At 37.3% G+C, this 126,490-nt stretch overlaps 4 protein-coding genes across 10 annotated transcripts; all 4 read left to right on the top strand.

Annotated features, from left to right (window-relative positions):
* Positions 1-7,300: 7,300 nt before the first annotated feature.
* On the top strand, positions 7,301-10,149 carry ccl20b (chemokine (C-C motif) ligand 20b). Its single transcript, XM_067435013.1, has 4 exons — positions 7,301-7,467; positions 7,981-8,083; positions 9,433-9,510; positions 9,602-10,149. Exons 1-4 carry the CDS (start codon positions 7,401-7,403, stop codon positions 9,642-9,644), a joined length of 291 nt encoding a protein of 96 aa, XP_067291114.1. The 5' UTR covers positions 7,301-7,400; the 3' UTR covers positions 9,645-10,149.
* Positions 10,150-20,307: 10,158 nt separating this feature from the next.
* On the top strand, positions 20,308-34,865 carry tfr1b (transferrin receptor 1b). 2 transcript variants are annotated; one of them, XM_067434362.1, is made up of 18 exons: positions 20,308-20,415; positions 24,864-24,913; positions 25,008-25,233; positions 25,758-25,959; positions 26,095-26,232; positions 27,727-27,814; positions 27,931-28,056; positions 28,170-28,268; positions 28,966-29,105; positions 29,201-29,361; positions 29,441-29,551; positions 29,637-29,722; positions 29,825-29,888; positions 31,419-31,539; positions 31,658-31,748; positions 32,155-32,376; positions 32,473-32,622; positions 32,723-34,865. In XM_067434362.1, the coding sequence occupies exons 2-18, from the start codon at positions 24,869-24,871 to the stop codon at positions 32,963-32,965; spliced, it is 2,313 nt and encodes a 770-aa protein (XP_067290463.1). In that variant the 5' UTR covers positions 20,308-20,415; positions 24,864-24,868; the 3' UTR covers positions 32,966-34,865. The 2 variants fall into 2 exon arrangements, with proteins under 2 accessions (XP_067290463.1, XP_067290464.1); XM_067434363.1 differs by lacking the exon at positions 20,308-20,415 and having other exon boundaries at positions 24,743-24,913.
* A 1,119-nt stretch (positions 34,866-35,984) lies between these two features.
* On the top strand, positions 35,985-51,108 carry tnk2a (tyrosine kinase, non-receptor, 2a). Of its 5 annotated transcripts, XM_067434957.1 has the most exons (17): positions 35,985-36,111; positions 38,037-38,187; positions 40,416-40,594; positions 40,793-40,871; positions 42,073-42,300; positions 42,381-42,533; positions 44,540-44,817; positions 44,895-45,021; positions 45,099-45,245; positions 45,395-45,489; positions 45,608-45,802; positions 46,374-46,465; positions 46,595-46,639; positions 46,724-48,090; positions 48,177-48,272; positions 48,373-48,500; positions 49,335-51,108. In XM_067434957.1, the coding sequence occupies exons 3-17, from the start codon at positions 40,431-40,433 to the stop codon at positions 49,339-49,341; spliced, it is 3,201 nt and encodes a 1,066-aa protein (XP_067291058.1). In that variant the 5' UTR covers positions 35,985-36,111; positions 38,037-38,187; positions 40,416-40,430; the 3' UTR covers positions 49,342-51,108. The 5 variants fall into 5 exon arrangements, with proteins under 5 accessions (XP_067291058.1, XP_067291056.1, XP_067291057.1 ...); XM_067434955.1 differs by lacking the exons at positions 35,985-36,111; positions 38,037-38,187 and adding an exon at positions 39,673-40,236 and having other exon boundaries at positions 42,094-42,300; XM_067434956.1 differs by lacking the exons at positions 35,985-36,111; positions 38,037-38,187 and adding an exon at positions 39,674-40,236 and having other exon boundaries at positions 40,416-40,593; positions 40,801-40,871; positions 42,094-42,300.
* A 25,511-nt stretch (positions 51,109-76,619) lies between these two features.
* Positions 76,620-124,612, top strand: tmtopsb (teleost multiple tissue opsin b). 2 transcript variants are annotated; one of them, XM_067435344.1, is made up of 5 exons: positions 76,620-77,132; positions 82,732-83,060; positions 107,010-107,243; positions 119,807-119,840; positions 119,938-120,141. In XM_067435344.1, exons 1-5 carry the CDS (start codon positions 76,769-76,771, stop codon positions 119,997-119,999), a joined length of 1,023 nt encoding a protein of 340 aa, XP_067291445.1. In that variant the 5' UTR covers positions 76,620-76,768; the 3' UTR covers positions 120,000-120,141. The 2 variants fall into 2 exon arrangements, with proteins under 2 accessions (XP_067291445.1, XP_067291444.1); XM_067435343.1 differs by lacking the exon at positions 119,807-119,840 and having other exon boundaries at positions 119,938-124,612.
* Positions 124,613-126,490: the final 1,878 nt, after the last annotated feature.

Here is a 126,490-nt window from a genome sequence, read left to right as displayed (position 1 = left end):
TTTAAAGGGACCACCAGAAGATAGTTATTTTAGTCTATAAAGTTTCAAATATGGATATGTGTCTAACACAGATGCGCCACTTCAGAAGACCTTTGTTAACCCCCCGGAGCTGTGTGGAGCAGTTATATCATGGATAGATGCACTTTAATGGACTTCAAAAAAGAACCAAAGTCACTGCCATTATAAAGCTTGGAAGAGCCAGGACTTTTTATAAACTCAGATTGTATTCGTCTGAGAGAAGAATGTCATATACACTTAAGTTGTTAGCTCAGTGTTCTCTGTATGTTTACAGAATTATGCGTGATATTTTTTCTTGAGAAAAATGAACATTTAGCTTCTGTACCTAAAATTTATTTAAACTAAATTGAAATCGTGAAATTTGTCCTAATTATTAATTTCACTAAGAAAGTGAAAAAGCATGGAGAGAGACTCGAGGAAAGACAAAAAGCAGCAGCTCAACATAAGGACATTTAAAAAAATACCCTTGATTTTATACACAGAGATAGTGCAGTATTCAATGCACTGAGATATGCTATATAAAACTCCATTATGTAAGTAATTTGAGTGCTTTACACAAACATCCCATTATTTGGGCTATTGCATTCACAAGGACTAGGCCTTTATCTGGAAACGTTTTGTGCGTCTACTTGTTGCGTCAACAAAATTTGAAATTTAGAACTGAAAGTGTTGCAACATCTTTAAGGTGACAAAAATAGTGTTCACACAGTTCACAATGTCAGTTTACAATAAGGAAAGATGTGGTGAGATCTGTTTGTGACGCATGCGGACCATTTATAACAATTTAAGAGTTAGCCAAGATACAAATATGTCTGTCATTTAAACAATGGTCAAGGAAATTAACTTGGTATGCAAGCTATTTCAACCCAAGATAAACATGTAAAAATGTCATCAAAGACATTAACAATGTCCAAGAAGTGCACGGCAAAGCGCCTATAGTGTTGCGGGCTTCTTGTCTACAATCTTAAAAACAAAGCTTTTTAAAGAAAGATATCTTGCTTCCACCAGACGTCATGGTCTTCCATATTGAACTTACAAAAAAGCTTAAAGGGGGGGGTGAAATGCTGTTTCATGCATACTGAGCTTTTTACACTGTTAAAGACTTGGATTCCCATCCTAAACATAGACAAAGTTTCAAAAACTAATGTTGAACGTTTGATGGAGTATTTCTGTGTCAAAAATACTCCTTCCCGTTTCTCACAAGTGTCGGAGAGTTTTTTTCGAGTGTGGGTCGGCTTGACATCAACAGAGCGGAAGGTCCTTGTATGGGCTGTACGGCTCTTCTCCCGGTAGGGTGTGCGCGCGTGTGACTGAGGCGAAAGAGCAAATGCACGCCCATAAACACTCTCTCAGCTGCAGATCCACTCGTCCGTGAACACTTATGTCCGCGCCGCGTCCCCGCTCCACTTTATTCCTATGGGTGACATCAAGCGACTTCAACGCTTCAGCACAGCATTCCGGGAAGGCAGCGCTGCATTTGAACCGATTTGAACGCAGAAATGACGGGAAGCTTCACAACATCGCGGATCTCCACGGTCACTGCTGTCACAGGACTTCACCAAATCATACCAAAGAAGTGTGTTTTTGACGGAGCGGTCCCAGCGATAAAGGTTCAGTCCTGCTTTGGAAACAGGCGGTGAGTTAAACTGCTTCAAATGTCTATGATGTTGGCTATCGTCGTGTGAGTAAACATCAGTAAACGACACGATATACTTATAACACGTATAACGTTAGTTAATTTATCAATGGAGCATGCGATTTATGGTGTGTGTTTAAATACATTTGTTTAGCTGACCACTATAGGTGTCAGTTTGATTATTGTAAAACCACCCAAACATAAACCTAGTGTTCTCACAAAGCGTGCTTCGTCATTCAAATGCGCTAACGGACTCCATTGTTGTTCTATGTATAACGTTACACTAGTCTGACGTGCAAAACCGTTTTGCTTGCTACTGCTAAGGTTTAGTCGCATACAATAGTCCATAAACCGAATCAGGTCCTCATAAACTGCGAGTAAACACACACAAATGTTGACAGGCCACTAAATACAGTACATACCACAGAGACAGACATCCTGATGTTGTTGCTTCTCCTGTTCAATTTATTTCAGCCTCTGGATCTAATTAGTTGAATCTAATTGATAGCCATTTATTAGGGTAACGTTTTCTTCTCCACGCTTGAGGATGTCAGCTTTCAGAAGCTCTCGTGCTGTAGCTGTGCGCTCGTCATTCTTTATCTCCGCCCACACGATACGCCTCCAGCTGCTCGTTTTTTTCCGGAAAGACTCGGTACAGCCTATATTTCTTTTATAAATATAATAAAACTAAAGACTTTTCGGAGATATGAAGGATGCAATACTACTCTATAGGTACTCAAGATTGACATGAGATTGACTGAAACTGAGTGTTTCCCCCCCCCCCCCCCCTTTAACTGACGCGACTAATAATGTAGAGCGTAGCTTACGTGTTTTGAACTGCGGGAGGCGTTACACTTTCTGCTTAAAGGGATACTTCTCTGCCTTTTCATATTAAACTATGTTATTCCCTTAACTAAAACGAGTTGATACATACCTCTCTTGTCTCAGTGCGTGCTCTTAATCTCTCTGACACGCAGTGATGATCTGATAGCATTTATCTTAGCTCCCTAAGCCCAGTTCATTCACTATGGAAACAAACAGAGATCAAGTTAGAAGTACCAAACACCTCCACGTTTCCCCTATTTAAATACAGTTACACGAGTAGTTGAACGATCAAGTATGGTGACAAAATAAAACGTGCCACGTTTCTAATCGGAGTAAAAAGGAGAACTATATTGTATGGCGGAAGAGCACTTCTGAGAGTACTTCGGCTCGGCGCAGTAAAAAGTCCCGGCCGAAACGTCTTCCCTCACATCTCCCTATTGACAGAAATGAGAGAGTGAGGGGGAGGTGTGAGGAAAGATGTTTCAGCCGGGACTTTTTACTGCGCCGAGCCGAAGTACTCTCAGAAGTGCTAATCCGCCATACATTATAGTTCTCCTTTTTAATCCGATTAGAGAAGTACCACGTTTTATTTTGTCACCATACTTGATCGTTCAACTATTGGTGTAACTGTATTTAAATAGGGAAAAGATGGAGGTGTTTGGTTCTTCTAACTTGATCTCTGTTTGGTTCCATAGTGAATGAACTGGGCTTAGTGGGCTAAGATAAATGCTATCAGATCATCACCGCGCGTCAGAGAGATTAAGTGCACGCACTGAGACGAGAGAGGTATGTATCAACTCGTTTTAGTTAAGGGAATAACATAGTTTAATATGAAAAAGCGGTGAAGTAACGCTTTAAGTTGAGTACGGAAGGCGATCTGGCAGAAGATTTTACTTTAAAGCGTTTTATATGGATATTTTTCTTACAAAACCCAATCGATTCACCTGGCTTTTATTAACCCCCCAGGGCCGTCTGAAGTATGTTTAGGATGCATGGATGGGTGGATGGATGGATGTTAATAATCTAAAGAACCTTTTGTGCAGTGGAAATGTTCCATAGATGTTAAAGGTTCTTCATGGAACTGTAGATGCCAATAAAGAACCTGTAGTGTGAAGAGTATGGGCTTTTAACAAATGTTTAACAATATGTGCGGTCAGCCCCAGAAGACACTTTGTACAGCCATGATCTCATGCTAGGAAAATTCAAATGGTAATAAATGAGTCATCATGTTAATGTTTAGCTGACCAGGCATTTTTGGAATTAGGACATTTTCTAAGGTTTTCAAGGACTCTGATTAGGTGCACATCAAGACGAATAATATCCTTTTAAGTGTTCTATATTGCATGAATCGTGCAGTTTATGCTATTTTCAAAAGGCTAAAATACATTTATGGCACTAAATATGTATTATATATTTAACCACTTATGCTTCGGGGCCATTTTTGGTGCTGTTTTGGTTATAAAATCAGTTTTGAAAGCAGAATTAAAGACAATTTATACTATAATATTTATCACTTTCACTTAACACTGTATATGGCTGGTGGTGGAGGGTGGGGGCGAATTACTTAAAAAAGGTAATATTCCTCCATTTAGATCCATTCGAATAAATTTTGCATTCATGATCCAGACAAAAATCTTTTTTTCCAGTATTTTCTGGACTGGAAACAGCCACAGATGTTTGCAGGCAGGTGCTAGAGCACACAAGACCTGAGTTATACTTTTAAAAAATGAATTTATAACTAAAAAGCGCCTCTCTCTTTTTTTTTTTGGGGGGGGGGGGGGGTGTTTTGTCATTGCAGCTCAGACAACATGTACTTATATGTTTATCACTTTTAGCAGTGGTTTATGTAACTTCAAATGATTTCCTGCTAAATGACACCACCATTTTTAGACCACTATGGGAAGTTTTCAAGTTGGGTACATGCCAAATACAGGAGGAAATGGTGCCAGAGTAATTTAGTGTAAATAAGTTACTTTGTGTAAAACGAATGCTAAAGTAATACATGTCTCCAGAAAGTAGAGACTATTAAGCTTTCAAATGGTGCACATATGACCACAGAGCTCCTCCATAGACATTTAAAATTGAAAGTATATACTTGATGACGTCATTCCGGACCCTGTACCCGTCATAGTTTTAAATACATGTATAATACATAATACATTTGACCATAAATATATAATATGAATAGATCAATATAAAAAATAACTATATTTAGTGACCATATTTGCATAATCAAGTAATATGCATGCAAACATTTTTTACAAAAATTGTCACAACGAATTAAATATTTTTTCTTCACTTAAATTTCATGCTAAATTTTCAATGTTCTTTTGAAATGTTTAGATCTATGTACTTGTTTTCAGACATTTTTCCATTGTATTTGCCTCATTCCATATGTACATGTATATAAGCATAAGCCTCACTAAATATGTAGTTCTACATTTTTTTCCTACATTGGCTTTTTTAAATGTCATTTTCATATGAAACATGAGCTTCTCACGATCATACACAAAACAACATTCAAATCATTTCCTGGATGCTATTTATGGCTCTGAAGTACATCTAAATTTAGCACTTTTGCTAAATTTAGACTTCTGCAGAGTACAAAGTACTATTACTATTTTACTATTTTTAGCAGACCCAAAATTGTACACCTTACAATTTACACTAGTACAATTTCCATAAATTTAAAATTTTATAAAAGGTCACATCTAAAATTAGCCAGTGCTTTCTTCACACAGTGAGTTATTCATTCATTTCTCCAGACCTGAAATTGGTGACACTGTGAAGTAAAATATATATGTCTATGTCTATATAAGTATATAGTATATATAAAATATATATAATGTCAAAGCTATCATGTCTGCTTCATCAGCCCGTCACTTCTGTCCTCTGCTTTCCAGAATTCAGTAATTATAGAAATTAGCATGACAACTGATTCCTTGCACAAAGCAGCTGGAACTGCAACAAAATACATCTCCATGTAAGACTAGAAGCACTTTCATCACTTTCAAAAAGGTTGAAATCCGTATAAAAGCACTGAAATCAGAGCCTTATTGTGAAGTTTTGTTCATTCAGGTTAAGTTACAAATTAATTATAGGTATGTTACTTAAAGAGACAGTTCACTCAAAAAGGAAAATTCTGTCGTCATTTACTCACTTTATCCATGCAGTGAAAGTTAGTTCGAATCGCCAATGTCACATGATTTCAGCAGTTTGGATCGCGTGTCAAACTGCCAAAATCACGTGACATTGGCGATCCGAATCATTGATCGATTCACTGATTCATGGCCATTTGAATCTTTATTTGAGGAACACGGAAGAGAAGACAATGCTGAATAAAGTCATAGTTTTTGATATTTTTGGACCAAAATGTATTTTCAATGCTTCAAGAGATTGTAATTAACTAACTGATGTCCCATATGGACTACTTTGATGATGTTTTTATTCCCTTTCTGGACATGGACAGTAAAGTGTGCATAGACTGCATATGCTCCTGGACCAAAACATAAAATATCTTAAACTGTGTTCTGAAGATGAACGGCGGTCTTATGGGTGTGGAACAACATTAAGGTGAGTCATTAATGACATCAATGTCATGATGCTGATGAAAGGAGGACTCAAATAGCAGTTGAAAGAACAGAAGTTTATTCAGGCCAACCTGAGACACCAACAAATAAACAAAAGAAAACAAAGAGACTGGAAATAGTTTGGGGCATAAGACGTAGACCAAGCCAGCAAGGAAATCAACGCTTGCTGTAACTCCTTGTCTCAAGCTTGGAACATACTCTGCAAGAACAATGAAATTTGTTTGTTTTCTCGAGGTGGCAAGAACAAAGTTCGTCATTCCATACTTCGCAAGAAAAGCAGATCATCTGCGTTTCTCCGCATTAACCACGCCTACATTAAATGTCTGACCAATTGCACGATAGTTCTCGGACACCCGCAAGAAAAACGTTCTGCTTAGGCGATGTGTTGAGAACAAGCTGCAAGAACTCCCAAACCTGGACTGCGAGAACAAAATGGCGTCATTTTGTTCTCGCAGCCCTGGGAGCGAGAACTTTTTTCTCTGTTCTTGCGGAGTATGTTGCAGCCTTAAGGGTCCTGAATACAGAGTCAAAAACAGGTAAGACACAAGACAGAACATAGTGCAGACATCAAACTGACAACAGGAGATAGACACAGCTGGGTAAATAAAGGGTAGATGGAACAAGTGACAGCTCGTGATCAAACTAATTACTCCAATCACAAGCTGCAGAAAAATGACAGGACAGGATAAACACTGGAAGAGCCAGTGTCACACCCTGAACCTGTGACAATCAATTTCATATTTGGCTGAACTAACCCTTTAACAAAAAAGGAAAAGTAATCTGATTATGTGACTGCATGCAAGGGTGCAACATGATAATCTGTATGTAATTTATGTCAAATTTGGTTCAGTAACTTTATGTCTGAACTTTAGAGACATAAAAATGTTTATGAATCTTTATCTAATCTATTATCATTTAATTCATGGAATCAGTCGATTGATTCTATTTTTGTTGATTCGACAAACAAAATCTTAAAGGATCTTTATTACATCTGAACTCTTATTTTCAAGCATGCTATAATACATGACCTCCTGTGTTTAATATCTGAACATCAATCAGAGGAATGTGGTTATGAAAGCAGGAAGTAGATTACGCTACACACCTGCTCAGTAGTGAACACAACACATCCACTTCACATCAGAGGAATTTCATACGGTGGGGGGTGGGAGTAAACATAAATTCCAAAGGTGGGGGAAACCCGAATCTAGGGCTTAAAAAGAGCTAAATCACTGAAGTCCGGCAAATGCTCTTCAGACCTTTCTCTGGATTACTCCTCTTTTAACAACACTTCAACACTTTATGTGATACTGGAGCATTTCCAAAGTTCAAAGATGAAAACAAAAATATTTATTTTGGCATTCGTTACACTCCTGATTTTCCAGGTGGAGACGGAGGCAGGTGAGTGATTGTGCTACTAAATATGCAATAGATCTTTGAAACGCTGTTCTGCTGAATGCGTTAATGATCCACTCATGTTATTTGTTATTTTTAATGTTATTTGACTCGCGCTGCTGAAATGTTGAGCAATTGCTTTAAAATATGTTTTTAATATAACAACACATTGATTGCATGGATTAGTATCAGTTTAAAAATTAAGATTATTTTTTATGATCAAGGGCACAATTGTCATACAACAAAAAAAGATTTCATTACCTGTTCAGTTATAGGCATCTCCTAGCTGAATTTATTGTAGAAACTCTTGTATTAGCAGTTTGTTCAACTACCGCATGTAAAAGTCCTTAACGCTACACTAGGCACTGAGGCATGTAACGCATATAAAAGTGCTTAATGCTACACTATAGGTACAATATAGTTCACTAACATTATTGTCATTTAGGACATTAATGGAACGTTTGACAGAGCCTGTAGATGTGTGAAGACCTGAATAACTCTTTCCCTTCTGTTTCACAGGTAGTTGCTGCCTCAGTTATATTAAAAAACCCATACGGTGTGCAATTCTGAAAGGCTACGATATCCAACATGTAACTGGCAGCTGTGATCTTCCAGCTATTGTGTGAGTATTTTTATTTTGCATACATGTTTGATGGACTTTATGCAAGTTAGAAATTGTAAAAGCATGGCAAGTATACTTTCATTTACCAGTCAAAAGTGTGGACACATTGCTATTTTTAATGTTTCTGAAAGAAGTATCTTCAGGCTCATCAAGCCTGCATTTATTTGATCAAAAATACAGAATAAAACTGTACATTTGTGAAATATGAATAAAATGTATTATAATGGTTTTCTATTTGAATATACTTTGATATGTAATTTATTTCTGATGCATAGCTGAATTTTCATCAGCTATCACTCAGTCTTCAGTGTCACATGATCCTCCAGAAATCATTCTAATGCCGATATGATCATATATTATCAATAATACTCAGTTATTATTAATGTTTTTTTTTTGTTTTTTTTTGGTTTTTTTAGAACCTGTGATACTTTTTCTTCAGGATTCATTAATGAATAAAAAGTACAGCATTTTTTCAAAATATAAATATTTTTAATATAAATCTTTACTATTACTTTTTATCAATTTAACACATAGTTGCTGCAAGAGTATTAATTTCTTTCAAAAAAGAAAGGGGAAAACAGTAGTGTATATTGATACAAAAGATTCCCTTTTTAAATAAATGCTGTTAATTTAAACATAATCTTCATCAAAGAATCCTGAAAACACCATCACAGCAGATTATAAAACATATTAAGCAGCACAACTGTTTCCAACAATAATAATAAATTAGCGTATTATAAAGATTTCTGAAGGATCATGTGACACTAACACTGGAGTAGTGATGCTGAAAATTCACCTTTGCCATCACAGAAATAAATAATATCTGAATGTATACTACATTAGAAAATCATTATTTGAAATTTGTAATATTTCATAACAGTTTTTTTTCTGTATTTTTGATCAAATAAATGCAGACTTGGTGTGTAAAAGAGACTTTCAGAAACATAGTTCAAAAATAGTTACATTTCCAAACTTTTGACAGATGCTGTGTATGATATATTATCACATTTTATATATATCATTTTTTTATGGTTTTGATGAATTCACCAACTATATGTGATACTATAGATACTATGATTTAAATATGTAGAAACATTTAATGACAAATCTGATTAGTTTAATGTAGATTCTGAAGGTTTGTTAATATCGTTATTTATCAAGCATTATCAGTTGTATTTATAACTGACTTTTAAACTTATCCCTAATTCTTTCTTTGTATATCTTTGGGGGTTGAATTTGCAATGCCACTTGAATAAACTGTTGACCTTTTTCTTTAGATTTTATAGACATAAGAAAACTGATCATATTGTCCCTGGGAATAGAGTTCATGGTATGTTTTGTCATTGCAGCTTCCACACCGAAAAAGGAAAATCAATCTGTGCTAACCCAGCGCAAGAATGGACTCAAAGAAGAGTCGAGTGCTTAAAGTATGAGAACATGACTTATAAATCACTAACATAAAAGAATGCAGTCTTGTGTGCTTGAAAATTAATGGAAAACATGTTCTGTCCCTTATAGGATGAGAGCAAGAAGAATCGGTCAAAATTACGGGGTTGCTTGAAATGACAAACAAGAACGCAAAAAAAGGAAGATTTAAAAAAATATATAAATTGTATTCTTTATTGGCATGACTTAAGAGCACTTTCTTCTACAGAGTATTTATAGAGGGCAAAATACAAGCTACTATGTACTTTACATGTTTGGTGGTGTTTTTTTTTGTATTGGTAACTAACTCACTCCAAGTTCACTGTTTTATTATATTTTTTACTAATCTAAAGAATATTTAAACGTTTCTTATGAATAAACAATATATTTAAAGGAATTGTATATTTGATAAGATTCTATATTCATAAACGTACCTTGAAACCATATTTTGTGGAATGGTGCCTTTGCTGCCCTCTTCTGTTTAAGTCTTGCCAGTATGAAAAAGTAGGAAATTTTTTCCCCTCTACGTAAAATTGAATAAACATTTTATTTGATTTTATATATAAATGTTTTTATTTTCTGTTAAATTTCACTTACTATATTTTTTTACTGTTTTTTTAAATAAAGGTCCTTTAATTTCACTCTGAATTTCTGTGATGAACTACAATGAAAATTATTATAGGCTACTACGGATTTATTTTGTGTGTGTGTGTGTGTGTGTGTGTGTGTGTGTTTGGTTGGGGGGGGGGGGGGATTTCATTTGATTTTAGAACAAAATGGAAATAGAACATTAGTTTTTGGTTTGTAGAACTTTATTCTAACATTCCCATTCCTCTTTACTCCAATATCCTTACCGCGCTGTACGTCAGTAATCATCTATAACCAGTGGACAAACCCCTATAATAATCAGTAGGCTATACAAACAATATATTGTTTTCTTATAGGAAACAAAAGCTTTTTTAAAGGAAACGAACATTAGTTTGTGGTTTGTGGAATGTTGTTGTCACAAGCTTGTCATGTCCTGTGTGGCACTTGTGGTGTTTTGTCATTGTGGACAATGTGCTCTTGTCTTGTTTGACGCAACCCTTGTTATTTTATCAGTGATTAATTGCCCCACCTGTTTCCCCTTATTACCTGCCTGATTTGTCCCTCTTTATAGTCTCCTTGTGTTGTCTTATGTCTGTCGTTTCCTGGTTCCCTGTGTTTCTGTTGTTGCTATGTTTTAAGTTGGTTCTATTATGATGTTTTTCCCCTTGTGGGTTTTTCTTAGCCTGACAAGCCAGACCCACATCAAGATGTTTGGTCTGGAAACTCACCATTGACAGGGCTCAGTCCGAAGGGGCGGATAAACGGTTGTCTTTCAAACTCCCAAGCAATTGGATAGCGCTTCAACCAACCAGAGCTAGTTGACAGATTAAACTTTCTTTTCTCAGAGAAAAGTTTAACTCCAAGTCTTCCAGAGTCGCGGTCAAAGTTGATTCGAAAGACCGCCGTTCGCCAGTTTCTGTGTTTACTAGTAGCACGCAAACGCAACTCTGCCGTCATTATGTTAAGCCCCGCCCACCGACTCTATACACGATGTGATTGGCCTGACCAGTTTAGCGTTTACAGCTCAGAAGGGTTTTGAGAGTTGCTGGACGACACTCGAAGGCAGATTAGATTTGCTGCCGCCAGGGTGCGTCTAGATTTCAATGGGTAGGTTTTTGTGTCTTTTATTATTAAAATCATACTCCCCCTTTAATTGAGTTCTCAACCCAGTTTTCCTTTTTGCGACTGTAACAGTTATTCTAACGTAATTTTAACATTCCTCTAAAGTTAACAGTCCCCTAAACTCTGACGGATTGTATTACTGTTTGTCATACTCTTGACTTTTTATGTCATTATATCAAAACCACGTTGTTGGTTTTGATATAAGTAGAACGTTATACTCAAGTTATTTAAAAATTGTTTGGATTTTTCTGACATCCTTTACTCTTCCCTGATGATGACCTCTGGCCTACTTTCTGTATGATCTGAATTTCTGCCATCTGAATTTTAGAATTTTGAATTTGATGATCTGAATTTTAGAATTTTGAATTTGATGATCTGAATTTTAGAACATTGAATTTGATGATCTGAATTTTAGAACATTGAATTTTATGATCTGAATTTTAGAACATTGAATTTTATGATCTGAATTTTAGAACATTGAATTTTATGATCTGAATTTTAGAACATTGAATTTGATGATCTGAATTTTAGAACATTGAATTTGATGATCTGAATTTTAGAACTTTAGAATATTGAATTTGATTATCTGAATTTTAGAACATTAAATTTGATGATCTGAATTTTAGAATTTAGAATTTTATGATCTGAATTTTAGAATATTGAATTTTATGATCTGAATTTTAGAACATTGAATTTTATGATCTGAATTTTAGAACATTGAATTTGATTATCTGAATTTTAGAACTTTAGAATATTGAATTTGATTATCTGAATTTTAGAACATTACATTTGATGATCTGAATTTTAGAATTTAGAATTTTATGATCTGAATTTTAGAATATTGAATTTGATTATCTGAATTTTAGAACATTACATTTGATGATCTGAATTTTAGAATTTAGAATTTTATGATCTGAATTTTAGAATATTGAATTTGATGATCTGAATTTTAGAATTTAGAATTTTATGATCTGAATTTTAGAATATTGAATTTGATGATCTGAATTTTAGAATATTGAATTTGATGATCTGAATTTTAGAATATTGAATTTGATGATATGAATTTTAGAATATTGAATTTGATGATCTGAATTTTAGAACATTGAATTTGATGATCTGAATTTTAGAATATTGAATTTGATCATCTGAATTTTAGAATATTGAATTTGATGATCTGAATTTCTTCTTCATCTAAATTGAATCTGTATTTACAAAAACTTAATATTTACAGTCTATTAATTCAGAACAAAATATCTGCCGTTTGAAAATACATGTCTATACAATTTCGACATAAAAAACATTTCAGATGTGTTCAATTTCAAAGGTTCTATATTCAACATTTAAAAAAATTCAAATTCAGTACTATGTAAAATGAAACATAATATTCAATTTTGTTAGATTACACTTGTCAATAATTCAGATTTATACAATTCAAATTCAGATTATTTTGTCATATTTCTAGCTCCATAATTTACCCCACCACAAACGACTATGATATTTTAAATATTTTGAAAAACATTTAAAACAACCCAAACACACCTATATACATACAGAATGTTGCATTAAACAATTTCATAAAGAAAAATAAATAAATAATGAATACACTATAGTGGGCATTCCAGTTCAGTCCACTGCAAATGTTCCGCCAGTAGTGGGCACTCATGCAATGTAAGCAATGACGCACATCCGAGTGAACGAGACAGAGGGAAGTTGGCGAATGAGGGGCATATTAAAAACGAACTGGAACGCAGCATGAGTACACCGCTGTCATATAAACGTACCCTGAAAGCACACTCACAGCAAGGACAATAATGAAAGATAACTGTATATTAGCAAATAAATTGAGCCAGGATCACCAAGATATCCCCGCTTAATCCCTTATCTTAGTTTTGTGCAATAGGTACCAGTATTAAACCATATTTTGTTTTGATTTGTTTAATTAATAAAAAAATAATCTGAGCACATTAACCATCATATGGAGGACTAAATAAGATTAAATTTGTGTCTATTTAATATGATTTACTGTCATTACACAAAAGCATCTGCAAAAAACATTTTTATAGGAAAGTTGTTTTACATTACTATTAAATAATATTCTAAAATAACCAGTAAGTAAAGTTGTTTTATAGGTTATTAAAACATAAAAAAAAAAAATAGCCAGAAAAAACATTCTAATGGCCATTTCACGTTTCACTTCACCCAATATGCCTGTAGATGGCGCATGACTTAATTTAACCAATTGATAGCTTTATCAAACGGAAAATCTCCTAATCTTAATTCCAAATGTTACATTTTTACTTTCTATTGTAGCACAGGGGTTGCATAAGTGCATTTATTCACTACCATGATCGCGAACAATATGGTCAAGAATACATGTTTGGATTTATTACAGTTTGTCCCAAAGAAAAGGTTCACTCGCAGATTTAGTAGCAGCGTCCTCGTGAGGGTATGACGGCTGTAATATAATTTGAGAAGAATTTCACAATGATATCGTTAAATTTCAACACACACGTTTTTAGATGTCAGATCATCTGTGCTTTGTTTGCAGCCCGGAGTGCGTGTTCATGGTTGGGAAGATTTGCCTAAGTAAAAAACTGGGCCGAAAACGTATCCTTTTAAGAGAAATGTTCTGTTTGTGGGATCTGTTTACAGATATGACGAGACACACATATGGGCCAATGAGGCTACATATTTTCCCAAGAAAACCATTCTGCCAGGTCTTAAATACAGTAAAAACAGGATTCCCATAGCAAATCAGGGTAAGACAAAAACATGTCCACCAGGATTGGTGATGTATTGACTCCTTATTTAAATGTTGCGAAGTGTACCTTTATATTAAAAGCTGAGGTTGTTTAAATGGCATGGGAGTGAGACACTGAAATGGATAACTAAATACTTTCGACTGGTTATATAATATGACTTTCCATGAAATAACGCACCATGTAATTGATAAGCACATCATCAAGTTAAAATGAGAGTAGGCTGCAAGACTGGACAGTCTGAATCTGAAAGGATTTTGTTACATAAAAAAGAGGATTTTTGTCTAATAATTCTTTATCTGCACATTTCACAAAAGTTAAGAATAGTTTAAAAGAGATTCATACGTTTGGATGGCTTGGATCTAGAACGGCACAGCCAGAATGGTTGAGCCTGTTTTACTACAGAGGGTGTCACATTGCTGAAATGCCACAGAACTTCTCGTATTTCAACTGCAACGAGAAGCTTTACACTATTGAAAATGCCTATTAGTAACTTCCCTCACAGTTATCTGTTGCTGAATGTATAGTAATAGCATATCCTTTTTGAGTAAGTTGTTGTTACAGTGGGCTGGCTGCACAACAGAAAACATTTTCTAATCTGCTGTTTTCATTAAAGGGGATCTATTATGCAAAATTAACTTTTATAAGGTGTTTGAAAATAAATGTGTGCCCACATGTGTAAACAACCAGTCTATAATGGTAAAAATCCACCCAATACTTTTTATTATAATCCCAATCGATCATTATCAATCTCTCATAATAATGCAAGGTTTCATATTTCCCCGTTTTTATAAGAGTATAGGGAAATCCCGCCCATGGCTGTTAATGATCTCCCCTTTTAGCATAGACGCACCCCGGAGTTTGAACTGTGAAACACAGAGACCACCATTTCTGTTTACTTGCTGTATCAGCAAGTTAGAGTACTACAATGTCTGTACCAAAAAACATTACTACCAATTATAACTGGCAATTGTGAGGGGAAAAAGGCAGAGTTGTGACTTTATAAATCGCAATTGTGAGAAAAAGGTCAGAATTGTTAGATAAAATGTCGCAATTACACTTTTTATTTTATTATTTAGTTGCGGAAACGGGCTTCCGTAGGGTCAGTATAATGCTGGATTTGCAACAACAACAAAAATCTGAAGGATGGGTCAATACAAACGCTTCGTGCTCTAAATTCATATCCAGAACAAGGGATGGCACTTGATATTTTGTGAATGTTTGCAAATTTCCTTTCTGAATGAGCTTTTAGAATGCTGTACGGCTAATATGGATAAAGTTACCATAGTTTCTGACTTAGATAGCTAGAGCTAGGTTTATCCCAAAAATACTCACCGCCTGCATAACTTAATTAATTCATAAACGCATATTTATAATACACTATTCAGGTGAAAAACTTGTTTACTCTTTCTGTAAAGATAAGAGAATTGTACTTATAGTAGGCTAATAGATTAACATGACGGCACATGCTAGTCGATGAGTGGTCAACTTAACTCCACAACAACCAACATAAATTGATCCACTAACCATTCAGAAACGTCCAGATGCAGTCGAAAATTTGAAGCCTCTTTCTGAGCCTCTCCATCTGTGTTCAGCTCTGGTTTACATAGTCTGCACTCCACAGCTGGTTATTTATTCTGATATTTTTGGCTGAGTGAGATTTGGATGTTTTATTGTTGATGGAGTATTGTTGTGTAATATTCAGTTCCTTTGAAAAACTGTTCCAGTGGGTGGAGTATTCATGAATATTCATGATAGTTCCCGAGTTGTGGGCGTGGCCTTGAGACAACGCAAACGAATGGAACTGAAAATATTCAGCACGCTCCTCAAATCACAACGGATTTTTCGAAAGAATAATGAAGTTACGATGGTAAGCATTAACTACACAGTTTGGGTAATATGATGAATCGTCTGAGTTGGTTTTCCTGACATTTAAGGCGTTCGGATAGGTAAGGACACAGAGCAAATGAGCGAATCGTCTAGGCTAACATTATTCATTATTTGTGCCCTAATAAAATGTTTAAAAACTATCTTGGCTTGGTGTGAGTTTCTTGTTAGTTATATTAGCCAGTGTTTCTGTTAACATACCTACTGATAATTTTTTTTTTATTATTAATCTTGTCATTATTGTTGACATTGCAATATAGTGCAGTGCATAAAGCTTTAAAGCATTGTTCTGATGGATGGCGAGTCTTCTTGGACATAGGCCAGAGGTTACTATTTTTAGAATGGAATAGGAAAAATATAGGCTACACGTCTTCATCATCAATTTCATAAACTCATTTAGCTTTTGTTATGCATATATTCATCATTAGCCTAAAGTTGCTGTCTGTTTTAATGTAAATAGCTGAAGTATATATATATATATATATATATATATATATATATATATATATATACACACACACACACACACACACACACACACACACACACACACACACACATACATAGAATTTGCAATATACACTAAATACAACTATGTTATTAGAATTTTCACCTTGTTACGTCTATAGACCTATAAAATCTAACAGGGTGGACATTAAGCTAACCTTGTACAACCTTCTATAACCTTCTATCTATGTCAGATATGTTTTACATTTTTTATCTGACAAGCATTCTTCAAAACATAGCTTTATAACAGGGTGGATCTTTAAGAGTGAGATAACATTTCATAAACCACACAAAAGGAAGGAGTGAGAATTGAAGTTTACTTCAGTTTGTAATGTTGAATTGCAGCAGGAAAAATACATTTCTTAATTTACAAAAATGGTCTCCATGGAATTGTGGTCGAGAAAGTATGTACTAACAGGGTCTAAGATGACTTCAGTGACACAGTAAATTAAGAAAATTGCTGAACAAACAAACAAACAAACAAATAAAAATAACTATAGTTTCACATGATTTATATGTATGATTAGAGTTTTGCCCACACTGCAAATAAAAAATCAGGTCTCCAATCGAAAATTTTCTAGTGACTGATCACATCTAAATTTTTCCGTTAGCCAAATTTAAGTGTATTCTACAACATAATCTAAAAATATTTTCAGTATTTTTTTTTTTTTTCCTTTTCATGGTTTAGTTCTTGTGAAAGTTGATTACTTTGCACAGAGGACATGATGAAATTGAATGCATATATCAAACAAGTTTGTATATTTAATGTTTATCATGCTATATCTGTTTAAGTGATAAAGAAGACCTATAATTTAAGCCATTTCTTATAAATATGTGGCTCATTTTATAGAGAATATGAAAAAGTAAATCATAGAGACAGAAAGTAGCAGCAGGTATAGCCTATGTAGCATCCAATCAATATTGAGAAGGCCAGAACTGATGGTTAAATGAATTGTATTGCCGTCCTTGTCATTAACCAACGTAAGAGCTGAGTAAAAGCAAATAAAACCATGCATTACCATCACATTTCGAACGTAACACAGCTCATTACACTAGTTTCAATCCGATAGCATTACAAAGTTATACATTTTACGATAAACATTTCAAATAGCTCAAATATATTTCTTTACAAACCTTGTTCTCCAATTGACTGAAGCTAAACCTTGTAGTTTTAACTGTTTTTAACCGTGAACCTTTCCAACTTTCCTTTTGTCTTTTCGGCGCTCGCCAGGTACATTTCGGTTCTCATACTTCCGGTTTTTTGGTTATCAAAATAAAAGCCTGATACCGTAATAATAAAACCATATAATGTAGCTATGATCAAAATAATGCGTAACTACTCTGATGGCCTTTACAGCCTATATGAAAAGATTTTGCTTTGATAAAGCTTTAAAAATATGTGACAGAGTGGTACAAGTAAATTTACAATTCAAATTAAAATGAAAGCCTCCGAAATGAAATAAAAAAGCTATAAAGACATGAAAAAAATTTGTGTAAGCCTAGACGAGTGTAGGTTATTCGCTCATACATTGCTCTTAAATAAGACGAAACATCTGAATGCCAAACCAATCTTGAACAACAACTCAGACGATGTATCACATTACACAAACTATTCAATTGTTCTAAATTTCTAAACAATTGTTTTTTTTAAATGTCAACTGACTGTTGCAGTTAATGCCTAGTATTGTAACATCATTATCTTTATTCAAAATAATCCATGAAACAGGTTGCGATTTGAGGAGTGTGCTTAATATTTTTCAGTTCCGTTAGTTTGCGTTGTCTCAAAGCCACGCCCACCACAAGGAACATATCATGAATATTCATGAATACTCCACCCACTGGAACTGTTTTTCACAGGAACTAAATATTAAGCCCCGTTTCCACCACAGGAACTTTATTTTTATTTTTATTTTTTATTTTTTCACCATGTAAACGACCTGACCGATTACTTTTAAGTGTGCGTCCTTACATGACGTGACAGCGCACGCCGCGCTCATGTTGACAAGAGAGGAAAGTTCATTTTTCTGAGGGGTAAACTTTTTATTTCGTAAGTTATGAAGATAATGTTGGAATAATGACACAGCATATATAGCAGTTTTTATATTCCCCCAGGCAGTTTTTACTTTAACTGCGCCTGACAGAAGAATTTTTTTTCTGTGATGATTATTACACTTTACAACAAATAAGTCCTGGTGGCCGTTAAGAGTTGCTATGGCTACAGTTAACACATTCCATCTGCTGGAGAAAACAGCGTTGACATTTTTGATGCGGCAGACAAACTGCATGTCACAAAATGATTGCGATTGAAAGTCATCACATGTAAACACCAGATCGGTTTAGATAACATCTCATGTAAACAGTCCACTAAATCTTTCTATCGGTACACACAAAAAGGATTACTGTCCGTCACTGACTTGGAGGAGCAGTCGCGCGCAGTCCTACATCACCAGACTAATCTGCCTAATCTTCACGGAAATTTATCGCGGTGGAAACGCAGACAGTTGTAGGTCTGGGGGGGAGAAAAGTTCCTGTAAAAAAGTTCCTGGTATAAATTGTTCCGGGTAATTTTGGTGGAAACGGGGCTTTACACAACACCATCCGAAGCTCCTGGTAAAAGGGGGCGGGGAGCAGCAGCTCATTTGTATTTAAAGGGACACACAAACACAGCGCATTTTTGCTCACACCCATCAGAGGCGAATTGGACATGCTATAATAAATGATCTGGGAGGTATTTTAAGCTGAAACTTATCATACCCATTCTGGGAACACTAGAGATTTATATATTGGGAAAAAGGCAGCACAAGTAAAAATGGGGTTTTATCACCATTTCATTCTCCACCAGTTTTAGGATTTCATAAAAGCAAAACTTCACTCATCTGCTATTTTCCTTAAAGGGGATAATTCACCCCAAAATACAATTTTGTCATCATTTAGCCTACTCATGAATCTCATGAGTAAATGGACAAAATGTAAATTTTTGGGTGAACTATCCTTCAAGACATAAAAGTTGTGCTCTTTACTTAAGATAGGTGCATTTAATGTAAGGGTGAAATCACCAATTCTCAAAACATTTCAAGATTTTTAATAGTTTGTAAAATAATTCTTAAGTTCTTACAGCATACAGAGTATATTTTTATAATACAAAAACATGCCCATGCAGAACAACTGGAAATGCTTGTGGTTGTCTGCTCACATTTAAAGACTAAAGAAAAAGGAAACAAGGAAATTGTATTCACCAATTCCTTCTTCTATACTGGTTTTGTTTAAAAGTCATACAAAAAAAAAAAAAGTTTCCTTTTTTTCTTTTTCTTTTTTCCCAGATTGTGCCTACAACTCAGTCGACAAGGCTTGTCTGTTTAAAGTAGGTAATGCTGTCTGTAACAGTACACTGATTATAACGGCACAAAAATATCGTTCTTATTAAAACTATGTATTTACTAATAATTAGAACTAGAATAATTATATATGTATTATAATGTATTATAAAATACATTATTTAACCATCTTATTTGTTATTGCATAATTATAATTTAGTACAAAACAGATAATAGCCTACAGGACAAAGAATTAAATATATATAAAATACTTTTCAGATGTAACTGTAATTTGATTAAAACCCTTTAAAAAGCAACTGTGAAATACAGTTACTCAAATTCTGTATTTTATTAATGAAACTAAGTTACATGTATTTTCTCCCCAACCCTGGTGCTCAGTCATACAATACTAAAATAATATAAAATATTTAATATTGCCTATATTTTTATTTTACTCCTTAATTTAATTAATAAAAAAAATGTTTAGAAACACATTAGAAATATTTATGGGTTCACATTTTTGTACTTATCAACCTCTGGCAATGATGAATATTGATTTTTAACTGACGTCTTTCATTCATATGAAGCGAACATCTTTTATTGGCTGATCTACAAGCCTGTTTAGGAGGAACAAGGAAATGACGTTGAAAGTGTGCGTGCCGTTTCATCTAGCACTGTTGGCGGCCGAACGCGTGGTGAGCATTCAGGACACTCAAATTACATTTTACAAGTAAGTACTGACATCTAAACAACACGCATAAGCAAGAAACATTCATTTACCGGACCAGTTTGCTTATTTAAAAGTAAGAATGTTGCTCTTCAGTTAGACACATCTTTTAGGTATCATATTTTATAAATTATCAGCATGGCCGGCAATGACAGCTCGATGATCTATGCACTGTCAATGAACTTCATGCCATGCTTATATGTTGATTGTTGTTTAATGCTCTTTGTGCTATTGTTGAAATTGTTAACTAGAAAGATCCTTAAAGAGTCACCTTGGTGATGATTTGTGTAACGTAACGTTAGGCGGAAATATGAGGACTTTAACGTTACATAAAATTGTTAATGGTATTAACAATAATATAAAGGTCTAGCTTTGCATCACTTTATCTGAATGTAATGTTAATTTGTGCTTAGGTTTGTTTTTTATTAATTATTTCTCTAGAACATAAAGTAAGATCATCTCCGGGCCTGAGCACATGCGATACAGGAAGTAGCAATAACGTTAATCTTTGACCTTCAAGTGTTCTATAAAGAGTAATAATATCGCCTTATATTTTTATAGTAATTACTTTACAGACAGTAAAAGTAAATAAATATATTGCTGTTCGTCTTTCCATGTGCTGTAATCTGGAACTTCCTTGTATTCTGGAGATGAGAGTAACATTAAAAAATATATATTTTAATTTTGTTACTTCTTAGTGCTCTGCAAGTAGTGCTTTATAACCTAATTTACAATGGAAATCATTATGAATCAGCCTCCATATCCATGTATGAAGCTGGCTGTGACTCTCACATGTCTTGAAGATAATATCTTCATGCTTCTATGTCTAATTGAGCTTAAACTGCCTTTATGCTTGCAGGGATCAACAATAAGTTGTTTTTTTGTTGTTGATATCATATTGGACACCTTTGCAGAATGAATAAATACATCAGACCTTGAATAGGGAGTAGATTGGGGGGCGAAATCAAATTGGCTTTATATTTTTTTATAAATCTTTTTATGTTCTAGGATTTTAAAACATGTTAAATGCTGTTTTGTGCTCAATAACCTTGACATATCATTGCAGATATGCAAAGGTTGGGTTGGGCTTAATTTTTTTTTTTTTAGCAATGTCCTGACTCGTTAATTTCCAGCAAGTCTTAACTGGTGAAGTCTATATTGTGATACTACATGCAGTTGTAGTTTTGCCAAACTAAAAAGTGGCGCCAATCTTTGGCGGTTGCGGTAGTAGGAAGTAATCCTAACCACACGCAACTGCTTCTCTAATGCAACTGTTAATTTTTGTCTTTCACACACTGTAGATATTGTTGAATGCAGAAAAAGGATATAAAAAACCTCAAACAGGAAGTATGTCCTGCAACTGGTGTTGCCCCTGACTGAAGATTTTTGTAATTCACTAGTAGTTGTTTATTTAAGCAATTAGTCGGCTAATCACATGTTTATATTAATGAATTACTTAAATATATACTTGGGTGGAATACCCATGGCCTTTTCTGCACTCAATGCTCTTTTCCCATTTTGAATTGGTTTGTTTAAAAGTAGACATTTCAAGCTTCCTATAGATGTATTTCTCATGTCTGTGAGGCAAGTTCGGTTCATCGGTTTAGCCATCTTGGAAAACAGTCTTGACAAGTCGAGCCACGAGTGGTAAGTGAGCTGGTCGATAGGAATTAAGTTTGTGAAATCTAATTACATGGAAATTTTTATTTGTATTAATATATTTTCTCTGTTGCATTCAGTGCTTTCTTCCAGAAACAATGGACCATATGAGAGTCACAGTTCATCACTTAGCACAGCGTTCGTGGCTCGACTCGTAGAGACTTTTTTTTTCAAAATGGCTCCTGTCTGTATACGTGTAATGGGCTGTCTTTATAAAGTATCTTATTAAACTGTACTAGGGATGTGCAATATATCGCAATTATCGAAATATTGCAATATGCATATTGCAACGGTACTTCAACATTGTGAAAAGTATACGTTTTAGGTCGAAGCTGCGACGCATATAGCAGAGAAAAGACTGGGCACACGACTTTTACTTGTGACTTGCTTGATGTTAAAAAGAGTTATTAAATGCAATAACTTGTGCAATAAAAAATGCAATAAAAATTTAAATAGATTTTACACACTAAGGTCATGTGTCCACCAAAGCGTTTTTTTTCACGCTGCTGGCTGGCATTTTCAATTGTTTTCAATGAGAGCGCCGCGTTTTTAGAACGCCTGGAGCGCACCGAGGCGCTGAGCAAGTATTTCACGCTCACGCGCTGAGTGCTCAGCGTTTTTTACTGGTCTCCGAGAGTTGAAGAATGTTCAACTTTGAGTAAAACGCAGCGCTCATCACTGTCACTTTTCACCCAGCCATCCAATCACAGTGGAGGAGGGGCGGGACAAACACAACACAGACCAACTACCACATTCTGCATGTCGTCATCAGATGACAACAAGCAAATAATAACGGAATAAAATGATTTAAAACAAAAGCCAGAACTTCATTGTATCTGCAATTTTATATAGAATCAATACAGGAAAAACTACCTGTGAAATTAGAAAAAAACGCTGCCTGCCAAAACGCTCTCAAGCGCTCACAGCGAGGCGTTTTCAGCCAGCAGAAAACGCTAGGCGCTTTGGTGGACACACGGCCTAATTGCAATATCGTATCACATATCGAATATCACATTATTTAACAAGATATCACATTTTTCTTCAATATCGCACAGCCCTAGTTTGTACACTTACAAAGTTCTCAGTGCTTCGGTTTGCATGTAGGGACTCTCATTATGCTAGTTAGTTAGTTAGTTAGTTAGTGTGAGGCTATTTTGAGCCTTGTTAGTGGTATTAATTAGCAATTTCATTTCACTTACTCTGTGCCCCATAGACAAGCGTTATAAGCTTATCTGTTTTTAGAGATAAAACTCTTTACATTTGATTTTCATGAAAACGCATCCCAGAGAACAATCTACTCGGTAACCATGTGTTAATTACCCCTAGGTTCATTTTTCACCCGAGTTGTCCTTTAAAAACGAGTATTTTAAGTTGTTTTCAGGAAAAAAATGCAAGTGAACGCGCAGGCACCTCTGTCATGCAGTAGACGTGTTAATACTTTAGCTTCCACGCGTCACACAAACATTTATATGTCCCTAATAATAGTGCACATTTATCTAGGTTAATGTTAGATGTCAAGTTGCTACTACTTGCATCAAATGATGAGCCATATTTGAGGATTTCCTGACTGACATACTTACCACAAGAACCTGCCGTTAATGATCTGTCCCTCAACAAACTGCGTGAATTAAATTGACTACGCCTCTACTAGATGACTATTAGGGGGCAGCCCTACCTGCATCACAGGTTGTTTTTTTGTTTTGTTTTTTACTAATAGAGCCACTCGTTTTTACCAAGATTGTCTCAAAAGACATTTGACCTGTGGCTCTGATAAGGTTTTACTGTCATTGCTTCTATATTAAACAGCAACTATCTTGTTAAACAAGTTTAAACCTTAAACTAATGTTTGTGCACAAATTTATCCTCTGCCCTAATCTGGCTGTATAAGGAACTTGGCATTATATACTATAAATATTGTTGGCTTTGCTTGTGTTCCTCTGTAGTAAGTCACTACTTTTTATTTGACCAATAGTGGATTTTACAGAGAATCAATTAATCAACTGATAGATTTTAAAATTCATACTGAATAAAAAAAAAACAATGTATAAAATATTCCTGAACTTTATTGTAAAATTAAAAAACACTACTGACCCATGAAAATGTACTATACTTTAAAATAAAAAATAATGTATGATTTGTTTCTTGATTATTTTTTATAGTGCAGTAACTAATGCTAAGAGATACAACTTCAAAATTGACATTAACAAAAATTGAACAATTAACAATGAACGATATTTGTATTAACCTTAGTTAATGCTACAAGTGGAATCTTATTGTAAAGTTTTACAATTTCATATAAATCCAAACAACCATGCTTAAAGATGGAGAAAAAGGCGTTAAAATATAAAGGTCTAGCATGTTTAATGCAATTGTTCCTACAATCAGCTATATCGGTGCCGATTAATCTGTCGAGATCTAATTTTATTTAATTTTTTCCTTTGTATTTGTCACTCTTCCTTTGTTTAGTGTAAATGGGTTAGCAGGTCACTAGATTTAAAATAAACTACACAGTATTTCACAGTTAGTAAACGTCACATTATCAACATTATATAATCGGCGCATTGATTCCCATCACTGATTTAACTAGCTCTGGAGCCGATGTAGAGGGTGGCTCTGGGATCTGGATGCAGTTCAACGAATCAAAAGACTTGGCCTAAATTCAGTGGACAAAACATTTTTGGACTTTGAACAAGAAGGGCTGTGTTTATGAATTCAGAGACTTTAAAAAGAGCTCTTTGTCAGAACCTGTCAGAAACTTTGTTGCTAAAGATATTTTATATCTCTTGTTTCAGATTCCATGGCAGGAACAATTAATCAAGCCAAAATGAAGTTTTCGAGAATGGTATGTTCTGTTTTGGACAAACTTGTCTTTAAATATTCACTTTGTATATTTTTCTCTTGAATTTTCAGCCTATGTATTTTCCCCCTTTTAACAGGTTAACAGTCGGTCATACACCCGGTTCAATCAATCTCAGAATCCTGATGGAGAGGGCAGCCATGTGGAGGTAAAGCTCTCTGCGGAAGTTGAGGAGGAGGAAATGGATAGTACAGAACAAGGACATGTGCAACGTGACGCGTACATTAAATCCAGTCGTTTTGGGTCACTGAACAAGCGGAGGATTCTAGTTTTCGGGGGTGTAATTCTGGTTTTCTTCTGTGTGGGTAAGTGTTTTTGTAGTTTTCTTTAATATAACCAAATGTCATTCAGTTATTATCAAAGAAAAATAAACAATGAAATGCATGTAAATCTTTCCCAAATTTTGTTCTGTTTTTTCCCGCTACTTTTTTGATGTCTAATCAATTTAATTGATCAAACTTAAAAAATATAACACATTAAAATGTATTAAAAAAATATTAAAATTGTATTAAAATAATTGTGCCCTATGAAATTGTTTTATAATTTTTTATTAATTTTTTATTTTGATACATTTATTATCTAGTACCTTTTTTTATTTAAATCTCAAACCTAAAATAAACTATGTGGTTGAAAACACTGAACAGTTGTGATGTTTGACAAGCACAGAATGCATTTGTCTCTGCCAGAGCAGATTTTAATTTAGCAGTTGATCACATGATGCACACCGAGTCATAGTGATAAGTTATTAGATGTTCTCAGGTTTTCCTCAGGACTCAAATGAGAATCCACTAACTGTTTTTTTTTTTCCTTTTTTTTCCTCATGTGCCAGGTTTACTCATTGGATACTCTATCCACCGTACGTCTGAGTTGCCTTCCTGCCCTTCACTTGCCGCTCCAATTCCAGAAAATCCGACGATTCCAAAATACGAAAATTATGACAATTTTGAAGCTGCACCCGCTATGGATTGGAGTGACCTTGTTAAACATCTGAACTATAATCTGTCATTTGAAGCCATTAAAGCTAATTTAAGGTATCTGTTAATAAATGTAATATTATTGACGTTATAAATTGTTTAAACGTTAACACAATTGTAAATGTACAACCTTTTTTTTTTTATATCTACACGTCATTATTCTTTTCTGACTTTGTTGTTCTTCCGTCCAAGCGTGTATATCCAGAAAAAACTTGTTGCAGGATCATCTGAGGATAACAAATTAGGTGACGACATCCATAATCTTTTCACAAAACTAAATATGGAGCCCTGGGTTGACGAGCACTATGTGAAGCTACAGTATCCTAGCAGGTCATTATGCACACCAGAAACACTGTAACCACTCTGCAGCCACCAAATACCCTGGAAACTGCATAGCAACACACAAAGTAAAGTTTTAACATCTTAGCTAGCACATTACAGCAAACTAAGCCATTTAAAAAAAAAGACTCAAATACCCTAGCAACTGCATAGCAGCACGCTAACAAGCACATAACACAAGTAAATCTTTCTGAACACAGTAAAAAACACATGCTTACAAATACAATACATAATACAAACCTGTTAGAACACAAAAACACACTACATTCACCTTTCAGAGGTGAGCGTGCTGGTGTGCATTTGTATGTATAACTCAATATGCAATATCTGTATGCAGATTTATCATTTTTAATGATTTATTAAATTCTGAAAATAATTTTGCTAATACATCTTGCATAAAGATATAAATATTTATTTTTGCATTACTTTAAAAAAAAAAGTATTACAAAGTTATATTTTTTTGCAAATGTAAAGACCTCCACACCATAATTTAAATAATAAACCTCAGGCTGCAAATTCATGCATGTACAGTAGAGGGTGCAGCTCAAACAAACCTTTCAGCTCTGCTGCTGTTCTAAAAAAAATTCTAAAGTAATTTAACTGAATCATTGAAAGTTAGCAGCAAAACATTGTTCAATCAAGGTACATTAAATGCGTGAAAATATATTTTTTTAATAGTTTTATTTCATATTTAATTATTGGGTGTCATTTGACTGATTTTGTTCATTTTGAGGAGTACTTAATCTATGTGCAATGAGATAAATAATTGCTCATATTTAGTCTAGAACTTCAATGACCTGTTCATGCAAAACTAGCCTGACGTGCTCATACTCAATTCTAGTCAGAATATGAGTCTGACACTGCTCCATTGGGCTGTAATTATGGGGCGTTTCAACCGAACCAGGAAAGACGTCAATTGGATAGACCTACAACCAATCAGAGCAACGAAGCGAAGCTTAACGTAGTTGTCAACAGAAATCAACTGAAATGTGTTGCCAAGTCTGCAACCTGGCCAAAATAACACAATTTTACTCCCAAACGCCATTTTTTCCAATATAGGGAGGAGAGCTTTCAGTCAAAGAAATATGAAGAAGTAACTTTCATTACTTTTTAAAAAAGTAATTAGTTCCTTTACTAGTTACTTGAAAAAGTAATCTGATTACATACTTGTAGTGCGTTACCCACAATATTGGCTACTGACCTGATTTAACCATTATAGCTTATAGCAGCCTATAGAAATATCTATAGCATATCTATGGTAAAACCTGCATAGTAATATGTTAACATGCACACAAACTGAAAACCCCTCTGATCACAGAAAAAAGTGTAATGACATGCTAACAAATGCATAAAATGTTAAAACATTTCTGAACACAGTAAAAAAACAGCAACATGTTAAAAACACCTTAGTAACCACAGTCATAGTTTTTCCATCTTCATTTGGTTGTGCTGTTTGTAATTTTGACTGTTTTTAAACCCTAAAAGCACCAATCCAAACCAAGTGCTGTTTGGTTCAGAGGAGATCGGAAGTCCAAAGGGGTTCTTGGCTTACAGTGAAACAGGACGTAGAGAGGTGAGCATTCCTCTTCCTCTACAGGAAACTTTTTTTTCTTGCCTTTGTCTGTCAGCTAAGTCATTAGTTGTCCCATGATTTGCATCCTCAATTTTCTCAAACAATTATATTCACAGGCCAGAGTGGTGTACGCCAACTATGGTGAGCTTGCTGACCTGCAGGTGGTGAGCGGAACATACAGTGTGAATCTAAATGGGTCTGTCATTCTGATGAGAACTGGAAAAATCAGCATGGCACAGAAGGTAACAGAGGAGCTGACCAATGCGTTAATTTTCTTTCTGAACTATATGACAGTCTATTAATAGTAACACGCTATTTGCTAGTGATGATTCAAATGTGTTGGTCACCATTTTAGGTTATGAATGCTGCTAAGTTTGGTGCAGTAGCAGCTCTGATCTACCCAGACCCAGCTGACAATAAAAACATGACTGAGGATACTGAGCTCTATGGTCATGTAAGTTATGCTGAAGAATCAAATTCATATGGTTGTTGACTTGCTGTTATAATGACTTATTTTAATTTAAATAAATAAAAAATAAAATGGAAAGACTACACTTTATAACAATAATAAAAAATTAATCATGGCAAAGGCAATCTAGATTAAAATCAGTAAGAGTGATGGTTTCAACCAGCAGAACCACCAAAGCCAGCTGAAAATGCTAGGTTGTTGCAGCATTTTTATTTCTCTCAGTTAAGAAGACTCTTGTCGTACTAGTATCTAATATTACAGATTGTTTTCTTTCTGTATTGGTTCTTTATAAAAATGTTGATACTATACAAAGTGTTTGCTCCGGCTCTTGTTTTAAATGATTTTGTTCCATTTATTATGCTGCTTGTTGACGTTGTACAGTTGGTCAGTGATGTTTTATCCCACTTCTCCTCCACTGTGATTGAACGGCTGGGTAAAAAGTGACAATGAGTGCTGCGTTTTAATCAGTTGAACATTCTTCAACTCTGCAACCTTTAAAATACACAGAGTGAAAATGAAATAATGCTCAGCATCTCTTTATGCTAATGGTGTTGTAAAAATGCAGATTGCCCACTGAAGAAAAAAACAGAAAAATATGCAAGTCCTGTGGAAAAATTGCGAGTCGTAAAGTATGTTATTTATTGTGCTGGTGTTATTCATTCATTCTGGTAATTACCTACAGGTCCACCTAGGATCGGGTGATCCTTACACCCCAGGATTCCCATCCTTTAATCACACACAGTTTCCTCCTGCCAAGTCCTCTGGTCTTCCAGGAATTCTCGCACAGACGATTACCACTAAAATGGCTCGCAAAATCTTTGAGTACGTTATCATTTTGATTTACCTTGATACATTTTTTTTAATCATTATCAAGAAACGATAACTTAACAAAAAAATAATTCATTAATTTCTCACAGGAAAATGGGTGGAAGCAGCGCTCCTGATAACTTTAAGGGTGCCTTCCCCAGTTACAAGTTGGGAAATGAAAGTGACAAAGTAGTCGTAGATGTCAACAATAACCTTGTCGACACCAAGATCCATAACGTGTTTGGAATCATCAAAGGATATGTGGACCCTGGTGAGTTTCTATATTTTGCTTTAATAAGTCAACACATCTGAACGTCTGTGGTCTCACTGTGGTTGTCTGAATCTATCAGATCGTTATGTCGTGATTGGAGCGCAGAGGGACAGCTTGGGATATGGAAAGTCTGCAGTTGGCACTACTGTTCTGATGGAGCTTGCAAGGGTTTTCACAGAGTTGAAGAAAGGTATGTTCTTTTCTACCTATGTTTAAATGGAGTCTGTCTGTGTGTTGTTGTGCCATGCATTCACTGCTTGTCCTCTTCACCTTAGGTGGTTTCAAACCCAAAAGAAGCATTGTGTTTGCCAGCTGGACCGCAGGGGATTTCGGTAACGTCGGAATTACTGAATGGCTTGAGGTTTGTGCCAATGTCATCTGTGCTTGGCTCAATAATTGTTAGCAGTTTGTTTTAAAACACAGTTATGGTTTTGTAACGTGTTGTTTCTTATGTGTTAAACAGGGATACTGGTCATCACTGGACAGGAAAGCCTTTACTTACATCAGCTTGGATGGGGTTGTTACTGGTACGTTTACTCTGTGCAATTGATCAAATTTACTATAGGCTTTTGTACACCCAAATACAATTTTAGTTTTTTAAAAGGTAAATGAGTACTAGGTCTTGTCATTATACCTTAGTAATGTGTTCTAGTAACAAGTTGTTTAATTTCCTATAGAGACAGAATTTCATTGTCACTGTTTTATTGTATTAACTCTTCACTGTTTACACAGAGATTATTATTAATATTATTATTAGTGTTATTAGCGGTCCAAGCTCTGAAGGTGCTGGGACCCTTGTATGTTTGTACCGATCCTTCTTCCTCTTGCAGCTTCCGCTTCCTTTTTTTTTTTTTATCTACAAAATTTATAGAAAGGCTGCAACCAATTTTTTTTTTATATACGCAGCTTGTCAGTGAAGCATGGCTCTTTGATCAGTAGTAAACGCTGTTCCATCTGAAAGCACTGCGAGTTTGTTGCTTACAATGGGCTTCTTACACAAAATGAGGCACATAACATTATTTCATAGCCTTTATCACTGTGTCGATAAGCATTGAAGTACAAATATGCTTTATTATCATGAATATAACCAAGAAGGCCTGAAGAACTCAAATAAACAATATGTTGTCCAATAAACCATTTGGATCCGAGGTAGCCTTTTTGTCTAGAATTTAACGCCACCTAATGGGCATTTTTAAAATGGTTCCTTCATGAGGAATATCTTGTGATCAATGCAATCCACTTTAATTATAAGAATCTGCTGTAAATAATGCTTTGTCTACAATCTGTGCATGTTCCATGAAGTTATGAGCGAAACCGCCACGTGAAATCTTTATTTGTTTTTAGCTAGCGCTTGTGTGCCTTTGGAGTTTATTGTCCATAACTCTGTGAGGAACTTGTGATCACTTTAAAGGATTATGTCGACTTTGGACTAATTTTAATCGTGAGAATCTGCTGTAAATAATGATGTGCTACGATGATTTTCTACGATCCGTGCATGTTTCATGAAGTTATGAGCGAAAACGCCACATGAGATCTATTTGTTTTTAGTTAGTGCCTGTGCGTAATTTGTGCAGAGGGTGAAAACAACGCAACAGGAGCAATTTGGAGGCTTGATCTGAACGTGCAACATCTGATTTTGTATTTTATATATTGATTTTATATATTTTTAAAAGACACCAATTTGATTTCAGTTTCTATTAGCTCTTAGACAGACAAGCAAATGGGAGCGCGTGCCATAGGTCTTAAAGGGTTCATCAATAAAAGCGTTTCAATCTTATATTTATTCAGTTATAGTCATAGTATGATGTCCATTTCCTGGAGTGACATGTAAACCATTCATTAAACTTCCATGTGAGTGGAAATTCCAATATCGTTAACTTTACTATATCATTAGAAGTGATGCATGGCAGTTATATCATCTAATGCGCATTAGTGCCTATGCACCTGAGAAATTCTATGGTGCTCATTTGGCAGACAAGTTTGAGTTCCACTCATGTAATTTGTAGGCTCTATCCCTACTCTTTAATAAACTCAATGCGTTTTTCTTTAATCCCCAGGTGTGGGTTCCTTTAGAGCTTCTGCCAGTCCTTTGTTGCAGACCCTTCTCGAGAAAACCCTGAAAAAAGTCAACAGCCCTGAATCACTTTCAAGCATTCTCGGTGGTAGTTTTTCAAATCTGTAAGTGAATCTGCTTAGATTTTTTTTGTAAAATGGACTGGAATATCAATATAATCATGATCGTTTCTCTGGTGATATGACGTACATGCTCCTGAATCCATTGTTGTTTTATGCTCAGTCTGAAGACCATGCAGATGGATGATGGTGCATATCCATTTCTGGCCTTCTCTGGAATCCCATCCGTGTCATTTAGTTTCACCTCTTCTCAGGTAAGTGTTTCTTTTTATTTTGTATGTGTTATTGGCTGGTCAATTTGATCATAAACATAATAACATGATTAAAAACAATTATGAGTTGGTAAATGAGACATTTCTCCTGACCCTTACTTTAAAGGACAGTTAAACCCAATAAATTTGGGCTCCCCTTCACTGACATTATAAAGCTTAGATTAGCCAGGGCATTTTTAATATAACTCTAATTGTATTTGTTTAAAAATAGAAAGTCATATACACCTAGGATGACTTGAGGCTGAGTAAATCAGGGGGTAATTTTAACTATCCCATAAACATTTAAGCTTACCACCCAGTGTTTGTAAGAGACTGACGGCCCTAAATGTTGCCGTATACACAGTCAGCCAAAAGTTTTCATTCCCATTTTATGATTTTCTTTCACCAGGCCACTGCTGACTACGAGTATTTTGGATTCGATAAGGGTAGTACAAAGGACATGGAGAAAGTGGCTGAGCTGTCTTTGCTTGCTGCTGAGATTGCTGGGCAGATGGCCCTGCGTCTCGTTCATGACCACATCCTCAAACTGGACGTTACCACGTATGGCAATGTGATCACAAAGCATGTGAGCACCATCATCAGTCGTGTTAACGATCTCAAACGTGACAAGGTAATGCTTTATTTAATTTTTTCTGCAATGAGATAAACTAAAACCAGTTTTTAATCTTCAGAATAACTTGTTTGTTTCTCAAAATGCTTTCAACAGGTCGATAAAATTGATTCATTGTCAACGGAGTGGCTGATTGAAGCAAAGAGCTCCTTCGGTCGTGCTGCAGACTCTCTAGCTTTTGACATCAAAAACAGCGACCTGGATGACGTCGAGATGTGTCGCATAATCAATAACCGCATAATGAAGGTGGACTTCTTTTCTTGGCTATTCTAGGTGCATCTTGTAACATTGATTGATACATATTGGCTAAGTGCTAATGTTCTTGCCATTTTCTTCCTCTTTTAAGGTGGAGCATAATTTTCTGTCTCCTTACGTCTCAATGAGAGATGTCCCGTTCCGCCACGTTTTCTTTGGTGATGGGTGGCAAACCACCACAGACCTGGAAAAGTACCTGGGTGATGTGCATGCAAAAAAAGCAACCCTCGACATAGACCAGGTCCTGAACAAGTTTGCTCTACTCACCTGGACCATCCAGGGCTGCGCCAATGACCTGGCTGGAGATATCTGGTCCTTAGACAACGAAATATAACATTTTTCAGCATTGCTTCAACCAACCTAGCGGTTTCGCTTAAAAGTGCGTCTCGATACAGTAACATAATCCGGTCGCTATGAAGTAGATCTGATCCGATTTGATTTGGAACAATGAATTTTGACAAAGCATATTTTCAAAATGAATGATATAGCAGCTTAGTTACATAAGCTAAGTTAAATTGTGGAAGTTCTTTAAACATATTCAGAACTGTATTGAGATAAATTATATAGATATCATTATTATTATTATGTTAAATCTAATTATCTTAGTATATTGCATTTGTATGATTATAATAGCAAGTATTATTATTGCTCCACTAAGGATAAATAATACTATATTTAACCGATGAAGACATCGGAGCACAAAATTTAAGGTGCATATCAGGTTCAAGTTGTCATGTCCATTTATTTCTCTTGATGTTTTTCAAGTTGCATGTGGCATAAACCTTGTTCTTGGCTGCTACTTAGGGGTTTTAGTCACATTTTGGGGGATTTAAAACTCAAAACCCAAAACCAAGCCTCTGTGACCAACTGAGGATTATACTATATTTATTTCTTATTTATTTATCAGTGACAGAGTTCACTATAAATGTGTCTCTTTTTTTTAAATTATCGGAAGCAGTGCCTTCCATAATTGTGACGGTTATACTGTCAGTTCTTAAAAGCAGCATCTGCTAACAGAAATGCATGTTACCAACAGCTGGCATCAGAAATGTCTCTTGTTACAGGTGCTTGAGGAAATAAGCTCAAAAGCACCTGGTTTATTACTCACAAACCAGTTCCTCTTCTTTAAAAAAAGATTTTTTTTTTTTTTAAGAAAAGCCCTAAACTGGCAAAACTGAACCCAGAAGATACGTTTTTCAGATCTCCTTGTATTGAAGTATCTTTTTAGTTCTTGTTGGTCTAAAAAAATTGAATGAATTGGCAAGGCAAGTTTCCATTTTGACCAAACTCGTGGGCTTAAGCATTTAAGTGACAACAGCATTTCTCTGTAACATTTTATATTTCTATTCTAAAACCATTATCGGGAGCAGTGTCTTCCATAATGTGGAGTGTTCGAAGGTAGTTTTTGCCTACCGGCGTGTATATATCGAGGGCAGTGATCCTCATATTTCACTGTAGGGTGGATCAAATTATCGGGAACAGTGTTTCCCATAGTTCATGTAAATATTTATTTTTGGTTATCATGTGTTTGTTTGTGTGTTTCTTTTTTTCCTGCTGTGTTACCATTTAAGAACTATATAATTGGGCAACTAGTCATCTAGTCATGACTTTTTTCAAAGGCTTTTTTTTCTCAGTGTTTCATGGAGTTCTTGTTTCAGATTTCTGTTGCGATTTCAAATAAGTATACTTTATAGAGAGACTTTCAGATTTTTGCTTTTAGACTGTGTAATTCTTTACCTGTTTTTTTTTTTTTTTTTTAGGCAGGTGTTAGGAAAGAGGATGTGGTCGTATTGCATAATGATTCGAATATAATATATGACTGATTAGTGTACTGCTGAATTTACATAAGTTTCATGTTTGAAAGCACTTCTGACAGTCTTTTCTGTCTTTTCTCCTCTTTGTGGCACTTAGCAGAAACCAAAATTGTTTGATCTTTCATAGTAACTGTGCATGAATCAAATATAAACTTAGATTGTGGTAGCAACAAAGCAATTGCTTCAAGCTGTATGTGGGTTTATTTGTGAATAACCAGTAACTTAGACAAGCAGGGATGATTTTCCAAATTTATATTGATCAAAATAAATAGCAGGGAAGTTGAAATTGATCGTTTGATTATGTCTGAATATGTTGGGTGTTGGGGTTATAACCATTTGATTACTGTTAAAGTGTTAGAACTGGCATCTGCTATATGTCAACCTTAATTTGCTCCTTAATAAACTCATTGCAAATGTTAATTGCTGTGTAAGACTTTACTATTTTCTCACCTCACAAGACACAAAACAGATCTATAATGAGAAACATTACAAATGCAATATATATATATATATATTGCATTTGTACCTGATAGTGACAAACATGTTTGTGTTTATATTTGTTAAACTGGGAGGCCAGATTTTTTTTTAATAGTGTTTTTGTAACTCAATTGGTGGTCCTCTCAAGCAAATATGCTGTGATGGAGTGCAAAATCTGCATAATGCACCATGGTGAGTGCTGGCTGCTCACTATTCATGAGGTCCATAACACAATACTAGAAGGATGTCATTTGTCGATGTTATAGTGAATTACTTTAGATGTGCCACCACTATCATTGTAGCCTCCAATGAGCTTCAAGGGACACAATGTGATATTTCACATGCACAAATGCCACATGTTTATATTTAGTCTTTATTAATTATATTTAGCTTAACCCTTTCATGCATAGAGCTTAATACATTGGACAGCCTTATTAAAAAATATTAATTTCTTGCTCTGTTGCACATGAACCACTACAGTGGATACTAGTGCATCGTTCTACACACTAAACTAAAGAACTATGTTCTCAAATATTATTTAAGTAGCATATTACCTATATAATGTAAACATGTTTTTATAACATGCAAATGTGTGGATTCAACTTCAGCTGTGTCATGTGGAAATGTCCTTTTTTCAGTAGGCCCTACTTGATTTATATTTTTAATACGTTTTTGAGTTGGACATCATGCTTTCTAGCAGATAATGATATGCATCTATAGTCTACTAATGGCTATATGGCTTCAAAACTAAGCTATCTGTCCAGAGCAGACAAAAAGGTGCCAATAATTAAGTATGCAACATTATAAATTATTTTGTCTTGACAAACCAATAAATTAGATGTCATTTCGAAAGGGGGTCCGCCGCCCTTCACAAATTTTGCTTTGGGTCCCCAGTAGTGTTCGGTAGTGCTTTGAAAAATATGTGTAAAAAAAAGTTAAGATCTTGTTTTTCATGCCCTAAGAGCAATAAAAACCACATAGGAACAAAACCGGATTGAGGTTGTCATAATTCATGCATGCTTGGTGCTACAGTCAAGGTTCCCATGAAGACAAACGCCCCCACGCGCTCGTCTGCGTAAAAAGCGCTGTCGCTTTAAGAAAGAGATGCAATCCTTGTTGTAATAAGAGGGAAGAAGGATTACGGCCGCTGAGTAGCTTATTCTCGTTCTTTAAAACGACTATTTAAGAGGTAAGTAAATCATTTGACAGTCTTGCCTGTTTTGAAATATAATTCTGTCAAAACTCCATGAATGTAAGTAAGCTCGGACCGCGGCACTGTTCAGGAATCAATGCAGGTAATGTTACCGCTGCGCTTTGCTAACCCTGACTCCATCACAGCATGTGATCAGTATGGATAACACCGGCTTTTAATGCCTATTTGGTTGGACTTAACTATCTATTTAGAGAGGTTACGCCTGTTTGAATTAGCTTATGTCCGCCTATCTGAATATAAAGAAGACAATGGCTGTGTCTCAAAACCTAGCGCGCTGCCTAGCTAGAGCACTGATGGGCCTGAGAGGATGACACGCAACACGCTTATGGTTCCTAAAAATGCTATCCAGATGGGAAGCTCAATACGTTTGATAAAGTTTATTTTGGACCGGCTGCCCGACTTTGAAATATTTATATTCGATCTAAGCTAATTTTCTAAATATGCCATACAGTGCATTAGTGATACCAGGGGATAAATGGTGTTCTTAGCACTAGTCATCAGCAATAGCCTACATAAAACACTACTGTTCAATATTGTTAGCCTATTAATAATTCAGTCACAAACAAACAATTATATCCCCAGGTAATATAGTTAATATAATATAGTATAATCATGTTGCCAAGTCAAACAGTTGCAGTTAAAGGCACAATATGTAAGATTTTTGTATTAAAATATCCAAAAAACACTAGAACAATGTTATATATTTTGCTGACTTGTGTACTTATCTCAGTTATCCCAAATGTTTCCAAGAATGTTTAAATTAGGCTAATTTAACCAGGCGTAACTATCAGCTAATTTTACCGGGCGTCTGCCTTACCCTTTTTTCAAGTCTGCCTTATTTTATTTTATGGAAACCATGGAAACCAAAGACACTTTAATATATTATGTGTTTTATTAGACAGGCGAGCTACTGTTTGGATACATTCGTCGACAGAAAACAAATTATTGTTAAATAGCTCAGTTAAGGCCCTTTCACACCAAATATGATAACTAAAGACTAACTATATTAGTGTCGAGGCCAGCGGACGATATTATTGTTTATTCTAAGCGTGTGCTTGTCTGACACTTTAAATGCTTGAGCATGGATGGCTTCTGATTGGCTTTTCTAAAATGGTTCCGAAAAATTATTCATTGTTTCAATATTGTTTCTCTATATCGTTATTATTATAGCTGTGGTGTGAAATCTGCTATTCTTTAATATTGAGAAAGATTTTACCATTATCTTTATTGTTATTGTCTTTGGTGCGAACGGGCCTGTAGTCTTATTATCATCCATACATCCAAAAAGTGGAAGCGGTCATCTGCTGCATAATAAAAGCCCTGCGAAATCCAGGCGTCATCAAGTTTTGCCTTTGTTTTGAATAAACAACCTCTAGCGGCAAATTTTTAAAAAAAAAGACATTAAAAAAATTAACTAAAATGACAAAAACACACAACAAAATTACTAAAACTTTCAAATTAAAACGAAATTTGTAACTACAAATCTCTGCTAATATTACTAAAATAAATGTATATTACTTTCAGCGATTCAAATCTTTCGAATCATTCTCCAAAAATATTCATTTAGATTTTAAAGCTGTTGTTACATAAGTCGCGTGAGTGTTTTGTGCTTTATGAATAAAATGATTTATCATTCACTCAGCAGATTTGTTGAATCGAGTCATTCCAGACTGAAACCACCGTTATTATACATATTGACTTGTACCTACAAGTCTACTAAGAGAGTACAGAAACTTAAGACGTTCACCTTACAGGGTTCATGATCATCCCACTTACGTTTATAGTGTGCAATTCTCTGCATTAGTATCAAATGTTTCTAAAGACACATTGTAACAAGGTTACAAAAGCTCACTATTAACTCAGTATAACTCATCTCTGCGTATGTAAATCTGTTTTTGCAGTTTGATGTTGACTAGTCAGAAGCGGCCTTGATTTGGCTCATATGTGCCTGTCATGGCCTTGTCAAACACTGGGCCGCTGGAGGACCGTCCCTCATATCAGCCAATGTTTAGTGGACATTTTCAGATGACCTCAGGACTGGCCTAAAGCTTGGTAAGGCCACTTCTAGATATCACTTCACCATTAATTCAATGTGTAAATAAACAAGGCTGTATTTAGTTCTCTAAACTTGGGTTATGAAATATATTATATTATATATTCCTTTCCATAAATATATTCCATCTGTCCGTCTGTCTGTGAACTTTGTATGTCCTGAATCGAAGACTGAATTGTTAAAAATGTGTCATGAAATATTTTAAACATTGCTTCTATATGTGTTGTACTTATAAGGCCTGTGTGAGCGTTGGATAATTATATTATCTCACAGCATCAGAATTTCAATGGGTGTACATTTCCACCCACCCTTCCTCCTACAACAGTGTCCTATATTGGAAATCTTCATATTTGTGCGTAGAGCATCTCTATAAGGGAAGAGATGCCATGTGGCAATTCTGTCTGCTCCCCTTAGTCATGCTCTAGTTGCCAAGGGTTAGTACGTCATTGTCACACTCACCGGGTGACTTATAATGGTTTACATGGTTAGTGTGAATAAAAAAAAGTGTGAATAAATATGTTTATGTACGTCTGTGGACTGTTTTAATTCAGGGTGTTTAGGCGACTCGCATTAACATTCTCTCTGCAGCTTTCCTCTCACACACACACACACACACACACACACACACACACACACACACACTGGGAGACTGCATAATTCATCAGTAGTGAATAGGTCAACATGTCCTGATTTACTGCTCTATAAATGGATGTGTATTTCCCCAAAAGAATCAATGAAGTTTTGACACCCTTTTGTCATTCTCTTTATATATATATATATATCGCATGGCTCTCTGGAATACTTGATTCTGATTGGTCAGTCGGTCAGAATTACAGAGGCTACACAGCAAGATGCAAAGCTCGGCTCAGCAACAAAAATAGAAAGGCCAGATCTTCCTATCTATCGATCTACACAGTTGGTACATCCATCCATCCATCTGTTTTTCTGTCTGTCTCTAAAAATCCATCCGTTGTAGTGTACACTCTTAAAAATAAAGGTTCTTAAATGGTTCTTTGGCAGGGTGTATGGTTCCATGAAGAACCTTTAATGTCCACAGAACCTTTCCATTTCACAAAATGTTCTTTGTAGTGCAAAAAAGGTTCTTTAAACTATACAATGGTTAGAAAAAATGGTTCTTTACAAAACCTTTCACAAAACGGTTCTTTGGGGAACCAAAAATGGTTCTTCTAGGCCTAGGGCATCACTGTGAAAACCCATTTTGGTTCTTCCTGGAACCTTTATTTTTAAGGGTGTACATGCTCTGACCTGAGTTTGAATCTGGCTTGAGATGTTTGCTAATCTTATTGGAGTCATTTCACTAAAAATATGGACACAAATAAAATAAAGGATTTGTACAATGATGTTGATACCAATTTAAACTGTTTTTTTTTTTGGGGGGGGGGGGGGCAGTGCGATGTTGAGCGCATTCTGTTTTGTACTGCAATACTGCTTTAGGACTGTCTTGAGGTCTGCCGCACTCGTACTGCATCTCGCAGTGACTCAGCAAGAGAAAGCTAAATGCTGCTTCTGGAAAAGACACTAATATGGAAATGCCTTACCGTTAACAAGCGTTGACCTTTTTATTCATCTGACTGAGACTGGAGACATAAGAGATGTTGACTTGTTTTGAAGACAGGACAGGGCTGCAATTAAATGGATTTAAGGCACTGTGCACACTGATTCATTCATCCAAGAGGGTGGGAATAATCTTTCACACTATTTCTCTGGAGGCTGGGCAGAGGTTTTGCAACAGAAGACACAGTTTCACATGAGACTGCAACTATTTCTTCGGCCAGGAATCAGATTACACACGTTATTCTTGACTTTAGCTTTTGAAAGAGAGCTTCATGTTGCTGCTGATGGGAGGAAGAAAAATCGAACAAATATATCTTGCAGATTAGAGGAGACTCTTGACAGTTTACTGTTAAACAGGACACACCTCGAGGGAGTTCGGTTCAGTCATACACACACTCCCTGAAAGCACTGCTTTCAATGTTCAAATGGCGGCTGCCTCAGACTACCAGCGGCAACATAATGTAAAAGACGAGGTAAAAGATGAGGTTTACTTTTTTTCTCTCCAAAGCAAAAACACTGTATTTTTGTCTTGTTTTCCAGGGAATATATTGAAATGTCCTTAAAATAACAGATTTATTTGAGAATCAGAACTGTGCCGGATAATATTGTTTATGCTTAAAACAATGTAAGATGTTTTATGTTGTGTGTGCAGCCGGACGGTGGAGACATGCAGTCTGAAGAGGGTACAGAGTGGCTCATGGAGCTGCTCACCGACGTGCAGCTCCAGCAGTATTTTCTGCGTATCCGTGACGACCTCAATGTCACACGTCTTTCACACTTTGACTATGTTAAAAATGAGGACCTTGAAAAGATCGGCATGGGCCGCCCAGGTGAGTGGGGTTGCATGTGTTTTAAATGTGTGAGAGGAGTTTTGAATGTTGGAAGATTAAAGGAATTTGTTTATTCATTTATTTGGATAATATAATATAAAAAAATACGTGAGTATTATTATATTATATTGTTTAACCAAATAAAATAAATAAATAATATATTATATATTTATTATATATATTTTTCATGTCTCTCTGGCTCCGCAGGTCAGAGGCGGCTGTGGGAGGCTGTGAAAAGGAGAAGGGCCATGTGCAAACGAAAGTCATGGATGAGCAAGGTATGGTGTGGATCCTGTAATGAACAAATGGCCGAATTCCTTTTAATGGCGGCATTTTTGAAGTTTATCCGGCTTGATGAGAACAACCAAGTTTACTTACTGTAGTTAGAACAGACCCCAAAAGCCAAAAGGGGGAGCTACAGAGCCTTCCCTCCACATTCATTTCTTAGCTTTTGCCTATGCCTAATGGCTGACAACTGTAATGTGTGCTGAATTTCCTGAAATTTTAAGTATGAAAACATCACAAAAGAGTATATAAGTTTAATGTTTTACCATGGCAACTCTATTTAAGATATCAAGAATCCTTTCGCAATTTTACATCAGCTGTTTCTAGATCTTATTCTGACCAAGTTTAAAGTGATTTGGGTATACATATATATATATATATATATATATATATATATATATATATATATATATATATATATATATATATATATATATATATATATATATATATATATAATTTATACTGTATAAAGGGACAGTTATATATCATATAGGAATCATAGTTCAAAATTCTAATTCATCATTTACTCATCCTCATATTATTCCAGACCTTAAAGCTACACTGTGTAACTTTTTTAGTTTATTCTTAGCTAAAAACACTTAGTTCTTTGAAAAATATATGTGCTCATTAATGTATATTTACTTCTTTCAAGTAATAAAGTATTCTCATAAGTTTATACATAATATGCCATTGAAAATACATACGGGTGAGGGTTCGAATGCTGGTTGCCATGTTACCCCTCCATCTTGAAAGTACATTAGCCAAAGAGGGACATACCCGTAAATTCGCGCTTGCCTTTCGCGTTTTAACACTTGATGGCACCGTGTCGAATGTGAAGAGGGGGATTGCCATGTTAATCTTGGACTAAATCAGCCACCGTAGGAGTTAAAACGAAATCAAAATTGAGAGGAACAGAAACTATTATTCACTGGATGGTCATATACCTTTACACCGCTAGATGGGGGGAAATATACACTACAGTGTAGCTTTAATGACCTTCTTTCTTCTGTAAAATATTGAAGGAATTTATGTAAATATGTACATTATTTAATAATACATATTTTTTCTCATAGCTGCATTTGAGCTTCACATAGATTATTATTTATGTCTGCCAGGTTTATGAATGACATCTCTCACTGTGCGCTATTGTATCTTTTAGTCAGAGGCAGGTAGAATCACCCTCAGCCGTAGTCTCTGTGCTTGGGCCAGCAGGTGTTCACCGGGAAGCGGCCTGACTCAGATTCCCAGACCCCAGTGGTGTTCCGCAGCTCATCCCCATCATCAGCTCAACCAGATGGTCAGCCAGCTGATCTCACCTGCCTCATCAGTGACAGAGACCTCACCCTCTACGAAAAATTGGGAGACGGCACATTCGGAGTGGTGAAACGCGGAGAATGGCAAGCTCCCTCTGGAAGAGTGGTAAGAGGACATCACTAGCAAATATTAGCTATCCTTATGCAGAAGTATTATAATACATAGTGCTTCTTCCTGTGCTTTAGCTGAGTGTGGCTGTAAAGTGCCTGAAGACAGACCTGTTGGACCAGGGTGAAGGTCTAGATGACTTCATAAGGGAAGTTAACGCCATGCACTCCCTGGACCACCACAATCTCATTCGTCTATATGGTGTTGTTCTTACACACCCTATGAAGATGGTGAGGAATGAGAATTGAAGTACTAAAAATGGCATTCTGTGTCTTTAAAAACACAACTGTTCCTAAATACCTGTTCCTACCTATAAACCTAATTCCAAAAAAGATGGGACACTGTACAAATTGTGAATAAAAACAGAATGCACTGATGTTTCAAATTTTTATATTTTATTCAGAATACAACATAGATGACATATCAAATGTTTAAACTAAGAAAATTTATAATTTTAAGGGAAAATAAGTTGATTTTAAATTTCATAGGATCAACATATCTCAAAAAAGTTGGGAGAAGGCCATGTTTACCACTGTGTGGCATCCCCTCTTCTTTTTATAATAGTCTGCAAACGTCTGGTGACTGAGGAGACAAGTTGCTCAAGTTTAGGAATAGGAATGTTGTCCCATTCTTATCTAATACAGGCTTCTAGTTGCTCAACTATCTTAGGTCTTCTTTGTTGCATCTTCCTCTTTATGATGCGCCAAATGTTTTCTATGGGTGAAAGATCAGGACTGCAGGCTTGCCATTTCAGTCCCCGGATCCTTCTTCTTTGCAGCCATGATGTTGTAATTGATGCAGTATGTGGTCTGGCATTGTCATGTTGGAAAATGCAAGGTCTTCCCTGAAAGAGACGACGACTGGATGGGAGCATATGTTGTTCTAGAACTTGGATATACCTTTCAGCATTAATGGTGACTTTCCAGATGTGTAAGCTGCCCCTTGCCACACACACTCATGCAACCCCATACCATCAGAGATACAGGCTTCTGAGCTGAGCGCTGATAACAACTTGGGTTGTCCTTGTCCTCTTTAGTCTACATGACATGACGTCCCAGAACTTCACATTTTGATTCGTCTGTCCATTAATCAGGACATTCGGAGCCTTGTCCCAGAAAATGAGCCTTGGCCCAGAGAAAACACCTGCACTTCTAGATCATGTTTAGATATGGCTTCTTTTTTTACCGATAGGAAAAAAAAAACGTTTGAGCCGGCAACGGCTAATGGACGGTGGATTGTGTTCACCAACAATGTTTTCAGGAAGTATTCCTGAGCCCATGTTGTGTTTCCATTACAGTAGCATTCCTGTATGAGATGCCATGTCGTTTAAGGGCCCGGAGATCAAAGGCATCCAGTATGGTTTTCCAGCCTTGTCCCTTACACACAGAGATTGTTTCAGATTCTCTGAATCTTTGGATGATATTATGCAGTGTAGATGATGATAACTTCAAACTCTTTGAAAATTTTCTCTTTGAGATATTGTTTCACTATTTTTCGCCACAGCATTGGGGGAATTGGTGATCCTCTGCCCATCTTGACTTCTTAGAGACACTGCCACTCTAAAAGGCTCTTTTTATACACAATTATGTTGCCAATTGACCTAAGTTGCAAATTGGTCCTCCAGTTGTTCCTTTTATATACATTTAACTTTTCCAGCCCCTTATTGCTCTACCTGTCCCAAATTTTTTGGAATGTGTAGCTCTCATGAAATCCAAAATGAGCCAATATTTGGCATAACATTTCAAAATGTCTCACTTTCATCATTTGATATGCTATCTATATTCCATTGTGAATCACATATAAGTTTATGAGATTTGTAAATTATTGCATTCCTTTTTTATTCACAATTTGTACAGTGTCCCAACTTTTTTGGAATTGGGTTTGTACCTTTATGATATGGCAATCAAACCTAAACTAAATCAAACTGAACTACACTAATAGCAAGGACACTTTAAAGTGGCCAAAAGTGACAGTAAAGACTTTTACATTACAAAAAGTATGTATTTCAAATAAATGATATTATTTTGAATGTTCTATTCATCAAAGAATCCTAAAAGTAATAGCTGTCGAAAATTCAGCTTTTCCATCATTACATTTTAAAATATATTAAAATAGAACAGTTGTAATTCACAATATTACTGTTTTACTGTGTTTTTGATCAAATAAATGTAACTGTGGTGAGAATAAGATTATTTTTGTGTGAACTATCCTTTTTCCCATCTTGCTTGTGTTTCAGGTGACAGAACTTGCCCCATTGGGTGCTTTGTTGGACCGGCTGAGGAAGCGTCAGGGTCATATATTGATATCAGTGCTGTGCCACTATGCCGTTCAGATTGCCTGTGGCATGGCGTACCTGGAGTCCCGACGTTTCATCCACAGAGACTTGGCTGCACGCAACATCCTTTTAGCCTCCAACGACCTCATCAAGATCGGTGACTTTGGTCTAATGAGGGCCTTGCCTAAAAACGATGATCATTACGTGATGCAGGAGCATCACAAAGTCCCTTTTGCCTGGTGAGAAGAGGTTTAGACCACCATCTATTTTTTTATTAATTCCCCCAGCCCATGTTGACATGCTCTGTGCTTTACAGGTGTGCTCCAGAGAGCTTGAAGACCCGTACCTTCTCCCATGCCAGTGATACCTGGATGTTCGGTGTAACATTGTGGGAAATGTTCACTCACGGACAGGAACCTTGGGTTGGACTCAATGGTAGCCAGGTATACACACATACCTGACCCTAAACACCTAAACCCAAAGTACAGCTGGTGTGACATCTCCGTGTCCTTTTTCATAGATTCTCCATAAGATTGATAGGGAGGGAGAGAGGCTTATCAAACCAGAGGACTGTCCGCAGGACATTTATAATGTCATGCTGCAATCCTGGTCGCCTAAACCCGAGGACAGGCCGACATTTGTGTCCCTCAGGGACTTCCTTGTGGAGGTAAGGTCTCAGATAGTACCTGGAAAAGGTGATTATACTGGTTAGAATGTCCTTGTATTAAAGTATTTGTATTGTATTGCACATACACCAGAATGTCATTACAATTATTGAATGTTTTAATTAATAAAGTCTTTCTAATTCACTTATAGACAATGCCCACTGACATGAGGGCACTGCAGGACTTTGATGAACCAGACAAACTTAAAATTCATGCCAATGACATCATCACTATCATTGAGGGCAGGTGAGGACATATTTTAGAGGTTTTTTTTTGGCTCAGCCAGGTGTGTGGAACCACTGTATATGTGTCTATTTACACTTGTTCTTTTAGTCTGTTTTACAGCCTATTTTCTGTCCTACAGAGCAGAGAACTACTGGTGGAGAGGTCAGAACAGACAGACCCTGAAGGTGGGACAGTTTCCTAGGAATGTGGTGACCTCCGTGGCTGGTCTGTCTGCTCATGACATCAGCCGACCTCTCAAACACAGTTTCATCCACACAGGACATGGAGACACAGACCCACACAGAAGTTGGGGCGCCCCTGACAAGATTGATGAGTAATAGTCCATGACTATGCACAATTTGTCTTTTGACAGCTGTATTTTTTTTTAATCTCTCAGGGAACAGACCACTTTACTTGTGTTCACCACTAGAGAGCAGCAATATATTATTTTAAACCAGTAATTCTCAAACTTTTTGACTCAAAAGCCCATCGTTGTCCTGAGTTGCTTGCTCTCAAACTTTTTTACCGGAAACTTTGAGTATTAATTAACCATAATTCATTTTATGATTTTAAATACTTCAAGAACTGTATGATACAGTGCAGTGTATTGAGCTATTTCGTCCACTGTAGTATGATCTTCAATACTAATAAAAATAACTTTTATTGAGGGCAACAAATTAAATTATTTTATTGATTTTATTTTTTATTGTATTCATTTGTATTATATTTGTATATAAAAATGTCAGTTTATATCTTGATTTTATGTGTTTTTAGCATTTACAATTTTATTATTTTAATATATTCATAATAATTTGTTGATTTAAAAATTGTTTAGTCACATCTGCCCACTTGTCGAGAACCGCAGGGATGGATTTAGTTATTCACCTCATGTGCTTTGTGTTCAGTCTGTACCTTGGTAACCCAATGGATCCTCCAGATGTTCTTGGGATGGATTCAAATGCGGCCAAGCCTACTAAACTTCCAAACCGGGCTAAAAGTAAGTAAATTCTTGATCTTGTTAAGCTTTTCTGTTCTGCTCTTCTTCAAATTCACCTCTTCTTTCTTTTGCTTGATTTTCTTGGTCTTCTTTTATTTCTGATCTTTTCTACTTCAACTGTTGTGTCAGAACAACCTCCCCCTAGACCTCCTAAACCAGCAGTTCTTCTTAAAAGTAAGAACCATTTCTCTTCTTATACAAAACCACTGAATATCAGAAATAATTTTCCTAAAGTTTTACCCGATGACTTGTTCCCAGAACCATTTTACGACTCTGTGCTTGACAATGATGATGATGATCTAATAGTGACTGGTGTGAAGAAGCTCTCGCTTAAGACCCCCACGTACTTACGCCTCCGGCCTTGGGAAAGCACTAGTACGAGTGACCGCCTTAGTGAAGTCTCACTCATTGACTTTGGAGATGATAGTTTCAGCTCTACATCACCCTCTCCCCTTACCGAGACTCCCAACCCCAGCACAGCAAAACCATCTGCATCCTATGCCGCATCTATCTTGGATATGGCGCCACCGCAGAGCCCCAATCGTGCCCTGCCCAACCCCATGCACCCTACTCCAGTGGTAGATTGGGACATGCAGCCCCTGCCTCCTCTTCCGGCGTACGATGAGGTTGCCATGGAGTGTGCTGAGCAGGAAGACATAGAAGTGAGCACCATAAATGCATCTGCAGTGCAGGAAGACATTGTATCTGAACGGACACAATCAGAGGATGACATTAAAGTTGATGGTAAATGCAACATTGAGGACAACTTATTTCTACCATCCAAGCATGTCGAGGAATCCCACTCGTTTTCACAATCAGCTGATATCTTCAAGGAGCTACAAAGGGAGGTGATGGTAAAGCTTCGGGTCCCTCCGACCGGATGTTCGCTCCCTTCTTCACCCCTCCCGACTCCTTCGGCTCTCGCCCCACACCGCCAGATCATCCTGCCCTCTTCCTATGAGGACAAGCCTCAAGTCCCTCCAAGAATCCCTATCCCACCCATGCGGCCCTCTAAGCGGGCAGGAATATATGGCAGCAGACTGTCGGTTTCCCTAGGAGACCAAGAAGACGAGGGCTTCAGGCCTCAGATACCCCCAAGGGATCACGCTCTATCTCAGCCCAACTCTCGGGCGCCGAGCCCCATGGTGCCACAAGGTGGCTCCCCTCAACAGAGATCCAGCCTCTGTTGCGTTGGATCATTGGGCTCCTGCTTATCCCCATCATCATATTCCTCTGCACCATCCTGCTCCTCCACCACATCATTTACGTCAACCGCCACCACAGCAAGTTCTCAGTATGGATCTACTGAAGTGGGCCAGACTCCGGCTAAGAGTCCCTGCATCCTGCCTATTGTGTATGGTGGCGTGAAGGCCAGCAACACTCATTACTACTTGCTACCTGAGAAACCGGCATACCTGGACAAGTACGAGAGGTTCTTGAAGGACTCAGAGGGAAACAATGAGAAGAGAACCACAAATATGGCCACTGTGAGGCCCATGGTTCAAGAGCAAGTCAACAAGCCCAGTTCTTCCCCCGGCCACACCCGTAGCAGTGCTACTTCCAACAGTCTGGCCTGGTCGAGCAGCACCCAAGCAAGTGCTTACAATCGTGTCATGCTACAACAAGTAAGCAGTTTTTATCAGATACTCTCACCATTGGCTACTCAATGATGTCACGGTATTCTAAGATGGCTTATTGGTTGTTTCTGTAGGTGCAGGAGGCGGTACATGGAGTGACTGTAGAGGAGTGTCAAACGGCCCTTCAGACACACAGCTGGAACCCTCAGGAGGCCGTGAAATATCTGAAGGTATCTGTGTGCTTCATTTCAGACACAAAAGAGAGAGGTGCTCATAGATGATGAAAGATCTTTGAAGCATTTAAACATAGATGCCTGTTTCCTGATGTAGGTGGAGCAGTTGTTCCGACTGGGTTTGAAGGCTCGGCCTGAATGCGTGGAAGCTCTGGAGAGATGTGGCTGGAATCTGGAGCAGGCCAGCACTCAAATGCTGGACTCCTACAGTCCATCTAGACATAGGTAGGATAACTATAGCTATGTTTCCACTGCAGGAACTTTTCCCAGGAACTAGGGACTTTTGGGGTGGCCACAGGGAGCAGTCTAAATGATGTTCCGGTTAAAAATGTCCCCCTCATAAAGTCCCTGGTTGCAAGGTAGTACTTTTTCAGAGTTCATGAACTTTCAGGGGTGGGACTTGGGCGGTGAACGAGCTGATTGGTTGAGTTCACACAGCATTTTATTAGGAGTTTAAAAAAACTTTAGGCCGTGAAGACAGCAACATGCCTGGGGGGGAAAAGTTCCATCCCCAGCTCCTCCTCTTCTCAGTCAGGATTTGGCATTCTGATTTCCCCTGAATCAGACTACATTCCAAAATGATGTTGTACATTTTAATATTGACATTAATGATATGTGCAATACAGTGTTGGTTCTGTTCTGTTACCCTGAGGCGGGTTTTTTGGTGCTCTCCTTGCTCTCATCCATGCTAGGCTGCATAGGTGCGCAGGGGAACAGACCGCCAATCCAAACTATACACTAGTTGTCAATCATCTTTGACGATAATGGCCCCTGACAGAAATGTTTATTAAATGTATAGTTAATGAAATGATGAAAATTCTGCAATCATGAACTCATTTTAAACCGGTATAAATTTCTTTCTTCTGTAAAACCTAAGAGAGAATTTAAAAAATGTTTTCCCCATACATTTAAGCCCATAAAATGAAAATCATTGGGGTCCAGTGATTGTTTTGGACCCCATTGACATTCATTATATGGAGAAAAAAACGTTCATTCTTCAAATGTCTTCTTTTGTGTTACACAGAACAACATTCAGCATATCTCTCTGATTTGTGTCAGGTTCTAATGGCAGGAAAATGAAGAACAGCTGATCTCCGTTCCAGCAAAGCCAATGAAAATCAAGTTTCATTCACTCTTTGACTGTGGACCAGTTATACAATAGATATATGCTAATAGATTATGCAGGTCATTTAAATATTCATTGCTTAACTGCTTGAAATGCAAGAGAAATGCAAAATTCACTTACTTGAAGTAAAACAGTGCAATGTGAACAGTTACAAGTGAACCATGTACATCAGATTGTGTTTTGTATATTTTGCTTGAATTTTAAAATATAGAAAATTTGTTTTTCACTGCATCAAATGTGACTTTACACTACAGCATTTAGCCTGTGAAATGTTTGTAGTTTATTTATTCGGATTTTTTAATGCATTTTTATTCACTGAAAAGATTATATAAATCTTAGCCCAGCTCAATGTTCGTTGAGTAATGTGAGTTGTAATGGTTGCTACGTCCCTTATTTTATGTAAATTAAAATGTAATTAAAGAGACATTGCAGGGTATATCGGTCCGACACTATAAGCTTTTAAATGCATGTATAGACCATTAAGGTTCAGTCGTATTTACTGTTCTGCAAATTTTTGCGTACAAAGTCTGTTATTTCAATAGGAATCCATGTGATTAGGAATTTTGTGTGAGGGTGAAAGATTTCCTCATACCGATTCCACAAAGGATTCAATGACCAACAGAGAGCTGCTTGGTTTGAAAGTGGCTTCTTTGTAAGCTGTGGACTTTTTTCCTGTGAAATTTCATGATAATGTGACCGCACCCTTTTTGCATTCGGTATTAAGCACATACATCGGTTAACTCTCAGTCATGACGCTGTATGCGGCACATAAGCCTTGTTGCAAATTTCAGCTTATCATTCATTTGCATTCGTTTTATTCTATTGTGTGATGGTAAAATTAGTCATCGTCTGAGACTACAGCCTCAGATCACACAGATCTTTTAGTTTTTTGTTTTCATGCCATATTTTATTGTGGTTTAATATTTTATGCATAACCCACCATTAAAACAAACAAACTGTGGTGGAACTGAGGATGAGACTTCATTCCTCGTGTCGAAAATCTGGCTAGACAAGACAATTTTTTTAGAATAAACCCATTTTTCTTGTGCCATGATGACTGCAAACAATACACTTGTATACTATTAATGCACCTACTGTATTATTAATTCATCCACTTTTTGTTGATTTTCATCACAGGACCACTAACGACAGGTTTTATTTCTCATTTGCTGTGTTAGCTAATATGAGAATATCATCTTTTTCATTTACTTTTAAGTGGAACTCTGCTTTAAACTCCATTACGCATTTTGCGATTTGGCTCAGGTTCATATATTACAGAGCACTTAGTCTCTGTGTGAAGATTATGTGAAGTTTGTATTAATAACAGCTTTTTTATGTGCATTTTTCCTTTTGTCAGAACATGTCATCTGTACATCATATACTCTGCATCAATCACACACAGATGTCTTACTAAGCAAATTGAGGCGTTTGCTCTGAGCTTGTGTGCTCTGTAATTTTCATCTGCCTCTTGTCCAGATGCTCGGTATTCTAGTTATGTTTTAACTTAACTGGTTTTGTGTTCATGTCTTTGCAATTGTTGCTCAGTTTTTGGAATTTAGCCTGTGTCAGTGATCACCTCATGTAGGTTGCCTCCCACTTTTTCTGAAGTGGATGGCAGATTTCTGGGCTTACTGTAAAAGCTTTATAAATGTGTATGGTATAATTATCTATCTGTATTTTTGTAATGAAGTATATATTTAAAACTGCTGTGAATGAGGTTTCATTATTTTATCAGCACAGATTATACAGAACATAAGATTCTTACATTTTATGGACTCATTGAGTCAAGAGGCAGAGCTGCACCATGGGGCCCACTGACCCTGGAAGAGGAGCTGCACCATGGGGCCCACTGACCCTGGATGTGGAGCTGCACCATGGGGCCCACTGACCCTGGGTTTGGAGCTGCACAATGGATTTCCATATGAGCCATGAGAAGCCTTACAGACCATCTACAGAATGTCAAATTGTACAGGCAATGGTGCTGTCTAAAGAATATAAATATCTTTCTAGAATACAATGAAATTTATTAAATATTACAAATTAGTGAACGCTTATTTTGCTGTTATGTTGTTAGTTTGCCAATCCACCATTAGATGTCAGTGTGCTACAGATAGCTGAAAGATTGCATTGCTCTCAATGTTACTTGTATCCTATTTCATATTCCTCAGACATTCATTTATTCTCCATTATACTAGAGTGGACTTGACAAATAATAACACCAGGTTTTAAGGGGGTCCATATCTGTTTTCTATGGAAGCCCATTTCTGCAAAATAGAAATATTATCATGCTTATCAAGTCATAAATTATATAAAAAGTTGAAATTATATAGTTTGATGACGCCAAGTTTGAGTGCAGCATCTTGAGACGTGGTCTTCACCTCAGCCGGTGGAAAAGAATGTTCATGGATGCGGTTATTAAAGGCTATGGCGGAATAGCACATTTGAGAGTACTTCGACTCGGCGCAGTAAAAAGTCACGCCTGATAAATCCTCCCTCACATCTCCCCCTCTCATTTCCGTCAATAGGGGGAGTGGAAGATGTGAGGGAGGATTTTTAAGGCATGACTTTTTACTGCACTGAGTCGAAGTACTTTCAAATGTTCTATTCCACCATACATTATAGTTCTCCTTTTAAACCCGCTTAGAAAAGCTCCACATTTTATTTTGTATCACCATACTTGGTCGTTCAACTATTAGTGTAACTGTATTTAAATAGGGGAAACTTGGAGGTGTATGGTCGCATCTAACTTGATCTCTGTTTGCTTTATTTAAGGGAATAACATAGTTTAATATGAAAAAGCGGTGGAGTATCCCTTAAACTATAGTATGTAGCAGAGCAGGACCGAGTGTTGTGGAGCTTAGCAAGGCGATTGTTAATGAGATGGACAACACACAGATCATGAGCAGTAGGACTTTTATTATGACGGAACACAGTCGCCGGCGCTATTGCCGCTTTGCCGGTCACGAGTATGAGGGTGGCTCTGTTTATCACATTAGATACGTTTAAGTGTGTTGAAAATGATGTTATGACGTTACTCGGTGCATTCACTTAGGGGCTGCTGTGACACTTGTTATACACTGCTAAAGCGCTTCTGCCAAATAAGACTGGAAACCGAGGGTCACACAGTAAAACTTAATATTATAATATGTAAAACTTAATATTATAATATTTATATAATATGTAATATTTTCTCTTGGTAAGTTTGGGATGTAAAGTGTGTTTTAGTTTTTTTTTTTTTGTAAATTATACAGTTTTGTCTAATCATTTATTTATTTATTTATACAGATGATATAAAAAAAAAACATGTTCTTGTATTGGTTAAACTATGATCATGCTTGATATAATTTACGGATTCCATTTCATTCCTTAAATAATAAATTACACTTAGCTTATTTGTTGGTCTGCTAAATCAATACTGAGTTTGTCAGGGTGGGCAGGCTCTCATCTAAATCATTAATTGATTAAAGGGAATTTATAAGCAGGTGTAAGCTTTGTCTCTTGGGGTTTTTCATCTATTTCATTGATTAATTGAATCCATGGTGTTTAGATTTGTTAGATATTACTCCAAGTACAAAACCAGATTCAGACTGGATTTTTATATATGTTTTGCAAACCAATGCATGTATTACTTTCAACATGCTCCTTATTAAGCTATTTTAAATGTTTCTAATTTTGATTTGGATGTCTCCTACATACATGCATCCAACACTCAATTCTTAAAAATGAGTTTCGGGTCAAAATGACCAGAGGGAAGTATATAAAATGAAAATAACTATATAGGCCAGCATTTTAATATTGTTGCATCCCTAGTCAACTCTGTCCTAGAATTTGAGTGTCTAAACTCTCCCCCTTTAAATAACTGCCACTAGCCGTCACATTTGGGATGGCATAATAAATCCCCTGCCTCAAAATATATATTTTAATTTATTATTTTTCATATTAATTAAGATTTTAAGGACATTTTTGTTTGCTTCATAAACAGTTTTGGTTATGCCACTTGATATGTCCAATATAAAGCTCTGAAGTGAAACCAATTGAGAAGCACTGATCTAGAATACTAAGGCATCAGAGTAAATCGTGCAATACAATTTACAATCAGAAATTCCTTTGTTTATTTAAATCTTGTGGTGATGCATATTACTGTAATAATTCAAATGGGGATTGAAAGCTTTAAGAGACCATAGATGTTTTTTCAACTCTTATTGAAAAGCCCCACTGCCTTCGTGTAATGTCCAATGACTCTTGTCCCTGCTGAGATTGGGCTTTAGGAGTGATGCTACAGGTCAGATTTGTGTCTGCTGTGGTCCGGCTTCTTGAAGCCACTATCACAGGAACATCTAAGACAGCTGAGATTCAGATCGATAGCACTCCTGTTAAACAAAGCTGCTGTGCTTCCCGTGGCCCATGAGTTTCCCTGTATATCAAGGCAGCTGGTGATACTTTAAACCTTTATATGCTGTTTTTTTCATCATCCTCTAAATCTCAGGAGGAAGATAGCACAGATGGATAAACTAAAAGGTGTGCATCTGAAAAGGGTGTGTGTGCGTTATTACCAAGAGGTCTGAAAGTGCTGTCTGCAGTGGTTGTTTGTCCAAACAGGAAAAGGGGACATATTCCCAGTCTTATTGTCTCATGTTTGCTGGAGACATAAATGTTCAGTGACTCATTGGCGAACCTAAGTATATTGATCCCATCACACTCAGATGATGTCTGGCTCTTCCCCGAGACCCAAAAAGGTTCATTCAAAGGTGTTAAACCCAAGGGCTACAAGATAGATAATGCACTGCCACTATTCAAAGGAATATTCTGAGGTAATTGCGTAAGCCTAGCAGAGCACAGAGAAATTAAAGCTCATGGCGGAAACCAAAAAATATACACTTGGCCAAAAACTAAAACTAAAAATAATTTGTATAATTTCATAAATCAGTCACTATTTACATTTAATTGTGGTTAAACCAGGATCATTCATATCACATGAACACTGTTTTTTTTCTGTCACCGTTTCTGTTATCATAATACTTACTGAATGTATGTTAAAGCAGCACCAAGTAACTTTTCAACCTTCATTATATATATTCAAGACTCTTGTAATCATACATCGACTTAGGTTGAATGACACGTCTGCCATAGGGGTCTGTATCGTTTTATAATCGTACTTTTAAACTTCGAGTTTCGGGTAGTAACCAGAGAACAAAAAGAACTACAAAATTCGACTGCTTTACGGCATATACGTCACTTCCACCCCCCCCCCCCCCCCCCCCCAGCATGTACAAGTTTGGTAGGAACAATAAAATAAAATAAAAATTTGGTAGGTGCTTGCAAGTAAATACAAAAGATGTACAAAATCATATGTTGATATTCTTTTTTTTTTTATTGCCTCAAGCTATAATGCAAATCGATTTTTCAAATTTGCTCATATAACTAATGCAGATTCATCTATGGTAGCTTGATAATATAATATTGACGATATATGGTTATTAACTACCACACAAACATTGAATTGAAGTATCATATAGATTCTGTAAAACGGTAACAATAGACTATGGCTTCCATAATGACGCCGGCTTGTAAATGTGAGAAACGCGATCATTTGGCATTTGAAAATAAAAAATAAAACCCATGAAAATATATTCATATGACATGCTGAAACATATACTGTACCTGGGATGAAGACATTTCACATGCGACGCAAGCATAACACCTGCATGTGAACTCCTCCTGCAGTGATTAGGGCTATCATGGTTGTCATGTCAACAAATGCACGTGCACATCCACTGATGTAGGATGACAGAGTTTATGACAGTAGTAGAGGAAAATACTGTTTCCCAAACGTAGGGGGACCCTGAGAACAAAACCTACCTGGTGCTGCATTAATGATCTTATTGTGATCTATTACATCCCATGTTTAACTCAATCTTCTGGTTCAAGAAATGTCATAACTGTCTGGTGACTGCAAGTTCGCGTTCAGATCTGCTCCATCCAACCAAAAAGCGATGGATAGAAGTCCCTGCCCTTTATTTATTTTTCTTCACTTGGATGTGTCACAATACTGAAGACAAGATTTGTTGCTACTTTTGTTTCTGTTTCTTTTGAAATATTCAGTCAATAATTTGAGTCTAAATGAATGGTATATGTGTTCATGTGATGTGATACTGGTTTAACCACAATTGATGTTGAGGAAATAATTTAGAGTCTTGAGAAATAATTTCGACCAAGCAGACATTGGTTGAGCCTGTTACAATGTTAGATTGGCAGTCAGTGGTTGGCAAATGCTCCTGATGAGGTGGCAGATGGTCTCCTGGGGGATCTCCTCCCACACCTGGATCAGTCTGTGGAGCTACTTGGTGGCTTCGGATGCTCTGTTACTTAATTTCCCAGAGGTTCTCAAATGGATTGAAGTCAATGAAGAACATGAAGGCCAGTCAATGGCACCAATGGCTTCATCATCTAAAAACTGCTTACACACTCTAGCCACATGAGGCCAGGAATAATCATACACCAGTAGGGACCAAGGAAGGGCGCACTGCACCAGCATAAGGTCTGACAATGGCTCTGACAATTTCATCCCGGTACATTACAGGAATAAGGGAGCCTTTGGCTAGCATGTGGAGGTCTGTGCGACCCTCCAAGGATATTCCTCCCCAGACCAATGCAGACTAACCATCAAACTGGTCAGGCTGGGTGATGTGAAACGTCTGTCACCTGTGCTCAAGTGTAAACCTGCTCTCATCTGTGAAGAGAATGGGGTGCCAAATGGCGGACTTGAATTCTGGTATTCTCTGACAAATTCAAATCAAGCAGCACGGTGCTGAGCTTTGAACACAAGTCCCACTGGACGTCGGGCCCTCATGAAGTCTGTTTCTGACAGTTTGGTTAAGAAACATGCACACCAGTAGCCTGCTGAAGGTCATTTTGTGGGGCTCTGGAAGTGCTCCTGTGCCTCTTCGCACAAAGAAGCAGAAACCGGTCCTGATGCTGGGTTGTTAGCCTTCTACGTCCCTGTCCAGGTCTCCTCATGTAGCGGCCTGTCTCCCAGTATCTGATCCAGGCTCTTGAAACTGTGTTTGTGACGGCAGGTATTGATGTGCCATCCTGGAGGAGCAGTGGGAATGCTACCTGATTGGGTTGCAGGTACTGCCTCATGCTACAGACAGTGACAAGGACCCTAAGAAAACAACAAAATGAAAGGCACCATGAATTGAGAAATCAACTTTCCTTGCGCTCTTGATATATAAAATGTCATGGTAATATAAGAATATCCTGTCAGTCTTAGAGCTGAAAAAATTCCTTGTTAGTCAAAGAAAAGCTTTTATTGACACTAGGCCCAGCAAATAATCAATCTCAGAATATGCCACACCTTGATGTCATTGTGTGGTGAAATGCCTCAACTGAATAAGGACAACCCCTGATTCTGTAGCCTCACCCACTGACTTGTGCCTGACATAGGCCTACATAGAGCTAAACCGGACCATACTTCTAATCAATAAACATGCCGCATGAGCATCATTCGAATTCCTGTATTATGAATGCATTAATGAACTTTCGTTTGCAAACAAGAGACTGGATTTGCAGAGAGAATGAGATTACATGAATGCATGAAGCAACATACAAATGTGAGTAAAAACGTTTTTTATATGTATTATTGCATTGTTACAGATCATTTGACATCTATTGATTATGTGTATGTGTCTAACTGAACATAGCTTAGCATGCTTCGATTCGGGATCAGACTCGGACATGTATAGACCAGGGGTCCGTTCTTCGTACCTCGCTTAATACATCTGAGATGATTTGACAGATCATCTAATCATGACAACTGATCTCTGGCTAATTTGGTTCTTCAAACGAATTTGGACCTTTATAAGGAAACGACCAAATCAACATAAAAGTTAGATACATTCAATTTAAAATCATAAAATTAAATCATGTTTTGATGAACATGATGATGAAGGTTTCCTCCAGAAAGAATCAAACAGTTCATGAATCTGTGAATCAATCAATGATTCGGGTCGCCAGTGTCATGTGATTTCAGCAGTTTGGCAGTTTGACGCAAACCGAACTGCTGAAATCACGTGACATGGAGGCACATGGACGAGAAGTCAATGCTGAATAAAATCGTAGTTTTTGATATTTTTGGACCAAAATGTATTTTGGATGCTTCAAGAGACTCTAATCAACCAACTGATGTCACATATGGACTACTTTGGTGATGTTTTTATTAGCTTTCTGGACATGGACAGTGAAGTGGGCATTGACTGGGACTTAAATATAAAATATCTTGAACTGTGTTTCGATAATGAACGAAGGTCTTACGGGTGTGGAATGACATTAGGGTGAGTCATTAATGACATCAATTTCATTTTTGGGTGAACTAACCCTTTAAGTATACCCTTAATTTTGAGCAGTGTATATATATATATATATATATATATATATATATATATATATATATATATATATATATATATATATATATATATATATATATATATATATATATATATATATATATATATACTGTCTTTAAAAGTCATACATTCTGTCACACATATAAATTCTGTTGTGAAATATCTGAGGCGTAGACACAGAGAAAATGAAGGCCTTGAGTGACATTTTCTTATAACTTTAATGTCTGATGGTCAGACATTAGACATTAACATGACGGGGGAAGGACAAATGTGAGAGTGCAGGTGGCTCGTCTTAAGATAAGACCATGACTGTAGTTCAAACAGCTTTAAACCTATCAATTCCCAAACTGTCATTTTAGTGACAGATAACTGCAGGTCACCAAATAAGCTCCCCACCATCATAATGCTTCCGTACCAACCCCCCCATCTGCACACACACACACACACACACTCACACACCTTGATGAAAAGCAGACAGCAAATTAATTTACGCTTTGATGACTAATAGATACAAGCTCTCCCTTCAAAGTTCTTGGTTATCTCTGAAATGTGTGATGTAATGCATGTTTATCATTCAGTCTCCCTCTTTCACAGTTTTTTTTTCTTTTCCTGTTTCACCTCTCATTAAGCAGAAGCCTTTGGCCCGAGTGGCGACTTTGGGTAGAACGTGTTTGTTTTCTTCATTTGGTGCTCTGTGGTGTGAAATTTTAAGTAGCCTACTTTTCGTTTCACCTCTGACATCCTCATCCTCTGGGCTTTTTCAACATTTATATCATAATAATTATGCTCTGGTCCTCTAAGTGTGATTCTGTGTATCACAAGTGTGAAAAGGGTTTTATACTGTCCTGATGAAGAGAGCTCGGTGTCTGTTCAGTGTTTTGTTGTTGTTTTTTCCATTAAGGCCAATAAAACATAATCATATAAGCTATACATCTTTCTTTATATGCACTCAGCATGTGTGTAACCACGTTTTTGTATGTATTTGGTATTTTTTTCTGTCTGTCTATCTGTCTGTCTATCTATCTATAAATTCATTCTAATGTTTTTTTTTCTCTTCGTCCTCCCAGTTTAGCTGCTCATCTGTCCATCTATTCATCGTTTGTCCATCCATTCGTTTGTTCCATCCATCCATTGCTCATTCCATCCATCTATATATCCATCATTTGTCCATCCACCCATTGTTCGTTCCATCCGTCCATCGTACACCCACCTGCCTATAGTTCCCCCATTGTACATCCATCCGCCCATCATTAGTCCATCTGCCCATAATTCGTCCATCTGCTCATCGTACACCCACCCGCCTATAGTTCGCCCATCGTACATCCAGCCGCCCATCGTTCGTCTGTCCGCCCATCGTTCATCCATCCAATGTTCATCCATCAGCCCATCTTTCATCCATCCACCCATCATTCGTTAATTCGCCCATCATTCGTCCATCCGCACATAGTTTGTTCTTTCGCCCATCGTTCGTCCATCCACCCATCGTTCGTCTATCTGCCCATCGTTCATCCATCCAATGTTCATCCATCAGCCCATCTTTCATCCATCCACCCATCATTCGTTAATTTGCCCATCATTCGTCCATCCGCACATAGTTTTTTATTTCGCCCATCGTTCGTCCATCTGCCCATCTTTCATCTATTTGCCCATCGTTCGTCCATCCGCCCATCGTTTGTTCATTCTCCCATCATTCATTCTATCCGTCCATTGTTTGTCCATCCACCCATCGTTCGTTCATCTATCTATCTATCTATCTATCTATCTATCTATCTATCTATCTATCTATCTATCTATCTATCTATCTATCTATCTATCTATCTATCTATCTATCTATCTATCTATCTATCTATCTATCTATCTATCTATAGCTCATTCATCCATCCATTCATCATTTGTTCCTTCCATCCATGGGACAAAAACACAATATACACGTATTGATCGAAGGCTGTTTTAATAAGCACAATAAATAATAGCTTAATTAAAATATAAAAAATGTAGAAAGGTTTCTGGTAAGGTTACTGGAGAGAAAATATAATACGCTCGCAATAGAAGTCAATGGAAAGTCTCCTCTATAGTAGGAAGAAGAAAAAAAACATTGTTTGTGCTGTTCTTTCACTATGGGGATTTTCCTTCATCCTGGTCTTTAATGGAGACAGATGCATGTAATGGGCTGTGGAAATGGACACAGATGCATCACTAAACAAAGTTGCACATCAACGACTGAGATGGTCATGGAAAACTGCAGAGGGAATTCTTTAAATAAGAATAATGACTCCTGAACACCCTGATCTCTATCTTTCTTTCTAACCTCCAGTATTACCATTGAGAACAGACTGAGTACATTAACTCCACCTTGTTCCCTGTGTCCCTACTTAGTCATTATTAGGCATTAGAGTTATTGAGATTGAGACTAAGTGTGGGACTGGGACTGTGTAGCAGGGGTCTCCAGGCTCAGGGTGAACTGCTGATTCATGCTACAACAACTTAAACAGACCTATACCAAGGCAAAATGCTTAGCTGTTTATTTTACCATAACACACTCCTTGCTCCAGTTTCACCATACTCAGCTGTACATGAGAATGACTGATCAGATGCTCTACCCCATCAAGGAATTAATGATGATAGGCACATTATAACTATTGATTTTCAGTCACTTAAATATGAGCTGTAAAATGAAGCTTGAAAATGAATTGTATTGCTTTGGAAGGCTACTGTCACACACTAGCAGTTAGACTACGAGTACAGATTCTCAAAGGGATAGTACATTTAGAAATAAATATTTTGTTTTCATGTACCAGTATATATTAACACAAAATAATATATTGAAGAAACTGTATTCCTTCTCTCTGTAACATAATTCCACTGGGACGCAAGTTGAGAACCCAAGTGCAGTTTCTTTACTTAACCATAATCCACAGCAATAAACAAAAGACTTGACTTAAACAAATTTGACTTAGACATTCACCAAACAGGGGTTACATATTCAATATCAGACAAAGATTATGGCAACATGAGGGCTTAAATACACAAGGGCTAATAACAAAACAAGGGACCCCGGTGAAAAATAATCAAGCCATAAACCAATGACAACATGAGACAGGAACACACAGCAGGACTTTGTAGAAAATCCTTCCCTCATGGGTCAAAATGACCCAAGGCCCTAAAATTGTACATTATTTTTTTTTGTCCAGAATATGAGCTTTTCCGCTGGGTCCTAAACTCATTTTGTTTAAGTGCGCATTCAGATACACGTGTAGCATTTTTTGTTTGATTTTGTAACTTTTTTTAAATTTCAAGCACAAAACTCATATCCATGGTTCAAGTGACACAAAAGTCCTGTAGGGTCTTGGACCACTCCGGTGTTTAAACATAAAAAATAAAAATAAAAACATTTTTTTAAAATAAAAATATAAAAAAATATATATATACGCTAATACTAATTCTACCTGTGCTCTCTTTCCACTCAAGAAGGAAAGTCATAAACATTTGAAAAGACATCAGCATGAGTAAATTGTCACAGAATTATCTTTATTTCTTTCTTTCTTTGGTGAACTGTAGTTCAGTTCAGCAGACGGAGAATAATTTCCACCACATTATCACTCACAAGAGAAGAATTTGAAGTATATTTGAACTTATATGTTTTGGGTATCATACTTTGTCGCGTCTGTGTCACCTCACCTTGCCTGCCTCTTTCCCGACCCTACTCATAATGGTGATTTATGTATGCACTTTCTCTTTTCTCCTACAGTAATTGACAATGTGATGAATGGCTTTGGAAAAGAAAGCAAGGCCACTCCAGCAGAACGGTAGTTTGTTCTTCTTGACTATGAACAAGGACTCCAGTGTCCTTGTAAAAGTGAGACTTGCATTCATTTGCTGTGTGGAATGGACAATCACCAGCTGACAGTGAGGCAGATTACTCTTTAGTCGAGTCAATCTAGAAGTACACAGACGGTTTAAATCATGATTCTTCATTTAAAGGAAGGTGACTGTTGAGATACTTTAGTGTTTATTACTGAAAAACCGACACATGATAGACATATGTACAGTGACCTCAAAGAGAATTTGAAACTTTCCTCGAAACTAATTTAACTTTTCAGAATCATTGTATTATTGTTTTATTGTATGTTTTTGAATGTACTGTCTGTTTCTATTGAACCACATGTTTGAAGGATATCTCGGCGCTATCACTTTTATTATTGAATTTTCATCAAGGATGGCTAAATCTTTCCTGTATATTGTGTAACTTTGTAAGGAGGAGAGACGTAAGCAATAAGTGAGCAAAGATTCAATATCTGATGTGAGACCCTTTCAGAGCACATTTTTCTGGCACATACATCCATACAAAGTGCATACAGTATGTCTTGTTAGATCCGTATCAGTGGATATGTTTTCACTGTCATATTATTGTCAGGTCTTATTCATACAACAGAATGACAGGATGGTCATCAGCATCTGCTGATGTCTCAAATGAGTAATGAGGCTGATTCATGAGCAGATATCTGAATTGTTTTCAAAATGGCAGCAAATGGATCTATTGGAAGTCACTGGCATTCTAAAAACGTTCTGTGGCAAATTCAGTAGCAGCTGTGTCGCTTTGCATGCAGTATTTTTAATGTCACTAACCACCAGCAATCCAGTTTAACCATGTGTTAAATTCGCTGAAATAACGTGCCGTGTTCAGTTAGGCTCAATCAGCAGCATTTTGTGGCAATAGGAAGTGTCCCAGTGTCCTTAATTTTGTTAAAAACAAAAATCTAGGCCACAGTAAGGGACTTACAATACAGACTTTTAGAGTTTTATTGTTTATGTCAGATCATTGGTAGCAAATTGAATATAATATTACACAAAAAGTTAGAAAGCATTTTTTTCCCACACTTTAATGATATTAGCTCACATTTTTCAAATCTTATAAACTATTTAAACAGTGAGTGTTCTGAGTTTTCTCTGCATTAAAGGGGATAGTTCACCCACAAGTTGTTTTAAATCTGCATAAAGGAAGACATTTTGAAGAATGTTGGTAACCAAAACAGTTGCAAACAGTCCCAATGAGTCCCACTTCCATTATTTATATATTTTTTTCTTTCATCTCCCTTCATTGTCTCTGAGTTTGCCGGTATGTTGAAAAATATATACATTTAATTAAAGCTGTTTTATTTTGGCCTCAATCTGCGTCAGCTGAGACAAATTTTAGAAATTGTTTCTATTAGGAATAAAATTGCCAACTTTGGTCACACTTTAGTTAAGTGTCCAATTCTCACTATTAAAGTTGCACTATGTAACTTTTCCGTCCGCTAGAGGGCGCCTATTTAAAACAAAGGCGTAGTCTGATGACAACAAGTTTGAGCGCAGAATCTTGGGACATGTGGTCTTCACCTCACCGCCAATGGAAAATAATCATTATAGAACTCATGTTCATGAATGTGATTATTACTGTTACTGTATTATGAAGCAGATCAGAACAGAGTGTTATGGAGCTGAGCAAGGCCACCGGAGCGATTGTTGAGCAACAACAATAATGGACTTTTATTATGACGGGACAGGACACTGTCATGGGCTGCATTTCCTCTTTTCGGGTCATGAGTATGAGGTAACACAGATCTGTTTATCAGATAGATGTAAGTGTGTTTAAAATTATGTTATGACATTTGAGCGTTTGCTCTGCGGCTGCTGAGACACCTTTTGCACACTGCTAAGAGTAAAGCGTTTCAGCCAAATAAAACCCGAAACCGAGGGTAGCGTAGATAGGACGCAATTGACTGGTGACTACCTCAGACGTCCCGGCTCCTTGGTTAAAATAGCAATTTTCTCACAATTTACAAATAGTTGGAAACATTTGGGATATTGTAAGAACTCAGCTGAACAAAATATATAACACTGGCCTAGTGGTTTTTGGATATTTTACTGCAAAAATACTACATAGTGCACCTTTAACTATAACTTTTGCCTCTAATTACTGCTTATTAATAAGGTAAGGCAGTTAAGTATAGGGTAGTATTTAGAGATGTAAAATATGGTTATGTAGAATAAGACATCGATATGTGCTTTATAAGTACTAATAAACAGCCAATGCTAATAAGCATAATAAGCAACAAGTGAGATTTGGACCCTAAACTAAAGCATTACCCCAACTTTTGTGCCGAAACATAACCGTTTTATAACCACAAACATTTTTTATCCATCTCCCACAATATTCCAACAAAAAACATACTGTTGACAAAAGGTGTGTTACCACCCAAACCCTTTAATCCAATATCAAAGGCTGTGACTCTGAGTTCTAGCTCAGTTTTCAGACACATTCGAGAAAACAAACCATCAAGTGTCATCTTGCCACATATCACCCTGTGTTTGTGTGTTCCATATTCTTCATCCTGGAAATGTGTTAACCCAGCACCCATTTTACCATGCATACATACAGCATATGCATACATTTAAGTGTCTTGACACATGACACATTTGAATCTGTAACACTTTATGAAGAGAGACCGTATGTAAAACTGTGGCTGAAGTGAAGGTAGCTATCAGCTGTGGTGCTGGTTCCTTGGAGGAGAGTGGCACCACCATCGTAGCTGACATACAGCTCTAAAGAACATGATTAATAGTGGAAATGGCATCCTCTTGACTTCTCGAGCTCTACTTTACCATTATACCCCCAATCAAATCTCATCCTGTCTCAGCCTATATCCCAAAGGAACCAGGGAATGTAAGAGCAGACAACTCCCTACACTGTGCTGTAGGTTTGGGCCTGAAAGTGATTTCCTGTGTCAGGGTGGAAGCGATAAGTATGTTTTATCTGCACTCTGGCATTAGATGTGTGGCTTAAAATCTCACCTGCCTCTATTGCTTTCTAGTAATCCTGAAGACATCGATTAGTTCAGGTGTGTTTAATTGAGGTTGGAGATAAACTGCAGGAAAGTTTCCCATCCCAGGATTACACATACAGGATTATTTTGTATTAAAGTTTTATTTATCTAGGCCTACATGAGTCATATTTCTGATGCGTTTACATTTAATGTAAAATTCAATAACCCTCTTAATGAAGTATGGATTCCACAATGAACCGTAATTGGTTTGTTAAATCTAATGTGTTAGTAATTTGCTCAATGTAGTTATAATATAGTTTAGAGTTTTGACTATAGTTATTTATAATTTTTGAGATGCTTGTCAAAAGAAATATTTAGGCTATGACTAAAGACACTATGTTTGGTGTTTTATGCTGGTTTTGCTGGACTATAACCTTTAAATGCATACCTCAGGTCTTTAGTGTCCCCCCGGGACGTCATTCACTTTGCTCATCATTCATTTTTTAACGTTAGACATCAACCATATTAGTGTTGCCTAATCAATTCATTAACATGAAAAAAAAAATACAATTATAAAATAATGCCTGTTTCCCCATTCATTTTGGGGAATTAATTTCCCCCAAAAAATAATAGAATCTGATGACTGAATAAGTGCAATTATAGTTTTATTATAGCGACAAGTACAGATCCACTAATAGATGCGTGTCGCTGAATACACGAATAGACTTATGTAAAAATGATTGGAACGCTGCTCTGCGACGCGCCATGGATTCCGCTATCACGCTGAAAACGTCACCCCAGACTAGACATAGGCAGAAATACCGCCGCCGTGTTTATAAAGCGCACATGCGAAGACTAATACAAACATCCTTTAGCAAAAAATAAAGGTAGTTTATGTTGGAGTGTTTTTTGGTAAAGGATATTTGTATTAGTCCTTGCACGTTCGCTTGTATTTCCGCCTACGTCCCGCGTGACATTCATCGCACAATCCGTGGTGTGTCTCAGAGCAGCGCAAGATAAGCAATTTAGGTTAAAAAGTGTATAAATTAAAAAATATATGTATATATATTAAATGGCCGATGGTTTGGCTAGATAAGACCCTATTCCTCGTCTGGAATCGGGCAGAATCTCTGAAGCCCTTTGAAACTGCATTTATTTGGACCTTCAACATTTTGGCTGCCATGGAAGTCAATGGTGTGGTGAAAAATCCTGGAACGTTATCCTCAAAACACATATTTTCTTTTCGACTGAAGAAAGAAAGACACAAAGATCTTGGATGAGATGGTGGTGAGTAAAATATCAGGAAATTTTCATTGTGAAGTGAGCTTATCCTTTAAGTGTGTACGTGGGCTTTGTGTCACCAATATGAAGTGTCTGGGTTCTTGGCCTTCTGGATGTCACTTATGAACCACTTGCCACTGAATAAGCAAACCACTGTATGTATCCACATACATGTTTTTACAGTATAACTGAGTTTTTTTTTCCGTTATTCAGACAGATTTATTTTAAGTTATGTCTGGAGATGTATTTTAGTATAACAGCCGACTTGTGAATAGAGCTTTTGCATCTGCTGAAACACTTGACCTTTCCATTTATTCAATTGTAGGATCTTCTATGAAGTGTTTTTATGTGTGAGGGTGAATACAATGTGAATACAATGCATAGGCTGATACCTGAAGCTTTCGTAATGCTCGCTAGTTGTCTGTGTTCGGGGGTAATGAGAGAGGGAGGAAGCTAATCAGGACAATATAAAACAAATCCTTCTCTGATCCTGAGGCTTCTTCACCTCACTCATGTCCACCCATATGATCTAATCAGACATTATTATTATGACCTTGGTCGGCACACTCCACGCTGAGGAAACTCAATAAACTGCAGGCTCCCAGCTGATAGCACACTGGAGGGATGGATTTCATATCACGTTAGATGGAACAGACCCGCGTGAAAGTGAGAGGTTTTGGTTCAAATCAAACAGCGCGAGGTGGGAACGTGTCCCTCTGTTTTTCATTTGCCATGAACGGCTAGTTTCGCTTATCTTATACAAGCCTGGGGTATGTCTTAAATAGCCAATGGGTCTGTGGAAAATTTTGTGACTGAGAACAAAAATCTCTCTGCAAAACCATGACTTGACTTTTTCAGTGATCTGGCTTCCAGAAGTGCCCTTGAGTAAGGGAAGGGGTAGTGAACACACACACCAGTAAGCAATTGGAAGTTAGGTGCCTTGCTCAAGGGCACCTCAGTCATTTCCTCCCTGTATTGAGAATCGAACCCGCAACCTTTGGTTTACCAGCCTACTCTCTAACCATTAGCTCAAATTGATTCTATAAATGACTGCTATCAAGATGCAAAGAGAGTTTCAACCAGTATGACAAAACGTTTTAATAAAGAAAAGCCTATACCCTGACTTTGTCAACATGAAACACATACATGACCCATTTTACTTCTGTAATGTCATGTATTTCTGAGTTAGACAGTATAATCAACAAACAAATTCTAGGGCTGACTTTATTTAATTGGAATTGGTCTCTATATGGCATGTGGTTGAATAAATAAAAGGCCTTGATGTAATGCAATGGTTTTAGAGGTGACTTTTCAGAGGTGAGGTAAGTTGATAATTTGTATATAAGATGGGCACCAATGAATTGTTCACAATAAGACCAAGCATGTAGTGTGTATTTAGAATGTAAATCATGTCCCTTCCGTGTGTGTGTGTGTGTGTGTGTGTGTGTGTGTGTGTGTGTGTGTGTGTGTGTGTGTGTGTGTGTGTGTGTGTGTAAAATACCAGTTATAGCCTCAATGTACTGGAAACCCCAGAGCTTTAGATCGTTTATTGACTGTATCAAAGCCCGTGTTTGTTTGCAGAGCTTCTCTGACTTCACTGAACTTTATTGCTTTTGGCTGTTGTGCAATCATGAAGTCTCTGGTGTTATCACAGCCAACACTGTTGGCTTTGCTCAATTGTTTTTTTGCTTGATATAGTTGAAACCCTAATGTAACTAAATCCCATAAACTCCTGTTTGATTCGTTATAGGTGATCTCTTCAGATGATTTCCGTCTGCCTTTTTTCTCTTCTCTCATGGCCGTACTGTGTAGACGACTTGCTTTTGTGAACAAAGCAGCATTTCCTGTCCTGTTATTCTGAGCCTGTGCATGCAAAGGGACGTTTTAGTGTACTTTGTAACCCTGTCACGATTCACTGTGGGACTTCTGAAAGAGACCATCTTGAGACATAAGGCAGCGTTGATGGAAATTTGTTGCGACAGTCACTATTCACACATACGATTCACTTTAAAAAGGGGGGCATGGCTTTTTGGTTTGTTGTAAATACTCATGGGATGATTGGCATACTGGAACATAGTTTAGAAAAATTGTGTTTAGGCTGTATTATTGACAATTGGCAGCAAGTCTTCTCAAGGTTGTGGACAAGCTGTACTGGCCAGGATCCACTTTGGAAGAATGGGAAAAATTTCATTCAGGCTGAGCCTAATACTGATAGTCATATTTTAATGTATTCTTCACAAATTATTTGAATATGCTGATTTGGAGCTCAAAAATTGTTTTCTTTTCATTACATCAATGTTTAATGTTGTAATGTAAACAATGTTTTGTTGACTTGTGTACTTACATTATCCAAAATGTTTCCAAGAATGTTTAAATCCAGAGAAATAAGCAATTTTAACCATGACACGGAACGTGTCAGTGCATCAGCTATTAATGACATATACCCCCTTTATCCTCGATTTCCATGGAGACACCAGAGATGCTTTAATTAGACAGCTTAGCAACTGTTTAGATGCATTCATCAACAAATGAATCATTGCTAACACAGTCTTATTGTTTAAAGCTACACTATGTAACTTTTCTGTCCGCTAGAGGGCGCCTATTCAAAACAAGGGCATAGCTTTAAGTTTGAGCTCAGAATCTTGGGACATGTGGTTTTCACCTCACAGCCGATGGAAAAAAATCAGGATAGGACTCAGAAATCATGTTCATTAATGTGATTGTTAACGTTACACTCTTAGAAGAAAAGGTTCTATCGGCGCTACGTATTTGGAACCCTTAAAAGGTTATATTTAGTATAGTTGAGTATACTCCAAAGACCCTTTTATGCTAAAAGGGTTCTATAATGACAAGAAAGAACCCTTTTGGGACTTAAAAAGGGTTATATAGCCTAGAAATCTAGACACACCCTAGCGGCAGCAAATTTAATATGCCCGCGAGTGTCGTCTAGCAACTCTCAATACCCTTCTGAGCTGTATTCGCCTAACTCTTGCCGGGCCAATCACATCTTGTATAGAGTCGATGGGCGGGGCCATAATGACGACAGCTGTGTTGCGTTTGCGTGCTTCTAGTAAACACAGAAACTGGCGAACGGCGGTCTTTCGAATCAGCTTTGACCGCGACTCTGGAAGACTTGGAGTTAAGCTTTTCTCTGAGAAAAGAACAAAGAGCGGCATTGAAGTCATTCTTAAAAAGGGAAGATGTGTTCAGAGTTTTGCCGACCGGATACGGCGAATGTTAAATCTATCAACGATCACCTTCGCAACGAATGGTTGGTTGTAGCGCTATCTTATCGCGTGCAGAGGGAGTTTGAAAGACAACCATTTATCCCGCCCCTCAGATTGAGCCCTGTCAATGGTGAGTTTCCAGACCAAACATCTTGATGTGGGTCTGGCTTGTCAGGCTAGGTTCTATATAGAACACTGCAAAAAAAAAAAAAGAATTTCTTTTCACAGTAAGAAAACACTCTCTTAATTTTAAATTATTTTCCTCCAAAATAAGACAATTACTTTTGCTTGTCTAGTGAATACTTCTTGTTTTAAGAATGTTTAGATGTTTGGACTAGAAACAAGACAAAAATACTAAGTAAGAAAAGCTTTTTTTGCAGTGAACCTTTTAGGGGTTCCAACTACGTAGCACCGCTGGAACCTTTTAGGGTTCTATATAGAACCTTTTCTTCTAAGAGTGTACTGTAATATGAAGCAGAGCAGGACCGAGTGTTGAGTAGCTGAGCAAGGCTGCTGGAGCGATTGTTACGCAAACACACGTCTCACGAGCAGCCGACTGACGGTACTTTTGTGGCCGACGCCATTTCCACTTTTCCAGTCATGAATATGAGGTAACGCAACTCTGTTTATCATATTAGATACATTTAAGTGTGTTTAAAATGATGTTATGATGTTATTCTGTGCGTTCGGTCAGTGGCTGCTGTGACACATGTTCACACTGCTAAAAGAAAAGCGATTCTGCCCAATAAAACCAGAAAGCGAGTGTCACGCAGATAGGATGCAATTGACAGGTGACTCCCTCAGATGTCCCGGCTCCTTGGTTAAAATATAAATTTTCTCACAATTTACAAATTACATTTGGTATATTTTAAAGGAGTACTTCAGAGCTGGGAAGATGTATCTGAATTTAAACTGGGTCATTAATGTAGTAGAAATGTGAAATTATTTTTTAATTTAGTGCTTTCTAGACTGGGAAAAGACAGAAAACTTTTTGTTTTTGTCTCATGGGGATGAAAGACTACAATTCCCAGAACGCTTCGCTGCCCTACGAGTCCACTCCCAAAGCCACCGCTACTGGATTACTGAATCACTGAATCACTGATCACTTTCCCACTGCAACTGTGTTCATTTTTTATAAAATCAGTTCAGTTAGAGAACAGACACTACAATTAAAATGTGATTAAGCCGCTGAGGGAGTCTCAGTACTTGGATATATTGACAGTCATGGATGAGCTTGTGATGAGAGCTGAGGTAAACGCGTCCGCAGCATAGATTCACAGCGCATGTTCAGTATGGCGCGTTTTCAGTTCATGCCTTTGAAAACTTAACTTTCATAAGAATTAGTTTGAGAAGTTGAAAGACTTACTTTGCTCTGCTGGCTGCACCATTTAAACTAGTGATGTCCGGTTCGCGAACGAATCGTTCTTTTTAACCGGATCTTTATAGTGAACCGGTCGAACCAGTTCACCAAATCGAACTGAATCGTTCTAAACGGTTCGCGTCTCAAATCAGGGCTGATCACACAAATACTGTAGATATTAACTTTCTGCCATCAGTGACAGTCTCTCAAACTAGAAATAAAACGAATATCTTGAAGTAGATGCTGTAACTCCAATCGTTAGCTGAAGTGAGACATGTTTTGGTGAGAGATCTAATGAACTCACGAGCAGCTGATACTGAGCATGCGCGTGTAACCGAACGTACCGGTTGTCGGATCCTCGGATCAGCAGTACAGAATCAAAACCGTTTCTATCGGACATGTTCGATACTGAGAACCGATGAGCCGATGAGCTGCGCATGCGTGTTATTTGTTCAGAGGAACGAAATGCAGGTTAAGTGTATTTAAAACTAATCACGTTTGGAAACATTATAACAAAGCTGTCACTGTATTATTTTAAAGTTTTGGAAACAATAGATTGTAAAACGGTCAAATTAAACATTTATTTGTTTTATCAATAATGCATGATATTTTCAGGAACAGCTTTTATCTTATTTAATTTCTAAGTCGATAAAGATTTTAAAATAGATGTAATCAAAACAGTAGTTTGATATAGATTCAGCTTGCAGCAGTTCGCAGCTCAGCACCCTGTGCTCAGCACCCTGTGCTCAGCACACACACACACACACACACACACACACACTGATACAGCGGTTCTCGAGTCAGATCGACCGGTTGCAACGGATCACCGGTACAGAATCGAGAACCGTTTCTATCGGACCCGTTGATCTTTCGGACATGTTCGATTCTGAGAACCGGTGAGCTGAGATACTGAGCATGCGTGAGAGCGGCGTAACCGAACTGTTTCTCTCGGACTGGGACAGCTGATGCTGATAATACATGAGCACGGGTGAACACTGCGGATTTGTGTAAGTAGGCCTATTATGTCAATGTATGTTTATTTAATCTGTGTAAAACATCAGTGTTTGCACGACAGTGACAGAGACAGTCTCTCAAACTAGAAATAAAACTAATATCTTGAAGTAGATGTTGTAACAATCGATTCAGTTCGATTTGGTGAACTGTATTTAGTGCTGTTGCAAAACATAAATGAAAAATTTTTTCCAAGATGATGATGATGTCAATTATAATTATTACTATACTAAGTTTTGATTACAAATACTTTATATGGATGTGTTTGAATGTATTTTCATCCGCCGGGATGATAGAAATGACGTCATTACGTAAAGACGTAAAAGAACCGGTGATCCGTTTTTTTTAACCGGATCATTGAAACGAACTGTCCGAAAGAACCGGTTCGCGGAAAAGAACCGAACTTCCCATCACTAATTTAAACATGAATGCCTGAGGCTGTTGCTGAGTGCTGTGAGTGTGATCTCCCATCCCCCATGCGCGAGTTGAAAACATGCGGAAATGGCTCCCTCTGCTGGCTGTAGTCTGGCCAACAATTCCTCCGATGGCGCTTTTCCAGAAATAAAATGCATAAATCTCTTTTCTCAGGGGGTTATGAGTAGGGGAAGCACAATCATTCGAATATACTCCAGGGTTGCTACTGATACAAAGCCATATGCTAATCGCTGAAGTAACCCTTTAAGAATTTAACAGAACTAAATATATAACATTGGCCTATTGGTTTTTGGATATTTTACTGCAAAAATACAACATAGTGCACCTTTAAATCTTGTTTTCTTGATTTACCATGTTACCTTGGTTTACCAGTACCATGTTTTACTATGCCTAATATCGATCTGAAGTGTGCAACAAGTGTCTCATAGTAGCCGCTGAGCAAAAGCACAGAAAAGCCTTATAGCTAACATAACTTTCAACACACTAAAATGTATCTAATATGATAAAACAGTGCAGTCGCACATACACATGAGCAGAAGAAGCAAAAGTGGTTGTCTGTGGCATAATAAAAGCTCCATGAAATCAATTTGTCATCAAGAAACATCTTTGTTTTGAATAAGTGACCAATAGTGGCAAACCAATTACATGTTGTGGCTTTATGAAATCTGTAATAATGGAAAATTACCAATATGGTACCACTATATTGTGAATCTTTAGCAGTCCCTCCCCCCAGTTCTCAGTCCATCCTTCTCTGTAGGTGTCTGGATGTTATTTTATTGTTGTCTTATACTTATATATCACTCTAATTATCAGGCTTTCGATTTCTCCAAGTAAGTAGGACTCCTATGGTGTGGTGGTGAATACAATCAGATGGAATTCTATGAAGCTTATGTGAGTGTGATTGTTTTTGAATGAATGTATGTTCATGCGTGTGGTTAATGTGTGAGAGAAGAAGCTAAGCAAATATATTAAAAAAATCCCACTCTGTCTCGAGACCTCTTCACCTCACTCATGTCCACCCATATGAACTAATCAGACTTCATAATTACGACCTTCAGCAGCGCACAGCACACAGAGCAAATTCAATAAACTGCAGCCTCCCAGCTGATCGCACACTGGAGGGATGGATTTCTTTTGTAATGGTGTTGCCTTGCCACACCAACATTATTAGGAAAAAAAATGTTTTGGCAAGGAGATTTGTTGTTAATTTTCAGAGATGATGGGTATGAACAAAAGATCAAAATGTATATGGGAAATCAATGAGTACTCTAGCTGCCTTTCAACCTCACCTTGTCATTGTTTAAAACTAACTCACTTTAAATCTTTATTTACATAGCATTCAAAGGTTTACAATTTTGTTTTAGTAGTCTCTTATGCTCACCAAGGTGCCATTTATTTGATCAAAAATATAGTAATAGTGAAATTAATTAGTGATTAATTATTTAATAAATATTTTATTTTTTATCTGAATTTTTGGCAATCTTCATTGTCACATGATCCTTCAGAAAGCATAATGATTTGGATGTTGAAAACAGCTATGGTGCTTAAAGGGTTACTTCAGCGATTAGCATATGGCTTTGTATCAGTAGAAACCCTGGAGTATATTCAAATGATTGTGCTTTCCCCATCATATCCCCCTGAGACAAGAGATTTATGCATTTTATTTCTGGAAAAGTTCTTCCTATGATGCAAATTGATGATATTTGCATCATCGGAGGAATGTTTGCCCAAAGGCTAAAGACTACAGCCAGCAGAGGGAGCCATTTCCGCATGTTTTGAATCCGCGCATGGGGGATGGGAGATTACACTCAGCTTGCAGGGAGAGCTCAGCTGGCAGCTACAGGCACTCATTTAAAAGGAGATATGGTGAGCAATGTAAGTCTTTTAACTTCTAAAATTAATTTCTATGAAAGTTAAGCTTGCAAAGGCATGAACTGAAAAGCGCCAGACTGAACTCGCGTTGTGAATGTATGCCGCGAGTGTAGTCGCGATTAGGCTACCTCAGCTCTCATCACTCGTGCAGTTAGTGCTCAGTGCTGTGATACTCGCGGTGACTCACTCATTATATTGAACAGACACGTTCAGTTTTTAATTGTAGTGTCTTCTCTAACTCAGTCACAGTAATCAAGTTTGTGGCTTTGGGAATGGCCTCACAGGGCAGCGAAGCATTCTGGGAATTGTAGTCTTTCACGTGGTGAATTTATGAATGAAAGTTCTGTCACAAAATGATATTGTTACGTATCCTCACGCTTTTTTTAGTGGATATACGGAAATCCTTGTCCTTTCCTAGTGGGTATACGGCGTATACCTGCGTATCACATAGACTACACCACTGCTTTCATCCCCATGGGGAAAAAAAATACATTTTCTGTCTTTTCTCAATCTTGAAGGCACCAAATTCAAAAATAATTTCACATTTCTACTGCATTGATGACCCAGTTTAAATACAGATTCATATTCCCAGCGCACCCCTTTAATATTATTGTGGATTGTGTGTGTCTGTAGTCCAGGTATACACTCCATTATTGAGACAAAATGTCCCCACAAAGATGGCAATATCCTAAATATATAAATCATACTAAGTGATGTTTTTTGAAAAGGTAAAAAAAGTTTCCTGCGATGGGTGTCCTATTATGTCTATGGAATGGCCCTATAAAACATCAAAACATGATGTGTGTGTGTGTGTGTGTGTGTGTGTGTGTGTGTGTGTGTGTGTGTGTGTGTGTGTGTGTGTGTGTGTGTGTGTGTGTGTGTGTGTGTGTGTGTGTGTGTGTGTGTGTGTGTGTGTGTGTGTGTGTGTGTGTGTGTGTGTGTGTGTGTGTGTGTGTGTGTGTGTGTGTGTGTGTGTGTGTGTGTGTGTGTGTGTGTGTGTGTGTGTGGGGTTCATACGGGGACCAAATGTTCCCACAAAGATAGTAGTACCAATCATGCTCTTGTGGGTACATGTCTTGAGGAAAACCTCTTGTATCATAAACCATGTTTTTTGAAAAGGTAAAAATGCTGAAAGTTTTCTGTGATTGGGGGATAGGGTCTAGTTAGGGGATATCTTGTACAGATCTCTAGCTCCTCTGGTGGAAGATAAAATAATATTTGATTAAGAGAAATGTTCAAGGCTTAAAAATGTCCCATGCAATGCACAGAGTGGGTGCTGGCTTTTTCATGGCTTTTCCTTTTATTTAGTTTTCTGAGGTAGATTTTGGTGCATGACATTCATAGTTCTGTTCAGCAAAACTGTGATTTTTAGTAAGCTTATTAATTATCTCAGTGTTGTTTTAACGTTTAACCTAACCTTCAATCTTATGGCACAGTTTGTTTAATATTGCTGTGGAGTATATAGTTCTCTGGTGATTACACACATTGGGTTTCCATGTTTTATGGGGATTTTATAGAACATTTTCAGGAATTCCCCATAAAAGTCTTTTCAATGTTATGATGATAAGAAACCTGACTTTGCCTCAATCATTTTTTAAGATAAAATTTTGGGATCAAAATGGGTTCAAGATGTATCAAAACGGATTAATTAATGCAGGACACAGAGAATGGATCTCTTTAGATCCATGCTGAAAATTTGACCTTTTGCTTAGTCCACTCCACTTAGATGTTCTACTTTTCTTGAAAACTTCACTTATAGATTTGGGCCTCATAAGTGGTACAAAACACAATGGAATCCCACGTCAATAGAATTGATTGCAGAGCAATTCACTGTTGCCCTTGTGGGAAAAGATGGATAAATAGGGAGAGAAAATTACTTTTCCTGACCTCTCACCTCTTAAAAAGAATCCCGTTAAGAGGTAAATATATGTTTAGAAAGGAAATTATGAAGCTGATGCAGAATCAGAATTAAACTCCACAAATCAAGGATGTGTGGGAGTATGAAACACTGAAGTTTTATTGACCACAAAATCTCTTCCCTCATCTTATTTTGGTCTCATTTTTAAAAGATTGTTCTTTTCACCCACAGGTGTTCAGCAAAGGCAAAGTGATGTGTTTGTAAGAAAAATATAAATATTGAAAACGTTATACTGTCTTCTGTATTCAATTTACGGGGGGAAAAGTGCCTCTCGCAGTTCAAAATGCTTATGCTACCTCTGAAGACACGAGTCATATTAAAATGTATATCTCATTGGAGAAAGAGAAAGGTAACAACCATATTAAAATTTGAAGAAAAAAAAATCATAAAACTGCATGAATCTTCTAATAACACTGTATTGTGCTTCAGCTGCGATTTGTAAGCATTCAACAGACCTGCTTAGCGTAAGCTATTTTATAAAGCAAGTTTCCATGTTGCAGCACAGACTACAATACAAGGTAGCCTAATGTAAAAATTATAGCTCACAAGTCGTTCTATGTCATAAATGACATATAAATCATGTGAATCTAGCTTCATTAAGTATTTTTCGGATTCAAATCAGTACACCTTATTGTTTGCACATTTTTACTTGTACTGTTAGATTCTAGTATAACTTGGCCTATTTAACCCTTTAAAGCTTTAATTAGCATTTCGCATTTTAGTGAATAAATAAGGAATAGCGTTAAGGGGGGAAACGAAAGAGGAACGAGTCACATATTGGCATATGAAGATCGGTGGCTTGAGACGTAGACGTCAGCTAGGCGGGGGGTAATAAAAACTCCCATTCATCCCAAGGAGGGGCATAATTGGCTTGACCACATCTTGAAACCTCTATCTGTGGCAATAATGTACATCTGCATTTAGCGTTTGGTGAACTCCAGTCCCACTGAAATAATGGGTTAGAAAACCCTCCACCGACTTTTCAAAGCACAGACTCTCGTTTAAAAACCAAACTGACTCAATCCTTTACATAAGCCATAATTAATGGTGCAATGATTGAGTCCAACGTGAGTCGGAGTTGCGCGTGGTGCGCTGGAGGAGGTGACGGGACCAGCGCGCATTTGGATGAGAATCACTCAGCACACACTCTGAGTCCGACGGGACACTTGGTGGTTGCGGTGTGCCTTGGATTCATCGGAACTTTCGGGTTTCTCAACAACACGCTCGTTCTCATTCTGTTCTGTCGCTACAAAGTGCTGCGCTCGCCCATGAACTATCTTCTAGTGAGCATCGCAGTCAGTGATCTGCTCGTGTGCGTCCTCGGCACTCCGTTCAGCTTCGCCGCCAGTACGCAGGGACGGTGGCTTATCGGACGCGCGGGATGCGTGTGGTATGGCTTCATCAATTCATGCCTGGGTAAGTCCGTGTGTAACCTCGAAGTCAATCGATTAAAGTTGGATTTGCATGAAGTTGCCATAGTTTGGTAGGCTACTTTTGAATCACGCCTCTGAAGCCAGGCTACATTGTAAAACGCGTTTTAATCGTGAAAGTGTCATGATAACTCTTGTGTATTATGTACATAATAGGCTACGACAGATGTTTAACATTCTAAATGAGTAGGCTATATTTCCACAACGTTGCAGCACGTTCCGTTTGTAACGCTTTAGGAGCTCGCCTTTCAATGTCTTTCGAAGGAAAATTTTAACAGAACCGTGTGGGAAAGAGAGAAAGATATGTAGAAGTCTATTTTTAATATTTCTTCTCTCTAACTTGTCGTTTTTAACTTGTCATGACTATGACAATTTGAATAACTGACATGCAGCGTTCTAGTCGTATTTTCTTTTTTTAAAAAATCTCCCTTACCTAGGTAACCCATACAATTCAATGTTATCAGAAAAGCTATCGTGTTATTTGCATCGTTTTATTTAAATTATTGGTATTATTTCTCGTGAGGCGTCTCACTTCAGATGCCTCCTGTCAGACTCGTGCTCGCGCTGCTATAGTTAATGTTTTTTGTTTTGTTTTTTTCTCTCCAGGCAGATAGGCTAATACGTCGTTTTCATTCCAAAAGTTGAAATAATATAAATAATTGCAGTTTTGGTAAATTGTCCACAGATATACATAGTTGGAAAGCTTGGTGCAGTAGGATATTTACCTAACAGTTACAATACAACGTTTGGTATGGTTATTTTTATTTATTTTTGTATTAAAAACATTTCATATTGAAATCGACATATTCTATATGAAAAACTCTTGCCATTTTATTATTCTATCCTGTCATGTTTTATTTATTTTATCCGTAGTTTCTATATTTCTTTCTTTATAGCACAGTATCCAAAAACGAATGCACCTGCATTATATCTGCTTTATCCAAAATATCCTATATGTTTACACATAATAGGATGTGACTCCCCTCTGCCCACAGATGCCAATCAAATGATGTTTTCTTGTAGACAGATTAAACTCCTTGGTTATGTGCTAGTTTATGGAACATATGTTGTGCACTTATTGTGACTACCATGGTCGTACCATGTTTCTGGAAATGTACCACAGTAATAGGCCTATATATTCTCTGCATGAAGTACTATTCCAAAGTACATGAAAGTATTACCATCTGATACCATAACGTGGTGGCCCATAGTACATTTTTGTAGGGATGTAAACAAAAAAATTCTCGAAAGTACATGTAAAAAAAAAGTAAACTAACCAGTTTTATTTTATTTACGGATGATGAAAATGAAGTTGGGACCATTAAATGAGTTAAAAACTCATAAATTTGAAACAAAAATGATGAAAACATTCTTACTGTGTACAACTGAAAAAACCCAGAAGTGTCCATAATTAGAAAGACGTTAGATAAACACACCCTGAGGGGAAAGGTGGATTTTTTTTTCCTGATTGGGATTTAGCACTTGACCTGAAAGTGCGAAGAACTGTATTCAGGGGAAAGAGATGTGTGCTGTCCTGCACCTGACCCGTAACACAGGCTCTGATGGGGCAGAGATGACGAGTGTAGTGTTTCCAGTCAGTAAAATAGCTGTTTTGTTGTTAATTAACAGGTGTCACTTTTGTGGTGCCAGCAGCCCTTGAGATCAAATTGGTCTGTATTATATGACAACAGATTTTTACGTCAGTGCTTATAAACTCAGAGCAAACAATTAAAGAACGTTGCCGACATTGTAATTGTCAAAACCTAAATGACCAGTCAGGGACCTCGGCTGAACAAAGCAGAATTAATTGCCAGAGGTTCGATAAAACTACGCTAGACCTTAGTGTGCTTTTATGGAGAAAAGCTCTGTAATCAGTTCCAGTCCTTGAAAGCATGATGACAAATGCCTCTCATTGCTTTGAAAAGGCTCATTACTCCCCTTCCTGATTAGCTTTCATCAGGAACCGGCATGCATATGATATAACTTTCTTTACTCCTTCACAATGTCTAATGCCATAATGATGTTAATTGTAACCCCTTGAATAAATTACACTGATAAAATTGCTAACAATGCTAATACTTGTAAGAAATGTCAGCCTTTAATCTTTGAATCATCAGTATAACAAACACATTGTCAGGCTGATGAGACACAGCTTCATCCAGATGTTACACAGTGTAGGTTTTATATAAACACACATATCAGGCAGGAAAATATGACTATTAACATTCAAAGTGTTCTTGATATATATTTTCTTCAGGCTTATAGTTTAAATATTCAAGCTTATCGTCTCTTTGAACAATTTTTGAGCAGGCTTTGTAAGAAGCTTTCTTTATGGTTAAGATGGCAGGATTTTGGGAGATCATTTTCATGAAATGATCTTCCAAAGAGTTTCTGCAAGAGAAAGGAAACACAGTGCATGTGAACACAATTCTGTCTTTTACTGCTTAACAACGTTTGGTGAACTCTGATCTGCGAATTCACACTGCAAAAAAACAAAAAAACTAAACATCACAAATGTACATTTTTTTTAAAAGTATTGTGGAGTCCTTGTTTCTTTGCTCAATTAAGCCCAATGAGACCCTTATGAATAATAAATATGGCACTGGTAGTACAATTTTTCTGGAAATGTACCACAGTAATACTAGGATATTATTTGCATGAAATGCTATTCCAAAAGTACATGGAAGTATCACCATCTACACAACGTGGTGGCGTGTAGTACAAACAAAAATACATGTTTGAAAAGTCACTAAACCGTATTAATGTATTTACTAAAGAAGAAAATGTTGATTAATGATTAACTATTAAATGAGGGAAATACAATTAGGTGAGTGTATTTCAGTTCCCTGTTGCAACTTCTGACAATTTTATGTTATTATAATCCTGTATTTGATTGCTACAAATTAGAGTAGTTTCTAGCGTTCAGAAATCCTGCACTGAATATAGTCTGTAATCTGGTTTGTTTTTGTTTATTGCAGTATGAACTTAGTATCAGCACATTTGAATTGAAACCCTTACTTGGCAATATTTCGCAATGCATTTGGCTTTATCATAATAATACACACTTCGCCTTACCAAGAGACTTTTCAGTTAAACACATCTCAAATGAGTGTGAACACCTGCTCTTCACATTTAAAATGGCAGGGACATGATAGCTGCCTTCAGTTTCAGGTGAGATGTTTTTAGATTTTTTGGTTTTACCAGCACAAATGACAGTACACTGTACAATGAGAGAAGAGGAGTGCACAATAAAACAGAACTGTCCATTACCAGATGCACCAAAAGCTGTCTGCATGTGTATTGTGTAGTGCACTGATAAGGATGCTTGCCTTGTTCAGTTCTTATAAGACTATAAATCCCCAATGTAACTTAGCTTCCTATAACAACAACAACACTAAAGCAGGTTTTCTGAAGAGGAACTCAATAAGATAAATAACTGTGTGTGTGTGTGTGTGTGTGTGTGTGTGTGTGTGTGTGTGTGTGTGTGTGTGTGTGTGTGTGTGTGTGTGTGAAATGTACAATGAGAAGGCAGCAGCTGTGGTTGCCAGACCTTTACCATATATATATATATATATATTGGTAAAATATATATATATATTCATTACCTGAAATAATGTTTATAGTATATCAAATTACTGAAATTACCTTTTTACCTTTGAGATAGACTGACAACCAACTTAAAAGCACAGGTGGTGAAGAAAAAGCCACATAATGAATCAAAGTCTAATACAACTTTTCCACAAGCTGAGGTACTAATACCGTGTAGAAGCTGCACAGTGTAACAAAACACCATCATGTAACACACAACACTAAAATAATGCAACAAACATTAATTTCATCAAATATGATTTAGCATAAAGCCATAAAGGTACTAAAAATAAGAAAACTAAGAAAAACTAAAAAGAAACAATGTAGAGTCTCAAAAAGTGTTCTGGGAATATCAGTGTACGTTTTTTCACTGCTGTTAAACTTTTTTCCCAGATTCAATCCAATTTTTATTTTTCACTTCCGAAAACATTACAGTAACACAGCTATTTTACTGTAAAATGTCCAATTATATATACACTCACCTAAATGATTATTAGGAACACCTGTTAAATTTCTCATAAATACATTTATCTAATCAACCAATCACATGGCAGTTCAAAACTGAATGTCAGAACTGGAAAGAAAGGTGATTTAAGAAATTTTGAGCGTGGCATGGTTGTTGGTGCCAGACGGGCCGGTCTGAGTATTTCACAAACTGCTCAATTACTGGTATTTTCATGCACAACCATTTTTAGGGTTTACAAAGAATGGTGTGAAAAGGGAAAAACATCCAGTATGCGGCAGTCGTGTGGGCGAAAATGCCTTGTTGATGCTAGAGGTCAGAGGAGAATGGGCCGACTGATTCAAGCTGATAGAAGCGCAACTTCAACGGAAATAACCACTCGTTACAACTGAGGTATGCAGCAACGTATTTGTGAAGCCAAAACACACACAACCTTGAGGCAGATGAGCTACAACAGCAGAAGACCCCACCGGGACCACTCATCTCCACTACAAATAGGAAAAGGAGGCTACAATTTGCACAAGCTCACCAAAATTGGACAGTTGAAGACTGGAAAAATGTTGCCTGGTTTGATGAGTCTCGATTTCTGTTTAGACATTCAGATGGTAGAGTCAGAATTTGGCATAAACAGAATGAGAACATGGATCCATCATGCCTTTTTACCACTGTGCAGGCTGGTGGTGGTGGTGTAATGGTGTGGGGGATGTTTTCTTGGCACACTTTAGGCCTCTCAGTGCCAATTGGGCATCATTTAAATGACACGGCTTACCTGAGCATTGTTTCTGACCATCTCCATCCCTTTATGACCACCATGTACCCATCCTCTGATGGCTACTTTCTTGAACATGACAATGAGTTCACTGTACTAAAATGGCCCCCACAGTCACCAGATCTCAACCCAATAGAGCACCTTTGGGATGTGATGGAACAGGAGCTTTGTGCCCTGGATGTGCATCCCAAAAATTTCCATCAAATGCAAGATGCTATCCTATCAATATGGGCCAACATTTCTTAAGAATGCTTTCAGCACCTTGTTGACTCAATGCCATGTAGAATTAAGGCAGTTCTGAAGGCAAAAGAGGGTCAAACACAGTATTAGTATGGCGTTCCTAATAATCCTTTAGGTGAGTGTATTTCAGTTTTCCCTGTATAGAATAAGGAAACTTTGTGTAAGGAAACTTCCTTTTTACAGTCATTTACCTTTAAAATTGCAATAGTCTTTTTCTTTTTACAGTGAAGTTATTGAAAAATACATTTTACAGTGAAACCAATTAATGCATTGAGTTAAATTTTGATATAAAAGACTGACAGTATTTTCTGCATCTATATTCTCATATTTGCCTGTTAAGCAAGGTAAGCAACAGGATTGAGCTTGATGTTTGTTTGCAGTGCATGTGATAAATCTACAGATTTGACCTTTTACTTGATGTAAGCAAACGCTCAAAGGCGTTAAGGAACTGTAAGAAACCCAGGACTGTAGCTATTACTCATAACAGAGCATTGTTTTGTCTGTATCTCTTTTCTGTTTGCACAGGCGTCGTGTCGCTAATCTCCTTGGCGGTGCTCTCTTACGAGCGCTACTGCACCATGATGGGGGCCACGCAGGCAGACTCTACCAATTACAGAAAGGTGGCTATGGGTATTGCCTTCTCCTGGATATATTCCATGGTTTGGACTCTTCCGCCACTGTTTGGATGGAGCTGCTACGGTCCGGAGGGTCCCGGCACCACCTGCAGCGTCAACTGGGCCGCCAGGACGGCCAACAACGTGTCTTACATTATCTGTCTGTTTATCTTCTGCCTTATTCTCCCTTTTATCGTGATTGTCTACAGCTATGGCAAACTCCTACAGGCTATCACACAGGTAGGTGTCAAAGCCTTTACTGTCTACTACTGTTATTGATTTCAAAGAAGCTTTATGCTTAAATGTAACAGATCTTTATGTGATTTGTATAGAGACTTGGATGCATTACCAGTTGCAAATTGGCCAGGCCCAGTGATGTTAACTGATTTGTTAAATTATAACAAATTTTTATTTTTTTTAAATTTAAAACTTTATTTACATTAAGAAAATAAGAGAAATGTTGCATCTTTTTTTTTTTACTGCATTTAGCACTTTTTGAGAGCGTTTGTGCACCGTTACATAATTAAGATAATTAATTTAGTGAATAATTTGCTCTCATCCTTTACTCAGGTCATTTTGACCCATTTAAAAAATATATTATATTTATTCAAGTTTTTATTTTTTGAGTTCATCAGAGTGGTCCAAGACCCTAGGACTTTTGTCGCACTTGAACAAAGAATACACACACACACACACACACACACACAAAATTGAATGGATTCGAGGAGTTTTGTGGTTGAAATTAAAAAAAGTTATAAATCCTTCCCTCACGGGTCAATTTGACCCCCTTAGGAATAAATGGAATGCGAGTAATGCTTCGGTACACAAAGAAAAACCTAAAAATGCTCCAAAATCTAAAACTTAAAATTCTAAAACTTTACCAAAGAAAATTTTCTAATGTCTACATCAGTATCTGTATGCATATTTTAGAGAAACTGACTTTTTACGACCCAGAGGAACAGCTCATTTGCTCCATATAGAGCTACTGTATAAAGGCCTCTAGTTAGCCTGGCTCCGTCCTCCTACATACTTCCGCTCAATTTTCATTTTCTTTCAGTACTTCGTCTGGGTTTGCAGTATATTCACTGGTTTTATCCAGCCAACTTTTAACCGGCCCAATCAGCGAACAGAGGGAGTGGCTAAGAACGGGCTAGTTTGAGTTGTAGGCATGACATAGGTCATGACCAAACGTTAGACATTGGTTATGGCAGACCCAATAGTTTTAAACTTTAAAAGAGTACCCACCTTCAGTGAAGTTAATGCTTGTCAATGGAGAATGGTAGGACCAGGCTACCATCTAGTGGCAAGAGTTATGAAATAACCAAGCGGCAACCTCCCGCAATCTCTCTTGAAGCCAATACGGAAGTAATGTTAAATGCAATTCCTCGACTGGCCACTAGGGCCACAGGCTCCAGAAGGGAGCAAAATCTCATTGAGCCCCATGTTAAAATTCCCAACTTTACAGCAGAAAAAAACATGTTTACATCCTGGTACAAATTGTGGTTTTGGCCTATACGGCTAAATTTGACCAACATGACAACTGTGAGGGGGGTGAATTTTTTTGTATAACTCATTCGTTTACGTTATATAAAGCCTTAAAGTTCTCCATGATTAAGGGCGTGGTTACTTTGAGTGACAGGTGGATAGCCATTTATCCGCCGTCTATAGTCATTGTGTCACCTAAGCCCCGCCCACATCCCGCCTTTTTGCCCATTTTCTGTTATCCGGGATGGACACGCGATGACTCGCTCGCAAGATGGCAATGCCCAGCTCGCCCCTACTTTGAGCTTCAGAACGGCTTATCGGAATCCTATGGGTGACGTCACGGACACTACGTCCATATTTTTTTTACAGTCTATGGAAATATCAAGTTAAAAAAAAAATTTCCACAAGAGGTTAGCAAAGTCACCCAATGTAAGATATTTTAAGCTGAATTAAAATGGTTATACATGCAATTGAGTTATTTTGAATTTAAGACTGTCTTAAAATGATTATTTATTTATTATTGATAAAATCAAGTAATTTAAAGGTAAATAAAAAAATATTAAAAACTCTGCATTAAAAAATTGCATTAAAAATTGAATCAAATATGAAATTAAATTAAATAAGTTTCATGGACAAAAATTATAATCTTTTAGGGCTTTAGTTATTTTTGACAAGTGAGGGAAGGATATGTTACAAAGTGCATTGGAGTGATGAGGGTTAATGCAAACAGTGTGTGCAATTAAACAATTCAGTTGTTTGTGTATTTCCGCAACAAAAGTGTAGATTAAGGCATCTGCTTTCATAATTTATCATGAACTAATACATCATATTGTATTAAAATGTATGTTATAGAATTGCTCTCTATAATTCTGTGTGAAAAACTACATTGCAGCTCAATATTGTAACATTAAATGCAGCAAATGATGCATGCAACATTAGACTATAGAAACAGTTACCTAGACGAACTTCAATTAGCTTAATATTCATAAATCATTTGTTTTAACAATTACATTTTTGCACAATTAATTGACAAAACCACTCAGCAGAGCTCTCAACGTGTAGTTTAAATTAAAAACAGTTAGAATATTTCAGCTCACGGCAGTTTCCTGTCTGTGTTCCTCTATCAGTTCTAATGTACCAGAGGAAGAAAGATTAATTCTTTTTCGACTGCTCGGCGGGAAATGTCCCGTGTTGTCCGATGATCAACACCGGCAGTCAGGAACAATTGACAATTATTCTCAGTGTTTTTTTTTTGCGAAACGTCTCGAATGCAAATTAAGCACCTATTACGTCAGGCACAGAGCAAATCGTGTCAGAATTTGCATGTAGATGGGATGAAAATAACATTTCAGTTGAGATGTAGTTTTTATTTGAATTCCCAGTTGCCCAATTTTCTGAAGTAAACACAAAACAAATGCTCTCAAAGCTCCAACAATTCCTTCCCTTCCTCCCGCTCCTCGCCGAGTGGGTGAGTTAACAGAGGCCACCAACTGCTTACTTCAAATGCACTGACACAACAAAGCGATTTGATTTGCAACTGAATTACTTTCAATAGCAACAATGAATGAAAAATGTCCATTTCTACAACTTAATGGAGTACAATGTATGGAATAGATGTTTCAGCACTTTTAATATACTGTAATGTACAAAGAGAGAGAGAGAGTTTGGAAATTAAAACATTCATGTTGATGCAAATTAGCCCTGTCTAAAATGGGCCATTGATGCTTTCAGAACTGGAAGCGTCACCTTTTCGTTTCACTTCATTCAGCAGCAACTCAAATCGCTCTGCCTGTGTCATTGCACTAACATAAGCGCTTTCTCCATAAAGGTTCTTTTGCGGTTTGAAAACCCTGCTGAATCTCATTTTTGTCTGAATGTCTTCTGTAGGTTCATGCACGGTGTCATCTGCAATGTATGTGAAGCCACAGTTATACTGTATGTGCTGCATCACAGTACTGTATTTAGGTCAAGACTTATCGCTAGACATCAGTGGCGTGTGATCTAACCTCGGTGGTGAAAAGACTTTGCTTCTCTGACAGATACATTCTTGTGCAAGCAGATAACTTTGAGCCTGGGCTTGTGTTGATAGATGCAGGAACAAAGGGAGGTCTCTCCTTAAGCCTGAGCGGAAATCATTTCCAATTAACGAGTTGCTATCTCAAAAGGGCAGAGAGGAAAGCGAACCTTTAGAATGGGCTCCTCACAGGGCTTATGACCTTGCGCTCTCCTTTTATTTCGCCTGTCTCAGAATATGAAATACATTCAATTTCTACTCATTATTATTGTAGAAATCCAGCTCAAGGGAAATATGAACTATTTATTACTGACCCATTATAAATATTTGGATCAGTTAATAGAATTAACTTGATGTAGCAGAATTAATACCACAATCAGCAATGTTCGCCCAGCAAACGGTTAGTATTAAATCATTATTAATTCTGAGAAGTGTTAATTCCCGTGGTAAGGGAAATAACTTTCTTATACAGTCATACTTCAAAGTATGTAACCAAAATCTGCATGATTCTCTGTATATTCGCATACAACTTAACATGTGACACAAGACTTTATTAACTGAACTGTTCAGTACAGTACAATTCAGGACTGTAAACCCTGATCCGGCTTGTGTTTGAACCACCAAAAGTAATAGCCTTATGATAGGCGTGGCGTATCAATCAAAGTCATACTGCGGCACAGTACACTGTAAAAATCAATGGAAAACATACAGCAGATCTTATTCTTGCTTCTCGGCATGTGGCTGTTGTCACAAGAAGACATGCTTTATTTGATTCAATGCTGCAGGCTGCAAAGAAAAACACAGACGATTCTCTGTCAACCAATCAATGTTCTGCAGTATGTCTAGCTCCACTCTTCAGTACCAGACTACTGTACTAGGTACCCCAATGATAGGGGGTCAAAAAAGTGGTGTGGCATGGTTCAGAATTAGGGTACTATTCACAACTATTGAAACGGCAAAAATTGCGTCCTGACCTGTACTGAACCTTACTGCTCGGTGGAAACAAGCCATTAGACTAATCTAACACACACAGCCACATACATGCATACATTTTTTTAGCAGTGGAAAGAGAGCTGAAGCAAAATACAGGAAAGTTATAAGTTATAGCATTGTTTAAAATTCAGCAGATCAGATTCAGCAGTTTGTGCCAGGCCAAAGATCCTCTGACTTCAACTGGTTCTCTCAAACCAACAGTTTCTTAGTTCTAACACACCCTACTTTAAAAGGGGTATAGTTATACTTAAAGGGTTAGTTCACCCCAAAATGAAAATGATGTCATTAATGACTCACCTTTATGTCGTTCCACACCCGTAAGACCTCCGTTCATCTTCGGAACACATTTTAAGATATTTTATATTTAGTCCAAAAGCTTTTCTGTTCCTCCAATGGAAGTGTATGCACACTATACTGTCCATGTCCAGCTTTATTAAAGGTAATAAAAACATCATCAGAGTAGTCCATATGTAACATCAGTTAGTTAATTAGAATCTCTTGAAGCATCAAAAATACATTTTGGTCCAAAAATAACAAAAACTACGACTTTATTCAGCATTGTCTTCTCTTCCGTGTTTGTTTTCAATCTGCAAACAAAGATTTGACCAGTATATTGATTCATGATTCGGATCACCAATGTCACATGATTTCAGCAGTTTGGCACGCGATCCGAATCATGAACCAATACCCTGATTTAACCGTTCGAATCTTTGTTTGCATATTGAAAACAAGCACTGAAGAGCATTTTTGTATCTATCTGTATATCTAAGAATACATTATAAATGTATTTTTAATGCGTCACGAGCTTCTAATTAACCAACTGATGGCACATATAGAATACTTTGATAATGTTTTTATTGCCTTTCTGAGTTTCTGGACATGGACATAGTGTGCCTACACTTTTATTGGAGGAACAGAAAAGCTCTCGGACTAAATATATCTTAAACTGTGTTCCGAAGATGAACGGGTATGGAACGACATAAGGTTCATTAATGACATAATTTACATTTTTGTGTGAACTAACCTTTTAATGTATCAAATAATGAATAAATGGTTCTTGCATATCTCGTCCATTTGAATAAAAATGTCCTGATACAATTTGTTGAGACTTCAGTTGATCTTTGCTGATGTTGTCTTGGAAGAGAACCAGTTAAGGTGGGAGGATACTTCCCAGGGGTCCTATAGAATACTTCTAGCTCAGCATCATCTTCACATCCGAATCGCTCTGAATCCACCGTGATATTATGATCAGTGATCTTTTAAAGTGTGAAGATGTCACACCCTCAGGAGGTGAGTGAGCCAATTAGGAGTGTTCCTTTGGAGGGAAACATTATGATTCTTTGTCTTCTAGAGTATTTGTATATGAAATTGGATCTGGTGTTTAAGAGAAGAACCTTCAAGATTCTTATAATACTGTGTCACGGAGTTAGCCAAATGTAATTGTAGTAAGGTTAGTTGTTATGGGAAGAAGAAGGCGGGATCTGGTAAACAACTTTAACATTGCAAAATATACCAACAACAAACACAAAGTGACAGCCCCTCACGGGTGACTGCTGTGTACACACACACACACACACACACACATAATAAACCATAAAACGCAGTGTAAAATCCAGGCCTGGTCCTCTCTCCTGTTGTCTCTTCTCCTTTTTGATCAAATAAATGGAGCCTTGGTGAGTATACGAGACTTCATTTAAAAATATTTGAAATATCTTACTGAACCCAACTTTTTAATGGTATAGTATTGGCATGCTTCGTCTTAATACCTATATTTTTGTTATTGCATGTATAGATACATGTTGTACAGATATCACCTTCTAACACTAAGTTTTGTCAAATTGATTAAAACAGCTATATATTTTGTGGAACACTTCCTCACTAACCAGGGCTAAACAGCTTTGACTAGTCTTACAAGTTAGTCATCTAATTTTTTTTTAAATGGGGACATCGGGTGCCCCTTTTTACAAAATGTAAAATAAGTCTCCCAAAATACCTCACAAATCATTTTCATAGCATGTTGAAATTGCCATTTTTGGGGTTTTTTTTGCTTCGAGAGCTCCTACTCAAATCCACTTCAATCTCTGTCATGCTCCGGCAACAAAACAAAACAATCTCACGCTCTATAAATGTCAGAAACTGTCAGTACTAGAATATATGCTGCATGGAAATAGAACAGGTATGTTTTAGTTTAATTACTGTTATAAATTATGTTGTCATCTTGCTTTTATTGCTTCACAAGCCTGTAGTTACAAATGATGGCCAAAACTTTATTGATGAGTTGTATAAGGTTTATTGTACAGCACACAAATTATAAAGCATTCATTATCACTAAAGAAGAGCTGAATAAAGGAGTGCTCATTAAAGTCTTATAATCTCTCTCTCTCTCTCTCTCTCTCTCTCTCTCTCTCTCTCTCTCTCATTATCATCAACAAACACAATGAATTACACAAAAACACTCCTCACAACTAACAGCAAACAAATACACAGATCAGACATAATTTATGAAGTGTATAACACTGATTATCTCTTCATCAAGGCACCTGTTAATGGGTGAAATATGCTAGGTAGCAAGTGAACATTTTGTCCTCAAAGTTGATGTGTTAGAAGCAGGAAAAATGGGCAAGCGTAATGATTTTAGCAAGGGCCAAACTGTGATGGCTAGAGGACTGGGTCAGAGCATCTCCAAAACTGCAGCTCTTTTGGGGTGTTACCGGTCTGCAGTGATCAGTATCTATCAAAAATGGTCCAAGGAAAGAACAGTGGTGAACCGCTGACAGAGTCATGGCCAAGGCTCATTGATGCTCGTGGGGAGTGAAGGCTGGCCCGTGTGGTCAGATCAAAAACACATCCCAGTTTGTTGTGTATGGGGCTGCATAGCCGCAGACTAGTCAGTGTACCCATGCTGACCCCTCCACCGAAAGTGCCAACAGGGAACGTGAGCATCAGAATATTCAGGGGTCATTCACCGTATGCAGGGGTCTAGTGGTGTCCATGCCTTGACAGGTCAGGGCTGTTTTGGTAGCAAAAGGGGAACCGACACAATATTAGGATATTAGATATATTATAATATTAGTTAGGTCATACAATATTAGATGGGTCATAATGTTATGCCTGATTTGTGTTTATACAGAACTTGTGCCTTATGAACAGTTGGTACTGATCCATCCATTTTTTTTTTTAGAAAAACCTATGGTTTGTATTGTTCTTTTGTATTGACCCTCGATCGTTCACAAAGCAGTCTGGTGTAAAATGATCCGTGCAGTCATAAATTAATTTAGCTAAATTGGGGAGCTGCATTTGAATACGAAGAGAGAGACTGATTAGCCCTAACTTTTGGTAGTTTGTCGGCTATGTTTATGCAACTAGCCCAAGGGATTCAATTGCACCATTAGTCCCTTTGCAACAACCCAGCATTAAATGCTCAAGTGCTCAAGATTTGCAGTTTTGGAGTTACCTCTCCATGACATTAAACTTTGTACCACCATTTTAAGATTTTGAGGGTTATTGAGGCCTATAAATAGACCATTAGTAACGTCACAGCCTTCATAACACTTAATATGATTCATGTAGATGCTTAGAGAGCGTGCATTATGACACCTCACACAAAATCATTTGCATAATAGTGTCCTGAAGATGATAAAATCATTGAATTTGATCAAAGGCATTTTTCATAATCCGCAGCCTTCAATTTGTTTAGATGTCATTTAATGCAAGCCAATTATAGGCCAATCGTAGCATGAGATCAGATAACTAGAGTGTCGTCTCCACTGTATAAGAGTGATTGTAGCTCCTCGCTGATGCTATTGAACCAAAGGAGCAGAGACCGAATGCTGATAAGCTCAGAGTCTTTTAGACAGTTAGCACCCTGTGTGTTTATTCAAAATGTGACTCTGGCCGTTCGATGCTGTGGAGTCCTAGGGGGACATATGTCAAATTTTTAACCCTCCACTCAGATAAATCTCAAAAGGGGTAATAAAAATCCACATTATATTTTATTACACATATTAACCAGCTCTTCGATTAAGCCAATGGCTCTTTTTAATTGCGTGCATCACACGCAATCAATTGGATAATGATTCACATACTTTACGATCAATAAGATCACCCTCAGGCTTTCATTGAGTAGACTAGAACAAAATGATCAAAACACCTTGCAACATGCTACACTCTTAAAGGGTTAGTTCACCCAAAAATGATTTTTTTTATAAGCTGTTGACCCCAAAAACGAGCATTTAAGGAGACAAAAGGGGATACAGGCAATAAGACGTGAAGCTTCAGCAGGAAGAATAGGTCAATTTTGGGATCCTGACCCTCAGTATACCTCATAATGCCTGCTTGTGCAGTAAACATTTAGTCAAATATAAAAATGTCAGTTTTATATATTATATTTCCTGTCGCTGATTACTTTTCCCTCCAGTGGGCGAATTTCTCAGTGTAATATAGCATCTCGCGCTCTGTCTCAAAGTATCCACTTTTTTTGTCCTTAAACGCTCGTTTTTTGGGTCACCAGCTTATAAAATCTTCTGTGTTTTTGTTCCTGGGTTTTTTAGCTTGCTGTACACCTTGTCACATATCAGCTTTTAGACATTGTTCGTTTTTTTGTAATAAGTCTGAAATGACAAGGAGGTCGCTTCCCGCAATAGAAAGTCAATGGAGACTGTTGGATTGTCCCCCCCCCCCCCTTGTGGGCGTGGCTTTCAGATTGACGCGTGTCGCTCTGTCTCTATTCAAACACCCCTCGCGTTGTTTGGAAGAGCTTTAGCAGGTATATTTTTGATTTTGTGTACCCTCATTTTTCTTTATTTTGGAAATATGCTTGTAAAATTATTGTAGAACAACTGTAGTGAAATGGACTTTTTAACGACGTCTAGTTTTTGGGTGAACTAACTCTATAAATCACCATTAAATTAAAATTAACAATTCCTATTTTTCTATATGGAATGTTTTTGGCAGCATTTATTATAAATGATTTATCGCTGCACACTCTCTCTCACACTCTCTCTCTCTCACACTCTCTCTCTCTCAATCTCTCAATCTCTCTCTCTCTCTCTCTCTCTCTCTCTCTCTCTCTCTCTCAATCTCTCTCTCTCTCTCTCTCTCTCTCTCTATCTATATATTTATATATATTTATATTTATTTATATATATATATATATATATATATATATAAAATATACATTTTTAAAGTCTTTGTAATCAGAATAAATTCCCCTTACAGTGATTTATCTTCTCTGTTGACATATTTACTGGCTCACGGGTGGAACAGTCTGTCACTCACATGAGATTACGGCGATAGCAAACCACAAAAATCCAATCGATTCCGGATGGACAAAATGGAGTCCCGCCCTACGTTTTTACTTTTTTGAGAAGTTGTTTCACTTAGATATACATTTTAACAAGGAAAAAAAGACTTCCAACTTCTATGTAATGGCAATTTTAAATTCTTTATTGGTGTCTATGGTTCCATGAAGAATCTTAAACGTCTATGGAACCTTTCTTTTATAGTAGAAAATGTTCTTCAACCTAGGAAAAAAATATTATTTAAAGAATTATTCACTAAAAGTTTCTTTGGGTAACCTAAAATGTTTTTTCTTTGGCATTGCTGCGAAAACTCCTTTTTGGAAACTTTATTTTTAAGAGTGTAGGGTGGATACTGACAGTCTGAATGTCACCTACAGTAAGTAGACCTACAGGCTTTGTCCCTTCGTCCCCCAGAAAGTGTCGCATTGTTATATAAGTTTGAATGAAGATGTGACAGTTGCATATTCACTGTGCATAGAACACAAACCGTTAGCCTCCCAGCTCCTGTCGCTCCACTCAGCCGTTGACTAACCCATCCAAAATGTCACCTGGTAGGGGGCCGAATGCCGTCCCAAAGAACAGCCTCATTTGCTCAGACACGGCCTGTCTCTTTCTGTAAACTCACTCTGCAGGTGGGAAGAAAAGCCCAGCGGATTTGCCACACTCGTTTTTTGACATCCTTCCAGATAGAACTGTCCATTCGCACAGAGGTCGGCTGGGTAGACAGAACGAGAGAAAGTAACAAAGTTCACATCTGCTGCACATCACGTTGCCATAGCTCTGAAAAGTTTTGATCTCAAGTGAGGTTTCAAGAAAGAAATTTTGCAGATGAATCAGTTTAATTTAATTTGATAGGTTTGGATTTGAAGGCTGGGGTTGAATGGTTTTAGTCAGGGCTTACTGCTTGCTGTCAGTGCTTTTTTAACTTCTCAAATTGCATTTCCTTAAAGGGTTGGTGTACCTAAACATTTCAATTCTGTCATTTACTTGTCTTTCTTCCATCAGCAGAACAGCATTTCAGCTGTTTTTGCCTAGAATGAGCATCAGAGGGAAACAATGTTGGACCCCATAGACATAGTCATTGTATGGGGGGGGGGGGGGAGTATTGAGAATTAAAAAAAAATTATTTGTCTTTCTATAGAAGAAAAAAACACAAGAAAGAAAATCAAACTCATGTAGAATGGCATGAGGGTGAGTAAAAGATGACATTTTTCATTTCTGGGTGAAATCTAATTTGATAGAGTAGCTGGATATGCGTATCATGTTAACTACTTTTTTGTTTTATTTGTTTTAAAGTTGAGCCTGACAACTTAAAATTAATTAGTCTGCAATTTACAGTGCAATCCCTTTTAATTAGGAGTCTTCAAATTACATTAGAAATTAAGAATTGGCATTCTAGATTAAATGAACTCCAGAATACTGGAAACTTGCGAGTTTGTTGAGGTGGGTTGAAGCTAAACTCTGCAGGACAAATTTCCCCCCTCAGGAGCAGGATTGGACACCCCTGCTCGTTGCTAGCCATCTCTCTCCCAGGCTTTCTGCATTTCCTGTTTTGTTTCAGACAGAACAGAAAGCCCTCAGGATGTCAGAAAATTCACCAAAACTCTGTTGTCACATGTCCTTATTATATCCACTGCTGAAATGCTACTCTGCAGTCCTGAAAGAGAATCCTGTGAGACAATTCTAAAAATGTGCTGTGCTGTCATATTCTGGCTTGTACTGTTTAGAGCAGTTTTTGTTGTGTTTGGGCAAATGCCTCAGCAGTTATAATGTGGACAGGTGGAATTATTCCTTCAGGAATGGGTATGTTAAAGGGGGGTGAAACACTCAGTTTCAGTCAATCTCATGTCAATCTTGAGTACCTATAGAGTAGTATTGCATCCTTCATATCTCCGAAAAGTCTTTAGCTTTATTATATTTATAAAAGAAATATGGGCTGTACCGAGTCTTTCCGGAAAAAAACGAGCGCCTGGAGGCGTATCGTGTGGGAGGAGCTAAAGAATGACGAGAGCGCAAAGCGATGACGTCCTCAAGCGTGGAGAAACCCTTGCTATCCATCTCAGCTAATACAGATAATTATCCGGAGGCTGAAATAAATTGCACAGGAGAAACAGCAGCAGCAGGACGTCCGTCTCTGTGGTATGTACTGTATTTAGTGGCCTGTCAACATTTGTGTGTCTTTACTCACAGTTTATGAGGACATGATTCGGTTTATGGACTATTGTATGCGACTAAACCTTAGCAGTAGCAAGCAAAACGGTTTTGCACGTCAGACTAGTGTAACGCTATATAGAACAACAATGGAGTCCGTTAGCGCATTTGAATGACGAAGTACGCGATCGTGTCGTTTACTGATGTTTATTCACGCGACGATAAGCAACAGCATAGACATTTGAAGCAGTTTTACTCACCAGCTGCTTCCAAAGAAGGACCGAACCTTTATCGCTGGGGCCGCTCAGTCAAAAACACACTTCTTGGAGTGTGGAGATCCACTTTGCGTTGCGACTGAAGCGATGTTGTGAAGCTTCCTGTCATTTCTGCGTTCAAATGTAGCGCTGCCTTCCCGGAATGCTGTGCTGAAGCGTTGAAGTCGCTTGATGTCAAAGTGGAGGAATGAAGTGGAGCGCGGCGCGGACTATAACCGACGTTAGTGTTCACGGACGACTGGATATGCACCTGAGAACAGTATTTACTGGATATGCACCTGAGAACAGTGTTTACTGGATCTGCACCTGAGAACAGTGTTTATGGGCGTGCATTTCCTCTCTCGCTCTAGTCACACGCGCACCCTTCCGGGAGAAGAGCCCGTATGGCCCACACAAGGACCTTCCGCTCTTATTAACGTCAATCTGAACCATACTCGAAAAAAACTCTCCGAAACTTGTGAGAAACCGGAAGGAGTATTTTTAAAACAGAAATACTCCATCAAACGTCCAACATTAGTTTTTGAAACTTTGTCTATGTTTAGTATGGGAATCCAAGTCTTTAACAGTGTAAAAAGCTCAGTATGCGTGAAACAGCATTTCACCCCCCCCCCCCCCCCCTTAAAGGGGAGGGACTTCTGCAAACCTTAGAATTTACTGACTTACCTAGGTAAATATACTCAGTAAGTGGATAACTTGAGGTAACTTTCAGGTTATGTAAGTAGCCAAATCAACTTACTCTATAAGCATAATCTGCTCCGGAACAGTTTACTTCAGAGCTATTCACACATAACTGATTAAAGATAAACAGATAAGATTTAAAAAATATTGCACACCCACAGATTCTGTAGGTGGCGATATGTATTAAGAATATAAATTGCCATTAAACAAAAGAAGTATGGCCCAGATGATGCACTTCTTCTTAGATGCTTGGTTGAGAATATCTTTGCCTGTATCTGAAATCACGTACTTCCCTACTATACCGTTGGTTAAAAATAGTATGTGACGAGTTGTGTCTGAATACACAGTACAAAAAGTACACGGATTACCTGCTTATTTTAATGAGGTTTGGAAGTGTGCATATGATGGATACTTTACTATCCCATGAGGCTACGGGAGAGGATTTGTCAATGATAGTGCAGTGACATAACTTATGCTGCTAGGTCACATAATGACAACATGGCAAATGTAATAAGTCCGGATTACAATCAAATTACAAACCCAGTTTTCCAAAAAGAACTTTAGATTTTGATTTGTCTGACCACAGAACAGTTTTCCACTTTGCCACAGTCCATTTTAAATGAGCCTTGGTCCAGAGAAAACCTCTGTGCTTCTGGATCATGTTTAGATATGGCTTCTTTTTTGACCTATAGAGTTTTAGCCGGCAACGGTGAATGGCACAGTGGATTGTGTTCACCAACAACGTTTTCTGGAAGTATTCCTGAGCCCATGTTGTGTTTCCAATACAGTAGCATTCCTGTATGTGCAGTGCTGTCTAAGGGCCTGAAGATCATGATCATCCAGTATGGCTTTCCGGCCTTGACCCTTACACAGAGATTGTTCCAGATTCTCTGAATCTTTGGATGATATTATGCGCTGTAGATGATGATAACTTCAAACTCTAAGCAATTTTTCTCTGAAAAAACTCCTTTCTGATATTGCTTCACTATTTTTCTCCACAGCCTTGGGGGAATTAGTGATCCTCTGCCCATCTTGACTTTTGAGAGACACTGCCACACTGAGAGGCTCTTTTTATACCCAATCATGTTGCCAATTGAAATAAAAAAATTTCAGCCCCTTATTGCTCTACCTGTCCCAACTTTTTGGGAATGTGTAGCTCTCATGAAATCCAAAATGAGGCAATATTTGGCATAACATTTCAAAACGTTTCACTTTCAACATTTGATATTTTATCTATACTCTATTGTGAATAAAATATACGTTTCTGAGATTTTTTAATTATTGCATTCCTTTTGTATTCACAATTTGTGGGTCAGTGTAATGCTCCGTTTTGTCTTAGTTTTCATTGTGTTCAGTTGCTCTTTTCCTTGACCTAGTCTTCCTATAGGTTTCATTGATTCATCCTATTCCCCTGTGCCTAGTTAATTAACTTGTTAGCTTCTTTGTTTGCCCTTTGTACTTAAGCCCTTAGTTTCAGTCTGTTCTTTGTCCTGTATTGTTTATGGTCTACGTGTAATGTGGTTTTATATTCTCCTAGATTTTCTCCTGTTTGGTGTGTTGATTATTAGATTAAAATCGGTTCGAGCATCTCCTTCATTATGCACTTCATTATAGCCACTAACCATAACAACAAGTCACTGTCCAATTGAAACATCCTGTACAGTTTAAATAAAAATAATAAAAGGTAACTCATTTATTTATAATGCATTCATGCTTTTCCTATCAACGTATCTCTCTCCATAAAACTCCCGCACAGATCTTGTGTAATGTAGGGGAGCACGGGGCACAACCTAACGCTTTTTGACTTTCTCAGTTTTTGTAAATCCACTTGGGGTTCAGAGTATTTATTTTTTTCCTAAATTAATTTCAAATGTCTAGTACAATTAGATGGTTTTGTTTCATTAATAGAGTGTATACTTTTCTCTTGATTTACCCCACAAGAATGGAAATGAAATGTGTGATGTAATAAAAAAATATCCAAAACAGACTAAAATATTTTGTCAATAAAATACAAAAAAAAAATTTTTTAAATAAAATAATGGCATTGTTTGAATCATTAAAATTTTGACAACAAACACATTGCTAAATACAGCTTTACAGCATAGTTAAAAACTTAATAATAATAATTAATAATCTCTGAACATTGACTCATTCATCATTTACCCTTTTCTCATGGTTTCTCAAACAAATTCATAAAACTAAATAATATAATAGTGTAGTTCTAATAGGGGCTCATTGTAATGCAGTGTGACAACGCGCCCCATCTGCACGACTGAGATATTAACGCGGCTTGTATTTTCTGCTGTTAGATCAGCATTAAAAAACGATCTCAACTGTTACATGACAGATATAAGATTAAAATGATACCTGATTTGTATTTTAAAAAAAACTTAAATAAGTAATTTACTTTTGCTATGGTTAAATAAATGTTCAGTGATATTTTCCGAAGATTTTATTTTTCCACAATTTTTTCTCTAAATAATGTTGATATGGCAAGTAATAAATACACTAAGTTTCGTCATCCTTGCATATGTGGAAAGTGTTAAACCATGCGTGTTACAACTAACCCCGCATTAGGTTGTGCTCCGCGCACTCCTATATCATTGCCATTTGATTGGGTTTTATGACAGTCTATAATTATTGGACACTGAATTTCATCAAAATGTTATGACCGATAGAGGGATATACTGTAATAGAAAATGAGATTAGTGATGGAAGGAGTGTTTTGTATTAGAGAACACACCCTTGACCTCATCACCAGTTTACATAAGGACAGAAAATAGAGTGCACAGTGAATGTGATAAACTCATTTTGCCAGACTGTTTACTTAAAGGCATTGATTTATGTATGCGCTACAAGGAACTAGCTGCTTAAGAGAACAAGGAGACTAAGAGTGATAAAGAAAGAGAGGCACAGAGCAACACACTCTCATGGGAGCTTTTTAAGCAGCTGTACTCACAACTGTTCTGCCCACATGTCAGATAGAAGATTTAATGATCTAGTCCACTGTATTTGTTTAGTGTGGGCGGTGACGGATCAGGTTATGCCCCAAATCAATCAGGAGAGGATCGTCAGGGCCCTATTTTACTCAACTTTTTACTGGGTTGGTCTAAAATTGTTTTATCTCCCATGTCACTATACTTCTACTCCTCATCCATATACTCTACAGTTACCTTTTTCTCTCTCTGTCTGTTTTTGACCTGTTTTTGCTCTGTGCTTCTCACTCACCGATCAATCTGTCACTCCAGCCATCCATCTTTCAACATTCAACAACTCTTTCTCTACTTGTTATCTCACTTGTGTGTGTGTGTGTGTGTGAGAGAGAGAGAGAGAGAGAGAGAGAGAGAGAGAGAGAGAGAGAGAGAGAGAGAGAGATCCTTTTTGTGTTGAATTATTTTGGTGTTTTTTAGAAAAATATTCTTTCTTACTTGAGAATAATCATTTTAATTAGAACTAGCGCTTATATACAGGCACTTTCTGAGTCCACATCCGGCCATTTTTAATATTTTTCCAATTTAACTGTTTATTTATTCATTCATTCACTGTTACATTGACAATTTGGATAAAATAAATTAAAATTAAGAAAATGAAGAGGAAAAAAATCGAAATAAAAGCATTTTTACTAGTGTTCTCTGTCTTTTGTACACATACAAACAAGTGTTTTAGTAATACTAAGTTTTTATTTGTTAACATTAGTTTACATTAGTTACATAAACTCACACATTATTAAAACAAACATTGTATCTGTTAACCCATTAGCCCCGCAGATGACATGCAAGAAAAAAAAGGTAAATTGTGTAAACGATTTTCCCACTCGATTTATAACCGTAAATAGCACAATTTAGAAAATCGAGGGAATGAATTAGTAAATCGTGCGCACGATTCAGCCTACTAGTTTTTTAGTGCATTTCATGTGCGGGGCTCCGTAGTTAACATCATTTAACGTGTGTGAACTAACATGAAGATGAACATTTTTATAAACTAACATTAACAAAAGTTAATAAATACTGAAAAAATACATTGCTCACTTCAAGTTAATGAATAAACTAATGTTAACAAATGAGACCTAGTGTTACCAGTGTTCCCTAAATGAATTCCCTCTTTTAAAAACAAATCTTTGGTTAATTGCACATCTGTTTTATTAATGATGTAAAACATATAGCTGGGGATGCACAAGACAATATTTATAATGGAGTGATGCTGATTTCATAAATGTCAGAATTTTATTGACAAATAAAATATTCCCATTTTAGGCTTTAATGATGATGAGGCCCGGGGGGAATCTGGGGATTATTTTCTGCAGAATGGATTTAAGCAAGGAAAATGTGTTAATCTGAGCTAAGTGTATTGGTAGCTGAAAACATAATGAAATTAGCCCAAATATTTAATCATCTAGCATGAAAGGGTTGGGGGATGTGTGGAACTTGGTGAACGAAGAGTGTTCCAGTTCTGTGGAAATCTTCTGTGAGTGCAGATTGTGTGTGGTCCCACTGATTAGATGCTGCTCTATCACCAAATTATTGTTCTTTTTATTTAACTATTATATACCTTTGTGTCATCAAACAGATGTGCCTCTTTTCATAATTGATATATGGAGACAGTTAGCCTACTGTTATTTCACTACAATAGCATCCTCAGAGAAATTATTTAATGATAAGAAACTATCCTCTATATATCCTCAATGAACCTCATTGAAACATTCAGAATTATGTCATCTTTTAACTGCTATTTCTAAGACAGGTAGCAAGTGAAATTAATATTTTGTGTGTGTGTGAACAGGATTTATGATCATTTGTACTGTGCAGCTGGATATACAGATTTGCAGATACAGATTTCTTGATTCAATATTATTTTGGTTCCGAAATGCTCAATTTGATTGTGATATGATTCTGAATCATTTGGGCATATTTCAGTTATAAATTATATTATCAATTTGGATGAGTTAACACTAGTTGCCAAGATCCAGTCTGTCCAGTTGAATAGTCTCGCATAGCCAGACCTTCAGGCAGAAGGTCTGGACTCTATTGCAGCTTTCATTGGTCAAGGACTGCCCAAGAGGACATTTGACTGACATGTAATGCAACCAATCAGTTTGTTTTGTTCCACGTCATGTTTAGGGTGTAAGGCTGGAAAAAACTAGCAGATTCTGAAATATCTAACCAAGGAACAAGGACTCTCTGAGAAAACAAATCTGAACTGTTCCTCACGTACCATTCAAAACGCAAGTCTCACCTCAGTATCAGCTTATCTACATCTTTCTCTGTTGACCCCCTCTCCCCCAATTCCTAGGCTCATGCTGAGAGCACTGAAAATACCCCCAAAATCTCCTTGTTACAACGTCACTCCTCGCGATACAGTATTATGTGTTTGATATCTTTTGAAATCTCTCAGTGCGACTGGTACAAATATCTCATCTCCACAGAAGTAAATCAGAACATAATACATGTTTTAAGAGTTTAGAGACATCATGCCATTTGGTCTTTTTTCAAACCAGGTCTATGAGAAAATGATTACATTTAAATTCACATTGTTAACATATGTTTCCATTTGAAAGAGTTTTTACACCTTGGTCTGGGTATTTAAAGGAATGCTGCGAAGAGATCAGGGCGCAATACTGTTATCAGATTGGCCTGTAATGTTGTGTGTCCAAACACCCAGCGCTACGTTCAGAAAGTCAGGAATGTATCTCTCACTTTTTACTTCAGAGTATTTGATATAATGTATGGATTGTCTTTGAATTGATTATGTAATTGACATTATATATATATATACATGGGCGATTGGTTATGATTAAATGGAGTCAGATAAAGAGGAATTGGAATAAAATCCCTTTGCCCAGCTGAAAAGACCGAACATGCAGCGACCTTCATCCACCAATTGTTAACCTCCATTGGGATGATTTGGGCAGCCTTACAAGGGGCTTGAACATTAGTGCAATAACAGACTGGTATGCAAATATAAATGATTAATTCAAGAATGTTGTTCAAGAACAACGGAGCCGCAAATTTCACATAAGCGCTCATTTTCACAGTTGTAAACACGACGGCATTTTTCTGCAACGAGGGGCTTTGGTGCCATGGTATTTGTGTTTCCAGGACGACCTTTAAAAACAAGTCTCACAGACATCCTGTAGAACTTAACCAATCAGGTGACGACTTCTGAATTGTTTCCAGATAAGTGTGCATCAGACGTTCAGCCAACGGTCCGTGGGCGTGACGTTTGAGACTAAGAGTTGACAGAATTCACAGCAATTTGCATTCTTTGGACTTCACATTATTCCGTCCAGTCTGAGGGTATCAAGCATTGATAATTTGAGCCAATTTTGTTTTATTTGTCCAGTGTCTCTTAGCAATGAGGCGCATGTTTCTGTGTGAGTTTGTGATCGAAATAACCTAAAAGTCTAGTGTGTGATCCTCAGAATGTCCCTCCACACCATCTCAGCTGTCGGCTTATAACTGACAAAGCAAATGCTGCATTTCCATTTGTTCTTCATGTCAGATTTAATGCAAGCACTTACTAAAGACACACAGTGAAAAATATGCACTGAAAAGGTGTGGACATGTGTAGGAGTTTCCCTTTCAGATGCACAATTTATGGGAGAATTTAAAGGGGTGGTGCGATTTAACTTTTTAACTTTAGTTAGTGTGTAATGTTGCTGCTTGAGCATAAACAGTATCTGCAAAGTTACAGCGCTGAAAGTTCAATACAAACGGAGGTATTGTCTTATGGCAGTTTATTGCCTACAAAAACGGCCGGTTTGGACTACAACAAGCTTCCCGGGTTGGTGACATCATCACCGCAGATGTGACTTTTGCCCGTAATAGTAAGGGGCGTGGCGTTTCCGGCAACCTGTGCTTGGCACTTCAGCCAATAAAAATACATGAAACTACATTTGGCCATCTAACCAATTTAAGAACATTGTGTTTTTCGGAGGGATGGGCTTCATAGAAGCAGGAAGCAAACAAACCATTCAAAGGACAGTGTAGACAGCGGTGTAAAATAAAGGTAAAATATAAGAAAAATACGGCGTTATAAAAAAAGAAGTATCAAGACATGTTATACTGCGCCCCATAAACACAAGCAAGCCAAGAAAAAAAAAACACGGAAACACCCCTTTAAATGAATCACACAAGGTGATTTACTAAGGTTTACACTTGTCAATTTACTGGCATTATATTATTATTATTACTATTACTATTATTTACCACCCCACAAAGCATGTTTTAAACAGACGCTAATTTGCACTGCTCTTGGTAGATTGTGTTGGTCATTCGACAGCACAAACATACTACTCTTTACGGTGATGCTAAAGATTCAGGAAAAAAAAAACACTTGAGTATCACCATCTTGCTTAAGCCTTTGGAATTTAACCCACCAGATCAGCAAAATATCAGGTTCAACTGAAAGATTTAGTTCCCATGTTCCCCAAACTGCTGACAGACATTTATTTTTCTAAGGCACACTGTTGAATTAGCAGGATCAGAGAAGGGCCCACTGATCTCCAGTAACCAAGTTTATTTTGCAGATCTCAGCTGTGATCACACAGCATTCAGAATCCTCTTGGCCACATAATGTTTAACGTCCACCTTCCCACATACCCGAGGGATCCTCCCTGACCAAACGCTCTCTGACAGGCACAGGATCTGCCACGCGCATTAGCATCTCCTTCACAGCTCCATCCTGCTGGGTTTGCCACCCTCTGACTGCAGGGCTCACACGCAGCCCGAGGGGAGAGCCTCATTACCACAACACCACCACAACATCGGGGTTAGGTGTGTAACGCACGCCTGGATTTACATGAACTCGCCCGCTCTAATGATGCAACTTCGTGCACTGTTGCAGTCTGTCTCTCAGGCACATTTTAGAAGTTTGACAGCTCTCGATGTCATCAGATTTTGGTGTTTTTTAGTTTTTAATCTATTCAATCTCAATGTTTTCGAAAGCTAAAGAAAATGTTTTTATGCTAATAAGGGCTTGAGCATTGATTCGCTCAAGCCATTGCCGTGTTTGTGATTATTGTAATGTTCCAAAAGCCTATTTTCTGTCCTACTTAGACTAATCTTCCCTATTTCACAGTTTATTTGTCTAATCCATTTAGCATTTCGGCACTTTTAAACAACCGCTTATAATTGCTATTCCCAAGCGATAATTTTTCATCAGAAGTTGCGCTGTAATTACTGGAATTCATCTGAGAATTACGGAAAGCGGACACATACCTACACAGACTCATGACAAACTCGCTGTCTCCTTTTGAGATTCACATCTAAGGTTGTCCGTCTTTAGTCTGCTGGGAATCCTGTGTTAAATGTGCCATGACATTTCCACCTGCTAATCAAACTCCAATTGCGTTAAAGTTGTGGATGACTTGCCAGGTACAGACTGCCCTTTTTTTTGTCTACACCTCAGATAGTCGTCTTCTCTCTTAATTGCTAGAACGGCCGCAGATGTGCCACTGGCTGTGGCCTCCAGTGATGTTCTTCACCATGACTTCACACCCCCGTATGCCTTCACACCTTGCAGGCCGTGTTATTCACAGCCTGAACCCCTGTGTGGTGCCCTTCTGTGCATATAGGACTTTTTTAATGTAACCACTAAAAAAAAACTTTTAAAAAAACACACTGTGGCGGAACTCAATGGGGAGCCTATTAGCAACTTGACATTGATCTGACATTCTCCTAAGTAATAATTTGTCAAGTTGCGGCTTCTGCTCAAGGTGGTCGGTGGAATCGAGGGTGTCTAGCGAGAAAAGGGCTGCACACGTTCCACTCCAATGCTCTTAATTAGCTCTTAGTCAAAGCCCAATTATGTTGCTCAGGGCTCTGGCCATTACATTACATTTCAAGAGTGCAGGCCCATTAGGAAGAAATGTGTTCATGTTGTAATTTAAATATTAAATATAATTCAGTGTGCTGTATGACTCTGATCATCAAGTTGTGTTTGAGGAAATTTAGCTTAAAACAGAGGTGAATTCTTCACATTTTAACAGGGCTACTTCCCAATGGATGCTTTCTCTCCTTTCCCACCAGCTTTATCATTTTACTTGAATAGTTATATTTGGGTTTGGCGAACTGACATGACTGCTGAAAGAACGCACGTTTTGGGTATTTTCCAGTTAAAGAAAATTCTTGTAAGCATCCTAAATCTAAATAAAATTACTTAAAGTGCAATTGTGTTAGATATTAAGATTTGTTTTCAAAGAACATATCTTGAATTGAAGTTTCTTTTCTGCACCCTATTTTTTTCCTTCAGTTTAAAGCATACATCTATGCTTTACATCTATATATTTTTTTTTTTTTTTACTTTTTGCTAATTTTTTTTTCTTTTTTTTCGGTTTTTCATTTTGTTTTATTTGTTTTATGTGTAGCACTTTGGGATTGTTTTTTAACTATGAAAAGGGCTTTACAAATAAAATATATTATTATTATTATTATTATTATTATCTAACAAAATATAATTAAACTGAACCTTAAAACAAGAAAACAACATGCTTGGTCATTTCACATATGGGCCCAAGTTGTACGTTCATGATTTTAAATAAAAGTATTTTTTTTTCTTTATTCATGATTATAAATGTTTTATTTATAACCATGAATAAAGAAAAAAAATACTTTCATTTAAAATCATTTATGTTGACTTAAATATGCAATAAATTTGAATTTAAGAAAAACTTTAGATGTTTGCGCTCAACCAGTGGCATTTGTTGTTTAAAGATCTCGTGACCAAAATTGATCACATAAAATACTACACATTTATAATAATTTATATACACTGCTGTTAAGAAATTTAGGGTTGGTAGGATTTTTCTGTTTTTTACCATTGATCACATAAAATCTCAAAAATTGATCACATAAAATACTACACATTTATAATAATTTACATACACTGCTGTTAAGAAATGTAGGGTTGGTAGGATTTTTCTTTTTTTAAAGACGTTTCTTATATTCAAAAAGATTGCATTTACTTAATCAAAAATACAATACAAATATTGTGAAATATTGTTACAATCTAAAATAACTGTTTTATATTGTAGTATATTTATTTCTCTGGCAAAGTTGAAATCTCAGCATCATTACACTAGTCTTCAGTCTCATGATCTTTAAGAAATAATTATAATATGCTGATTTTGAGAAAAAACACATATTATCACTGATGAAAACAGTTGCTGTTTAAAGGTCCCGTTCTTCGCAATTCCATCTTTCAAACTTTAGTTAGTGTGTAATGTTGCTGTTAGAGCATAAATAATACCTGTAAAATTATAAAGCTCAAAGTTCAATGCCAAGAGATATTTTATTTAACAGAAGTTCCCTTTCAAAGCCTACAGCGAACGGCCGGTTTGGACTACACCCCTGCACTTCCTTCAGGAATGACGTCACTAGAACCGTTTGTTGACTAACCCTCCGCCCACAAGTACACGCAAAAAAGGGGGCGTGGTCTTGTTGCTCTCCCACGTGGAGAAGAGCGCGCATTCAGCGCTTGCATCTCCCCGTTATGGTAAGAGGCGGGACTTTTACGGGCAAAGTGTGCTAAGCTGCTGTCCAATCACAACACGGGAAGCGCTGGCCCAATCAGAACTCGTTACGTGTTTCTGAAGGAGGGACTTCATAGAACAAGGAAATCATCAGGCCGTTTTTAGGACAGAGGAAACAGCGCTGTACAGATAAGTCAATTGTGTGAAAAATACTGTGTTTTTTTACACGCGAAACATGAACTCATGTTATATTACACACTGTAAACATAATCAATGCTTCGAAAACCCGCAAAGAATGGGACCTTTAATATTTTTGTGTATGCTTTTTTTCAGGACTCTAGAAAGTTGACTTTAGTCCACATCCACTTTGTGTTCTTAAAGTGAATAGCACTGCAGAGCGCCACTGCACCAAACTTCAGGGACTAAAGTTCGATTAAAGTAGCAACTCTCAGCTCTTGGGCACCTACACCAAAAGAGCACTTAGCAGCTGTCAGACAAAGTGCTACAACACTCAGAAAATGGTGCATCATGCTCAGTAGGCAATTCTACAATGTGTAATGGGCCTTCTGCTCACCCATTGTTGTGTTTAAGGGCCTATTACAGACCAGAGTGATCGATTCATGACTGTATCCATTTCTGCCCAGCTGGCCTGAAGCTATATGCTAACGTTCATCTAATCTCTGAATGTCTGCATGTACAGTTTTATCACTTTGCCCTAGAAGCAGTGACACAGCTGATTAGTGTAATGTCATGTTTTCACATCTCTTTTATTTTTCTTTGTCTCCTTTCCCCTCTTATTCCTCTTCCCTCATTGCACTGACAAAGGTGAGCCGGATCAATACGGTGGTGAGTCGTAAACGGGAGCAGCGTGTGCTCTTCATGGTGGTCACAATGGTGGTGTGTTACCTGCTGTGTTGGCTACCTTACGGGATTATGGCCCTGCTAGCCACATTTGGCCGGCCCGGGCTGGTCACACCGGCGGCCAGCATTGTTCCTTCTCTGTTAGCCAAGAGCAGCACCGTCATAAACCCCATCATCTACATCTTCATGAACAAACAGGTGGGTAACAGAAAAGCTACTTATCAGCCCATGTGCATGGCTGCTATTTTTGTTAGATCACAATTGGTCGGCTATAATATGAATATGAGATTATATTTACATTAGTTTAAATCCATTCAAGTTTAGCACATACTATAAGTATTTGAATGCTTAAAGGTGTACTATGTAGTATTTTTGCAGTAAAATATCCAAAAACCACTAGGTCATTGTTATATATTTTGTTCAGTTGAGTACTTACAATATCCCAAATGTTTCCAACTATTTATAAATTGTGAGAAAATTCCTATTTTAACTAAGGACCAGGACGTGTCAGCATAGCGTTTGAGCGAGTCGCCTGTCAATTGCGTCATATCTGCGCTACCCTCGGTTTTATTCTGCAGAAGCACTTTTCTCTTAGCAGTGTTAACATGTCACAGCAGCGCAGAGTGAACGCACAGTGCCGTTTCTAGGCATAGTCAAACTAGGCGGTCGCCTAGGGCGCCAACAGCTGGGGGGCGTCAATGAGCCCCCGCCCCAACAAGATTTTTTAGTTATTTCATATATATTTTATTATTAATATTTCGTACTTTTGCTATTTCAAGGCATTATGATTAGTTGCGATTATTGGAGTGAAGTCGCCATGGTGATAGTGGAGCTGCTGTAATGAAATGAGATCATGTAGAGGGCGGCAGGGAACGTCGTCATCCGTGGCATTGTAACGCTTGTGTCCGAGTGAAAAATGCGGATAGCTCACTTAATGTAACTGTAGTGGATGCAAACACGGAGGCGATTAACATCAAACAGATCGCACTTTATTCCCCGCTGAACTCTCATCACAAACTCCCTTTCCGTCCACAGCATTACTTAATAAAACAAAATAACTGTTAGCAACAGAAAACAGAAAATAATCCCCACACATGGGAGCTCAAGACTCAGTGCGCACATACACAAAAGGCAGACTTCGTTTGCAGGGAGCGCGCGCAACTCTTAAAGGGGCCACACTATATTTCTACTCGTTACAGCGTGCTTTAGTTTCATCATCATGAAAAGGTCAAAGCCATCAGGGGCTCAGTATCGTAAAAAGAAAGCGAAATATACAGGTATAGCCTACTTATTGGTTACTTGTTCTCTACTAAGCTGGTCCCTCTATCATAATGTTGAGCAAAACATTACACTGAATATTAGTACTGGACGGACCACATGCCATGCTCATTTCAGGTGCAGAACATTATAGCAGTTAATTTGAATAATTTTTTTTTTACATCAGAGATAGCTGTTTAGTGTAAATTGATCAAGTAGGCTAATACTGTCATAACCATGGGCGTCACTAGGCCCTTTTTTATGAACTTATGCATCAGCCCCCCCTAAAAAAATATGTGATTAACCTTTAAAACATGAAACTGGCGCAAGGCTTCGGCTACGGCTTCGTCCCGTCTTTTAGTCTTTGTGTCACTGTGTTCTTCAATCCGCAGCGGCGCCGAGTGACATGGTTTTCAAGCTATTGTTATCTAATTTTTTGGCCTTCAGAACATCTTAAAATACACATATGTAGATCATAGAAATCAAATTTTTCTCGGGGGAGCATGCCCCCGAACCCCCCAACATCTGTGATCTCAGAGATAATAAACCTAGCTACATTATTCGATTAATGCATGTACAATATGCCCATGAAATAAGGAAGTCATATTTACTTAATAAGTTGAAGTAAAAAAAAAAAAAAAAGGGGGGGGGGGGGGGGTGCAACATATGAATCTCGCCTAGGGTGCCAGAAAGGCTAGAAACGGCCCTGTGAACGCATATTCACAGTAATGTCATAACATAATTTTAAAAACACTTAAATGAATCTAATATGATAAACAGAGCTGCTTACCTTATACTCATGACCGGAAAAGCAAAAATAGTGCAGGTGCCCAGTGACTGTAATCCGTCCCGTCATAATAAAAGTCCCGGTGCTCGCGAACCATGTGTTTGTGTAACATTCGCTCCAGCGGCCGTGCTCAGCTCCACAACACTCGGTCCTGCTCTGCTTTATACTACAGTAACGTTAATAACCGCATTTATGAACATGATTTCTGCCCGAGTCCTATTTTCTACCGGCTGTGAGGTGAAGACCACATGTCCCAAGATACTGCGCTCAAACTTGGCGTCATCAAACTACACCTTTGTTTTGAATAGGCGCCCTCCAGTGGACGGAAAGTTGCATAGTGCACCTTTAAGTCACTTAAAAATGGATGAACGTCATTGCAAATTTCAAAAACACACTTTAATGCTAAACTTGACATGACTGCATGACTGCTGCATTAACACTTTATTGCTAAAGCTAAAAATGACTTTCAATACTTGCAAAAATGACTGAAGACCCATTCACACCAGTAACGTCCACACCAACAAACGATGACACTAGTTAATTCTAAGTGTGCTCTGTAGGTTTGTCGCCTGTTGCTTTAAATGTTCAAGCCCATTAAATCATGAAGTTTTTTGCCTTTTAGTATGAATGTTAGTCGTACTGTTACTCTATAAGCTAGTGTGCACCAAAACAATGTCAAAATTCGCATTTAGAAGATATAAGCATTCAAAACTTGCAGTTTTTTACTTTCGCCAATATGGATTAGTGATTTTGATGACATCACTCTGCACTTCGCTTAACTGCTATTCTGTCCAGTTAAGTTTCTATTTATTTAAACAATTTCCTTCATTGTATCGACAAAAATGTTTAACTTCAATAAGCTCAATTTTAAGGCAACCAGGTTTCTTACTTTTTTAAGTTAAACCAAAAAAAAAATTATAGTAAAGCGTGGCATTTCTGTCTTTGCACACCAGGAGCGTGTCTGACTAGGAGCGCCACTGCTGCTGTTATTGATGTACAAGGAAGGCCTATACTTCATGTTAAACATAAATACATAGCCTACTGATACAGCAAAGACAACGTCGGCAGTATCCTATTGACCAAATATCTATGGTATTGAAGGCAAATTAGACAGTTGCAATATGTCAACATCGATAATTATGTTGTTTTTTATTATTACAGTTAGACCTCTTTTCTGCATTTATGTTAACCTAGAGACTTTCAAACATGAACATGTAATTTATTAATATGTGTTCATTCAAAATGACATAAACATCTTTTCCTATTCTATTTTGCCTGGAAACACTTCCAACACGGTCACGTGAAAAATAGGTCTGTTCTATTTCTAGCATGCACACGTTTTCCATGCGTGAGACAAGCGTCATGCAGGCAGTGTGCAAGCTCTAACCTGTTAACTTAAGAGTTGAAATAAAAACGGCCACGCCAGGCAGCCGAGACGCTCACGCCACACTTGCAGGGTGCCGGCCTCAGATTAGGAGGAAACTGTCCGCGGCTTTACCGAGTTCAATGGCGCTAAAAGGTAGAGCTTTTCGATATGCCCCACCCGGTCTTCCTGTTTCAGTTGCATCAATACATTGAATAATGCTCCTGGAATGGATTCTGATTGGCTGTAAATGTTTTTATCTTTCATCAGCTTGAAAAGTGATTCCAAGTGATTTTTCGGTTATCTTTATAGTTGTGGTGTGGACTATTTTTTGTATTTAGAACGATTTTTAGAACTATATCTTAATTATAAGTCACTATAGTTATTTTCCTTGGTCTGAAGGGCCTTAAGAAAAGTAATGTCAGTTGTGAGAAAAGTTAACATAATTTGTGTGCATCACTCTTTTAGTTTGATATTTTGTAAGCCAATTGAAATGAATGTGAAGCATGACTTAACTCACGGCATGCTTTTGTTGCTACTGAGTTTTTTGCATGCTACTCTTTGCTATATTTAGACTGACCGTTTTTCTTTAAAATAACACACTCTCAGCAGGATCACTTGAGGTCTGTAATATCTCATAAGTTTGGGGTGTAATTCCCAAAAGCACATGATCAACACCTCCTTTTCGTATGTATATTTAACAGCACAGATTGCACAAACTAATTAGTTAAACTTGTTTTTGGACAATTAAGTCCCAACTGCTTTTGAATGTGAACTATAGCAAATGTGTTTTGCATGGGAACTTATTTTTTGTCCAAAACATGTATGCTGAAACAAATGAAAGGAGAAATTGTATGGGCACCTGGGTTGCTTAAGTTAAACTAGCTCCATAAAAATAAAAAGCCCATTAATTTCCTCTAGTCAAGTCGTTATAGATTATATTATAAACTATTATGTATTGAATGATTACAAGGCTATCATAAAGACCATATGATTAACTGTACCATTGGAATATTTAATTAAGCAGTAATATTAAAATAGTTTTCAGGTTTAGTTTATCACTGGGGACAAGATGATGACAAAGAAACTGAATAAGTAATCAGTTCTTCATTTATTTTTTACTGGTTTTGAATTGAATTCTGCTATTAACCTGTAATATCTCTCTTTCTGTTCAATCTTTTCCTCTATTACTCTGCACTGTAAAAAAACTTTTTTTTTAATGAGTTGAAATTATCTACTTATTTTATGAAAATATACTGAATAAACTTAAAATGTCATGAGTTTATATATTGCGATTATTTTAATGGATCGTTCACCCAAAAATGAAAATTCTGTCATTTACTCACTTTTGTGTCCTTACAAACCTGTATGACTTTATTTCTTTATGGAACATAAATTAAGATATTTTGAGAAATAGCTCAGTGTTTTTGTTCCAGAAAATGGAGGTTTGTTACCTAAATCAAATCATACAGATTTGGAGCGACATGAGAGTAAATTATGAGTGAAATTTTGGGTGAATCAGTTTAAAAAGGGTCAGCTTGCAAAGAGTTCTATTCAGACTTTTCCTTTTATCCACATGGGCTTTAAATTGTTGAGTATTATGTTCTGTTAATTTCTTTAAGTACATGTTGTGGAGAGCAAAGTGTTTGGCAAAATGATTGAAAAAGCATATGGATGCTCATGAACATGAACTGTCTGATCATTTCAAGTTACTACACATAATTAATGGAAAATAACCTGGTAAAGGGCCAAACAATTCAACCATATTGATTGTTTCAGCTCCATTGAATGCTGGAAAGAGAAAAATGAGACTGAATCACAAAACCTTTTTTTTTCTTCAATTTTATTTGAGCTGAAAATGCATTAATCCAACTTGTTTGTCAGAGAATTTGCTTAAAGATGAATTACTTGTTTTTTCTGAAACCAAAAAAGCTACAGTAATCAAGTAAATCATTGGTTGTTTTTGTTGCTGCTGTTGTTTTTTTGTGTTATTTATTTTTCTTTGGATCATATTTTACAGTGTGCATTCTCCTGTAAATCCCATGCAGCTTCGATGGCTGATTTGTATTCCATTTATATTTTCATTCCAGTTTATGGTTGGACAAAACAATGAAACTGCAAGTTATGCTATAGTCTTTGGAAGAATGCACAAACCATTCGAGTGAATATAATCTTCCACTGCTCTAGGATTGTATCAGAATATGTTCAATGAAAGTTTTCAAAGAAACTTTTCATTTAAAGAAGCACTTCTTATTTGATCATACTGATACAAGATGCACATTTTATTGTTATTTCTGAACTTGTGTACATGTAAACAAATTTTGTAATATCTCTTCTGTATGGGTTTAAGCTTCTGCTCCAAACAATTGCTTGTGATAAGACCGGAGATGAAGACTTGGAGAAACTAGTTTTGACTGTCGGAGAAGACACCAGTCACCTGTATGTCATTTTCAGTCTTCAATTCCTCCCAGCCCGTAACCATGGAAACTGTGAGTTGAGGCGAGTTGAAGACTTAAAGTGCTGTACAGATTCAAGTATCTACTCGGCATGTGTCGATATGACCAGCGGAGATTGAAAGACAGCAGAAAATGGAAGCGTATGGAGAAAAAAAGAGAGGGAGTTTTGGAGTTCGAGAGAGCTGCGAAGTCCCTGAGCCTGTGAGTAAATAACTGTACTGTTATACCGCCTGGGTTCAGGAGCTGTCATGCTGTGTGGTAATTGCATTTACTGCTTCCTTTTTCCTGGGACGCAAAGAATTTTCTGGCACATTTCACATTTTTTTCCCTTATTAAGAGAACAATGTGTGCTTAGGGTAAGCATCAGTGCGCTGAAAACCTCCCTTGTTCATTAGCTGGCAATAAGAGTCACAAGCACATGAAAATTACCATGCAGAAAAGTAATTTCTTCATTATTTTTGTCTTGGGTTTCAGTGAAAACTTCCTTAAAGCATACTTAAAACAATATATATATTTTCTTGAGAAGCAAAACTGTGTATTATAATAAACAGAAATATCTTGAATTAAGTGGTAGATTTTACCACACTGGCAAATTGCTTTGTTTTATTTCAATCATGTCAACTCTCTGAATAGTTTTAGCATGTTATTGAATATTCTCCAATGTGGAGAAGGGAGGAAGCAGATGCAGCGCATAGTGGAGACACTGAGACGCAGGAGGACTCCAGTCAGGAAGCAACCCACAGTACAGGAGACCTCTCAGCACCTGCTTCATCCCAAAGCCACAGGAGGGACTCTCCTAACACTGTCTCAGGCACCCAACCTACGTCAGGAAAAGTGAGATGGCCCCAAGCAAACAACAACACTGCATGGAACCAACTAGATGGGGACCTAGATAGAGTGCTTGAGGCCACATTAGCGGGATCAGCTGAGAAGAAAATCGTCATGGGAAGACGGGTGCGAGGAGGCCTACGAGTGGAAAGCCACCAAGTATCAGGACCTCGTTGAGCAGTGTAGGGCCAAAGGGTGGCAGACCTGGCTATTCCCGGTTGAGGTCGGGTGTAGGGGTTTCCCGGCGCAGTCTGTCTGGAAAACACTCACAGCTCTGGGTTTGGCAGGTAGAGAAAGGAAGGTAGCTGTTCGTAGGTTGGGTGAGGCAGCAGAAAGAGCGTCTTGCTGGCTCTGGAGTAGGAGGGAGGAGTTGAGCTGGGGGCCAGGAGGAGGTGTGCTGTGACTGGCCACCACTGCCGACCTGCCAACTGGAGGGTGTTGTGGTTCAGGGTCGAAACATCCCGTGAAAGTTGGACGCCACCTGACGACATCTTCTCCTGGCTGAAAGCTACTGTCATGTACTACAGTCAGTGACTGAGTTAGATAGCATCAGCTAGATGTATCCAATAGTGCTGATATTAATGTATTTTGCAGACTAAATCTGCTATGCTGTTGCTTTTGCTGCAGAGCAAGTATGGACTTGCTACCTGCTAATAGATACACAGACACGCTGCTGTGAGCATTTAAGATGTGCTGCTGCTGCATAAATAGACATACATAAATTCCGTATCAGACTAGACAGGTGGAGCTGGGGGGATTAGAAGGGTTTCAGAGGAACTCTGATAACTTGTTGCAGGACTATTACAGCAAACCGTGAACCAGACTATTTAAATGTTGAGCAAGCAATCTCATTGGCTGCAGGATCAGCAGAGGCCAGTCAGCGTGTGCCATGTAATGATGAATTGCTTGCAAATCTAACCCAGAGTTTCATGACTGAACTAGACTTTATTTGTTTTATTTGTGGGTTTTTTAAATAAAATTTTCATTGTTTTCATAAAAATATAATTTAGTTAAAAACCCAACTAGCAAATTAAAAATATAAATTTTTCTGCTCTGGTAAGAGTATCTTTTTTAGGATAATTTGATGTCTTTAATGCAAAACAAGACAAAAAAAGAGTTAGTTATTTTAAATTTTTGCTGTAAAAGTGAAAAGTGACTGCAAATAGACCTATTATTGCACACTATGTAAGATAAAATAAGACAAATAAAACTGCCCACATCCAAAGTAAGAGCTTTCCAGAGAGAGAGTCAGACCATCCAAGCACTGGGATCAGTTATTCCGGACCACCTGTGAACAGGTGTAGCATAATTGGCGAGAAAGTTCTGTTCTTACCTCCCAAGCTTCTTAGCACCCCGCAGAGAGCTAATCATCTCCTTTCCAAGCCATCATCTGCTCAAAAGTCTGCTACCCAGCAGTCCTCGTTGATCCGAATTGTACCCGGTTACCCCAGCCAAAAGAACATGCACTTATCCAGCATGAGTATACACTGAAATTATTGCTCATTATCTGCCCTAGATGAGAAAGATTCCCTTAACCCCATATGCTTAAGGCTTAAGTTTAGACTTTTAGGAGACAATTTGCACAAAAAAATGTTTTCATCCAGCTTCAGTTGGAATATTCATGCATGGAGTTTTCAGATGTTCACATCATGGGGAACATGTAAAGTACAGGTGAATATGTTGTTGCATGGTCTGTTGATTTCTGCACAATTCTACATCCTGCATCGATCCTGCATCACTTCCTCATTATATATTTTGACTAATTTGATGAAAGCTTTCAGCTCACAATAAGATATTATAGCTCCAATGATAATGACAAAATAAAGTTCTGAAATTATCTTTAACTTACATCCTTGAAGTTTCTCTGCTTTGCCTACAATTTAAGCTCTATTAACATCATTTGTTACATAATGTGTGTTAGGAAATATTTTACTAATTTTATTTTAAAATGCAAAAATACGGTTAGTGTCACAGGCTGGTTGCAGCAGAGATGACACCTGAACAGAACCAACACAAAATCAAATAGAAACCATGCTGACAAACTACCAGAGGACAACTGACAGGAGAAATTAGTAACTTAGAAGCTAAGAAATAATGAAAAGGAAAAACGAACATACACGTGATAAAGGACAGGTAGGGGCCGGCAGCTCAGGGACAGCCTCCTTGATCATATCTGGGAGAGCAGGAGATTCTGGGACACTTCCTTGGCCGTTTCTGGGACAGCCTTCATGGCCGTGTTAGGGGAAAGCGGGGAGCTCTGGGAAGGATGGGTATCGTGGTCATCATGGTCAGCATAGCATTCAGGCTGGGGTCTGGCTGGTGTGCATCCGTGTGTGGCCCAGACACACATAAATGTAAGAGCCTTTATGGACCATGCAATGCTCTCTGGGTTGGGCTCTGGAATCTCCCTCACTGGATAAGACTCGGGAATTTGTTTCACTAGAACGGACTCAGGAACTTCTCTCACTTGAACAGACTCTGGAATTTCACACCTAAAGAATGGACTCTGGAACATTACTCACTGGAGCAGACTCGGGAAGATCACTCATTGGAAGCTTTGTGACTATTGGAATAGGCAATGCTGTAATCCTTGAAGCAGAATTTTTTCTCATTGCTGCTAAATCCATTTTAAGTGGTCTATCAGGCTGCAGAGATGAAACTGGATCTAGTGCAGCAGTCTTCATTTTCATTTAAACCAGGACCATTACTTATGAATGAAATTACACACACTAATGAACAAAACTAATGTCATCTGATCCTTGTAAATTCAGTTAATGACCATGTAAAAACCAATGTTCCATATGCGCTAAATCTGATTCTGATGGAAACACCCAGCCAGATAGTTGTGTTAACTGTCTTTCAGCATGTCCAGATGCAAAGCCACATTCTGTGCCACCTTCGTCATCACCGCGGGGTTCAACAGACCTCCTGCCAGCCCCTGTAATGAGTCTGTGGATCTGAATCCATTTATAGACTCGTTCCTTCAACCTCATCACATTCCTCACCTGCTCGCTCACCCCCAAAAAAGCTGCACACCTGCGATGGCTGACAGCAACATGACCAATTTTCAGATTCATTACATTATAGGTCACCTATCCCTGTAGAAACGTTAAGGACATACATGTCTGGACTAGCTGTGGATTTATGGTGGAGGTATGAGGAGTGTTTTGGGAAGACTATCAGTGAGCGCCGTGGCCATGCATGATTGCTTCCCATCAGCGCTAACAGAACACTGAATAGCCATTAACAGGCTCACTGAAGTCAAATGTCTTGGGAAAAGTGTGTATCTGCAGTCTGCTATTAACCGTGACCCCCTGACCCCAATCTAAACCCCATGCAGTGGTCTGTCTCTGACTCTTTTTGTTGTCGTTCTATTTCAAAGGCACTGATAACAGCTGTATTAAAAATTACATGATTTTTATGGTTCAAGTAATGTACAAAGAGACATGCTGGTTCTGCAGTGTTTGGCATCTTCTGAGGAAATGTAGTAGACTATAAGTATACATGTGAACATGGACGTATACTAAGTACACTACGTTTTCTCAAGGGGTGAAATCTCGCTCTGTGTTTTTTGGATTATGTCACTTTGTGCAGAAAATCATTGGAACAGCTTTTTAAAATGACATTTGTTACTGTTATACTAATATTTACTTCTATTATTAATGAAAATCTTTTTAATTAATTTTTAAAAATCTTGCTTCGAGTTTAAAGATTTATTTTACAATAAAGTTGTAATTAAGTATTTCTAGGTCACACAAAAGTATGTACACTGATATATATTGTGCAATAATGTTCATAGAAATACTTCACAATTACACCTTGTTCATTTTATGCCGTAATGTTTCTGTGTTTGTCAAACGCCTTAAATTTGGTTTATTTTTCAGGTTGAAATTTGATTTTTGAATCCCAGCTTTTCAGTGTTTTTCAAAAGCTGCTGTTCCAGAAACAAGGAGGATTTTAAAGGGAGGATTAGTTACACTCTCTCCTTCTGAGGGAACAATTCATGACTAGCCATTCATCTACTCAACACTTGCATGAAATCTTTTTGCAGTCATGGTACAGAGCCATGGCCTCACAAACATTTCCTCGCTGCTGTAAATGGGTTTGCTTGGAGCTAAATATTTTGCTTTGTTATTGTTTATGGTTAAAATACGTGTTTCTGGTACAGAAATGGAATTGCTGAACCTTTGTGACTAATACTTGCACCTCTGCATTTTAGTATTCATAAAACTCTCCTCAAAGTTTTGGCTGAGTTTGACAATTTAATGGTTAAGGTTGTTTTGTGAGGAGGTGGTAAACCTCTCGCACATATCAACAAAACACCTTCTCTCTGAAAATGTGTTTTTTCTCCTCTGAGACCTTTGCAGACAGTTATGATTAATTACCAGAAGACTCTATCTATAATGAAAAGTAAAGCATAAGAATGCAGACCTTGCTTTGGACCATAATAAATTTCTTTAGCTATTTTCTGAGTATCCACTGTGCTGTAGGTTGTTTTTTTTCTCAGCTTAAATCAGCCCACTTTGCTTTCATCTGTGGTGACCCGATGGTCAAAACCCGCAAGCTGTTTCCTCTGAGTGTGTGATCCGCTTGCGGGGGAATGTAGAGGTATATACACAGATGCTCAGTGAGAGATTGGCACCTTCAAACAGCCATCTCCATCACTCTCAGATAATCACTGCCTACACTCCTGCTGAGAGGTCCTGCCTCCGATAATGAATTTTTGTGCACGGCGAGCTTTCAATTTGCAAACAAGCCTGTCCACATTGTTCCAGGGCTGATGATTCCCACGTCTTGCTGGTGTTATATTATTCCTGCTGTCTATACAGTTGCAAATCCAGCAAAGAAAGGGAGAAATGAGCTGAGCTGTGCAATCAAGTGAACATTCAGGCGTTGTCTTGTTTTGCCACCTTGGAATTATACGGTTCTATCTGCATCCTGGGCAGTTTTGATATATTGAGCTTCAAGGTTTTTGCATTCCATTTGACTTTGTACAGATAGAACCTACACAACATAACAAAGCATCACATAATGTATATAAAATGTCACAGAATAAGAACATACAAAAATGTTAGAACCTTATAATTCCAAGGTGCTGGTTTGTCCTTTGATTGATAATGTGCATCTCATTATCTTAAAGTTTGTTCCAAACCTGTTTGACCTTCTTCTGTGGACCACAAAATAAGATATTTTGAAGAAAAGCTTTTGACCATACAATGTGTATGACAAAACAACATTGGACCCCACTGACTTTCGTTGTATGGACAAAAAATACTAAATGCTTGTTCTCACCAAAGACAATAACTAATGACAAATGTGATTGTGAAATATGACTACCGATAAAACAGTAGCAAGGGAAATAGAATGTCTAGCAAATATTGAACCTTAAACTAACTTTACGCAAAAAAAAAAAAAAAAATAGCCGCACACGAGTTTCCCCTACACTGTAAAAAATGATTTAGAACAAAAGTTACCTGGTTGCCTTAAAATTTTGAGTTCATTGAAATTGAAATTTTTTTGAGATTCGACAACCTTTATTAAAAAATTATTAAAAGATTTTTTTAAGCATATTGGGTAATTGTGTGTGTTTTATTTCTGATGACGCAGTGAAACATGCCAAATAGTGCTATTTTCATGATTTATCAAATTTTTTATGTGGTTCAGATACAATAATATTTTGAGTTTCTATTTATTAAACAAATTTCCTTCATTGTATCAACTCAAATTTTTAATTTCAATAAACTCAAATTTAAGGCAACCAGGTTACTTACTTTTTTAAGTTAAACCAACAAAAAACAACCAAAAAATTTTACAGTCTAGTGGTCAGGAGCATTTCCGTTGTGTTGTGAACTTAAGTTTCAGTATTTAAATTAATCTTGCAAAATGATTAACTAAGGTTTGCACTGCGTCTGTGTTCTTTAATTTGCGCATCATTAATAGATCACAAGCAGAACCTTCGACTTCCATCTGCACTTTTGGGAATTGTGCTCGCACTACTTTGCCCTGTTTAGTAAATCTGGCCCTTAGTGTGAACAGGCATTTTCCAAAATATATTCTTTTGTTTCCACAGAAGAAAGAAACCCTAGGTTTGAAACGACATGAGGGTGAGTAAGAAAATGACAATGTTATTTTGTGTGTGCACTATCCCTTTAAGGATTAGAAATGTAATCCTTGCTCTCTCAATCTGTCTTCGTGTGTCAGTTTTGCAGATGTTTCCATGCGCTCGTCATGTGCACCACCCCAGAGAGAGGCTCCAGCTTTAAAAACTCCTCCAAAGTCACCAAAACTCTCAGGACAGTGCGGCGCGCCAATGGCCAGAATGTGACCTTCGCAGTGGCCTCGGCTGGCCAACCTAACAGCGTCAGACAGAAAAGTTCCTCAGAGGGTGTTCCTGCTGCGGGCCAGGGCAACAACAGACCTGTTGTCTCTCTTGTGGCCTATTACAATGGTGGAGCTCACACAGTCAGGCCAAACCAACAGTAATACAGTGGAATTAGAGGTTAATGAGGTCACAGGATGCGTAAAAAGAAATGAGAATTGATGAGTGGGCGAATATGGAACTAGGCCACGCCCCTCACTGACAATCATGTTGCGTTGCATGTACAACCTTTCTGGTGGAAAAAAAACTAAGACTGGAATGGTCAAATGGACAGCTGGAGAAAGGGATGACTATTGACGATAAACATATAGAAAACACGCACATGGATCTAATTGTTAATTTAGTTGATGGATCTTCCGTCCAGAATGTAAATGTGCTCTCAGATTTTGGTGAGGTGAAACTGATGAGCCTGTTTGTTTCTGATATTTGACTTGAACAAGGACGCTTACGCTACCAGTTCCTTCCCGTGGTTAGACAACAAAGGTAGCACAGATTGTTTAAAGTGATACTTTTCTTACTCTTGTAATTCTGCTCAACATATGGACATGTACAAGTACAGTAAGCACATGAAGCCCTGTTTGTTAAAGTCCCCCTGTGGTGAAAACCATGGTTTTAAATTTGTTTGTCTGTTTGGTGTTTTAAATGTGCAAATTCTTAAGTCAGCACAATTGCTGAGTATTTTCTCCTTAAAACTGCAGTGAACCAAAGACAGGTTTGAAATTGCTGGTGTTTCTGACGTCACAAACTACCTTGTAACCAATCACGCCAACCGGTGACAGTCAACATGTGGATCTCTGAGCTTTTAGGAGTGAGTGGAGGCGGGCTAATTTGCATATTCATAGAACCGCATATATAAATGAGGCAAGGGTGTACAGTTACATTCAAGCTATTTTAAGGCATGTACATTTAAATACATCCTTTTGGTGATCAAAGATGAGTTTTAAGGGATACAGTTGACTGCAGGGGGACTTTAAAGGATACATGTTGCTGAAATTTAAAGGGGTCATATCGTTTTCTTTGATCTTTTGAAATACAGCGTTTCATAACGTCCTCCTCAATCCAAAAAGGGGATCTGTTAAATCTTGAACATTCTGCAGTCATTCTGATATCAAAATCGAAACCATTTAACTGTCCAGACATCAGTCATTTATGTGTATTGTTGCGCGTTTAAAGTCGCCTCGAAACAGAAGTTGTCGTCCCTATTTTGACGTATATACAAGTGAAATTGCTTCTCATACAAGAAAAAAATGTAGGGTGGGATTTGGTTTTGTCCATCAGGATTTGATTAAATCATGGGATAGTTGTGGTGATCCCACCCTCATGCCAGTAACATGTCACTGGAAAAGAGAAGCGGTGTTGAGTTATTTAAAAGTTATTTTAATCAAGGGCACATTCATTAAAAAATTAAAATAATGATGTGCACCTCATTTATAATAAACATAATGCAATATTCCATAAAAATAAGAATTGTCAATAGACTTTTATTTTTCATAAAGTGACCCTGATCGCATCAATCAGTCAACACAGCTCATTACAGCTGAATTTGTTTTATGATAATCCTCAAAATGTTAAAAGAACCCTTGACTACCATTATTAATGGACCTCAGGGAAATGTTTCAAATGTATCATATGACTCCATAAATATGTCTACATGAAATACACTTTTACATATATATGAAAGCTCTGAAGTTCTATTTTAACACTATTTTAACAGATGTTGTGTAATAAGAATGCTTAGCATTTGATAATAGTTTGCTGTAGCCTTGCCAGTATATTTCCAGGTTTAAATAAGCAAATAATTCATTTTTAAATACAACATTTTGCTTGGCATGTTATGTGAAAATGACTGCAAGCACCCATCCCATGAAATCCCTTCGTCATATTGTTTACCAATACACAGAAAATAATAATTAAATGCCAAAAAGCTTTCATAAACCATAATGTATTGTAAAGCAATGAAGCCTTGAAGCCAAAACATGAAACAGAAACTCTTGACAACTTATTTACAGTTTTTAATTATTTATAGCATTTCATATGTTTTCATTAGTATTCATGTTTGTTGATTCTGGTAGTTAGGTTTTGTAATCAATATTTAAATTTGTTTGGCATCAAAGGGACAAGCTTCTCAGCGATGAGCGGGCTCCTCAAGACTTGAATAATGTGGGATTTGACCAAGAGTCCCAAGTGGGCTGTGACTGTTCTATTCAGCTGGTCCGCATTTACTAATGCAGCAACATTCACAAATCAGAGGAAACGGTTGATTTATTTCTATTGTAAGAGAATTAAATCACATGTAGCTAAGATTTTAAACTCTCAAGCAGATTTGAAAGATGTAGATAATTTTTTTATGACTTCTAAGCATTTCTTCCTGTAAATGTTTTGGTATCAAATTTTTACTGATCGGTTTCACTTGCCATGTTTTGTACATGCAGTACTTTCTTGTTAGGGTCACTGTAAAAAATCTGTGTCTAAAACCCTAAAAGTCTAAAAGTGTGAGGGCAGTACTCCTTACGAAAAAGAAGTTTATTCAAGTGTGCTATTAGTATAATTCTTTTAAACTAAAAAATAAGTATATTTTTAGTCTACCTTTTATGTACTTATCAGAAATATACCCTAAAAGTGCACTTAAGTGACTAACACTGAAAGAAAACTATAGTACTGTAGTTGTGTATACTCTTTTGATTAAGTAGCCTATCAAATACTTTTTTTACATACAGGCTTACAAACTTACATTGTTTGAAAATACTGATTTATAAAGAAAGTAGATATGTTCCTAATTCTGAGTATCTGCATTTTTGTGTAGGCCAGTCCTCTGATAGTGTACAAAGGAATTTACTTCAAATCTACTTTACACTTTTCGTTTAAAATGTTGCTTTTTATGAAATTTGTTAAAAAGGATGAACGGGGCTAGAATAAATGTAATACCTAAAAATGTATACCTAAATAGGAACATAAGTAGTATACTTAAAGTGTAAAAAAATACATATACTAAACTAGTAGTTTACGAAGAGTATACTTTAAAGTGTACTTTCAAGTATTAAAGTATAAGTATTAAACATATACTTTAACTTAAGTATTAAAATAGTAAACTACTAGCATACTTGTAAGTTCATATTTGTAGTACAGATGCTGTACAAATGAGAAATGTTGTACACTTAAAGTTTACCACTGTTACACATATTTTTATGTACTAAAAGTGGGCCAATTTATTCTCAATTGCAATCATTATTGAAATAATACACTTACAAGTTTACTACATTGATATTACTACACTTACTGCACTTGAAATTTACTTAAGTATACTTCCGATTATGAACTTGAAGTATACTTCTTTTTCGTAAGAGAAGTTGCACTTTAATTTCACAAAGTTGCATCTAATATTCTTATTAGAATATTAAATATGGGATAGGTTTATGGGACACTGAATACTGGAGTAATGATGCTGAAAATTCAGCTTTGACATCACTAAATTACCCTTCAAAATATATATTAAATTGTAGTACTGTTTTTATTGTATTTTCAATTAAATGCAGCCATGCATGGTGAGCATAAGAGACTTCTTTCAAAAAACATTTTAAAACATTTACCAACCCCAAACTTAGTATACAGTACATATTTATATGTACAAAAATAAAATTAAAAAATAATTACAAATCAAGTTATCACCTCATGTAATAATGGAGAATTACCCGAAACAGTCATATAATCTATAAAAGCAGTAAAAAAAAAAAAAAGCCCAGTACTCAGATGAGACCCGTTTCACTTTATTCCTTTTTTTACTGGTTGGATTTCTGTAACAAACTGGCATTTACCTGAAAGTTTGATCACAATGTGTATTTTGAGGGTTATTAGGGTTTTTGGTGGGTTATTTGTGTGAAATAAATGTTAGTGGGTGTTTTTGAGGATATTTTCTTGATGTATGCCTGCCATTTTTATGAGTTGCGTTTCTGGTGCGCAGTAGTGCAAAGCTGACGATGTGCAAAACTTTCTGTGAATTATGTACATTAAGCAAGAATGTTGTAAGCAGTCAGCTGTACATGTCGTGTCAGAATACATATGGAAATGCAAGATAACAGCACTTTGAAATGCATAAAAATGCAAATGAACAGCAGAGTGAGTGAATGCAATTTTTGGACATCAATGAAAAACTTTGTTACAGTCCATTGCTAATATTAGAGCGTTTTTTTTTTTGATAATTCTAGCTCGCTTAATTCACCCTAAGATTGAAATTGCTGTTGTTGTTTTTGTTTTTTGTTGTTTTTTGCATCCTTCGATAAGTTTCTTACATTTTATTTTTTGCGATGCCTCAAAATGAAGCTAATACATCAGAGTGATCCCCAAATCGAGATTTAGTTTTGTTGTTGTGTGCTGTGATTGCACGTTATAAAACATTGAAATGTTTGGCGGATGACTAATTCGTTTGTACAAATGTGTGTGAGTGTGTGCTAACATCCGTCTGTACTATGTATTACCAAAGCTGATTTTTTTTTCCTTTGAATGTTGCACATTTTAATGCTAATAATAAAAATAAATGTCTGCTCTGGATATATAATATTTATGTGGCTTTTATAGAAATAATTGTTTTAGTTTGTTTGTTTATTTGTAATGTACAATTTGTAGAACACAGAGAAGCATATTTCAGATTTTGTGCTCTATTGATATTTCCAGATTGCTTTGTCATTGTGTATAAGAAATCTACGGTGATCTGAGCTGTCAAATGTTTTCTCAGATATCCTTTCTTGTGCAAAATGACTAATGTTTCCTATTTCTTCATAACAAAATGCAAAGGGTAAAGCATCTGCGTCATCTGTCTTTGTGACAGATGTCTGCTTTAGTTTCTGTCATAACAGTGTGATGTACTGGGATCTGATTTGAGACTTGAAAATGGGAAAGTCACATCATAGTATGATAAATCCCACTCTGAAAAGGATGAATCAATAGTCAGGGCGGTGGAAAGCCAGTGTAAGAGGGAGACACAAATGCTGAAAGACAGAAAGTTCTCACACCTTAAGAAAAAGAAGAAGTTGTTGATGGACCATCATCCAGCAGGTGTTCTGGAAAGAAGAAATATGCTGAATTAATTTCGGGGTATGTATGTATGTATGTATGTATGTATGTATGTGAGTGGTGTTGATGGATGAATGTCAGTAGGAAGTCAGTCTGTATAACTGTCTATTCGGGTCTTCAGGCTTTACACTGTAAGAGTGAGACTTTGACAGTTCTATCACTTATTTGTAACTTCACACTTGCATCATCAATATGGATTTCATAGCGATCGCATATGCTCATCTTGGTCACTGTGTGGATGTGTGAAGAGTGTGTGGGTGAGTTATAGATAACAAGGACATGAAAGGTTTTCTCAACACTTTATTTTTAATGAATAATTTAATCATTGAAAAATATTTCTTATACATTATAAATACACACTGATCAGGCATAACATTATGACCACCGAAAGGTGAAATGAAAAACATATAAAACGGTAATGTAGGCAGCAAGTGAACATTTTGTACTTAAAGTTGATGTGTTAGAAACAGGAAAAATGGGCAACTGTAAGGATCTGAGTGAGTTTGACAAGGGCCAGACTGTGATGGCTAAACTACTGCGTCACAGCATCTCCAAGACTGCAGCTCTTGTGGGGTGTTCCTGGTCTGCAGTGGTCAGTATCTATCAAAAGTGCTCCAAGGAAGGTACAGGGGTGAACCACTGACAGGGTCATGGGTGGCCAAGGCTCATTGATGCAAAGGGGAGCAAAGGCTGGACCGTGTGGTCCGATCAAACAGACGAGCTACTGTAGCTCAAATTGTCCAAGTTATTGATGGTGAAAAGGTGTCAGAATACACAGTGTGTTAATGTGCATAACTGCAAACAAGTCAAGGTGTCCATGCTGACCCGTCCACAGTTGAAAGTGCCAACAGTGGGCACGTGAGCATAAGAACTGGACCACGGAGCAGTGGAAGAAGGTGTTCTGGTTTTGATTAATCACATTTTTCTTTTACATCACGTTGATGGCCTGGTGCATGTGTGTTGCTTATCTGGGGAACACATGGCAACAGGATGCACTATGGGAAGAAGGCAAGCTGGCGGCGGCAGTGTGAATTTTCTGCTGGGAAACCTTGGGTCCTGCCATCCATGTGGATGTTACTTTGACACGTACCACCTACCTAAGCATTGTTGCAGACCATGTATATCCTTTCATGGAAACTGTAATCCCTGGTGACTGTGGCTCTTTCAGCAGGATAATGTGTCCTGCCACAAAGCAAAAATGTTTCAGGAATGGTTTGAGGAGCAAAACGTGTTTGAAGTGTTGACTTGGCCTCGAAATTCCCCAGATCTCAATCCAATCGAGCATCTGTGGGATGTGCTGAACAAACA

The sequence above is a fragment of the Pseudorasbora parva genome, chromosome 24 (genome assembly GCF_024679245.1).
Source record: "Pseudorasbora parva isolate DD20220531a chromosome 24, ASM2467924v1, whole genome shotgun sequence".
NCBI classification, from domain to species: Eukaryota; Metazoa; Chordata; class Actinopteri; order Cypriniformes; family Gobionidae; genus Pseudorasbora; species Pseudorasbora parva.
The sequence above is the reverse complement of the archived record's forward strand: the minus strand, read 5'-3'. Positions and strand labels throughout refer to the sequence as shown.

Bases quoted from the DNA above. Each gene is read 5' to 3' on its own strand.
- tmtopsb (XM_067435343.1), top strand. From the start codon at position 76,769: ATGATTGAGTCCAACGTGAGTCGGAGTTGCGCGTGGTGCGCTGGAGGA. The intron at 77,133-82,731 runs GTAAGTCCGTGT...CTGTTTGCACAG, and splicing joins CTTCATCAATTCATGCCTGG to GCGTCGTGTCGCTAATCTCC. The intron at 107,244-119,937 runs GTGGGTAACAGA...TTCGTGTGTCAG, and splicing joins ACATCTTCATGAACAAACAG to TTTTGCAGATGTTTCCATGC.
- tfr1b (XM_067434362.1), top strand. From the start codon at position 24,869: ATGGCAGGAACAATTAATCAAGCCAAAATGAAGTTTTCGAGAATG. The intron at 28,269-28,965 runs GTAAGTTATGCT...AATTACCTACAG, and splicing joins ATACTGAGCTCTATGGTCAT to GTCCACCTAGGATCGGGTGA. The intron at 29,723-29,824 runs GTTTGTGCCAAT...TGTGTTAAACAG, and splicing joins GAATTACTGAATGGCTTGAG to GGATACTGGTCATCACTGGA.
- tnk2a (XM_067434953.1), top strand. From the start codon at position 40,189: ATGGCGGCTGCCTCAGACTACCAGCGGCAACATAATGTAAAAGACGAG. The intron at 42,301-42,380 runs GTAAGAGGACAT...CCTGTGCTTTAG, and splicing joins AAGCTCCCTCTGGAAGAGTG to CTGAGTGTGGCTGTAAAGTG. The intron at 48,091-48,176 runs GTAAGCAGTTTT...TTGTTTCTGTAG, and splicing joins ATCGTGTCATGCTACAACAA to GTGCAGGAGGCGGTACATGG.
- ccl20b (XM_067435013.1), top strand. From the start codon at position 7,401: ATGAAAACAAAAATATTTATTTTGGCATTCGTTACACTCCTGATTTTC. The intron at 7,468-7,980 runs GTGAGTGATTGT...TCTGTTTCACAG, and splicing joins CCAGGTGGAGACGGAGGCAG to GTAGTTGCTGCCTCAGTTAT. The intron at 9,511-9,601 runs GTATGAGAACAT...TGTCCCTTATAG, and splicing joins AGAAGAGTCGAGTGCTTAAA to GATGAGAGCAAGAAGAATCG.